Consider the following 111,400-nt stretch of genomic DNA (forward strand, 5'->3'; position numbering starts at 1 on the left):
CTAGAGCAGACACATCGATATACTAGCTTCCTCCCAATTAAACCCAGGAAATGTGATTGACTGGGATCTCATGCTTATAAAAGAGTTCTCTCCCCCTTATTCAATTCGGCCAGGGGTAGCACTCTTTGATTAACAATGAGAGTGGCTGTCTCTAGAAATTAAACTCAGAAGTAGTAAAGAAAGAATGTCTTGAAAATTTTTAACTAAATCCAATTGGAAATATCACACCTCTGTACTTTAGTCTGCAGTGATTTGCAAAGAGCATGTTTAATTTTAGTTATAATATGAAACTAATATAAAAGGGCAAGATATTTTTTGGTGTTTTAACCTGGTAGTTTTAGCAGTTTTAGATGGCCAGGAAGTAACCAAGGATGGCTGAAATAGAAGGTCCTCAAAAAAGGGTAGCCCAGAAAATAGAGGAATAAGATTCCAAGCAGTGGGCTGATTGGTTAAGTACTAAGCCTTTATTCTAAAAGCAATGGCAAGTCACTGAGCTATTTTTAAAAACGTGATATGAGTTATGATCATGCAAATCAAGGGTACTATGAAAGCTCATGCCTATATTTCTAAACTAGGTCAGGAAATCCAAGAAGATCTCACAGAGGAAGTGATGTTGAAGTTGAGAACCAAAGGAGAAGAAGAGCTAACCAGGGAAGAAGAGGATGGGGAGTGTTCTAGGCAAAGAAGATGTAAGAGCCACACATTTAAGGAACTGGACAACATCCAGAAATGGCTGAAGCATGACTGTGGAGGTGTGGGAGGGTGATGTATCTAGAGAAGTAGGCCGTGAGTAGAGCATGAAAGGCTTTGGAAGCAGCTTTCAGAGGTTAGACTTAAGCATAGGAGCTTTGGAAACTCATTGAATGGGACTGCCATGATCAGATTTATGTTTAAAAAAGATTATTCTGGCTGCACCTGGGGGGAAGGGATGACAGCCTCTGGTTGTAGTCCTTATGGCGACAAATATATATCCCTGTGGGCTATTTTATCCCTGCATAAACTTATATCACTGCAAAAGAAATCTTCCTTTGTCCCCCCCTTTTGGTTCCTTGGTTGAAAAAAATGGAATATCGGATTAAAATAACAGGGGTCCCTCAAAACTGCCAAAGAAGGAAACAAGATTGCGTATACTTGGAAGATTTCCTTGTATGACCAGTGCACGTTAGATCAGAGCAGAGAGAAACAAAATTATCCAAAATTAAAAGGACTCCAGTCAGAGCAAGCATTTGTCTAAATGCAAAAACCGATCTAAAAAAAGAATTGATCATCCTTGTAACCTCAGACAAAGGCAAATAATGAAGGCAAATCTTGGTGTTGTGATTCCAACCACCATCTGAGACAGAGAGAGTCTTGCCCAAAGGACGCGGGTAACACGCCACTGCAAAACCATTCTTATTGTGGAGTCAGTTATGTGTTGGATCAATGGTCTCAACCCCGACTGACCAAAAAAAAGCAAATGTCTGGCCCTAATTAGGTCTGAGCTGGATCCCAAGCTTCTGAAAATTTTGTAAATTCCACTGGTGCCAGAGACATAGCAGGGTAGAGAATCCCCATTGTGTCGGGTAATGTTGAACCTGACATTGGAATTAGCTTAATCTGCTTTAGAGCGATTCCGTGCTCACCCTACAATCTTCTAGCTATAATATGGTTTCATTGATAGGATTTTGCACAGAGGTAGAATGTACTGATTCTTGCCACACAAGTATCCCAACTCAAATGATTATGACATTTTTTTGTGAATTGCTAAACTGACACAGGCAATTTATACAACAATCTTAGGATACCTAGTTAACACAAGATTGTCTTTGAGGGGATGATACCTGGTTCTGGGTAATGACAAATCAGGTTTTAGAGGCTATTAAGTCCTGAAGACCATCTAACTCCACCAAGATAGCGTCATCATTTGAGGCTTTGTAGGGATCAGCTCGCAGGTGTTCATGATTTTTTATTAACTTTATGCAAATGGTTTATTCCCCACTCCCCCCAAATTATCAAATAACAATATTTTAAACTCAAGCGTACATGTTAGTGGTTTAGACGTGAGAATCCAGGTACCGGGACATTGAACAGATTCCTTAATGAGTCCCCTGGTTATACTTAAATTAAAAGCCCCACTTACCTTAAAAAATATTGTTTTCATCATCAAGGGAAAGTGTTCCCTGCAGTGTATTAAGCTGCTCCGGGTGAGAGGGAAAAATATTAGAATTTAAACGTGGAAAGGAATATAAAGGATGCATCATAAACTTCACAGACCCAGCAGCAGGTACTAAAAGAGATCTTTATTTTATTAAAATATTAACCGACTATTCAGTTGAGTAAGTGGGACTGAAGCTGAGCCGTAGCACTTATTGTTCTGGCTTTCCAACAGAGTCGCTACCCTTTTTCAAATGTAAATGGAGGGTATCTTTTGTCATCAACAAAAGTTACAAGGAACAATGAAGAATGGAAGAAATGTCATAAAAGCAAATGGAAGAAAGCACAGAGGTGGATAATTCAGCTGCAACATCCTTGAAAACAAGCCAAAAATCCTTATCTACTGAGAGAGCTGCAGTGGGGAATGAGAAATTGCTTCTCCCAGAAAGGAGGGCTCCTTGTTTTCCCGTGGAGGTGGCACTGGGCCAGGGTGGCCATCCAGAGGAAAGTGGAAGAATAGGGTTTACTAGAGGGAGGCCCAGGTGAAAGCCACGATTGTGAGTGAAAGGGAAGAAAACAATTACTGGCTGTCTTCCACAGCCTCCTAAGGAAGGACAGCGCGAGAGGCCAGCTGGGCCCCTGAGGGTCCCTGGGGCTTTTGAAGGAGAAACCCCCAGCAGATAAAGGAAATGCTGACGCCTCTGCCCTGGCTCAGACAGCAACAGGGAGCTGGGCCTCTGGATACTCCAGCGATCCATGCACCCCTACCCCCTACCACACGGTCTAGGCCTGAGCAACGAGGGATGTTCATGCTACAGCAATTTTTACTCACCCTCAATTTAACCTGGTGTTAGCCATATAGCAACGAGGGGCGCCCAGGTGGCTCAGCTGGTTAAGCCTCAGACGGGATTTCAGCTCAGGCCATGATCTCAGGGTTATGAGGTCAAACCCCATGATGGCTCTGTCCAGCGCAGAGTCGGCTTAAGATTCTCTCTCCCGGGGGTGCCTGGGGGGCTCAGTGGTTGAGCATCTGCCTTCGGGTTGGGCCGTGTCCCCGGGGTCCCAGGATCGAGTCCCCCATCGGGCTCCCCTCATGGAGCCTGCTTTCTCCCTCTGCCTGTGTCTCTGCCTCTCTCTCTGTGTCTCTCATGAATAAATAAATAAAATCTTAAAAAAAAAAAAAAGACTCTCCCTCTGCTCTTCCCACTCCTCTGCAACCCCCCGAACTCTCTCTTAAATAAATAAATAAATAAATAAATAAATAAATAAATAAATCTTTAAAAATAAAAAAAGAATGAAATGCAGAAATGAGTAAAGGAGAGGACACAGCATTAGGTGCTCAAATTGCATCTCTCTGGGCTGGTGATGGGCGTAGAACGAGTGGTAAGGCAAACGGATTTGGGAAGTAGAGAGCCCTGGTTCTGTACGCCAGGTCTACCGCTGAGTGGTCGCATGATCCTGCACACATCACTTAACCTCTCTGGGTTTCCTTCGCCTCGCCTGGTGAGATAGGCAGTGATACCTCTTCCATGGGTTGCTATGAAAGCTAAATAGGATGTCTGATTAAACAGGATTAGGGCCAGAGAAAGCTCTGACCTGCTATCGACTGTCTTCCCCACTCGGCTTCCACCTTCTCCTCATTTCATTTCTTCACATGACCCCTGTGACCCTTCAGCCCTCGCAGCTACACGGGAGTTAACTTTTGCCTCCAAGAACAGAGTCCGCATAGAACCCAGGAAGAAAAGTGTGAAAGTATTGGTTCTTGAATTTCGAGAACTTTGATACAGATGGAAGCCGGGAAAGATGTATAAGTATAAATGGTCAAGTTTTATTTTTCTCTCTCCGGACCAAGTAAAGATGTCAGGCCCGAGAAGAGAGAGGGACTATTGAACATATGAGGTTAGAACAGAACAGGAAGAAATGGCTGAACCTGGCCGAGTACCGTCGATCCTCAGCCCAAAGGAGCCGCCAGCCACAAACTGGGTTAGTACACACATATGGTTCGCCCCCCACTCCTGTGACCCATGTGCCATCCCTGACCTGAGCAGCTGTCGTGGCGGCTTCTCATCTGACGAGGGTCACCCAGTGATAGCAGCCAGCGCGTCATCCGATGATCATGCAATGACTGAAAGCGATCCCCATTTTACTCCTTAGGCCTTTGCTCATTCCCATCGAACCCATTTTGCGATGCCCCTTCAAGGACGGGGATAATCCTCAGCCCAGCCGACTTAAAGGGTGATGGTGATTCAAAAAGAAAAGTCCTCCATATGTAGCGAAGACATTCCTTGGTAGAACCGGGCGGAAATCTCCCACTGAGGCCGGACGGTGTGCCCTACCTGTGCTTCCCGTGTGACAATAGCTATTGTCTTTTAGTCTCTGCCCGTAAAATCCCCAAACAGATTCTGACCACCCTTCATGCTTAATTTAATCTCAAAAAGCAAAGTAAATCTCAGCGTTCTGTGATTTTAGGGAACTTCTGCTAGCTTAGAAAAATTGTGGTTCTATCTTCTGACCCCTTGAATCACACGACTGGGTAGAAAAAGGCTGATTCAAAGCAGCAAAGTAACCAATGACTGTTCTTAGCTATACCTAAAATGAGCCTTAAAGGAGCCCTATAGGTCATCTCTACGCCTCTACTTGGCAACTCCAGCAATGGCCTCTTCACACCTAGAAGTGGCTGGAGAACCATCTATAGAGTAAGAAAGGAGAACTGTTGCCTCTAAATAATTCCACTTTTAAATATTGGGAGAGGGACAAGAATTGACCCAAGAATTTTCTATGGGGACATGGAGGATAATTTTCAAAATGCCCAACTTGCCTGAGAATTCAGGCAGCACGTGACACTCCTTAGGTTTGCTATACGTGAAACACCGGATACGTGAGCAGACCAGAAAGAGCAGGTGTAAATTTTCCATGCAGAATGAGCCCTAAGAATAATGTCGGGTAAAAAGAGCATTTGTGAGTAGTGCCTGTGTGATAAGCAGCTATCACAGTAGTTTGCCTTTCTTCTATCTGCCTTCCCCTAATGGGGCATTTTAAAGAGAGTCCACGGGGCCAATTTCAGAACAATTTCTGAAGCCTTCCTCCCCGAACTCCAGTATTGATGACACTAATGGAGCACAGGGAATGTTAAAACCCTTGTAACACATTATACATTAAAATCTCTACCTTTCCCTTTCCTTAGCCATCCTCTTCTCATACCCTTGGATCTTCCCCCACTTTTTCTTCACTCTCCACTTTCAACTGACCATAAAAGAAATGTGAGTTACATTTTAGAGAAAAGGAGAATGCCAATAACCAGTATAAAGTGTGAGTCATGAAAGCAGGACCACGTCTGTCTTGTTCACTGCTAAACCCACTGTGCTAAGCCCAGTGTCTGACTCACCGTAGATCCCGAGGCATGCGATCCGTCAGCCAGTCATTTCACAAGTACTTAGTGAGCACCGACTACGTGCGAGATTCCAAAAGCTTGTTACACAACAGGGAACAGAATAGAGGAAGTCCCTGCCTTCATTACGCTTCTATTCTGATGGAGTGGTTCAAACAATAACTAAATAAAGATCTAAAATGTCAAACGTTGATAAATACGTTAGAGGAAAATAAAGTAGAATAATGTGACGGCAAGTGTCAGGTGGATGTAGGCAGTGAGGATTCGGTATATGCTGTTTGATGGCGGCAAAGACCTCTGTGATAAAATGACGTTTAACCAAAGCACTGAAAGAGTCAGGGAGTGAGCCATGTGGTTGTGCAGAGCCAGAGTGTCCAGGCAAAACACAGCAAGTGCAGAGGCACTGAGGAGAGACTATGCTTGTCTGACTTGACTACTATCAGGAGGCCAATGTAGTGAGGGGGAGAGTGGAAAGAGATACAGTCAGAAAAGTACTAGGAACCTTGAGGAGGAGGAAGAGGATAATGTAGACTCTCAGAGGCCCTTTAAAGACCAAGCCATACAATTTCTTTAAGAATATGGGCTTTTGTGCCAAATGAGGTTGGAAGCCCCTGGAGAGTTTTGAGCAGAGGGGCAACTTGACCTCACTTCTAGTCTAAAATGACCTACGTGCTATGCTGAGGGATACTAGAAAACACAACACACCCCTGAAATTGGCCAGGGTGGGAGTAGGTAGGTCAATTAAGAGGTAGATAAAATAACCCAAATGAGAGGTAATAATAGCATGGACCAGGGGAATATGGGAGAGCGGCAGGAAGTTGTTGGATTCTGGTTACATTTCAAAGATAAAGGGCTGATAGGATTTGCTGAAATGGAATGTGAGAGAAGGAAAGGAGTTAGAGATGACATCAAGATTTTTATCCCAAACAACTAGAAAAATAAAGTTGCCATTTACAATGTGGGAAGACCATGGGAAAAGCATATGTTGGAGGCAGGGGCATGAACCTGTAGTTTGGATTGGGGCATGTTAGATTTGAGTCACTTATTAAATGTCAGCATCTATCAAGTAGATAATACAAGTCTAGTGCTAAATGGAATGGTCTGAGATGAAGTATAAATTTAATTTAATTTAATTTTTTTTAAGATTTTATTTATTTATTCATGAAAGACACACAGAGAGAGAAAGAGACAGAGACAGAGACATAGGCAGAGGCAGAAGCAGGCTCCATGAAGGGAACCTGATGTGGGACTTGATCCCAGGACTCCGGGATCACACCCTGAGCCAAAGACAGATGCTTAACCTCTAAGCCACCCAAGCATCCCTGGAAGTATACATTTTAGAGTCAGATTATACACAGGGTATTTGAAGTCATGAGGCTTAATAAATTACCTGAAAACTGATCGTAAATAGAGAAAAACACCAAGAACTAAAACCAGGGACTGAAACCCCCATGATTTAGAAGTCTGGGGGCTGAGAAACAATCAGCAAAATGAGATTAAGAAGGAGTGGCCAGTGAGATAAGAAAACCAATAGAGAGGACTCCAATAATTTGTTTTTATTGAAAATGAATGAATGAGTGAATGGGATCATGAATTCTGAGGCAAATGCCAAGTCTTGGTCATTCTTGCATTCCTACTTACATGTGGTCTTAAAAGAGCAAATACAGTTTTGAAAGCAAAATAATCCTAATATTAATATTTCGAAGTGGAACTTCCAGGAAACCCAGAGTACCAGTTGTGGGCTTCAACTTCCCATCTGAGGCTATAAAGCATTTCACCTAAGAATGCAGACGCTGGGGCCGGACTGTGAGAGTTCTCAACCCAGCCTGATTACTTACTAGCTACAGGACTTTGACCAAGTTACTTAGCCTTTCTCTACCTCGGTTTCATCATCTGTAACATGAGGATCACAACAGTGTCTATCTCATAGGACTGTTGATACAATTAAATGCCAAGACCTATAAACTCTCTGAACAGTTCCTGGCACTTAGGATGTACTGAGGCAGCTATTATTACTACCTGACACATGATAATCAAGGGCTGATCCAAATTAGTTTTAAACCAAGAATTCCCTCAAAAGAGAAACAAACTAGAAAATAAAGACAGTACAATGGGCACCCAAGTTTTCTGCTTAATGACATGTGTGTCTATTTTATTTTTTTTTAACAAGCCATACCGAGGGCCCCTTTGCTAACGCAATCTTTCTCTTTGCCTTGTGTACATACGGTCACCTTTCTAAAAGTCTCTTATGGGGACGCTAAGGAAAGTCCTTGTGTCTTAGTTCATTTGAGCTGCTAAAAAGGATAGCATACCGGGTGGCTTATAAACACAGAAATTCATTTGTCATGGTTCTAGAGGCTGAAAAGTCCAAGATCAAGGCTCTGCTATACTTGGTGTCTGGTGTCTTGCTATATCCTCACAAGAAGGAAAGTTGAGGGAGCTCTCTGGACCCTCTATAACCAGGGTACTAACCCCATTCTGGAGAGCTCCATCCTCATGACTTAATGATTTCCCAAAGGCCTCACCTCCAACTACAAGCACGTTGCAGATTAGGTATGGATAAAGGGATTTGGGAAGACACAGCATTTAGCCTATAGTAACTTGTTAAATTGAAATGCCTCACCACAAAAAAAAAAAATCCTGTGTTTTGTTAATGTATTTTTTTAAGATTTTATTTATTTATTCATGAGAGACACACACACAGAGACAGAGAGAGAGAGAGAGGCAGAGACACAGGCAGAGGGAGAAGCAGGCTCCATGCAGGAAGCCTGACGTGGGATTCGATCCCGGGTCTCCAGGATCAGGCCCTGGGCTGAAGGTGGCGCTAAACCGCTGAGCCACCCGGGCTGCCCTAAAGAGTGGACTTTCCTAAAGAAATTAATCTAATGGGAAGTAGATTTTTTCCAATCAAGGAAGAAAAGGAAAATAAATATGTTTTTCTCTATCAAGTGGAGGGGGAAAGGAATTCATGTAGTAACGTTAGTTTCCATATTTTTTCCTTTCACTCCCACTGAGTGCTTTAATTTCGTTTCTTTACTCTGAATTGTTTTTCCTTAAAAAAAAAAAAAAAAAAAAAACACTCCTTTCTCCTTGTTTGGCTTCATCTCAGACTCCAGCACAGGCAATTGAAATTGAGCCCTATATTTTTCTTCTAGGTGTGTGGTACACAAAGAAAATTCAATGCGTAGTTGATCTCATCAAACAGATCAATCAGAGGATGATGATTTGCTTCCAAAGTGATTCTTTGCTTTTCAAAAGAAGGTCCCAATAGGATTTCCTAAATTAGTTTTCATTTGCAGGGCATTGCTACTACAATCCATTGTTGAGAACTTGATTCAGCATATAGTAAATACTTAAGGAATATCTATTTTTGTTGATCCACCTGAAACCATACATATCTGTGTATATATCTGTCCCTCCCCGCATCAGGATGGCAAATGGATTTTATTGCTTCTTCCAACTCAGATTGATTGGAAAGAGCTGCCTCGAGCACTGCGTTTAAAAGGATTTTGAGATTGAATCCAGGTTCAGAAAGAAAGAGCCCCATGATCGATTGGAAATGTCTGACGTGGGAACAAGAAGGGATAGTGGCTGCATGTGTGCTTACCAGCCTGCATGAGCAACGAATATCTTCAGGGAAGGATAGTGCGCACCTTTGAATCACTCAGAGACCATAGCACAGGTCATAGCCTGTGTGGATGCAATGCGTATTTGTTGAATTCAATTAAATGAAAGGATAGGGCAAAAGTGCTCCTCAAGACTATTTCCAGTAAACCAGGGAACCTCCTTATACATGTCTGGTACTTTGGTCTCCCAAACAACATATTTAATAAGCATTTGTCGTTTGGAAGAAGAAGTCCCTCTATAAATGGGTTGTCCAATCTCTGCTTGGGGAGATCCAAGTGTTCACGCACGCACACACACACACCTTAATCATAAACCCTTGGTAACAGAGTTTTGGGGTTTGCTTTGTTTGCCTGTAGGACTTATGTGTGTCTAGGACTCTGCCTACAGTTACCTCCCCTAGGTTCATAATCACCCGCAAGCATTGTTGCCTGCTAAAACCACGACAGTGGGCAAATAAAACACAAGTGAACGGGTGGATCTGGCCTAGGAGCTGCATAAATACTATGTCACAGGTCTGCCTCCAGTGTTCTAAATAAGAGGGTAAACATTGGCAATCCTTTCATTAAACCGGATCATAATTGCTGAAAAAGCATATACTCTAAAGTCTTTCTGACATCAATAAAAAAGGTCACAAGATTGGGAGAATTTTGACAAACTATAATAATGACAATAAATGTAAGTGTATAAAGCCACTCTGGCCTTTCAGCAGGAAGCTTCCTGTCCTGGGTGCCATGACTGAACACTGCATGAAACTCTGGGGCAAGGTCAGTAATCGCGTGGGAAACCTCACAAGTAGCACGTGGCATGCTGCGTATAGCAACTTAAATGTTTTCTCAGTTTTGCCCACATAGGCTGTTACAGAGCTGGGTTGCATGGAGGGGTTTCTGTAAGTCTGTAACTACTCTAAAATCCCAAGCAAAGTTTGGAAAGGGGGTACATTTTTTCTAAGAGATTCCAAAAAAAAAGTCCAAAGCTAGTTGAGAAGACCTCCTACAAGGCCTTTACTTTGTAATTCATGACCACTCCCCTTTCCTCTTTTCCATGGCCCATCTTCATTCATCTTGATTCCAGGTATATTTTGTAAAATTGTTAGTTTTTTCCAAGATATATACTATCCACGTCAAGGGAGAAAAGGGTGACAAGGTCATATCGGGCATAGCAATCTTTTCACCACCCATACAAAGCCAAAGGAAGTACTCAGTAAACATTTAGTGATGGAAGGAATGAACCATCTATTTATAACAGCAGAATCATTGAGCTGTTAAGTAAGATTATTATGGGCCTCTAGTTAGGGTTTGATTTGATGTCATTGTGTTCACAACTTGACTTTTTTAAGAGCTTGAGATAAAGGAAGGAACTCATTTTAATTCTGAATTTAAATATTACAATAGACGGCAATTAGCACAGACATCAAAGGAGTGGAGAAAATTTCATCATTAAGAGGATAAGGATGTTATTATAACCAAAGAAAGATGATCAGATGCCAACCTATTAGAGTAGCTGCTAATAAAATAAATCTTCATAAGATGGGTTAAATTACCTTCTTAATATTAAACAAATGATTTTACAGAGTTGTCTTGCTGGAACTGAATATGAGGGCAGGTCGGGGCATATCGGTTCCCTTGTTTCTGCGTTCCATGATGAAAACAGAAAAATGCAATCGTGATCATAGCCATATCTACAGAGTCACCTCACTTTCGAACACCCTTCACATGTTCTCATTCCTTGCTTAGATTGCAAGGTATATCAGGCCAGGTTCAGGGTGTTCCAAGACTCAAATGTAGAACCAACTGGAACCTATGGCTGTTTTATTAACGAGGTAACACCTGTGGCCTCTGGCAATTTTTAGTCAAGTCTGTGCCTCTAAAGGAAAGGGAATTCACATTCTCTTCACATTCCATTCTGCTCCCGTACACACACAAGGGTCAATCGCTGTGATGGAGTTTTCATGTTCCAGTGTCATTCTTCAGCGCTGGAGGAAGAAGAAGGAGGTTCTAAAATAGTCCTGATACAGCACTGGGAACAGCCTTTCATCCATGGGAATTACCTGAAATCATACGATGTCTTAACTGGTCACAATTATTAAACCTCAGCAGAACTACATAGTCCTTCGAAAGGAAGCACACGATGGCTTACAAAGGAGGTGACATCTCTGCTTAATAGCCAAGGACAGCAGCGCAGAACGATTGGGACAGGAAGCAAAGCCCACCTTGTCCAAATGAAGAGCACAGGGGAACTCGAAATTGCCAGAATGCAGTTACCCCCGCTGGACCTGGGCAGGCCAGCGTCTGACACTTGCAAGCAAAGCCGTAGGCCTATGAGTGGACACGAAGCCTCCAGGTTGGATTTCACCTCCATTCAAGGTATAAAACCTGCACTCTGAGAATCTCGAGTACAGAGATGTCAATTAGTTCCCTGCTGTCAGGTTCAGAATTGCCCTCCTTGAGACCAATGCCTTCACCTCACCGAGGAAACTGAGGCCCAGAAGTCACTTTGCTTCTCTGTGCCACTAAATCCACGGTTTTCCCCAATTCAGTTTAACTCAACAACTATTTGCTGTCCCCTGCTCTGTGTCAGATCTTTCCCTGAAGTTCTTGGCATTTAGAGAGAGAGAGACGGAGACCTGGTTTCTGCATTTAAACGCGGCCGCTGTGGGACACAAGTAATTTTATCAGAAGGCAGATGCGCCATGGGCTAGACTCAAGGACAAATGGGGCCAAGGGTGAGTTCCTTCCAGGGAGGAATCTGGGAGAAGTTCCGGAGGAGGCCTGCCGTGCTGTGCTTCCAGAAGCCCCCCGTAACCTCCCCCTGGGTCTGCCCTCCTACTCAGAGTTCCTGCCCTGCCATTTCTCAGGCCCAACTTTTATTCAGAACTTGTCTGGAATTCATGCTCTTGGGCTTTCCTACATTTTGACTTGGGGACAGGGATGGATTCAGGTTCTGTAAGACCTGAAGTGTATACAATCTGGGGGACTCTTTAAGAAAGACCTCAATGTTACAAACACAACCTCAGGTCCAGAAGGGAATGTTTACTTAGAATAAGAAAAAAATATCACAAATAGCGGCAGCTGTGGGAGTTGGGTCCTTCTCTTCTTCGGTCTCCCTGTCAACTTGCCAGAAATGCTTACACAGGGATGCTTCCTAATTGCTACCTGGCTTCCGACCGCCACTATCGCACCTCCAGCCCTCTACAGCTCCTGGAAACTCCTGTCTCTCTCCAGGGGTCTGTGCAAGGGAAGTGCTTCATTAGCTTCACAGTAAGCCTGACTTTGCCTGGGGAAGTGACCACCTCAAGGTCACCTGGCCAATCCAGGGCCAGAACCAGGTTGCTTGAGCAGAATGAGCACAGACTTGGAAGTCACACAGACCTGGTCCCAGTCTCGTCTCGAGCACTAAGAGCTGTGGGTCTTTGTGCAAGTCAGTTCTCAGTTTCACCTTTCTCCTCTCTTAGATGGAAATAGGCAGACTAAGCACATGGGGCAGGTAAGTATTCTAATTGCCTAGCACCATTCCTGACTCGAAACAATGCTCGGTAAGTGGTGACTGTTAGAAAGACTCCTTCCGGGGTGCCTGGATGGCTCAGTGGTTGAGCGTCTGCATTCTGCTCAGGGTGTGATCCTGGAGTCCTAGGATTGAGTCCCACATTGGGCTCCCTGCATGGAGCCTGCTTCTCCCTCTGCCTGTGTCTCCGCCTCTCTCTGTGTGTCAAATAAATAAATAAATAAATAAATAAATAAATTCTTAAAAAAAAAAAAAAGAAAGAGACTCCTTTTCCTTGGAAATGACCTCTTCTCCCATGGTTAGTAGAATTCCTAGATTTTAGCTGGGCACATGGATGTCCTGACTCAAGTCTACATCCCCGAGCTTGTGTTATCAGATAGGTTTGGCCATGTGACTAAGTTGTGGCCAGTGGCAAAACCCGTGTCCATCTTCCGGGGAGTGTCCTGAAAACCATCGAGTTCGCCCTTCTCCAACCATTTTTTTCTTTCCTGATGGTATGGAAGACAGAAAGAGCCTGGATACCTGACACCATGCAACACCATATGGCACTGGCTACCTACTTGGCCTTTCAAAGGAAGTCAAATTTCTGATATATTTAATCTACCTTTTTAGGGCTCCTGAGCCACTTTCAGCCAAAACTAATTCTAGAGAACATAGCAAATCCCACGCTCTTTACACTTGGCTACGTGGCCCCCAGTTTACAATGTCATTGTATACATCAATCTCACCAGGTAAAACTAGAACTTTACAGGATATCGAGTCCTTAAGCTGGTATGTCACAACTGGAAGGAGTCAATGGTGGGACTTGGGTCCTGTGGTAGACCACTGAGAGCTGCTTGTTTAGCAGGCGCATCTCACCCAGCTCCACTGACAGCTATAGGTGGGCTGACCTGGTTTTATCATTACAATCAGCGGCAGCATAGCATTCCTATTGCAGGAATGGTGGTTACCATTTATAACATGCTCTCTCTCTGCATTAGCAATATGACGTCCAATTAACACATTAAATTATCTCCAAAGTCCACGCAGCAGGGGCAATTATCCTTATTTCACAGATGAGGAAACCGAGATCAGAGGCGCCAAGTTACTGAAACCAGACAAGTGACCTGTCGATGGCAGAGTTTATCAAGATCCAAACCTGTCTTAAACCAAATCCCTTAAAAATTGCACCTACTCCTTCCCACAAAATGAGACTTGGTAAGAATAGGCTTATAGAGAGTTCATACAACAATAAGCACCCGGTAAATCAGTTCAGAATGTTTATTATATTATTATTACAAACTATTGTTATAAATCATTATTTATTATTATTGTAACAAGCTACCCCCAGCCTTCGTGGTTTACTTACATCAGCAACCAAGTCATATCTGATGGTTTTGTGACATGGGAATTCAAGCAGGGATCGGCTAGGCAATGCTTGCATTCCACATGGCATTGATCAGGGAATAACCTGATGGCTTTCAGCTGGGGCCGCGCTGACCTGGAGGTTCCAGGACGGCTTCACGCATATGCATAGCATCCTGGCAGGGCAACTGGAAGGCTGGGCTCAGCTGGGCCCTTTTCCTTCTCCATGTAGTCTCATGGATTCACGCGGTCTCTCCAGCAGGGTAGTGTTGGACCTCTCACACGGTGGGACAGGGCTCCAAGAGCAAGTGTTTCGAGACACGGTCAACTTCAGTTGATTCCAGGACTAAACTTATTGAAGGAAATTTCACAGAAATAGGAAAGCAGGTAAGTTGGCTTTCTGAAATACGTATCAGTTTGCTAGAACTACCATAACAAAATTCCATAGACGGGGTGGCTTTAACAACAGGAATTTACTTTCTCCCGGTGTTGGAGCCTGGAGGTCCAAGATCAAGTTGCCGGCAGGGTTGGTTTCTTCAGAGGCCTCTCTCTTTGCCTTGCAGATGGCCACGCTCCTGCTTTGTCTTCACATGTGCACGTGCATCCTGGAGTCTCTCCCTTCTTACAATGACACCGGTCATATTGCATTAGAGCCCTACCCATGCATCCTCATTTTAACTTAGTCACCTCTTTAGAGACCCCTATCTCTAAACATAGTTACATTCTGAGATACTGAAGATCAGGACTTTAATATATGGATTTGGGGGGGGGGGGGATACAATTCAGCCCATAACAAATGTCAACTCTAATGACGTTATGTAAATAGAAAAACTGGGATCCAGAGACAGATTACAATCTGCCCAGGTCAGACAATACAATTAGTAATAGAGTCAGAAGGAGACTTCTTTCCAGTGCAGCCCTTTCCCCAACATGTCAGAGGATTCCAAGACTTCTCTCCTGCCTTACAGAAGGCAGGAAACCGAGAAACCAAGAAAGGCCCAGTGTGGGGTCCAGAGATGTCTCCTTTTCTCTTGAAATTTCAGGCTTTTCACAATTGCCTCTTCTCCAAGTCATTGGGTACAGACCTAGATCTCTGGCCTACTCATTTCTTTTTCCATTTCTTGGCTGATATTTCTGATGTTCAGGTCACTATTTAGATTCTGAATCACAGGAATATTAGAGAATATGATGTCCTTGTTTCTGCCTTAACATAGATCTGTCAAGACTTTGGGAACATCTCCTCAGCGATTTGCAAGCCCAGGCCCATTCTGGAGCTCTGAGTCATAGCATTGGTGCCCCCTCATCTTCAGTGTCTACCCCATCTTTGATTTGTAGCTCTTAGGTTTCAAGAAGAACCCGCATCTCAGAGAGGACTTGGCCTTTCTGCTGTCTAGGCTTCTTCTGGGATGCACCTGCCACCTTCTAGGATGGAGGTGAAGGAAGGGGAATCTCCTGATGCGGTTTAAGCCTTCCCGGGACATAAGACAATTGGTATTCACTGCTCTTCTTCCAGTCGCACGGTGCATCCCAATCTATATTTCTATGTTGTTATGAGGTTAGAAAACAAGTGTTCCCAGAGAGAAGAGGGGAAGTTTAATTCTAACTCATGTAATGAAATTATATTAAGCTTCAATTATCTACCAGCCATGGCATGGGGGTGGGGTGGGGACAGAATAGTTCATTGAGACTGGCCTGTCGCAGTACCCTAACACACATTAGGCTGAAAAAAAAAAAATCAATTGCGGATGTATTAAGGGCGGGAGAAGGCCAGGAGGGGTAAATGTAGCCTTGAAAGCATGAGCTTTGGAATCTGAAAATCTTGAGTTTTAATCCCTACCCTACCACTAACAGGCGGCTTGACTTTGGGAGAAATCAGTTCGCTTCTCCATAACCTGGTTATAATAGTAACATCGTCAAGAGGATTAAACAGAAGAAGGAAGGTAACTTCCTGAACACAGCGCCTGGCACATTGTTAGTGCCCAATAGATAGCAGCGGTCATTTTGACCTGCCTCCCGGCGCTGCTGTAAGAATTAAGTGACCTACACTCTTGACCTTCCCCATCTCTCCCCTACGCTGTACATCTGCTTTTCTTCCAATTTTCTCCAGCCAGTAAATGATTTCTTCAAACGTGCCATTGCTCACGCCAGAACCCTTGGTCACCTCATTCCGCATGACCCCATCACCCAGTCCTTTGATTTTTCCTTCCAAATATATCTCACATCCACTTTTCTAAGTGAAAGCCTTGATCTGTAATAGACTCCTGCCTGGACTCTACACCTAGACCCTTCTCGTCCAGACGTCACAGGGCATCCAGAGTAATCGTTTTAAAATATAAAGTGAATCATGTAACTTCTTCAGTTTAATGGTCTCCCAAAGCACGGAGGATAAAAATCCAAAGCGCCCCAGAGGCCCTGCGTGGTGGAACCACGTGCTCACTTCTAGAGCCTCCTTTTGCCCTCTTCCCTCCCTCCCTCCCTCCCTACGCTCCAGGTGCATGGCCCTTCTCGGTACCCAGGTATACAACTTAACATTTCTCCCACCTCTGGTGGCTTTAAAGTACGTTATGCATTTCTTGGACAATCCTCCATTTAATAGGTAAGGTCTAATTTTCTTCTCTACAAGTAGGCCAGACTTGGTGACTCACTTGTAACCCATAGAATGTGGCAAAACTGAAGCTCTGTGATTTCTGAGACGAGGTCATCAGGGGAATGGCTTCTACCTGGCTTTCTGTTTCTTGGATTCCTTGCTCCAGGGAAGCCAGCTGCCATGTTGTAAGGACACCCAAGCAGCTTGCGGAGAGGTCCATGTCGGCGCGGAATCCCACCAACAAACAGCAACAATTATCCGTGTCCATGAATGGCCTGGAAAGGGATCGTCACCGGCCCTGTGGAGGCTTTAGATGATGACAGCCCTAGCTGAAATCTCCACGGCAACCTCACAAGAGACCTACCCTGCCCCCCAAGCCAGAGCTTCCCAGCTAAGTATTCCTGACCCGCAGAAAATATGGGTGTAACGAATGTTTATTTTCGTGTTACACTACCAAGTTTTGGAGTGATTTGTTGCAAAGCAGTAACTAAAACATCACCCTGGGAGCTTCTTTCCGGGGCTACTTTCTCTTCTTGCAACGCTCATCCCTCCCCTGTTCCTCAGGCTACGGGTTCCTGAGGATGCAGAGGAAGGTGGGGTGGTACGAAAGTGGGGCCAGGCCAGCCCTTGTTGTCCCGAGGGAAAGGTAGCTAGGTAATAACATGCACATGAGCATCACACAGGCCTAAGGAGAAGCCAGAGAGAAATGCCGCCTCCTCCTACCTGCTGCCCTGAATTATTGACCACCACAGCAGCCGGAGACCACTTAGAGCAGTGGACCTAGAACAATTCCTGCCAAGGGCTGTCTAATTGAAAAGACACAGAGCTGAAAATGAATTTTGACAGAAAACTAGAATTCCGAGTTAACTCATGGTATGACTGATATTCTCCTGATAGTTCATGGGGGAATTTTCAAAGTTTCCGGAAAGTGTATATTTTCTAATACCAAACGGACAAAATTGCATGATTGTCCACTCTAAAAGCTCCATATTTTCCTGCTGTAAAATGAGGGGGTTGACCAGAGTGACCCGCAAGTCCTTCCATCTCTGAGCTTCAGGGATCAGATGAAGGTGTTAGGATCTCATATGCAAAGTCAGGGACAATGCTTTTTCTATGAACTAAAGAAAAAAAGAAAAAAAAAAAAAAGGAATGTTTTCCAGGATTGATGAAGAGGGAAAAGTAACTTAACGAAGAGTCCTGCACGTTGTAACTGATTATTTACATTTCTTTGCTGAACGGCTGGAAAAAGTACCATCTTGGGGATGAAGAGCAAGCAGAAATGTGATGTTACAGAAGCAGAGTCCTTGAGCCTGGGGAATGTTGGTAAAGTTCACCATGTGCTGTGAGTAAGGACTTCTACAGGATTAATAGATGCCTATTTTAAATGTTCTCAATGAAGAGATAGATAAGGTCCCCCTTGTCTCCTCGTTTTCCAACTCTCACTTATTTCCTGGTCAAAATCCATTTTTTATCCCTCCTTTTGTGACTAGTGAAATTTTGCCAATAGGAACAGTGCTAACTGAGGGCCTTTAGAAAAGCTAGAGCCATTCTTCTGGCCTTCATTCTGTGCCAGAATCTTTCTACTCTTGTTTCCATAAGGCACTCTTGTCGCATCCTATTACTTCCACTACTTTTAGAATGATATCACCTCAGTGAGGTACCATCTTTTCTCTCCTTACAAAAGAAAACAGACCTAGTTTCTTTAACCTTTCAGCAGAAGCAAATTCCCCAAATCCCTCTGTCATTCTGGTTGCCTTCTGCTATGCCTTCTCTAGTTCCAAAATATCCTATTTATAGAAAGAAACCCAGAATGAGCTCAGGACTTATAATATGACCTAACCAATCCTCTTTACATGACTAGAATAATTTTCCTGACTTCATTTCAGTTTTGCAATGTGCCCAGTATATTCCAAGCCAATTCATTTTCCTCTTATTTCGGTGCATATAAAAAGACAAACATTTAAACTATGGCCAGTGTTATTTATTTTAAGAGGTTGATGTTAGTTGTGTTCAGGAACTTTCTAGAACTAATGGGTTCAAGAGCAAGTCAGAGTTTGCGGTTGGCATAATATTAGGGTTAAAAGACGAGGTCTATTACTTGGATTATTTTTTTTCATTTTTTGGCATTTGCTTCAGTTAACAAAGCGATTAGCTATTTTTTGACAAAGATTGTAATCCCAATGATGCCATGGGTTGAAGCAGCACGTGCAAAGTGTGGTCCAGCCCCACCACCCGGGAATTTGTTAAAAATGTGAAATCTCGGTCCTTATGCTAGACTCCAAATCTGCTTTTCAAAAAAAGCCGCCCAGGTAAGGTACCTAGCTGGCTCAGTCAATAGCACATGTGACTCTTAATCTCAAGGTTATGAGTTCAAGCCCCACAATGGGGGTAGAGTTTACTTAAAAACAAAAACACAACTACCCAGGAAATGCATGTGCCCATTAAATCATTTGAAAAAAAAAAAGTATGGTTTAGCATCTGTGAAAGCTTCCTTCCAGATGTTTTAGGCAGCTTAAATATCAAACATAGCCTGGTAGGCCCCACCACGATATAGACGCTATTGCTTTTACGAGTTTCTGTTTGCCTTTTCATGATCCTAAGTTATGGGACTCCTTGGGGACTTGCTTTCTCATTTTATTCAATTTCTAACATTATCTTACATTTAGCTAAGTATATTTTCTTCCAAGCCCTGACCTGACATGCTCTTGACCTGTCTTAATCTTCTATCAGCTTTTCACATTAACAACGTCACTTCTCCCCGACTTGCCACCCATACTTCCTCTTATTCATCTCTTGTCCGTAGGATGGTTTGGAAAGAGTCATTCGGTTCTTCCTCAAAATCCCATGTGGTCTTGCTTCAGCCTCATTATGTGGCTGTCTGGTTTTCCTGAAATTGAGTTAAGTCATGATCAGATCTTTTGTCTCATGCTTACTTGTCAGGCTCAGGAATGCACCAGGATTATTACAACTAAACCATAACTTTTCCAAGGCTTTCTCTTGCTTGCTTCTTTTCGATGCTCTGCTTGTTTCCCCTCTAACTAAACTAGGTTTGTAACTGGAAGATTCCTTGGGTTCTTTTTAAATATGAGCTCAACATCAGGTTCTTGGCAATCATTGCCTATTCTTGTTTTCAGAAAGCTTTCCAAATTGTGCATCGTGATTCTTTGCCTCTCCTTCTATTGCCTGTGGAGAACCATTAAAAATCAGGAAGTGACTAAGGGAGCCAATCTTTCTTCCTACCTGGTCAGAATCACTTCTCATATCATAAACACAACTCTCTTGCTGTGTTTTTTTTTTTTTTTTTTGGTTTTTGTTTTTTTAGCTTCCAAGACAGCAATTATGTCACCATCTGAAGATCCTCTATGAACACTCTCCTTCATGGATTATAACAAGTGATCCTGAGGCAATGACTGCTGACATCTGGGCAATAATTAGCCAAACACTCTTCCACGGTGTCATCTTCCCCTAACTCCCCAACCCTTCATGGATTAGATCTTGGCCTTATTAGACTCCGAGATCTGTTAGGCTAGGGAATTATTAATATAGGGATCACCAACTCCCAAGAAGTGGCAGGCACAGAGTAAGTACTGACGGGCAAGAAGAAGTAGGGGTAAGTGAGAAGAAAGGAACCAATCCACTCAACACGAGGTGGAGCACTTGGCAATTAATTACAATCAAATAGATTTAAAAAGAAAATTTGGAAAGAAAGAATGGAAGTACTGTCTCATCACTTCTGCCTTGATATGAGGGAAGGGAGTACCCAAACCATTCTTTTTACTGTGACATACCGAATTCCCTTTTAGAAGTCAAGGCTTTGTCCCAAGAGATATCCCAAGCATCTGCTTATTCCCCCAAGAAAAAGGAACACTCTTTCATTTCTGATGGTGTAGACTCCTGTTTTGTTACCTCGCTCCCACTAATTCTGAAAATCTTCACACACCTCCCTGATGATATTCTTGTGCCTCCTAGTCTGGATAAGTCCTTTCTTATTAATTTTTACGCTCATCTTCAGAAAGATACAGTCAGAGACCAGATTTTACAACTATGACTTTGGCAGAACACTGTGTGTGAGCGTTAGACAATTCACCTACCGGGGACACAATATTCATGGTTTCGAAGCAAAAATCCTTTCTTCTAGGTTATGTTAATACGCTTTGCTTTAAATCTGGCTACATTGTTAAGTAGTGATCTTTAAGGAACAAGATTTGTTTACTGTTCAGTTTGAAATGTTCTTACCATTGCTAAAAATGAATGGGGTCAGATGAACCTGGAGAAGTGTGATATTCATATCACAGCTGACTCGGGTTGTGCAGAGAAAATGAGATGACCTCAGGAATAAGTGCTCCCAAGATGAAAACTGTGGCAGGTACAATGCTTGGCATATGTCTTAACAAATGAAATGACTGCAATCTTTGCTTATATTAGACACTGGATTTCTGCAGATGGGAAAAAAGAAAAAGAAAATGTGTAAGTGAGTGGAACGAGGTAAGGTGGAGAGCTGATCATGCACCAAGAGAATTCTCATCACTGGGAAATGAAGAACAGAAAGAAAAATACTATATGTTAAACACCACCTCTTCACTTCTCTCTCCAACTCTCTATGAGAACTCACCTTAAATAGCAGTTCTTGTCCTTCATCTTGGCCCATGACTTGTAGGTTTTAGTTAATGACTCCAAGGAAGAAAGGCAGCGGTCAAACGTATTCCTTGGAAAACATTTTCAGTACGCTTATGTGTTGTCTAAATCATTTCAAACCAAGTAATCACTCATGTTTTGAATCCCCAAGCACCCAAGCTAACAACTCAGGGTACCCTACTATAAAATATGGCGTTAGTTTTCAGAATAAAGATCCCTCAGAGAGAGAAATATCTGATAGTCTCTATACAAACTATAAATTGCTGACAAAGAAGCCAAATAAATATATCACATGGATGACAATGGGAATAATTGTGTTCATATAGTGATCCTCTCCCTGTGTTATTTCAAGGTTTCAGATCTGTAATGGAGTCACTGAATAGGCAGGGAAACCTAATTATGGCATTTTGAATCGCATTCTCAGGAAACCAGTCTTGTCCACAAAACCTGTACCCCCAAGACCTCTGAGGATGGTATGTACCAGCTGTCCCAGTCTTAGGGCAGCATCTGCTGGCTAATTCATGGATCGACAAAAAGTGGCAGTTTGTGGACAATCTGAGCAGTCCTTTTAGTTGGAGGGAACCGTTGCCTTGATGATGGGGAGGGTGCCTGGCATCCTTTTATCGTGACCTCCCTCAGGTGTCCAGGAGGAGGACGAGTCTAGAACTATCCCTAAGGAGGTCTAGGAAACATCTGTAACTACCCCTAAGGAGGTCTAGGGAACATCTGTATATTTGTACCTTTTTTGGAGCCTCGGATGAATTGGGTTGGCCCTGGAAGCATCTCTAGGGTGCTGTCAACTCAACACTGGACTCACTTATAGTAATAATAACCCGGAGCCAATGGGAATTCCAATGAGCAGACGTCCATGTACGCAATTGGGAATTCAAGCCAGTTTTCCAAGGGGAAGGCATTTCTGGGATGGGGGAGGGGGAGGGGGGCAGATCCTTGAGGCAGCCCCAGAACATCCTGTGGCCTCGGATCCCACCGCCGTGTGACTCAGGTCTTCACACGCGAGGAAGCCACGAATGAATGGGATTCAGACAGGGCGCCTGTGACTGACCTAAAGGAAGTGGAGGCTGGATAGGGCCGGAGGGCCTGAAACTTCAGAGCCACATCCACCATCTTCTGCAGCATCTCTCTGCCTCATCCCTGCAGTCAATAGCGCCGCGGCCAGGGCCTGCGACGCCGCCGATGGGCTCCCCGGGGTGGGGACCCTGCGTGGGGAGTGAAGTGATGGTGCGGTTGGGGCCAAAACGACGACAGCCCCCACCCCACCCCCACGAAAGCCTCCTGGGGACTTCCCGGGGCCTCGCGCTCCTCGCTCCTCGGGGCGGCCGGCATCTCCATAACAACTGGCGCGCGTCCCTCCCCGCATCCTCGGCTCGGCTCGCGGGCGTCGGCTGGGGGGGCTGCAAAGGGCGGCCTGGGCGGAAAGAGGCCTGGGGCGCGCCCCGCAGGCTGCGGGATGGGGACTGCGCGCGCGGCCCGAGCTCCCCGGGCCCCTCCCCTCCCCTCCCCTCCCCAGGCTGCGGAGGGCGAGGCCCCTCTCCCGGCTCGGGCGCCCGGGGAGGGGGCGCAGGGCGCTGCGAGCCTCTCCTTGAAGTTCATCCTCCCCTCGGCAAGTTTCTTCCCGCCGGCACGTGACCTCCCCGCGCCCCAGCCTGCGCAGCCACTGGCGAGGACGCGCGTCTCTAAGCCGCGGGGCTTCCTGGGAGAGACCCCTCCCACCGCGGCGATCCCGGCCCGGGCCCCGCGGGCGCGCCCCCGCCGCCCCCCGCAGACCCCCGGGGGCCCCCAGGCCCGCGCGGAGGCGCCCCCGAGCCGCGCGGCGACCCCCCTGCGCCCCTGCCCGCGGCCCCGCGCTCCGCGGCGCTCCAGGCCGCCCCAGCCGCGCGCCGGGGCTCTAACTCCCACCGGAGGAGCCATAACCCATTAGAGCACACGCAGTTAGAACTTCATCCAACTCAGCCGCCGGGAGCTGGGCTTGCACAGGTTCCCGTGGGCAACTAGTGGCTCGCCCCGGTGCCTCTCGCCTAGTCATCAGTCCCTGGGAGGGAGAGGAAAAGTTGTCGGGCTGATGCGCGCGTCGACGCATGCAGTGGTGCCCAAGGGCAAGTCACTCCCCCACACCCCCCGCCGCCCAGCCCCCAGCACCCCCCAGCCCGGATCAGCACTCACGACCTCATCAGCTGGAGACCCTTAGTCATGATGGGGGAGGGGGGGCACGAACTTTTCTGAGAAGTTTCCTTTCTACCGAGGGAGTCACAGTGAGCTGGTCACGTAAACAGCCTGGAGAGCCGAGGCCGCCCCCCCTCCGCGCCCCCTCCCCTCCCCTCCGCTCCCCTCCGCTCCCCTCCTCCCCTCCCCCCCTGCGCTCTTCTGCTATTATTATTAAAGCGGTAGCTCGCTGGCGCTGATAAGCAACAAGTTCCCCAGCGGTCTTCCCGCCCTAGCCTGACACGGCGAAGGGTTTCTTACCTGGCGACGGGGAAATCTCCCGAGCCGAGCTCAGCTCTGCCAGAGCCCCAGGTGTGACCTGAGCAGTGGACAAGGGAGCGGTGTGCAGGCTGCACTATTTTTATGAGGGTACCCTTGAAACTCCTCACTTTCCCCGGGAACTTTCTGTGCCAGGACCCAGTGACGGGCGGCTGGGAGGCAGCCCCAGGAACCACCCGCTATTTAGCAGGGCAGCTGGGCAGTCCTGGGTAACCTCGCTCATTCATTAGAACCACGTTAGGACTCCAGAGAAAGCGTGCCTCTCTCGGAGTGAGGGCGTTTGCGTAAATCTATAGGTTTTTCAACACCGATGCCAGTTGCTTTGTCTTCTGTAGTCGCCAAGGTGGTTGAGAGTTTAAGCTTGCGGATATTGCAAAGGGTTATTAGATTCATAAGTCACACCAAGTGGTGGGCGATCCACTGAGCAAAGCCGAACTTCTCACATGATGACTTCAAACAAGACACATTACCTTCCAGCATCTGTTGGGGAGACGGGATTTTAAGACACTTGAGTCTCCAGGACAGCAAAGGCACAATGGTGAGTAGCAATAAACCCTGCATTATAATTGAAAAATCTTGACATGTTGCTTAACAACGGGCATATCACAGCTCTTCCTGGCACTTCACACGCCAAAGAACAGCAGCTACTCAGGCCAGGAGAATCGGGTTTTTACATAGTGCAACTTTAATTGGAATCATTTGAGATTTAACACAGCAATGTGGAACTGCGTGGAACAAACTTGGAGCTGGAGGGGGTGTGTGTGTGTGTGTGTTATATTGGCTGTTCAAGGCTGATGCTTCTCTCCCAGCCTTCTTGCATTCCATCCTTTTCCTCTATGTGTGTGGTGTATGAGCATATTCTATGATTTATATGTGGGCATGTAATTGACATTCGCAAGGGGGGTTAATTTCCATCTGAAACCAATAATGCTATTAGAGGTTGGGGTTAGGGGGTGGAGGGGGGGGCAAGGACGGGGTAGAGAATGGGAGTTTGGGTGCGGATGGGGGTGGGGTTGGTGGGGGGAGAAATAAGTCAGAAGTGCATATCACCGGGAATGAAATGGGTAATCCTCTCCTAGAAGAAAAGGGTCTCATCAACATGTGATCAACTATTAACAGGATGGCTTTGGCAAAGCCATCCACACGTGACAAAACGTAAGGAAGTGGAAGAAACCGTCTAGAGCAATATCAAGTATCACTGAATTAGAGATTTTTTAGCCTTTTCCTCCCGCTGCGCCGGGTGTGTAATTGGGCGAGCGGAGTCCATTCAGCACCTTGGACAGAGCCAACGGATTTGTCCGAGGTGGTGGTACCCTAGGTGGCCTCTCGGCCCCGCAGTGAAGCCAGCTCCGTGTCGCCCTTAAGAAGCGTCTTTTCTGAGGTTCGGCTCACACCGAGATCGGGCTGGAGAGAGTCAGATTTTGGAGCGGAGCGTTTGGAAAGCGAGCCCCAGTTTGGTCCCCTCATTGAGCTCGCTGAAGTTGGCTTCCTAGCGGTGTAGGCTGGAATAGACTCTTGGCAAGCTCCGGGTTGGTATACTGGGTTAACTTTGGGAAATGCAAGTGTTTATCTCCAGGATCTAGCCACCGGGGTGGTGTAAGCCGCAAAGAAGGTAAGCATCGGGGCGGGGACCCCCTGCAACCCCAATTCTTGAGCTATTTTGATACTCAGTCTTCCCGAGAGGACTTGTGGTGAAGGGGAGGAGGTGGAAGGAGAGCATGAGAGGGGGGTTGTTTCCTGGTATTTGCCCAGTTTGGATTGCCCTAGGTGAGAGCCTTGGGGTAAAGCGAGAAGGGGGGTGGGTGGGGGGGAAACAGAAATAAAGGGGGAAAAAATGCTCAGTCTTCCTGCGGATATAATGAGTTTAGTTAACTTGGACCTGCATATGTCTGATTCAAATGTAAGATTTCTCTTTTTCTCCCCTTCACCTCCTTCTTTTCCGTTCTTTGCCGGTGTGTGTGTGTGTGTGTGTGTGTGTGTGTACAGTAGATTCATTACTAATTATGAAGCTTTTACACAACATTCGATCCCCTAAATTTTGACTTTGTGCCATTTAGAATCAGGCGGTGGAGGTGGTGTACGGCGAGGGAAGGGGAGGTGGAGGCTGGGGAGGAGGTAGGAGGTAGCGTTAAATCTCCAACACAAAATGAATCAAGGTAATTTCAGCTCTTCTAGTGAGAAGGATTCATTCTCTATGTATCTCTCCCCCCTCCCTTCCTCTCTCCCCCTCCCTGCCTCCCTCCCTCCTTCCCGCCCCCCCTCCTTCTACCCCGCCCCCTCCTCCTGCCTCCATCCCTCCATCCCTCCATCCCTCCCTCATTCTATCGCTTCCCCTCCGTCGCCCTCGCTGGATGTTTCTTTCTGGTGGTTCTTTTTTTTTTTTTTCTTTTTTTTCTTTTTCTTTTTTTTTTTTTCCTCCCTCCCCACGAGTTTCGGGCGCTGGCTTGGAGGGCTCCCGCTTTCTCAAGGGAAGGGGAGCCGCCGAGACCGCGCTCCGCTCCCCCGCCGGGCCGGATGCCTCACTGAGCCCAGGTCCGAGTCAGTCGGGGTAACTAAGGAGAGGGGGGGCCTCCGCTCGGTGGAAGAAGGTCCCTTCCGGGCCGGGGGAGGGGGCCTGGGCGGCGGCGAGGAGCGCTCGCAGGCCCGCCCGGAGGATGCTCAGGCCGCCCGGCCCCGGCGAGGGGCGCCCCGGGGGCGCGGGGAGCACCTGCGCCGCTGAGCCCCCCCGCCCCGCCCCGCCCCCGCCCCGGGGGGCGCCCCGCGATGCCCCGCGGTGCTCGGCCTCCCCCGCGGGAGCCCGGGGCCGCCGCCCTCCCCGCCCCCGCGACCTGCGCCCGCCCCCGGGCCGGACCCTTTGTTCCGGCGGCCGAGCCCGGCTCGGGGCTGGGGCGTCCCGGGCTCCTCCCCCCCGGCTCAGCCCTGCAGTCCGGAGCCGAGGGGGGGCGGGGAGCGCCGCGACCCCGGCTGTGCCCCGGAGGCGGGGGCGGGCCCGGGGGCGCGGGGCCGGGGGCGCGGGGCCGGGCGCGCAGCAGCCGAGGCGGCTCCGAGGCTCCGGGTGCAGCCGCGCTCCCCGCGCGAGCCCCGCGGAGGGAGCAGGAGGGAGGAGGGCGGGCGCCGGGAGGGATGGAGGGAGGGCGGGGCGGGGCGGGGCGGGGCGGGGCGTGGGGGCGGGGGGATTTCTGATCCGTCTGATGCAATTCCAAGCGTGCTGCAAAGGAACTCCAAGGAGTCCGCATCACCACCGCCACCCACCCTTCCCAGATGGTGCTGTTTTAAATACGGATCTGCAGGGCTGAACGCAGAACTGGGAGATTTATTGCAAAATCCCGAGAAGGGCGGGAGGGGTGCGGAGGGGAGGGGAGGGGGGAGCGGATCGGCAGGATTTAAAGGTGCAACGCTTGCTTTTTCCTTTTTCCCCAATCAAGCGGCAACCGGTCGCATTTTTTTTTTTTTTTTTTTTTTTTTTACCCTGTCTGGATCCTAATTCACCAAGGAAGAGGTGTAAATATTGTGACATTTTGAGGCGGCTTGATGGATGAGAAAAGAATCATCTGTCACTCTAAATTGCAGAGTTCCCTCTCGGCGAGGTGTCTTGCTCGCGAGTACTCCCCGCTGCCTAATACAGTTGCTAGGGCTTCCGATGGGGGCATCGCTAAGGGAATATTAGCCTTTTAGTCGACTTGCCAATTTAGGTGACAGGCGACCCGAGAAAATTGTAGATGCCGCGTCTCTGGGAGACCAGGAGGGGAAAATGCTTAACAGCCTCATGCTTGTAACCTCGAGATCATTAAGCACTTAAACCTGCAAAGTGTCACGTCATCCTCTGTCACAGACACACACGTCCTCGACTTAGGAGGCAAAATGGTTTCGCCTAGGGCGCCGCGGAGACGAAGGTCCCTTTAAGGATGGTGCACCTGCTAGTCACTGTTGATGTGTATTTACATAGAGCGTCTCAGCAGGAAGGCAAGAAATTTCAATTGTCCGGTTTGCAATCAGAAGGAAGATTAGAAGGTGATACAGAAAGAGAGAGAGAGAGAGAGAGAGCAAGGAAGGGAGGGGGGGGGCTCTTTTTAACCCTAAAAACCAACAACCTTCTAGCCTACTTTTGGACCCCTGGTCTTGCATATTAATATTTCCGTGTGTGAGATGTTCGCTTGGTCTAGCTCCCCCAATGGAATATATCAGTATTGATTCAGATGAAAATATATTCATCCTGCCTGTAGCTTTTTCAGTGTCATTGATAGTAAGACCTACAACACAGCAATTTTTGCAGGATAGGAAGAAAAAAAAAATGTCTGAAAGGGTTTTTGCAAACTGGGAAGCAGACGCTCTCCGTAAATGGGAGCTGTCACTATTTTGCATTCTCTTTACGTACAGCACTTTCATTGAATGGGATCAGGGTGCTAATTATTTTTAGATGATCGTTAAATTTGTATGGTTAAGGCAGGAATAGGGATTGGACAAGCAAGATTTTTGCTGGCTTACAAAACAGTATTTGTTAATTGCCTACCAGTGTGAGTCGGAAAGAAGGCCTTGAAAAGATACCAAAATCAACGTACGTAAACTTCGTTTATTTGCCAGCCTCTTTTCCTATCAAGTCGCTAATCTAAATTTTTAATAAGAGGAGAAGCTGGTGAATCTAGTTTCTTTTCTTTTCCTGGCCTGTCCTCTAGGGGAAGCGTTAGTAAGAAACAAAATCCCCAAATCAGTCAACCTGCGAGGCAAGGCCTGGATGATGACCACAAAATAGATAATCGGCCACAAAAACCAGCACATGGAAATGAAGAAAAGCCAGCATGGAGGCATTGCCGGAAAAGAATTTTTATTTTTAATTCCATGATTTGGGGACCAGGCTCCAACTTGCTCAAATAGCATTCACCAGATCAAATTGCTTACAATCTGTCAGTTAAAATGATGTCTCACTGAACATGTTTTTTATTCAATATACTTCTACCAAAGGCCAGCAAAGCTATTCTTTGCTTTTGATTAGGACAAACTATTTAAATGATTCTAATGAATACCAACTGATATCATCTGGTTTTAAAATTCTGCTTAAAACTAAATTTTTTTTTCTGAAAAGCACTGACTTGCCAGAAAAATATCTATTTTGGTAGCTTTCTTTTCACTCTATGGATAATTTAATGAGTTGCCTATTTTAATTTTACAACTGCTACCTCAGAAGTAACTCAAATTATCTTCCTTTGGCTCGTGTCTTTCCCTGCTGATCTGCTACTGCTGTGTGTGCGTGCGTGTGTGCGTGTGCGTGTGTAGGGGCATGTTTGTCTCTGTGTCTTTGCTGGTGTCATTAACAAGTGGGGCTCTCTTGAGTTGACAGGCCACAATCCACGCAAAGAACAGAGTGTGGTACTTAATAAAGATAAATAGTAACACCTAGTGAGAGCATACCACTACTGAATCCTATGGAAATGGGGAGGGGGGGTTGCCTGTAAGGGCAGAAAGACTGAATTCTTCAACAATAAAAAGAAAATTTCCTTCCCCCTTTGACTTAAGAGTGATCATACTTGCAACAATTTGAAATCTCTCTCCTTTTTTTTTTTTTTTTTTTTTTTTTACTTTGGAAGTTAAAGCTACTGCTTTAACAAGTGTGTCTTGAGGAAGATACACATGTTCACTGAAGACTAATACCCCAAAACAGCATGATGCAAAGGTCAGAATGTTAAATTCTTTGTCCCTGCCTCCATTTTCATTTGGCAACTTGGGGAGTGTTCATTCTGAGTTTTTAAAAATGTAGGCAGACTTTCTTACTTTTTTTTCTTTTTTCCTAACATTCTAAAGGAGTCCTAGAAAGAATTCTGCTATAATGCAGACTTTATTTGTTATTTCCTGATAATAGTATTTTGTAGGCATGTAGTGCTTTGATAGCTTTTTACCTTATTCCTTATTTGATCTCTTTGGCATTTGTGTCGGGTAGGAATTAGCAGTCACCTTTTTACAGATGAGGAAATTCAGAGTTGTCCAGGACCACGCTGCTGGTAAGAGGGTGAAGACTGACTCAGTCTATTTCTTCAAATTTCACGGATCATGCTTGTTCCTCTCCAGACGGTGCCACCTCAAATCCCACTTAGGCATCTGAGGGAACTGTATGTGTTATCTTTCTCCTATTTTGATTTCTTTGATAAAAAAAAATTATTTACAAACAGTTCACCAAATTCTATGACTTTGCCTTTCTAAGCCACTTCGATCTCCTGCAATTGGAGACTCAAAGGAAGGAATCTTCCCGTAGCTGACATACCATCTAAGGCACAGTCTCTAAGTCCCCAAAAAACCAACACAGAAAATAGGAAGAGCCAAAGCCAAGAATCATTTTGCTTTTCGAGTGAGTCATAGAATCTGAGGGCTGGGAAGGTCCTCAGAGGTCACTTATCCCAACTCATATCTGATGCTTGAATTCATACTGACTTGTTTTCTTCCAAGCCTCTGGAATTTCATCCCAGCTTTCAATTCCTGGGATCTTGCTTGTCTTGGTAGATACTCTGATACTTATGGGATCATGAACTTGACTGGCCACTTCCTACTTTGCCCAAAAGGTATACTTTCTAGATGCTAAGATTCATATTTCTATGCAATAAGCATTAACTTACAGGCTGAAGATTCAGCAATAAGGAAGACTAAATGGCACCTATCTTGGTGGAGCTTATAGGTTAGAGACATGACTCGTCCTTTAATTTCCTCCAATCTCCGGAAGGGGACAAACTGCTGGAATCTTACCTTTTTCAAGAGAACACAGTGAACCAAATTAAAAGCCTGAGTTCAAGCTTCCCTCCCAACTAGTTGTCAGGAGCTGAAAAAAATCCATTAGTCCCTCAGCATCTCTATTTCCTCACACATAAGACAAGGAAGATGTTCTCAGGATAAACTCTCAATTCCACGTTAGCTCCAAGTTTGAGTGATACAACAGATAACTCCTCCTTGGCGGAAGGTAGGGCCTAAGTCACCCTAACCTTTGATGATTTATAATTTGGGGTGCCACCAGGTTTTTAACTTGTTTGTTAGGAAGCACATTATGAGAAGTCAAGGCAACTTATTTAAACCCCATATAGAAGGAATCTAGATGTTGAACTTGTTGTTTTCTGAGAAATGATGACTGGGAGAGTTTTAATTTTGAACAATGATCCCAAACTCCTGCAGATTATTTTTCAAAGGTATGGGATGATGAGAGAGACTCACTATCAAATTAATTGCTCATCTTCTTTGTGCAAGCATAAGTTCTAATTTTTCAGGTCATTTCCTTTAGAAATCAGAGATATTACATCCTGAAATTGTCTGGGCCTCATGAATAATGCATTATATATACATGATAATAGATAATTAGATGGACCAACCAGGAAAAACATGAAAGGGAGCTGGAAGCTCAAGGATTGCAGAAGGTGTGTGGGCATTTTGACATCCAGGAAATGCTATAGATCTGTCCTTAGCTAACTCAGCCTGGTGGAGATAATTAAGAAAAAATGTGGGTGTAGAAAGGCTGCAAGCCATTCCCTGGGATTGGCTAGCTTGCTGCAGTAGTTCAAAAACAATTGGCACAGCCACCCACACTGGACATGATTGCCCTTTGATGAGGCAGCTATTGACTTTTATAAAGATGCCATATTTAAAATAACTTCTGATGCACTACGGATGACAGATATCATTCTTGAATTCTATTTTGGACAAATGGCAAAATATATTCCAAAGTATTAATTTAAAAATTAAAAAAAAAAAACCTTTAAAATCTCGTTTCTAAAAACCAGCAGTTTAGCAACATGTGACCTCTGAGTTCAGCAGTAAAGTCTGAAGCTAGGAGAAACATGCGGTCTATGTGAGACATTTTGACCAGTTGCAAGCATTTTCTGGACCACCACAGGAATTTAAAAGTACTTTGCCGATGTTTTTAACCCTTGAGTAAAGGTTAAATGCACCAAAACACTCCTCACACCGAGAAAGAGAAATCCAATCAATTGCCCTCAACAGCAAAAGAAAATAATCTGCGATCTTTGTGCCCGGAGGGCATGTTATAATGTCAGGGAATCTAGAAATTCCTTCAGAATCTGCGGGGTCCCACACTTATCAGCACTAAAAGAAGTTGCAATTGAGTTTATCTTATCTCCGGCTTCAAGGAAAATACCAACTACCCACTCCCTAGGTAATAAGGCGACCTGTGGGAAGAAATACTCAAATTGGGTGATTATGGAAAGGTTCCATACATACCTAAAGACTTTCCAATGGGACACTGCAGGGTGAGTGACTAGAAAGGAGAAACGTGAGCATGACGAAAATTGAGCAGAGAAAATAAAAAGCCAAAGTAGGATCACTATTGAAAGAGAGATTCTAGAAGTAACCCCTCTGCGTGTTCCCTAAAGCCATTTGTTGAGATTGGTCTGCACCATCCATGCTCCTTATTCTGGTTACTTTGGTGGGAAACCCATTTCTTTTGCTTTTACCAGATTCCTTCACTAAGGGCTACTTTCTTCCCAGCAACTTCCATAATCAATAGTTGAAAATGGGCTTGTTGTTTCTCCTTGGAGTATGTTGGATTAGCATGAGCTCTGTAACCACTCTTGATGGGCTCCACTCTTGGCAGTCTGGGCAAGTCTATCAACCCTTCTCAAAATAATGGTTCTAAGTAAATAAAGAACTCTAAGATTGCAAAGGAAGCCAATTATATTTAATAGTCATGAAAATATTAAAAAACCAGTATATTGTGTGATATGGTAACGTGTGCTTTTTTAATGCACGAAATAAGATCTAACAGTATGTAAACACTGACGTTTTGCAGTGGTGATTAAGCATCAACGTCTTTTGAGATGTCTGTAACAAGTGACAAGCGATACGAAGGTGTCTGTGGTTTCTATTGGTGGCCAAGTCTGCAAATACTACTCTGTAGCATTTCACAAAGCTATTTGACAACACGACACTTGTTGGCGGGTGCTTATGAACATAGTGTAGACTCAGAAATGCTAATCTAGCCTCTTGCTGTCTGCCAGTATTAGCCATTGAGTTTTCCTCCCTGGCAGAAGGAAACTGGCATTTGGGGAAAACTTTTAAAATATACTTTTACCATTCAACAAGTTGCCAAGTGGAGAAGGAACCAAGTGATGGCGTGGCTAGGGGTACGGTGACGTGTTTCTATTGATTGAGCTTGCTGTCATTCTAATGTTTATCCTTAGTACCACCAGCACTACCCCCCACTGCCCTAGAAATCCACTACTGTATTAAAAAAGAGAAAAAGTTCACACTCTGGTCACTAACTCAATGCTCATTGCCCTGGACACCTTGTGTGACTTGACTAACCTCAACAAACTGTAGACTTCATTTTGTCACTACCGTCCTCTGGGAACTATATGCACATTATGATGGGATGAGATAACATTTATTTTGCATTTATTCAGTGCTAAATTCTTTGCTTTGCATTTGAATATACTGTTTAACCCTCAAAGCGACTCTCTGAGATGGATTATATTCTAATGGTACAAATAAGGAAAGTGGAGCTCAGAGAGTTTCAGTGATTTACCCAAAATTACACAGCCAATCTTAAGTGGAAAAGCTAAAATTAAAACCTAAAGGTTTTCTGGTTCCAAAGTCCATTATACAATCATGTCTCCCTATCTCATAGCTACCACCCAGATTTGATATGCGTCTCGCATTTTCGGGTTTGCACATACATTTCATCAAGAGATCTTGCCAAACCCTTTGAGATGGCCGAGAATCTCAAAATTAGTTGCCACAAATGCTGGTCCAGAATTATATTGAATCTCTGCCAACTAATGAAAGACTTTCAAACTACTCATTGTCACCTATCCTCTTTGGAGTCCCATTCTCACAGTCACAAAATGGAGACAGGGACAATACTTAGGGTTTTGAGCGGATCCACCCAATTAGCAATAACATCGAAATTTCTTGAGTTCCCTGTGGTGAGCATTCTACATTTCCACAGTTAACTGAATCTTCACAACCATTCTAGGATTATTCCGATTTTAAAGATAAGGAAACTGAGGCATCCGTTAATTAATGAACTGTCCAAAGTTAGCATAGCCGCTAAGTGGCAAAGCTCGGCTCAAACCCAGGTCAGCCTCATCCCAAAGCCTTTTCTTTTACTTGGTAAACTAATCTGTAAATCCTTTAGCTGTTATTATCACAATTGTTGTCATGTTTAAAACACTAGCAAGAAAGAGAATTTCCAGAAATAAGTATATCATCACTGAAGAGAGAGAGGAGTATCTGGAACTCTTCACCTGCCTGTTCTTCCTTCCACTTACTTTAGTTTATTAACCCAATGGATGATGTCTAATTCCTTTCTTAACTTGTTCAGGGCAGCTCCAACTTAGCTGGCTTCTGAGAGTTATTGAGTAAGAAACGTTGTAAATTGTTTAGATTAGGACTTAGTGTGTTTAGAAGCCATTTCATAAATTTGCCTTTTCAAACTGTTAGTGGCTCTCGCGCTGCAGATGCTGTGAGAGGCACACCCTCTCCCACAACACAGTGGATGACAAACCTCCAAAGCTAACATGTTGTTTACAGATATGGAGAAGAGAAGGATGGACAAGCACAATCCTGAATGTAATTACAAGGCTTACAGCCCCTGTTAGGGACTAAAATGTTTATTGGCTTTCCTTGTGCAATTCAATGTTCTTCCTCCAAAGGCTCCAGTCCAAACTTGGAATTTCTCTGGGAATCACATCTCATTTGGGAGAATGCCAAAACTTGGTGTTTGGGTCCGTTGTGTCTTTGCGCCAACTCAGAACTCGAGCATCAGCTCTAGAAATAAGCTGGGAGATAGTCCAGGTAAGGGAGTCATACCTGGACTTGGGCATCTTCCTGACAAAACTCATCCATCTCCCTCCTGAAAAGCAACTCCTAGAAAGATGTGGCTTTCGGTGAGGGCCTGGAGGCAGACTGGTAAGTCTTGGTAGCAGGAGTCAGTGGTGTTTGCAGAGCTGCCCAAGTTTTGTAGGGAATCAGAGATGGGGAGACCCCCTCCTGCCTCCGCTCAGACGTGTGCAAGACAGGATGGCCTGAACGCCTAACGTGTTTGTTATGTCCTGGAGCTCAGAAACCATTCCGGCAGGAAAGGATGGTCTTAAAGAACACGTTAACGTATGAAAACGTCCACCGAAAGCCTTGTCAGAGGTAACTGCGTGCTATAAAGGATAGAAGACTGTGAACTCTAACCTTGGCTCAGGGCTCTAACTTTAGGGGAAATAATGATCCGAGTTTCAAGCTTAGTTTACCAAATGATATACAGTTCCTGGAAGGAGTCTAACTGTAGGGGGGAAGAAGTATCTTAACGGTGATCTAGGTCACAGGGACCTCCAGTGCACTGAAATCACCTGAATCATTTGTTCTTTCCGGGCTACCGTCTGAATGCGCTGCCCGCCTTGACGACCACGGCTTATAGCTCCACGGCCGTCGTTTTATGGATCAGGCCACGGAGGTGCACACAGCAGCAAAGGTCTCTCAGCCTATTCGACAAACGTTTCTCTGAAGCGTATAGTATCCATGTGGGCTGGTGAAGTGCCTTGACCGGGTCACACGGCCAGGGTGGTGAAGTTTAAACCGGGACCCAAACTCCCTTGACTACTGTACAGGCCTTAAAATTGCCTCTGACAATGATAGTTCTATTTTCCAAGAATAAAAACATAAGAAAACAATGGAGAGCCTAAGTTTATATATAGCTTAATTACTAAAATAGAAACACGATTAACAAGATGTTGACAGCCTGCCAATAAGACATTAGTAATTTAAAATCGATAGGACAAAACTAATTACATTTACATTTTTTTTTCAACACTCCACAGTTACTTTACAATGATTGAGACACTAGCTAAGGCAAGATGAATTGAAACCTCAAGTTTTCATTGATTCCTATATTATTCCCTGAGTTTTCAGTTACTTCTTTTGATTCTAAATTCTTACCTAAGATTTGACAAAACAGTTTCCAGTGACAATCTTTGTAGCTTCCTCCCCCCTCTGCCTACGAAAACAAAACAAAACAAGAAATTGATTATTTCCCTTAAAATGATCAAAATAGAGGGGAATTCTAATATTAAATTTATTTATTAAAATCCCTAGTCTTAAAAATGATAGGAAATGTTTGCTAATTTAAACTTTATCTTTTTTAACCCACATCATTTTCCAAAGAAATATTTTTTTTTTTTGGTTAGCTCTACACCCAGCATGGGTCTTGAACTCATGACTGCAAGATCAAGAGTTGCATGTTCCACTAAGCCAGCCAGGTGCTCCTCAAAGAAATCCTCTTTAAAGCTGTTTCTTTATTCTTCATATGACATCCACACACATAATCCCATTTTTGTGATTAGTTTCTATTATTAAGTACTCTGAAGTTGTGCTCTTATAGAAGCCAAGTAATTGAAGGGTAAATTAGATATTTATAAGTTGTTCCTAAAAATGACAAATGCAATTATATAAACAAATATCAACAATATGAGTTCTCAAAAACACAATAACAAAAAGTAATATTAAACATGTCAATTAGCCAAGCAAATAGTCAAGAATATGTCAAACTTCTATATATTTTTTGAGACAAACTGGCATCATGTAGGTTAGCACGATTCTTTTTTATGGAATTCAACTTATTTTTACTCACTTTAATTAGTTTTTGTGTGCAGATAAAATGGAAGGCAATGGAAATTTGGCTTGCAAAGTAGTTCTAAGATGATCTACATCCACAATCTGGTTGTAATGCCATAAGAATATGTTTATTATGTGAGAATGGTAATTCAAATTAGCATTCAGTATAGACATAAAGCAATGAGCAATGCAAGCTAACTTGAGTTATTTATCCTGGGAACTTTTTCTTTTTTTAAATTAAAAAGGTCAGAATATATAATAGTATTGGCTCATTCTTCCCAAGTACTCCAGGAAAACATGTCTATGAAATAAAAGATCCTCAATGCTAAACATTTTCCTGCATTTGGGAGAGGCATGAAATTTGGTACCAAAGTGTTGGGTCTTCATTTTTCTAATTCAGCATTGAGGCTGTCTCGAGGAAAGCTGACTGTGGTCTGAATTTGCATCCTAGAAATATATTTAATTTGTATCATGGAATCAACGTCTGACTTCCAAAATTGGATACCTAGCCATATATCCCCCTACCTCACACACATCACCCACTTTTCCCAGGTCATAACCACTGCCCAAGCAGAGAAAAATGGGTTTCTTTGAGTATATACAGCAATGACTGGAGGAAGAAAAATCAAGTAAAGAGTCTTGGAATTTAAACGTGTAGCTCTGCTTTCCCCCATTCGTTCCCCATTCTATCCCATCTCTCTGTCCTCGACTTTCATGAAACATTGTATTTGTCCTGTCCATCTGCATCAGCATCACCCTTTCTTAGATCCAACTAGACCTACCACTCGTGGGGCCCTGCACTGATGGACTGAGGTTTCAGAAGTGCCTACTTACAGCAAACACTCCTAGTAGTCTTCGTTAGGTCACAGAGTCCCGGGCAACTTCTCGAAATTATATTATGGAGGGGAAATAAGTGTCCTCCTTTCCTATTCAGTTTGTTTTTAGTGTTGATTTCATTCCATGGCTGGCCTCATTTCTCGGGACTAGTAAGTTGAGTTTGTAGTCACCACTGAATATCCTAAATATGCCCTAAAGAGACAACCATGAGTAGTGGGAACGGTATTTCCGCTGATCCCATGCTCTTCATCTGGGCTATAAAGAATGAAGAGGCCCCAAATATTTGATTGTGAGGTCATAACAGACATATAAATGACAAGTGAAATGATCAGTTAAATGTGATTCTGGGAATCATGTAGATTAAAATGATGCTTTTGTATGGATTTCAATTTAGTTTTACTCTCTTCTAACGAGGCTTTATATGCAGACAAAATGAAAAGATATGGTTCAAATTAGGAGAAAGTCGAAGCTTTAAAAGTAGTTCAGTGTTTTGTAGTCCTTACCTTCTGAGAGAAATTACATCAAAATAAACCCCTGAGAATATGTAAGCACAATCCCACTTGAACAGATAAAGGTTCACAACTTGGGATATTAAGTGGAGTACAGAACAATCACTTGTTCTTAAACAATTTTTTTTTTTGAGAAGAAAAGAAATAAAAGCTAAATGTCCTGTTCAAGACCTATCTCTTTTGCAAAGTGCTTTGTCTAAAAACTAAGGAAAGAAGATACAGCTCTGGCATGAAGGCTCATCATTTTTATGAAACAAACCACTTCTGTCTCTAAGTTGCGAGGGAAGGATTTGTCAATCTGATTGAATCTCCCCTTTAGTTTTTCCCAACAGCTGTGTTCAGATAATTCATGACTCCCATGTTTCCTGAGCCCTGGATAATTTCACACACATGTCTAGTACGGGGCTCTACATTTTCAGAAGAATATGGAGATCTTGGAGGAGTTCCAGAGTAGACCCAGGGAAATGATTAATGGATTGGAAGTTGGAGTTTATGAAGAAAGGTTGTGAGATCTGATTTCTTGCTATGAGAAAAGTCCGAGTGGTGACTTAATAACACAAGGAGGTTAGTGAGCAGCTGTTCTCCATCTTCACTAAGGTTAGATGAAGTAAAATGAGGTATAAATTGCAACAAGAACAAAAATGTGTTGTAAGTTGGAACTTCCAAGCACTAGAATTGCTGGATCCTTACTTAGGAAGGTCTTCAGAAGAAGGATGTGGAATCTTCTTTACTGGTCTGCAATGATAGGCCTAGGAGTGGTGAGGAAGACGAGATAATCTCTTACGATCTCTTCTGGATCCATCTTTTTATAAATCTACCTAATCACTCAGAAAAATGATCTGCCTGGACAATGCCTCATTTCCTTCCTGTCACTACTCGCATCGGTTATCCCTTATCATTTGTCTACCTTCTGTAAAATGCCGTTAACCAAGGGTAACTAGGGCTCTGATCGATCATGATGGGCCCTCCCCGGCTGCTAGGTGCCCTTCCAGCTTTGGGAACAGGTTTCTTGTCCGTCACTACTATCCCCTGGCCACTGCCAGCATGCTGGAAGGTCGGCCTTCCCACACATACCCATCCTATGACAAGGGAAGACAAAACCCGACATAATTTCCCACCTTTCACTCATTCACAAGTGACGTAGCGGATTAAAAGACAAATCTTATGCTCAAGAATTTGAGTGCCGAAAGAGCTGAAATATGTTTTATTCATCTGCCTGTAACATACTCCGTAGAGTTGGGGCACGCGGTTGGCTCAGTCGGTGGAGTGTGTGACTCTTGAATTCAGGGTTGTGAGTTCGAGCCCTACATTGGATGCAGAGATTACTTTAAAAAATAAAATCTTAAAACAAAACATAGTCCGTAGAGCAATGTGTGGCAGTAGATATTCAGCAAGTTTTCATCAGTTGAATGAGGGTAACCATGACATGAGGACGGTAAACTGAAGATTAACTGAAGTTGAGAAAGTCAAGAGTTTCAGATGATTCTGTGTGCTAGACAAATCTAAATCTCAACCCTTGCCGCCACATGTGTAGCACTGAAGATTTTATTCCTACCATCCCCGTGCTATCTGGAGGACTTGGACCAGCAGCCAGCTGCATGTCCCACGCAGGTCCTTGGTCAAAGAGACCATTCAAGATAGTTTCAGAGTCACATAAAAATAGGCCAAATTCCTAGTGTGATTTTATTTTTAATATGACTTTAGGAAGTTCAATGATTACTTTTTTTCTAAATTCTCTTTTTCGCACGTTTCTAACTTTATCCATGAAGAATATAAAATTTAACGGTAGATAATCTCTCACCACCACCATCAAACAGCCTATGTAGTTAAGTCTCAAAAATAATGTAATCTGTTCCTTACGGTTTGATCCTGAAACGACCTGAAACCCTTTGGTTTAAACTTGCGAGTTCTTACAGCTCTTGTCCCAATAAAACCAGCAACGTACCATAGGCAGCTATCACCGTCAGTTCTAACTTTTGCTCTGTCTACAGTCACGGCCCTTTTGACCACGCTTAAAGAAACATTACAATGAGTAAACCAGTTTATTCTTTACTATTAATTTTTAAATGTTCTCAGGGAAAACCTGGCAACTCACAGGGTTACAAGTTGATGACTCTCATATGTTTGGGGACTAGTCTCAGTTGTCTTATAATGGTTTCGGCGCGGTTTCTCTCGATCCAACTAAATATTATTCCCAGATGGGACTGGTTTTTGACCTCCTTGTTCTATTCTCCTAACTTTGGCCCTTCTAACATTTTCATACTGTGGCTCCTTTCTTTGGTTTGTTTGCCACTAACGGCCATGCCTGGTTGCATAATTACTGTAACAGGTGTTGACCAATTTGGACACATTCGATTATGGCATAGAGCTGTACTTAGGGTTCGTAAGAAGTTTACAGAGAAGAAACACACCTCATATTAAGGTACCGTCTGATGAACAGGAATATTACTTCTCTTTCAAGATTTTTCTCAAAACAGACCTTACTCAGTAATTTGTAGGATTAGAGGGGACATACCTGAATGCTGTATTGGGCCTTTGATGTCACGCAGCATGACACTGAAAATACCTTTGCCACTCCGCTAAGCAGGAGAGTTTTCTGTTTACTTATTATTTCCCCTATGCTAATTACTAAGATTTTCAGCAGTTTTTGAGGTCAATTCATTGGATTCTAGACAACTTATTTATTTATTTTTTTGCAAGGAGGATTTAGGGCAGGATTAACTAGGAAACCTAAATAAACATAATTAAACATAAAATGCTTACAACGATAGTAGAGTTGACCTCAGCCAATTAAAATTATTAATAGAAAAAATACGTCAATGTCAAATCTGAGTCTACTGCCTCTGTCCCCGCTTGGGTAATGAGGATTAGTTTATGTTTCCTGATAAGAATAGATGGGAGTTCGCATTTCTTCCTGACCTTTGTTCTTCTAGAACATTGGGTTAGAATAGAACTGACCCAAAACCAAAAACAAAGATTTTAGGTAATTCAAAATTAATTTTTAAGTCCCTCAAAAGGGAAATAGGGAGCATTTTCTTTTCAAGGAGTCAAATCTTTCCTCCTTTGGGTGATTAAGAAAATGTTCAGATCATGAATTTGGAAACTTTGTTCCTAACATATCAATCACCTGAGAGACTAACGTTTAGAGAGAATCAGAAAGTTGGCTCAGCATCACCCTTGATCGTAATAGGAAAATAATCTCGTAAAAAGCTTGATCTGGAACCGTCTCCATATGCTACCCGAACTAAACAAATACAAGAATTATTCAGAATTCCATGCCACACACTAGTACAACCTTGGCTTCTTTTAGCTTCATTGTTTTTGAATGTAAGATGTACTTTTAAGGCAAATAAGCAAGTATCTTAAGTCTCGTCTTTTATTGTTTGGTAACAGTGGCATCACAAATCAGAACGTTTCAAAATGCTCAGAAATGTCAAGAGGTCTGATTCATCAAAGGGTTTATCTGAATTGGCATTGGTCTTCTTTTATTTCGAAATATTCCTGCCATTTCTGACTCCTCTGTCTTTTCCTCAGTAAAACTGCACCACACACTGGAAGGTAGAGATACACACATTTATTTGCATAACGTCAAGGGAGAGTAGGAATAAGAAGATTGGCCATAGACCACGATCAGAGTCTCGGAAACGAGAACGCTTTTTCCTTCAGCAAAAATGCTGATGTGGCATCGTGGATTCCGCAGGTAGAGGATTCGCCATCACTTCCCAGTGAGCAGCACCGGGAATGCGAAGATTCTTGACTTTGACTGGGTAGGTCCTCCCCCCCCTCCCAGCCTCCCACCCCCGCAGGAAGTAAATTACAGTTGAGCTTAAAAACCTGAGGAAGTAGCTCATTTTCACGCAAATTTAAAGTTGGAAAGTAAGCATGGGTTTGAAATTAGCGTAAAGTTATTTTTGAAAGTTTAGGGTAGGATTCCCGCAGTACTTTAGAAGGCAGTGCACGATTTGTGTGTGCGCGTGTGTTTAACTTATGAATCTAGTCTCTTAAAATGTTTTGCAGAATTAAAAGAAACTGTGTCTGCATTCAGCCTCCACCCCAGGGAATCCACACAGGGGACCTCTGGGTTGGCCCAGCCCAACCTCATGCCCCCTGGCACTGATTGCTTGTGGCTAGCCTGCCAGTTCCACGCGCATGACACACCTCGCACAACTTCATCATCTGGGATGCAGGGTACTTGGTACGGGTCATGTTTCCCGTCAAGTTGATAGAGGTGCAAAGCTACATGTGTGACACTCGAAGAACATTTTTTCCTTTTTTAAACAATTCGACTATTCAGTCCAACAATTTGCGGACTCCTCCTGAGCACTTGCACTAAGGGACAGAGAGCTTTGTTTGTTTTGAGGGCCGGGGAGGCGGGGATATTTCCAGCCAGAGTTCCCGAGTTCATTCAAGCCCTGTCTCTGGCATTTATTTAGCTGTGCGGATTTGGATTCGGGCAGATTGTTTCCCGGCACCGAGCCTCAGGTTCTTCGCTTATAAAATAATAGCAGCTTCTGTCACTAGTCTTTGGACGCTCTGAGACAGCCGATGTAAGTGAACTCATTTTGTCAACTGCAAACCCTTAGATATAATATTATTACATACTGAGCTCCACACCACATTCTTGATGACCGCAAGAGGGTCCCGGAAAGGAAACTGTTTATAAATCTTCCCCTTTCCCCAAATTAATGCGAGAGTGTTTAGGGAAATTCTTGCAGCAAGGAGTCTTAGCAATTAGTGGGTCAGATCCCTTTGAGATTAGAGAAGAATGCACATGCACATACTCATAAAGCTGCCTACCAAAGGGGGGGACTCCTCTGACACCCAGTGATTCATCCCCTGAGGGTTTCTCAGAGCGTGACCTCGGGTGTTCTGCATCTGGAGTCCCCGAGGTGCTGGTTGCGATGCTCATTCCTGGACCCGGCCCCGCCCCTCCTAAAGATCACACGTTTAGGAGGGAACCAGCGCTTCAGCTGCGCCCAGAGGACCTTCGTGGGCCCGCGGGAGGTCCGGGGGGCCCGGGGGCTGCGACTCAGCACCGTCTGGGTTGTGAGGTCCTTCCCAGCAGCTGCCAAGCGGCTGAACTAATGGGAGGAGGACTGAGCTTTAGGACAGGAGCCGAGGGGGAGGGTGGGCCGCGGTCGTCCGCGGGGGCCTCGCCCCGAAGTTCTGCGTGCGGGTGCGGCCGCCTGCACCCCGGGCCTGCCCCGCGCTGGGGGGAGGGGAGGGCGCGGGGGGGGGGCGCGGAGCTCGCGGGGACGAGGCTCTGCAGCCGGCGGGGCCGCCCGGGATGGGGCCGCACAGGCGCGGGGGGAGGGGAGGGGAGGGGGGAGGGGGGAGGGGGCGCGGGAAGCCCTGGAGCCGCGCGGCGCCCTGCGACGGACTCTCCTAGGGAAGATGGGTCGCTCCGGGGGCGCCCGCTCCCCGCTCTGGGCCTCGAGCGCCGCCGTCTACTTGGAGGCGGAGGCGCCACAGGACGGCGCGCAGGCCGGGCCCCCCCGCCCCCCCGGCCCCGGCCCCGGCCCCGGCCCCGACCTCCCCCGGACACGGGCCGCGGCAGCCGGAGCCTCCGCGAGCGGCCGCCTTGATGCCCGCGTGGACGAGCGGCGGCGGCCAAGGTGCGTCTCGCTACCTGCGGCTCCGCGCGCGAACCCGGGCCGCGCCGCCTCCCGCCTCCTCCCTGCGCGCCGGCGTCTGCGGTCCGCGGGGCGGGAGGGGAGGGGCGCGGGGGGCATCTCGCCGCCCACCCGGCTGCGGGGCTGCGAGGGGCCGGGGCGCGCGGCAGGCGGGCACGACCCGGGCCCCTCCCCGCCCCTCCCTCCCCTCCCTTCCCTTCCCCTCTCCTCCCCTCCCCTCCCTTCCCTCCCCTCCCCTCCCCTCCCTCCCCGCCCCTCCCTCCCTCCCTCCCTCCCCTCTCCTCCCCTCCCTCCCTCCCCTCCCCTCCCCTCCCCTCCCTCCCCGCCCCTCCCCTCCCTCCCTCCCCTCCCCTCTCCTCCCCTCCCCTCCCGCCCCTCCCCTCCCTCCCTCCCCTCCCCTCTCCTCCCCTCCCCTACCCTCCCCTCCCCTCCCTCCCTCCCCTACCCGCCCCTCCCCTCCCTCCCCGCCCTCCCCTCCCTCCCTCCCTCCCCGCGGAAAGGCGCGCGGTCCCCTTTAAGCGTCCGCCCCGCAGGGGAGTCGGCGGCGGGGCGGGGCGGGGCGGGGCGGGGCGGGGCGGGCGGGGGGCGGCGCCGCTGGGCCAATCGCCGCCCGCCCGAGGAGCTAAATAACGTGCGGCCGGAGCCGGCGGCGCAGGCTGGAGCTCCCGGCCCCGAGCCCGCGCCCGCGCCCGCGTGGATGAGACGCCCGCACGGCGGCTGCGAGCGCTGCTGGGGGGCCGGCGGCCGGCGGGGCCCACGGGGGCCGGGGCTGCGCGCGGGGGCCAGGAGCCGGGCGACGATGTGACCCCGGGACCCGCGGGCTGCGAGTGGGCCCCGAGGTAGGGACCGGCGGGCGCCGCGGCCGCGGGGAAAGTTGGCCGGGGGGGCCCCAAGTCGCGGGAGGACGCGGGAGGACGCGGGAGCCGCCTGGTCGCCGCCGCGGCCGGGACCGCACCCGGAGGGCCCCACCCGGAGGCCGCGGAGCGGGGGGACCGGAGCCCTCCCTCCCTCCCCTCCCCTCCCCTCCCCGGGCGCGGGCGCGGGCGCGGGTGGGCGGGCGGACGCGGGGGTCCGGGACAGCGGTGCCTCCCTGGAGCCGGCCGGGACCCGCGCGCCCCCCGCGCCCCCCGCGCCCCCCCGCCCCGGGGCTCCATCCGCGCCGCCCCCTGCGCCCCCCGGGCTGCTCCTCGCGGATCTGGGGGTCCCCGCCCCCCCGCCCCGGGGCTCCATCCGCGCCGCCCCCTGCGCCCCCCGGGCTGCCCCGCGCGGATCTGGGGGTCCCCGCCCCCCCGCCCCGGGGCTCCATCCGCGCCGCCCCCTGCGCCCCCCGGGCTGCTCCTCGCGGATCTGGGGGTCCCCGCCCCCCCGCCCCGGGGCTCCATCCGCGCCGCCCCCTGCGCCCCCCGGGCTGCTCCTCGCGGATCTGGGGGTCCCCGCCCCCCCGCCCCGGGGCTCCATCCGCGCCGCCCCCTGCGCCCCCCGGGCTGCTCCTCGCGGATCTGGGGGTCCCCGCCCCCCCGCCCCGGGGCTCCATCCGCGCCGCCCCCTGCGCCCCCCGGGCTGCTCCTCGCGGATCTCGGGGTCCCCGCCCCCCCGCCCCGGGGCTCCATCCGCGCCGCCCCCTGCGCCCCCCGGGCTGCCCCGCGCCGGCCCGCGCCCGTCGGAGAACTTGCGCTCCTCCCGCGGCTGCGCCCGCTGCCCGCCCCGCGCCTCCCGGAGCACCTCGCGGGGCGCGCAGGCCTGGGAACCGACGGGGCGTCCCGACCGGGGGGGGCGGGGGGGGCTTCGGGGACGCCCAGGCGGGAGGAGCGGACGGGCGGGCTGTGCCGGCGACCGAGCCGAGGGCTGGGGGCGGCGGGCGGGCGGGGACGCAGGCCTGGGGGGCGCGGCGGCCGGAGGATGCGCGCGGGGCGCGGGGGCCGAGGAGGAGGATGCGCGCGGGGCGCGGGGCGCGGGGGACACGGGCGGGGACGGAGGATGCCCGCGGGGCGCAGGGGGGGCCGGGCCCGGGGCAGCGCCGGGGACGGAGGCCTGGGGGGCGGGCCGGGGACCGAGGATGCCGGAGGATGCCGGCGGGGCGCGGGGCGCGGGGCGCGGGGCGCGGGGTGCGAGGCGGAGGGCGCCGGCGCTCGGGGCTAGGGAAGGCCGAGGGCGCCCTCTGCCGGCCGAGCTCCCCGAGCAGCCGCTGGGGCCGGGGGGCGGGCGGGGGGGCGGGCTGGCTCTCCGCGACCCTGCGGGCGCCGGGCGACACCTGTTGAGGATGCTGCTGGCTCCCGACCCGGACGCGCGTGGCTCGTGGCCCCTGTCGGGCGCCCGGCGCGGGGGTCACGAGGGCCGAGGGTGGGCGGCGGGTTAGGGCCGCCAGGGCTCGTTTCGCCGTCCTCCAGGTCCCTGACCCTTACTGCCCCATGTCAGGGGTAGCCAGGGGGCATTTTTTGGACGAGAATGCAGGAATGTTCGTGGCCAGAAGCAAAGAAAATCCTATTTCTGGATGTTTATTAATGCCCCCAGTGCAACTATGTTTTAAAGCAAACCGGTGTCTAATTGGGAATATTGTTGCTTCTGAACTGCATAAAAACGGGGTAGGCTATTAAGTAAGATCTTCACACCCGCTCTGCTTCTTGGAAAATGCTCCTTCTCTATTTTTACCCAGAGATTTATGAGTCTATGTGTTTATTATAAGGTTAAAAGCCATTTTGGTTCTATCTATACCTTTTTTTTTTTTTTTTGCAGTTTTACTTACTGGGGTATGCTTACAGACTTCATCTGACCATGGGAACCCTCCATGGTTACCTCCTGCAAAACACTATCACTTTCAAGTTGAAGTTTCTGAGATAAGGGCTTGCAGTGCTCCATGTTGTTACCCGTAGTAGATCTCATCACACGTTGCACCCAGAGAGTGCAAAGTTTTGGCCCAGGGACCTGCGCCCCTTTAAGACACTCATTAACTCCTGTTCCCTGTTTCTACAAACACCTTATGATTTTTCTCTCGTGAAGTTCACCTCTGGGTTAGCAGCAGAGGTGAGAGAAAGGAAAGAGACACTTGTTGAAACATAACCGTGACTTTTCCTGGAATTTAAAACATGTTGGTCACCATGACTGGAATTCCAGGGCCATAAGGTCGTTGTCTTTTTTTCTTTGACGTTATTTTGCAAAATGTGATTTTTTTTAAAAAAAAAAAGTTGGTAAATACAGACTGGTAATGAGTATTTTGATAGGAGAATTGTTATGTAGGTAGTGCTATTTTAAGTTATTACAGAACGTTTTCTATTTATAAATGATATAAGCAGAAAGAAATTATTTCCAGATAAACAAGACTTACGTACATGTTTTGAAGCACTAGAACATTGCATCCACACTTAGACATCACATTTTTTTTTAAAAGCAAAATAACAGCGTGATTTTCCACATGCCTTTGGAGCCATTCATAGCCCATTCAGAACTGAATTAGTAACTGGAAATCATGTTTATTTTAAGGTGATATGTAAGTTATTTAAGGTATAAAGTAGGTCAACATTTTAAGCATCCACGGACTAAAGCATTAAGGAAATCTCTTTTAGGATGTCTATTCAATAAGTGTAACTTTTACTTTCGAATGAGAGGAACCAAGAAAATGATCCTTTGCCTAAAAAGCAAATGATTCATTTATACTAAGTGAATGAATTGTCTGAAGCTCCTAATGGCCAGAGTGGTGGGGTGGGGAGGTGCTGGGATATTGCTGGTTCATTGTGATTTTCCAGGAGGGGGGGGGGGGGAAATCCTGTAAATGCAAATTTCTAAAATCCTGGCTTCAAGTCTTTTGGTTTCCTGTTAATAGGGGCACCATTAGAATGTAAGCTATTCCCTTCTTCCTGGAATCTTACTTTTCAGTAGTCAAAAATGCAGATGATTGATAATCCCATTTCTTTCAAACATAAATAGCTCTGGCTTGTGGCTCAGCACACACAGCGAGCTGGGCACGCCCACCCGATATAGCAGAGAGCTCTGTTAACATTTTTTTTTTTTTTACGTTTGTCTTTAAAATGTTCTGTAACTATCCCCCTGCCCCCAGCCCTCCCTTCACACGGCACCCAGAGCTTCATGCTCTATATCCAGGTAGAGTCACAGCCAGCAGCTTTGGGTCTCAGTCACGGGCTTACTCCTCTACCAAGCTTCAGGAATATTGGAGATGTACACAGTGGAAAGGTCATATGCACGCAGTTCATTAGCATTTTAAGATCTAGGAAGTTAGTCCCAGAGTAGAGAGAACAATTTTCGACTTTGTGAATGAAAGCAGAGAGCATGGAAATTGTATGATTGCTAAACTCTGAGTATCTTTTAGAATGAAAGGCACTCCCATTTCGATGCCTATAATACCAAATTTATTTTAATGGTTGAAACATCCTTTTCAACTGCCATCTCCCAGTATGGAAGATTGCAGTTTGCGTGAGGGGGCCAGCTCAGCCAAATGCAAGTGAATATGTCCCTTTAATAGGGTAATTGCTAACTTTTCTCAACTTGTTTTCAAACGATTGTTATGGAGCACTCAGTTTCCACTAATTGCAAAATTGCTGCTTAATTGAAGGACTCTCAGCCGTCGAGAGCAGCCATTCAGCCGCTGGCAGGCTCTGTAATCTCAAGCTGTGAATTGCATTTTAAAGAGGAATGGAGAAGAGAATTCAGGGGGAATTCTAGGTTTTACTGCTGGCTGCTCAGTGGAGGAAGAAGGCATTTGAACAAGAATCACATTAAGTTGCGTTGTGATAAATTGTCTTTACTAGGATGAATAACATACCCAGATGGGCTTCAAAAGTGAGTGAGCAAACTTACTGGTTACCCTTCTGCATCCATTTACTCCGTTTAGTATGGAGTAATGTTAAGCAAGAAATGATGTTGGCAAATGAAATCCGTATGTCATTTGTACGTGGGGCTTAACCCTAGGAAACAGAGGAAAATTTTGGTATTTTTAAGCCTAGGCATATGGATCCTCAAAGCCCTCTTTGAGGCATTGAAGGCATAGAATTGTTCAGTCCTAAATAATTTTATACTTAAACGCATCTCTGGCTTTCTAGAACACTCAAAAGCCTTAGGAGAGGCATAGACCCAATTATTAAATATATGGAGTCATTCTTGATGACAGACATGAAACAATGAAGCTCACCGATATTTTGATTTCTGAAAAACTTTGGGGGGTGGGGGTAAGGGAGTGGGAAAACGGTGTGTTCCCCAAGCGCGACAGGAAGCTCTTCTTGGCTCGGTAGGAAAACATGCGGTAAGAAGTATGGAAGCTTTTTCCTTTAGATGCAAGTGCTCCTGTTCAAGTTCAAACCCTGGGGCGCTTAGGCTCTTGGTTCACCAAATCGGACCAGATTTGCTAGACGCTAAGAAGTGGTTGATGTCTCGTTGGTACATTGTCTGAAGTTTGAGGATGGGTTCCATTAAATGAATTTGGGGGGCCGGGTGCGGGACCCAGGAGAGTGACTAGGGGCTGGGGGTGGGGGGGAAGCAGAGTCAGTTTACAGGCTTCAGGGACAGCCATAATCTAGCAAAAGTTCATTTCCAGAGAGCCCAGAGAGTAACAAATGCTATGCAGTTTTCCCCCAAAGGTTCACTTGAAAGAACTTTTCATTGGTTGTCATGGTAGTAATGTCCTGATTTTGAAAGCTCACAGAACCTAGTAGCTCTTAAATGTGCTTTCATCTTGATTCCTTTGGTCTGACTGAAGCTTTATGACCACCTTCTGTGTTTTTGACGTGCCTCTGCATATTTAGAGGGAAGAGGGCGGGCAAAGGGAGAGTCCTTAATTCTAAGACAATATAACCAAGGACATGTAAAATCGTGATTAAAAAAAAAAATCATTCAACTTCAAACCGGCTTATTAAAATGAAACTGGAAGACAGTCTGTCATTTAATTTCAACTAGTGTATATAAAATTAAGATTTATACTACGGAAATTTAAAAAAAAAAAAAAAAGATAAAGCGGCATTTTCAAGAAATTGAAGCAACGCGTCAAAAGTTGAAGTAATAGTGCCACCTAGAGAACAAAATCACCAGCTTTACCACGCCAAATGGCTTAATTTGCCATATGAGCCATTTCTTTTCAGGCTACAGTTACTTGTAAGTCTCCCCAGCTACTAGGATTGGCTCGACACCCTCTTCAGATTTGGCGGGGGTAGGGGGGCGCAGGGGGGAGAGATTTATTATGCATTTGGGATTGTCCATGAGATATTAAAACTGGCAGATCCACAGCTCAGCGGGTACAGCAAGTCATTTTAGCATTTTAATTTAGTAGCCAAATGTAGAACAGCCTGCCAGGAATAAAGGCTGGCTTTCAATATTTTTTTTTTGACATTTATTATTTTTAATAATATGTATCGAAGCATCGAGTACAAAGGTTCTGATTTTATTCACTTGCTACAGGCAATTCATTGCACTCTCCGAGATACAGTAACACCAAATAAATTGAGTAGAGAGACCTTAAGAATGTCTTTGATCTAAGATCCATTTTTGACTTTAATGACTTGAGAAGAATTAAGAATAAAATAAAGGATCAGATATGTAACAAGACTCTAAACACCAAGAAAGTAAAGGGGGGAAAAGAGACAAGGAGAAGGAAATTTATAAGAGCTGCCTCAGCCTTGGACCAGATAAAGATAGAATCTGAGCCAGCACCAAAGAATAGTAGTGGAGCCAGGAACCGATAATTATAAATTAGCTTAAAATTCTTTGATGACAAAAATCTCTGTTTAGTTCACTTTCGCGTCCTCCCACAATAGCCTCCAAAGCCACGCGGTAGCAGAGGGGGCCCTTTGACAAACGCTGTTGAAAGAACAAATAGGTGGATTAATAGTTGCTTCAGATTCTGACGAGCTGTGTAGACAATGAAGAAACCTCATAATTGCAGGAAAATGTTTACTTGTTTTGCTGGTAGAGAAGCAGAAGTTGGAAGTAGTAGTAAGTGTAGTGCTGCTTTTTTTTGGGGGGGGGTACCTATTGTTGATGTCCTTTACTTGGCTTAGTTCTGAAATTTCTTATGCATAATTTTCTTCTTTCATAAAATCAATCATGTTTGGAACATAGGGAATGTTAGAGTTGGTTTAGGCAGTAGCAACTGGAAACTTACTGGTGGGTTTTCGTCTAAATGTTTTCAAAGTTTTGGATGTCAGTGACTGTGTTCCAGGGAGTGGAAACCCGTGCACATGTGCGTGTGTATATATTTTTTTAACAGTATATGTTAAGTAAGTGCTAATTTCTTGAAGTAAGCAGATAATCAAAGTCCTATATTTTCTATATTTTGCGTCATGCAAAGGAACGATCAGGTGCAGAAAACTTTTTCAGGGGGAAAAAAGTACTAAAAAAAGAGGAGGGAGAAAAAGGAAACTCATTGAATAGGATTTTGGGGAGCCTCTGGGGGGCTCAGGGTGGAGCGGCTGCCTTTGGCTCAGGTTATGACCCCGGGGTGTTGGGATCAGTCCCGTGTGGGGCTCCCTGCATGGAGCCTGCTTCTCCCTCTGCCTGTGTCTCTGCCTCTCTCTTTCTCTGTGTCTGTCATGAATAAATAAATAAAATCTTTGAAAAAATACAACTTTTACCACACGAGATTGTGTCCAATCAGTCTTGGTCTTGGAGCTGCTGGCATCAGCATTTGCTGCATTTTCCGATGCTCTTTCTGCCTTCCTCTGTTTTTGAAAACTGAGACTCTGCCCAAATTGAAACAAGTTTCTCTTATCTGTTCACGTTTTTGTTTATTTCTTGAATTACGGGGAGTGTTTTTCAACACAGATAAATTTCTTTTACATCCTACGGGATCTGGAGGTCAAGGAATTTGCTTCACGCTGCTGGAAGGGATGCTGGGCAGAGGCCCAGGCCACATTCCTCGACCAAACGTCAAAGGTGCGGGCTCCCACGCCCCCCTGGGAAAGCGCATCCGCAGTAACATGTTGGCTGATGACATCTCTAAGGGCACAGACGCTCCGCTTACCGCATGGAGACATGGAGCCAGAAGACACTGTTGAATCATAGACTGCATCGTTTACATTTACTTGGATGTAAAATAGTATGATTCGGTTAAAATCCATCGTATGACCATAGGCTAGAATAGGGAGTTGGGCAAAGGCTTGGGGGGACGACTGTAGAAAGGCAACCTAGGTGTGCTGACGTACCCGCAGGTGCGTGTGACCGGCGGGGTGGCCCCGGGCAGGAGCACAGCCGCTCCCGCGTGGGTCTGCACCCCTGCAAGCGGAGCGCTCACCTGGGAAAGCCAGGGACTCTGCTCCGCTCTTGGATAGACTCTGCGTGGAATATCATCTTCGAGGGACTCAAGCTGCTTTCCCATACTGAGAGCCCGGGGACACGGAGGCACGGGGCCTCTGAAGTCATTGCATGTGAGGAACGGTGGAGGGGACTTGGAATGCGTGGCCGGGAGAGAAAAACTTAGGCTGGAAGGGCTGGCGGGGTTCGGTGTCTCGGCAACCCCATCACATGATCCTGGCCACCTGCAGTGCTGGCTCAGGAAGAGCTCTGAGGCCCCAAGAGAAGGGATGTTCCTACGGCCCATGGCCCATGCCCGCCGGGGCCTTGGCAGCAGGTTTGGGGACATCCTTATTTACAGGAGGGTCTTCACGTGGAGAGGAGGGAGTGGGTTGGTTTCCTGTCACCCCAGAGAGCAGCTCCGGGACTGTGAGATAATGTGGGTGCCCTCCAGTGTCTGCAGGTGTGCTCGGTGCCATTTAATTCGGCAGATGCTGAATGCTTGCTTAGTGCATACAAAGCGCTTCATCAGGCAGATTTATGATCTAACAAAAAAAGAGGCTTTTTAAGGATAGGGGTCAGTTCCAGGTGTAGATGCTTAAGCAGGTTGAAAACCTTGTGGAGAGGGTGCATGCCAGTGTGGAGGTTGGGGTGCGGTATATGGGGCCAGGAGTACCCAACTTTTCATATGCACGGACCATATCGGAAAGTGAACTCCCCGTTTTCACTTAACGTTCAGTCCCGATGATGACAATTACCCGTCTTTGCTTTTTTAATCCTCTACCTTTGCAGCTTTGCGGAGTATCAGAAAGGCTTCTCATATTTTTACAAAATGCTGCACTTTTTCCCTACTTTCGTATGGATTCCCAAAAGTAGTTCTTTTTTCCTCTAGATCAGACTAAACAGAATGTTTCTAAAAAGAGCTGATCAGATTCAGATGCCCAAATTGCTTAACAAATTAACTTTTGACATTTGGATTTTCTAGAGAGTTCAACAGCGGGGCTAAAAAAAACCCTTGAACATTCACCTCCTCCTTCTGGGAACCAAGAGCTCTTCAAATAGGGCGGTTTTCCAGAGTTTCTCTTTTTAAATATAATAGGTCAAAGAAGTGGACCCCTTCCTCAGCCCTGGGGAAACCGGGTTTCAACATAAAATTTCTTTTTTATGACTTATTTTGCTCTTGTGTAGACTAGTTGGAGATTAACCAACATGGATATTGTCATTAAAATGCAAGTTTAGACAATGGGGGTGCACGGCCCACTCCCATACTCATGAATATTTATTCTTTATGACCCATCTCTCAGACTCCTTTCAAGTATCCTATAGTCAGCATATCGGTTTATTATTTATGTCCCTTTTAGGACCTCACACATTTTGTAGTTATGTTGCTGTGTGTATGTTTTCTCCTGTTCCAAAGCGTTCCTTTTTAAAAAGTGGGCGTATTCACTTGACGGGATGAGCACTGGGTGTTATTCTATATGTTGACAAATTGAACACCAATAAAAAATAAATTTATAAAAAAAAAAAAAAAAAGAAAGTAGGAGTATTATCCACAGCGATGGCTATTTGACTCCTGAATTCACCAGGCATTCGCCGAGCACCCAGTGGGTGCCAGACACTGGGCTAGAAGGGGTTTCTCTTCCCTGAACGGATCCATCCGCTGTTAGGTGCTAGAGAAATCCATTGATTTTCCCCTATAAAGCTTGCGTTACCCCTTCATATACTCACTTCAAGAGAGGCCTGGTCCTTAGACAGAAAAAAATCTGAGCAAATTCTCTGACTTCCTCTCCATGCTGTATTTTTAGCTCTGGGCTGTAACATTTTAAAATGACTTCCTCCTCTTTTAAGAGTTGATCTTTTTTATCACTTGACTTTCAGGTGTCATTTTGTATGAAGGTAGAGACAAAAGTGCTTGTTAGTCGTGGTCTTCTCATTTTGCTACTTGAGGGTATTCCGCGAGGAAATCTTTGTGCCAGTTGCTGGTAGAAGCCACAGTAGGACTTCTGCACCAAAGATGCTGCTTCATTTCCACTGACTTTGTGATGGATTTTTTCCCTTACATACAAGGACATGTTTGGGCCTCTTAGTATTCAGGAATGTGTCTTTCATTTGACAGTGTTTATAAATGCTGTATGTATATAAATTTAAATTGTGAGAATGCTTCCATTTACTGGAAGCTGGTTTCATGGTTCTGCTGAATAAGGGAAAGATGGAAAACTCAGCATAGTGAGTACTATCTTGCCTTTAAAGATTAGTCGGTAACAGGTTTAAATTTAGTAATGTGTCTCTTTAGCGTTTACTGAAAACCACTTTTCAATCCATGGGATCTCCTTTCATGGTGAAGTCAGGAGGTGTTTTTGCTCAAATATGCGGTAGAAGTACGAGTCCATATGTGGTGTTCATGGATCATGTAAATACGCCGATATAACTAAGAGCAGTTTGGCACCATCGGCTCAGAAAGGATTGTTTAACTTCTTGATATATAACAAGGAAGCGGATTTTCATGTAGTTCTGTGAATTTCAGAAAAATCAGGAAGTGGATCGAGAGGGGGGTGATAGGTCCCACTTTCCTTCTCATATGCCAAGCTCACAGCCACGTGCCCAGCCCTCTCGTTCGCTCCTGAGCAGGGCGGCGAGAGTAAGCAGTGAATAAACGGTGCCAGAGAACACCCCGTGCTTCGTGTTTTGAGACGGACTCAGACAGAGAGAGACACATGTCCACTACCCTCAAAATCAGGGCTATAAATATTAATAAGTAAATTGTAGAACTGGGTTTCTTCCCCCTTGCAAAACCACGTATAGGAATCGGCATCTGTAAGACAACAGTGAGCAGAGCTGTTCCAATTGAACTACAGGTGAGAACATCAGTGTCCTGCCCCTTTGACCTCAGTTTTGTCCCTTGCAAGAGACCCCTTGACACTCTGCTCTGCAAAACCCAGATGGGAAATGAGTTTTCCAGGTAAAAGTCAACACGTAGAAATCCCAAAGTCCTAAATCTTCCTTCTTTTTTTCATGAAAAGGACTGTCCTCCTGCCCATTCCTTAGCCATTCATTCTCTTGCATTGAGAGTTGTATTCATCTGCTTGTTCGGAGCATTTCTGAATCAAGGAGATACTTGTACATGACATTTTCCCCATTGCATAGTTTTTAGAAATAATCATAGATGTATAATGGCTGAGAAGCAATGAGGGATGACCTTAAGGATTTTATTGATCATTAAAATTGGTCATTAACAAAATTCATTTTAAAATGCTTTTCCTAAAATATCAGTGTGTTTTTCTAGTTCTCACGTTCCTGACAATGACTTTCTTAAAAGTTGGAAGCCTTTATCATCCTAGAGCCTCTGATTGTTCTTTAGAGTCAGTCGCATGTAAAAATCTAGGGGAACTCGCACCATCGCTATTGCAAGCACCACCAGAGGATGTGAAAACTCGCCCTAATGCAGTAAGCATCGGTACTGGGACCAAAATTCAGTTGGTTTGTCATCGTTAACGTTCCTACATGGTTTTCTTGGCTTATGTCATATGTAGACAAGACTGCACACAGTAATAATCGTGTCCAAAATCTTGTTTCATATTTTAAAAACACATTCCCATGTCTCATTTCCTTTGATCCTACAAATAACCCTTTGAAAATGATTGAGCAGACATTATTCCCATATAACAGATGGGGAAACTGAAGCTCAGAGTAGTGAAATAATTTGATCCAAGAGCCGGGATTACAACTCAGTGACTGCTCCTGACCTAGTCCTCTTCCATCATGTCTGTCCACCACCATAACCCATGGTATTCAGGTAAGAAACCATATTTCACCCTTGGCACATCAGCATGAGTGTCTGGCACAGGTGTAGGTCAATCGCATTGCCTTGGCCTAGTGTCCATGTTGTAGAGCAGAGATTGGCGACCTTCTGTGTGCCAAGGAGGAAAATGATGATGGGAAGATTTTAAAAGATTGTTTTAAAGAGTTTTTAAATTTAGTTTCCTTTTTTATTTTTTAAGAAGAAAACTCTTGAAGAGAGAAACCGAATAAGTGATTTTTAAAAAAATATTTATTTATTCATATGAGAGAGAGAGGCAGAGACACAGGCAGAGGGAGCAGGCTCCACGCAGGGAGACTAATTTGGGACTCGATCCCGGGTCTCCAGGATGGCGCCCTGGGCCAAGGATGGCGCTCAACCACTGAGCCACCCGGGCTGCCCTAAATGATTTTTTTGAGCTTGAGCTTCTTCATTAAAATTTTACTTAAAGCCGAGGATCCGGGTAAGTGAACCATTGGAGAACATACCAGAGCGGGATCCTCACACCTGATGATCATCAGAATTACTTTTGAAATTGTAAAAAAAAAAAAACACCTAATACAGAGATATCAGGTACTAGTCCTTGAGATCCGTCGGTTTGGGACAGAGCCTGGACATATGGTTAGAAACTTCCACATGCAGGAAAGCTTAAGAATTGCTGAACGAAAAGCCAAATAAATTGAATATCCTGTCTTTAGAGAGACTTATCATTTACTTCATTGCTCAAATACGTGGATTAGCGCATGGTTAGAAGGGATTTGTGGCCTTGTAAATAATCAGGAGTTCAGAGGCTTTGAGGTGGGAGGTCTGTTGAAGACCGTCTCTGACTCCAGAGATGTGTCCCCTGAGACTTCGTTGAGAGCAGACGCGCTGGGACACTCTTCCCCAGCTCAGTGATCAAGTTGGAGTCCAGGCCCACCACTTCCTACAGGTGTGACCGCGTGACTGTCGCGTACACTGTGCCTCAGCCTCTCCGTGGGGTGGTGGTAAGGATTCAGTGCGTTAATACGCGTAAAGTGCTCGCGGTGGTGCTTGGCGTAGGGAGGGCTTCATGAGTCCTTCAGTCACTGTTGTTGCTGTTGGCACTTTCCAGGCCGACGTAGCACCATTTGTGACTGATTATCAAGACAATTAAAAACTTTATTAACCCGCCTCCTGCCTACATTTGCTTCACTTGGTACCAAAGTTGACGAGACCAAGACTCAGTTGCTGTACTCTTTGGAGTCTAGTTTGTTTACTAACGACTTTCTTCCCCCGCCCATCCATCTAAATCCTGCTCATTCCTGAAGACCCAGCTGGAGTGATGGAGCTGGATTCCAGGTCTGCCCCTCACTAGAGCTGCGATCTTGGGCAAGTCCATGCCTTGAGTAATGTTGAGGGAAATACTACCCCCCCACCTCCCATCCTGTGCTTCTACAAGGGCACTTGCCCTTGTCAATGTGTAAAATGCACACAAGAGAAGGGTCGGATCAGAGAAGCATGCTGGGTCCGCTCTCATCCCCGTTACTTGCTCCTTTCTGTGAGAAGTGGTGAATAATCTGGTCGGGGGGCCCTTCCTGAATCTCTCCTCTCCTGGAGTGTATACACTATGTACATCAAAGCAATGGACCTTCTGTGCTGAAATCGAGCCCACCGCTCTCCTGCTCTGTGGGACCACCACATCCAAATGTGTAGGTTCTTGCCGGTCCAGCCATTATGCAGTAAGCAGTAAGTGCAGGGCAGGCTTCTTCGGGCCCTGCCAAGACCTGTGCCCACCGTGTCTCCACCCAGCTTTGCTAACATGAGGCTGACTCTGCATTTTTTTATTCCCTCTTGGCAAATTGCTTCTGTTCTGTTCTCAATTCAGAATCCTGAAGCGAGGCGGTATGCTTACCCTATACACGTACTAATAAGTAAGAAGTTGAATAAACAGTAATTTTTTTTCAAAGTTGAATGAGTTAGGGTCCTTCTCCCCAAACAGCTGGGTTACCAGTTAGCTTTTGTCTCCCCATGTATTTCAGTCTTTCTACGTATTTATTTTAATTCCAGTTAGTTAACATAACGGTGTTACCTACAGTTACAGGCGTAATACAGTGGTTCAGCAACATTGTCCATTTTAGTCTTAATTCTACAATTAAAATTGTAAGCCTTTGAAAGCAAAACCTATGTGTCTCGTGTTGTCTTAGTTCCCATAGCACGTAGCTGACAGGTGGGCATATACATAGTAGGTGGTGCCAGAGGTACTTGCTAAATAAATCAGCATTTCCTTCACGTGTGGGAAAGACCAGCGTTGTCATGTTCAGCTAGGCAAGCCCGTGAATGGAAGTGCCCACAAACGAGTCTTGATTTCCAGCTTCCATGTCCCAGGAGCTCGCCAACATTGAACTCTCCATGGGCACTTCTTTATGGCTTCTAGGTGCTAAGAGGTTAAACACATCAGATAAAGTCGTCTTCTGCTCTACAGAATATGATTTATACTGAACATAAACCTAAGTCAACAGCCTCCTTCTCTGTCACCCCTCCTCCCTCTCCCTCCCTCTTTTGGAGCTGCCCTTGGACACGTGTCCACGACAGCGTGTTCTCTGGTCAACTGTATTTGTTGGTTTGTTCTGTGTCCAACCAGTTCCCCATCCCTCCTCTCTAACAGCGAAGTCCCCAGAGGCAGGGACCCTGCCTCACTCATCGGGGCATCCCTGGCATGTTAGGAGAAGCCTAAGTCACAGTCCTCTTAAGCCGTAAGTTTGACGCCTCGACCCCAATGAAAGGCTTTCGAGGATAACCTAGCCACAGAAGGATGGATGATGACCTTTGTGTCCCTGAAAGGAGAAGAGGTGGAAATGGAGCTTTAAAAATACTTGTGGGATTTTTTTTCCTCATGGAATAATGGTGGTCTGCCGCTGAGCTTCTTCACGAGAGAGATGGCAGAAACACAGCTGGTTATGACCTTCCACTTGAGCAATACGACCGGAGCTCTGCTGGTGGGACACGAGTCTGAATCCCCGACCCCGATGTCCACCGTGGAGGTGTTACCTCATTGGCCCTGTGTTCCCATAAACATCTTTAAAGAACTGTTTTTTGATCTTGTGAACCTCTAATTGATAAACTGTGTGAAACTGACCATTTGGGGTGACACGGAAACACGTCCTTGAAAGCTACTGACAGCTGGGAAGTGTTCCCACCTCCGTAGGTCTCAGATTCTCTCGTTATTCTTAAAAGTCAGTGACAGTTTAAACTCAGGGCTTAGTCTCTTGAAGACTTTATTGAGTTTACCCAGTCAAGGGGCACCTGGCTGGCCCAGTGAGTAGAGTATTTGACACTTGATCTTGGGGTCGTGTGTTCAAGCTCTATGTTGGGCGCAGAGCTTACTTTAAAAAAAAAAGTTTGTCGAATTGATTATTCCCACTTTACATAAAGCAGCCTTGAAAATGACCTCTCTTAAGCAACATACATCTGAACTCAGTAAGTTTTTAATAACCTTTGCTGAATAAATAAACGAATCATTAACTAACATGTATGTAATGTGTCCTTAATAAGAGATCGCTTATGGCTCTTAGGCAAGAAGAGAGTCCAACTTGAAACACTATAGGTTAGTAAACCTCCTAGGGAAATTTCTGTAAGGGAACACGGTCTGCTGTGAAACATGAAGCTGGAGGTGAGGACATTGCATTTGGCCCAAAGAGGCATTGGTACTTCTCAGAATGGCCTAGAGTCAAGATTCATTTCATTAAGAGGTGATCCGGGAATGCACGGCACCATGTAGACTACTTGAGACTCAGCTGGAACCAGGCACCTTGCACAGGGCCTTCTTTAACCAAAATAGAAAGGTGTTCTTTTCTTACTTTTTCTGAGCCTTCTGGTTTCTCCCCAGGTGTCTAGGGGCCAGTAGAGCCCCTAGAGTAGAGCACCTCCAGTGAACTTCCTGTGGTTATTTCCTGCCTCTACAAATGTACCTCAGGTGGCTGTGGAATGCCAGCCTTGGATTTTCATAATTAATTTAACATCGTGGTGTGGCCTTGACCATCCATTTAATGGGAAATCTGCTTTCCAGATGACAATACATATGAAGATGAGAAGATGTGTTTTTTGGTTTTAGGGGAGTTTTTTTTATCTTTTTTTTTTCTTTCTTTTTTAAAGCATGGTTTTTCTTTTTCTTTTTTTTTTTAATCTTTTATTTTTATTTTTATTTATTTATGATAGTCACACAGAGAGAGAGAGAGAGGCAGAGACACAGGCAGAGGGAGAAGCAGGCTCCATGCACCGGGAGCCCGACGTGGGATTCGATCCCGGGTCTCCAGGATCGCGCCCTGGGCCAAAGGCAGGCGCCAAACCGCTGCACCACCCAGGGATCCCTAAAGCATGGTTTTTCATTCAGTCTCTAAATTTGGGGTAAAAGTTCCCTTAGGGAGTATTTTCAGAGTGTTTGAAGTTTGCATCTAATTTCAGAGGAAGATTGGAGGCCTACCTGTGTGTGACAGGCACCTGTTGCCGACACCTATACTGATCACAAGGGATAGGGCCAGCATCTTGGATCATTCATTTGACATCTATCTTGCATTTGTGTTTTAAAGTCCGTGTCCTTAAAGTTTGCTCCTGAATATGTCATATCTCCCTAATTTCCCTGTTAGGCTTATGGAATTTGCAGTATATTCATTTGTAGATGAACACACATGGAGTCATTTAACCACACGTCTTCCTCTTCACGTCTGTTTTTCGTCAGCCCGCTCTTGTTTTCTGTTTTCATTTTGAGATTATTTTGGAGATTTCCTCTTCTCCACCACCGCCCCAACCATCTCAGTATTCGAGACTTTTGGTCTTGTGCTCCTCCTGTGTTTGGCTTTGGTCACCCCTCAGGCTGGTGGTATGTCTAACAACATTTGTTTGCACAGTTGCCCTTTACGGTTTACAAAGCCCTTTCCCATGTGTTGATGACCATTGGCATGAGGCTGTGAGTCAGGGAAGGTGAGATTTCTTATCCTCCCATCACAGAGCTGAGGCAGCAGGGTTCCTCCGATTGGCTCACCCATGAATTTGCCCAATTTGTTGGTTAAAAAATGGCCAATTATCAGCCAGTTCATAGGATCAACTTAATAACAAGTGGGAAAGGCATGCCCAGAACTCAGGTCTTCATTGCCCAGTTTCTTCTAGGAAATTTCCCAGAAATTGAGATGGCACCCAACAGACTTCTTGATTTTAGTCACTACTGGGATGTAGCAAGTTAACCTTGTTTCTAGGTCCTGAAATCGGGGGATCCATCCCAAATCACAGATGAAGCCTTGCTGGGCTTTAGAACCTTCACACCCCAGGGGATGCGCTTTTCAGGAATGATTTTGCGCTTTCCTGAAGATGTGTGATTGAATAATCAGTACTTTATAAGATAAATTAAAACTGATGGCGTACAGTGTAAACATCGAACTGTGATGCGGTATTGCCGCACTTCTCCCGTAAAGTTGCCAGCCAGTTCCCTGCAGCATACGAATAGGGGATCGTGGAAAAACATGGGGTTTAGAGCCCAGATAATATCTCCACATTTTGAAAAGCATACATTTCCGGTCACGTTCACATGACTCTACCAATCTCATTGAAAAGATTGATTCTTAGTCTTATTTTTCTCTACAGACCATGTGCTTTAATTAGGGAAAAAAAAAAATCCCTTTAGTTTGACTACCTAGAAAAGTGGCGGAATGGTTCTTTCTCATAGAATTTTTGATGGGGCCTCTTTAGAAGGGAAAGCCACTCCTCGTCCTGGGTGCGGCCTGGCTGACCTGGGGAGTTGCAGCGATGACTGATGGCCCACACAAGGCTTAGGGTGGCCCTCCAGAAGCTTAGCTGACACACCGCTGATAAAAACGCATTTTCTTTTGTTAATACCTGTGAGGGCTTTCACAACAGGCATTTCCAGTTCTATTCTCTGGCTCTTTGCAGCTGCCTCTCTAGAAGTCTGCTGTCATCCACAGGCTGACGGGGGGTGGGGGTGGTAGAAGTGTGGCATTCTGGTTTTTGTGCCATGATGCATCCAACCTGCCACACACATTCAGGACGTCTTCTTCGGTGTATGTGTTGTGTCGACTCAGTGTGGCTGGGGGGTCCACTTGGCCTTTGCTGTTCAGCCCACGGGCCTCTGGGCACCCGTTTGGAGGCAGGGAACCCATGTAAGGTCTTCACAACCCTTGTTCCTTTGGCTCTTTGGGCTTGATTTCTCTTGTGGGCGCACTCGGAGGGTCCTCTGCTCCATCCGTGTTGGATCATCTGTTCCCCTGTCTTTGTGGTCATAACTAGTTGCATGAACTACTCCTTAATATATTTGAGGTTGTCCTGCCATACTTTTTGTTTCACTTCCGTCTCAGCCCCTCAGCTCTGTTCTTGAAGAATGGGAGCATGACGTGAGTCACAAGTGGGGTGGCCTAGGGAACCAGGCGTCTCGACTTGGAGGGGATTAGGTTGGGGTACTAAAAGGAAAGATTTTATGTTGTTGTTGTTGTTTCCTTAGGCACATTGGCACTTGGGTCTTGATTGAAATCATTCTTACTCAGGTGGAGTTGGGGCTATTTGCCAGTTATGGTTAGTGACCTAAAAAGCACGTGGTTCTGTTCCTGGCCCAATGAGATCTTCTCATGGGAAAATGTTCTGACCTTTCAAACAAATTACCTCCGTGCATTGTGTTGACACTATGCCCTATTAAGTAGGCATGTAGGGCTGAGACCTTGACGATTCAATATGGGGAAGAGATAGTAAAACAGGAATATTCGGGTTAGAGTCAACTTTTGTGGAATTAGTGTGTCAATAAACTGCTTATCAGGAATGATCATAGAGGGCTTTGCTTAAGTAAATATGAAATTGATGCATAGGGTTTGAAGGTGTCTCTGCCAAGTAGACCTCCCTCAAAATATAAGATCCCATCCACATCTGACCCCAGTGGAAAGAAGCATGCAAGCCAGCTCTGGTTCAAATTCCATTTCTACCGTGTGTCTTTAAGTAATTTATTGAACCTCTCTGAGCCTCAGTTTTCTTTTCTTCTTTTTTTTTAAGATTTTATTTATTCCTGAGAGACACAGGCAGAGGGAGAAGCAGGCTCCCTGTGGGGAGCCTGATGTGGGACTTGATCCCGGGACCCTGGGATCATGGCCTGAGCTGAAGGCAGACGCTCAACCACTGAGCCACCCAGGCATCCCGAGCATCAGCTTTCTTTGCTGTGAGCTGTGGATAACTGGGGTATCCACCTTGCAGCTCATAAATGTTAGCTGTTATCTTTAATCATTTTTAATACTGAGAGGTTTGATATTACCTATTTATCCAGCTGCCCACAACTTCTCCCAAAATCTACACACACCCCTCACCCGCCACTACCACCAGTGCTGTTTGCTTACAGACACTATGTAGATAAAAAACACATCCCTCATCCTGTTGCTTAGATTAAATATGTTGGTGTTTGAGTTTGCATGTATTCTGTGGGAATCAATGTTTAGTGAAAAGGGAGGGAGACAAACAGATGTTCTCACAGTCCCGATGCTCATGAAACAGAATCGAGTGTTTCCATAAAGGTACAGTCTATTGGCTTAAGCGATGTGGATATTTTCTGACCAGCCATATGGATCTTTTGTCATCCGAGATGTTAATATTTTCCTTGTATTTTATAGTAGCTCTGGAACATGGCCAGTTTCTGGAACAGGGTCCACATGGCTCATTATGCACAGGGCCCAGAAACTGGCCGGCGTGAGCTGTTCACGTGAGCGGGGACACTGAGAAGAGCTGGGGATGCGGGAGGGCAGTGGGCAGGGGAACCAACTGCATGGTGTTTGCTCCTGCATAAGGCTGCAAAGAACGGGCACGTCCCTGTGCTCTTTTAAGTGATTAAAAGAAATTGTAGGGGGTCCCTGGGTGGCTCAGCGGTTTAGCGCCGCCCTCAGCCCAGGGCGTGATCCTGGAGACCTGGGATCGAGTCCCACGTCGGGCTCCCTGCATGGAGCCTGCTTCTCCCTCTGCCTGTGTCTCTGCCTCTCTCTCTCTCTCTCTCTCTCTCTCTCCCTCTCTCTCTCTCTCTGTCTCTCATGAATAAATAAATAAAATCTTTAAAAAAAAAATTGTAGAGTTAGATGCAAAAATAGCCTGAAGGACAAATGGATGTGTGCAGCAGAGGCACCAGTTTTCCCCACGTGCGCAGGAGGTTAATCCTAGTTAAGGCCTGGAACGTTGAGTTTCTGCAGAAAGGGCTGCACGTCCACACACGTCTTGGCAGCTGCCCACACGCATCCTCACGGCGTGACTGTGCATCCCAGAGGGAGGGCTGCGGCGTGCAGAGTTTAACACACTGATCCCTGAAAATGGTCTCGTGAAGGTGAGCAATAGGGAGCTACCGACGTCCCCTTGCGGGACGTCTTTCCCTTAGGATTGCCTGGTGGGGCTTTAAAGGGACTGCCCCTCTCATTCCAGGGGCACCCCATCTGTCCGGCTTCTTCCCCGACCTGTGTTTCACCCCTTGCTTTGTAGAAACCCGTGTTCTCCGATGCAGTTCAGAGGATAGGGTCTGGTCTAGAGGGAGGTCTCTTCACCAGGTGGGAGTCATGTGTCCCAGGCTCATTCGACCCCTTGGCAGCAGTGCCCCCGAAGGCTTCCCGTTTGGATTGCGATGGCTCTCGTGAGCGGGTAGTCTGTGATGGAATGCGCTCAGTGACTGGCTAGCCGCGGGAGGGAAATCACTGGCTGTGGAGGATTTCAGGAGCTCCATCCGTGGAAACGCTGGGACCGCCAGGCCTTCACCAACAGCTCCGGGCCCACTAAGCCTGTGTTAGTGTGGGGACGTGTCTGCTGGGCGTGGGCTCACAGCTGCCAGAATTGCCGTAGCACCTGCTCGCAGGAACTCGGAGGGGGTCCGGCAACACCTTTCCAGCCACCTGTCGACTGCAAGTTTCCAATTCTGAGCAGAGAGACCGCAGTCGTCTCTGCTTGTTTTTGGTCTTTGTCTGTAATTGTAATTGTTCTGGCTTGTTTGTTCTCCATGTCGGCCTTGTGGCAAACTTTTTTTAAAGGGGGATTCCTCTTATCCTCTGGCTTGAAAGGGTGTCTGTATGTTCTCCCTTGGGGACAAAGCATGCAGTCACACCCCCCCTCCTGCACTTTCGTGAAGTACAGAGCATGCTTATTCCTGGATCCCGGAGCTGGGAAGGCCGTGCTCTGCTGTGGGTTCACAGCACCACCTGGTAGTAGGTGCACCGTGTTTGTCATCTGGAGGGGGCAGTCCCTTAGCTATGCTCACATCTGTACTGTGTGCGGCTCGAGATGGAAACCAGTAGTACTTAGGACTGCGCCTGGGAATGGGAAAGGGGGTTCCGTGTCCTTTCAGCCCCACCCTTTGCAGGTGATGTAACAGCAACACTATCAGAGTTCCCGAGTGACTCATCTGTATATGTACTGGTGACTCGGTGACTCGGGTGTTTGGGAACTAGCTGTCTTTGCAATCCTTTGGAAAAAAAAAAAAAAAAAACCTAAACAGTGAAACAATCTCCAGTTCTGTTGATGAAACTACCCCCATCAGCTCCCAGATGATATCCCAGTGACTCAAACATTTTTAGGCTTTTCTTTAGAAAGCTGACTTCCCCTCCCCGCCTTTAACCTCCTCCAGTCTTTTTTTTTTTTTTTTTTTTTAACCTCCTCCAGTCTTAAAGGAGATGATATCAGTTGTCAGAACCCGACTTAGAAATCGGGTTGCCTGCTGTGTACCCTACTGACATAAAGATGAATTGGGGCTGGTTAGGGGATTCAGATGCTTGATCTGTTTCAGGGTTTTGTTGTTGTTGCCACTGCTGCTTTTTTACGAATTTTATTTAGGAGTTAGGTGGTAGGAGTTAGCTAATCGGTTAGTTGTAAGAGAGGCTTAGAAACAAATCTTCATGTGGTGAGTGAGTCAGTTTTCCCTGCCTCTGTCTCTGTTTCACCACCAGAGACATCTGGCTGAAAAGAATATTCATGTGTGTGGAAATCTATCACCTGCTAATGCCGTCGGTGTCATTTCCAGTCTGATTCTGATCGAGGGAATGATGTTAGGCTTTGGAAGTGATCCGGGAGGCCAATTATGCTTGTACTTGCTTTGTAGCATGGAAATAGAAATTAGTGATTGAGTGGAAGTCCAGATTCAGGTCAGTAATACAATATAAATTCTCATTCAGTCCATCACGTTTGTAGGCATCCTATTGTGTAAACACAATAGTGGAAAAGACAACAGACCTAAAGGGAACACAGACTTATTTAGTATCATTACAAAAGGAAAAATATTTTCCTACATAATAAGTGTCCCAATAAAATGAGTTGAATCAATGAGGAAAGACGGCAGGTAAGCGCAGAATGTACCAGATACTTAAGTTGAACTCAATTAACCCTTTCATTTCCTTATCTTAAGTAACTTTCCTTCTCTCTGTCATTTACAATCCAGCGTTTCCTCAACCTTAATAAGGATACAAATCACCTTGAAGTATATGTGAATCTTGTGGAAGTACAGATTGTTTTAGTGGATAGGGATGGAGGAAAGGAAGTTGAGGTTCTTCATATCTTAAAAGCTCCTAGGCAATGCTATTGCTTCTGGCCCATGGATCTCACTTTGAGAAGCAAGGTTTCATTTAATTTTTCCAGGTCCTTCCTTACAAACTGGGCCATTGAAACTGAAAGGAACCTTGATCATATGGAAAATCAAGATTTCTGTCTGCCATGTATGGGAATTTGATAATGCATTGTTTTTTTGCAATTTAATAATTAGAACATTGTTCAAAGAGTGACAAATACCATATGATTTCATTAATATAGGGAATTTTAGAAACAAAAGAAATGAGCAAAGGGGGAAAAAAGAGAGAGAGAGACAAATCAAGAAACAGACTCTTCATTACAGAGAACAAACTGATGGTTACCAGATGGAAGAGGTATGGGGGATGGGTTAAACAGGTGAAAGGGTTAAGGTGTGCCCTTGTGATGAGCACCGGGTGATGTATGGAATTGTTGAATCACTATGTTTTACAGTTGAAATTAACATAACGCTGTATGTTAATTAACTATAACTTAGGATAGACTTAAAAAGTCAAGAAAAATAGTAATAGAATACTGTTAAATCTGAACTTTAGAATTTCAGGTGAGATTTGTTTATAATAAAGATAACGGAATCCTAATTAAAAAGGTCAGGCTTTTTATTAATTGAGTGTTAACTGCCATTTTGTTCTTGTGATCTAAAAACCAGCAGTTTAAGAGGCACCTGGCTAGCTCAGCCAGGTAAGTCTAGCTCAGGTCATGATCTCAGGGTCGTGAGATCGAGCCCAGCATCGGGCTCCACACTCAGCATGAGTCTGCTTGGCATTCTCTAGCTTCTCCCTACCCCTTTGACCCTCCCCCTGCCCACGTGAGCCTGCACACTTGCTCTCTCAAAATAAATAAATAAATAGAATATTTTTAATAGGAGTTAAAATATATTTTAAAAAGCAAAATTTTGAATCCATCTATTCGTTTGATAGGCCAGTGACCTGTGTGTGCTGGAAACTCTATTACAGAGACGTGCATTGATGGGTGGGATTGCTCTCTGAAGAGGAGGTGAAGGTCAGGGGCAGGGCTTAGATGAGCTGCCAGCTGTGGGTGGCTCTGGCTTTCAGGGGTTCTCCCTTGGTTACAGTAGAAGAGTAGGTTTCTTGGGGCAGTAGTGTTGGAGGAACTTAGGGACCTTTGGATGGTGACAGCTGTGCCTAGGATTGGAGTGGCAGGTTGGGTGACCTCTGACCGGACCTGGTCCTTGTGCCAGGCATTTCCTATCCCTTATTCCAAAACTTGTTCTGTCTCACTTTAAGACTTACCATTCTTACTTTGATTTCACCTCCCTAAATACTACACAAATATTACCAGCGCGAAGGGGAGAGAGTCATTTAGCCTGTGTGGGAACCTACTTTATACAAGGTACTGTACAAATTGTAATTCAAAGAGAAGACCCATCCCCATCCTACTGGAGACTATGGTCCTGCTTTACTCCTGGGTGACTTAGGTCTCTGGCCAGTAGAAAGATTTTTCCTTTTTTCAAGGATGGAGTGTGGAATAAAAGGTGTTAATAGAGGATCAGAGCTATATGCTTGCTATCAAAAGAGGTATGTAAATTTATCTATCAAATTAGTAACTCAAGGGACTATACTTTTTTACATGATAATTATGTGTCTGTATTATTCTGGGTCTGTAAGAACCAGCAGTTTCTCTGGCACTCTGAGTAATACACTCTGTGTCTGCAAATGTCACAACTCCGTGGGGCATACTAGGGGATCAGAGCGTACTCTGGTATGAGGGACTGTGTTGTGTAGAAAGCATAATTGGTTGCACATGAACGTAAAATACATTATGGTTAAAAATTTCATTTTTAAAGGCACTTCCTCCATAGCTTTGGAACATCTGCATTACCAGATTTCATTTCCTAAAATATTTATTAGTTTCAATTGGTTGGTCATTGAGGCAAGTAGGTGAGCATCTATCATGATCATTAGGCCCCCACCGCCGTCTTATTTATGGATGCCAACTGCCAAGTATTTTCTTTGAGGAATATGAAGTTTTCTGTTTTTGAGTTGTTGTTGTCGTTTTTATTCTTCTCAGCCAAGCAGTATATACCTAATGGGAAAATAATGCAGAGGGATGAAAGAAACTGGTCTCTGTAGTTGAAGGCCTAGTTTTCCTTTGGAATCTCAGGTTCTGACCTTGTTCTATCAGGGGAACCACAGCGAGTGGATGAGTTGATTAAAAACTCTGGTCCTCTTTCCTCCTGTACAGAAGGGGGATAATTATAGTTACCTGCACCTCTGGGGTCCTATGAGTCTTAATTAGTTAATATTTGCAAAGTGTTTAGAGATCTTTGAATTAAAAGTGCTGAGCAGTGGAATCCAAGTTCAGTGTAATTATAATTGGAATGAGAGTTTCGATTCCCGTCTTCCCTCTGCCTCGCTCCATGGTGTTCTTTCAGCCAACCCAGACCTGGCCCGTGGGTACCACTCATCCCTGCACACTTCTCTCCAACCCCTTCTGCTTTTGCAACTCACTTCAGCCTAACAGTAGAGAAATAGAAGATAGAAATAAGTTAAAAGATATACCCAAGCCCAGAACCCCAATCTCACACTGAAGTAACTGTTCACTAATTCTTTCTCTTTCTTTCTTTCTTTCTTTCTTTCTTTCTTTCTTTCTTTCTTTCAAGCGCATGTGCACACAGGGCTGGGGAAGAGAGAGAGAGAATCTTAAGCAGGCTCCATGCCTAGCACAGAGCTGGACATAGGGCTCAACCTCACCACCCAGAGATCATGACCTGAGCCAAAATCAAGAGTCGACTGAGCCACTCAGGTGCCCCTCGCTATTTATTTTTAAAGTTTACTGAGAAGAAAACCAGCCAGTTAACTGGTCTGTCCCACTCTGTTACTCAAGGTCCCCCTACACCTGGTGATAAACTGGCTCTCTGGAAGCATTTTCCTGCTCAGAAACTCTCACTGGCTCTCCCATGCCTGTAAGGCAAGATCCAGACTCCTTAGCATCACCCTGAGAGCCTTCCAGAATCTGACAGTCACTCTCTGTTATTTCTCGCCATTCTCTTCCAAAGCTCTTCTCTGGGGAAATGTACTCCATGACTCTAACCAAGCCGCCATCCATCCGTCAGCGTCCTTTCTGGACACGTCTAAATCATCCCCATCCTTTGCCTTCCTCTTCACAAAGCATTCTTCATTCTCTAACTGGAAGTAACCTCTTTCTCTTTATAGAATTTTTTCTTTTTACTTTTCCTGGATCGTGTCTACCTTTCTGTTTTAGTTACTTAAATATATGTCCTACTTCCCTCCTACACTGTAACATTTGGAATTAGATTCCTTGTACGATGATTGAACAGGCAAAGGCTAATCTATGCATGTAGTGAAACTGGATACAAATTAAAGATTTTGCATTTTACATTGATCTGCAAGATTGCATTAAGGTGGTCTTTGAATAGGTTTGCGTCATATAAGTCAGGAATTAACTATTAATTGATGATTTCATCAACAGTACCATTATCCTTGCTGCTTATAGGACTACGCTGAGCAGCCATATCTTTAAACTGCGTGCTTTGATAGCATGCTCATAGACAAAACTCTAAGGATGTGTTTTTTTCTTCTGTGTGCCTGAATTACCCCTGTTGCTTTTGCTTTCCCTTCCTAGCTTTGGCCATGGAGGTGTTGTTCTATCTAGCATGCCTAAATTTTTTGCAGAGCTTTCCTTTAGAGGAAGACCATGTTGTCTGAAATTCCATCCCCTGAAATAATCAAGCCTTAAAGTGGAAGGGACTTCTAGGTCACAATTAATCCAATACTACAAAGTAGTATCTCAGAGGTGCTGCCTTTAGAAAGTTGGGCTCCAGGGTACACACACCTGCAGAGAACCGTGGCCACATCTTAAAAGCTCCTCCTCTGACCACTCTTTGTAGCAGAGCCTCTCTTCTCCCTGCGGTTACATATTCTAAACCCGGCAGCGGGTCCTGATGGTGAAAACTTGGACAAAGAGGTAACCTGTTAACCTCTCTGAACCATAATTGTCTCATCTGTATAATGCGGATAATAATACCCTGTCTTACCTCCTTGTCACAATCAAGTTAGATCATACTTGTGAGTGTGCTGTAGTCTTTTAGACAAATGTAAGTCGTTGCTACAGCATCTTGTCCTGGATATTCACCTGGTTGAATGTTGAAGACTTCGGAGTCATGCTTAAAACTAAACTTTCCTTCCATTTTGTTGATTTTCTTTTTAGCCCTGTGTACTATATTTAATTTTTTGAGAATAAGGCTAAAAAAAAAAAACCAAAAAAACCCCAAAAACTCCTTCCATCATACCATCTTATAGGTATGATGGAGTTGATTGTTGTAAACCTTGGAGCAAAATTATCACCAGTTGTTTGATTGCATATCAACAGGTGTGTAGACTAAGTCTCCTTAGCAGCATTACACATCACCTCTTTATCTCTGGTGTAATGAAGACTCATCTGAGCAGCTAAAATGTCAGGAATTGTCATGGAAGCTCTTACTTGCTTTTGGGATTCCCTATTACAACGTCTAAAATCACTCACTGAAGAGGTTAAAGGCAAAAGAGGCAGTTACAAGACTAAAAAGCCCAAGCTTTGCCATGATCATTGTTATCACTGGCTGCTTTTCCAAGGGCTTCTATGAATAACAGAGCTACAGAAATAGGGGCAGTTTGTATGATATCATGTCATTTGCTTTTAGAAATTCTTCAAGTAAAGCTTTCCCCTTTGGAGAAGCTAAAGAGATTCCTCGTGGCTGATCGTTGACATCTATCGGGTCCCTTAGAGCCTATAATTTGGGGTTAGCATGACCTGTACGTGGCCAGATAATTCCAGTGGGCTCACTGGTGCTTTCCAAATGAAAAGACTTCCCATGAAAATTGGGTCAAAACTGTCTTTCTTCATGGTTTAAGAAACCCATTAGTAAGTTTTCCCTGAGAACTATGATATTATTCTGTGTTAAGCATTGGTTGGGTCAGACATGATTCATTCCCTCAGAGAGCTTATCATCTAACTGCAGACCGGCCATGGTTCGCAAACACTGTTAACAATTAACAAGCGAGTAGGGAACCAGGTACGAGGTGAGATGTAGTGTGCAAATTTTAGAAGACAAGGAGGGCAGCGTGTGCGGGGCGATTAGAGAAGGTGGCACATATGAGCTGAAGCTTGAATGGGCTGTGAAGGATAAACAAGACTTAGTCAGATAGAAAGAAAAGAGTTGGCCCAAAGAATGGGACAAGTCACTTCCAGGCCATAATGTGTACGGGGCTCCAGGGACTCTGGTCTGATCAGAGCAGAGGTGAGTAAGGTTAAAGCCAGGTTTTGAAGAGTGTGAATACCCAGCTTGGTAAAAGAGGTTGGGTAGGATCTAGTGGAACAGAAATGCCATTGCAGGTTTTTGTTTTTTGTTTTTTTAAGATTTATTTATTTATTCATTCAGAGAGAGAGAGGCAGGCAGAGACACAGGCAGAGGGAGAAGCAGGCCCCATGCAGGGAGCCTGATGTGGGACTCGATCCTGGGTCTCCAGAATCACGCCCTGGGCTGCAGGCGGCGCTAAATAGCTGCACCACTGGGGCTGCCCGATTGCAGGTTTTTGTAAGAGAACGACGAGATTAGGAGTGGTGAGTCAGCCAGTGGTCATCATAGTTGGATGGAGCAGAAAGGATGTGAGGTACATCGGGGGGCATCGTCATCCCGAAACAAGGGGGTGACAGCTGAGCCAAAAGGGTGGCAGTGGGATGGATGAGAAACATGTTTGAAAGGAAAAATGAGCAGGACTTCTTCACTGATTGGATTTGAAGACCACGCCCAATACGTGTGGTCAGACTTGATTCCAAGATATCTCACCTTCAGCCTGGACAGCCCAAGCATTCAGAAATCACTGTCAGAGGCAAAAGAATGAGAAAGGAACGTGGCCCCCACAAAAAAGGACTGAGTTCGGTGCTAGATGCATTACAAGGCCTGTGGGCGGGTCGGCGGGCAACATCCGGGCAGTGTCCGTCTGGGCAGGGCTGGCCATGGGGGGGGACGTCAGCACCAGGTCCTTGGTTACTCATCTGTGCAGATGTCCAGCCTTGAAGGACGCCCCCCTTGGGGCTTCAGGATGAACCTTTTGTTCTTCTGAAATATTTACTTATGGAAGAGCTGAGAAAATGGTATATATACTTTGATAACCAAGAAGTTATTAGTAAAAAGCTGAGACCAGTGAAAAGCAGAGTAAACTTCTTGAAGCCCAGTGTAGGAAAGGTATCATTCAAAGACCCCTTACTGTAGCGGTGGTGATGAGACAGCTGCCCCGCTCTGCAGCTCAAGATGCCTGAGTGCTTCGGGCCATCTTAAGGAGCTCATGTGGGCACTTAGTAAATATTTATGAAACGTACTCTTTTTCATTAATTCTAAGACGAGCATTTTCTTAATCGTATTTTTAACATCTCTGGAAAGGGATGTATCCTACAGTTGATGTCATTTTACTGTTCTTGTCGGCCAGGTAGGAATCACAGGTAGGATATCACAGCTGTCATCGCCTTAACCAATTTATTTTGCTTAGTTTTCTTTTGTTACATCTGCAGAAAAATTATATGTGATAAAATGTGTCCCAATAAGTCTCAAAGAGCTCCTCAGTAAGTACACGGTAACAGTTCCCAGCGATAAAGAAAACAATAGTTTAGGGGCACCCGGGTGGCTCAGCGGTGGAGCATCGGCCCTCGGCCCAGGGCGTGACCCCAGAGTCCCGGGATCGAGTCCCACATTGGGTCGCGGCAGGGAGCCTGCTTCTCCCTCTGCCTGTGTCTCTGCCTCTCTCTCTTCTCTGTCTGTGTGTATCTCTCATGAATGAATAAGATAAAATAAAAAAAAGGAAGCAATAGCTTAATTGACTACATTCTTTATTTCTGGTGGTACATAAAATGGTGTGTCTTATAACGCCAGCATCTTAGATATAATGAAATAAATCGTATTAAAAGATACCTGATCGCAGCCAGTCTCTACCAGGGTGGTACAGACCGCTGGAGTACGGTACTCTAAATGTGCATTCTTTCCTCGACCTACATTGAGGTGGCCCTTGGGTTGTTTTAATTTGGGCTGGGAACATCAGGAGGAAGGATTTTCATCCAGTGGTGTCAATACCACCTGCCAGGACCAGAAAGCTTCTTTGATGGTGCAGAATCCAGAACGTGCACAAAAAGTTCAGGTGTTCACGGCATGGGTATCTGTGGCTCGTTCAAACCCGTGGGCCCTCCTGCCCCGGGACCCTCGGGTACTCCAGACGGGCCTGGGCGTGCTTGCTGTTGGTGCAAAGTGAGAGTGGATCCACCAGGAAAGTTGTGGGTGTTTGGGGTTGTCTCTTCGTGGTCTCCTGTGAGAGCCGAGAACGGAAACCCTCGTTTGTCGGAACCAGCAGTATGGCCTGTTGCGTGGAGGTAGGTTGGTGCCTTCCGTTGGGTGGAAGGAGGCCTGTCCTTTGTCCTGCTCGCTGGCACAGGACGACACCCTGGCACGTGTGTGCCTTGCAATCGCTTTCTCTGGGCCCAGAAAGCAGGAATAGTTGGGGGGATGGGGGCTGAGGGTGCCTCTGTGTCTTGCTAAGGGACCTGGTGCTCCAGGTAAGTGCGCTGACGTCCTTCGCTGGGTGACGGTCACCGAGGGGCGGCCTGTAGGTATGTCCGTGTTGGTTGACCTCGTGCCGGCCTCTGCCAGGCCTGCCTGTAGACAGACAGACAGCTGGGGTGCAGCAGCTGGCCCATGGGGTGGCCCTCGGGGCTCCTGGGGACCCTGGAGGTGGGGAGGAGGCCTTCGCTACCTCTTGGGAACGTGCAGGACAGGTGCTCGGACACGTCCCCGCGGGCCCGGCCTGCCGCGGCCAGCGGGTGCAGGTGCGGGTGCGGGTGCGGGCCCCGCGGGAGGGCTGCGTGGCCGGCTGGCCCCGGAGCACTCGCGCTGTGTGCACGGCCCCAGCCCCGCGCAGAAAATGATGTGTGTTTGGAAATAAGCAAAGCATCTTCGGTTGTGACCACGCAGGTGCAGCAGGAGAACGCGGCAGCCGAAGTCGGGAGCCCCAAGCCCTCGTGTAAACTTTCTTGGGGCCGGGAAGCGAGTCCTCGGAGGCCTTCGGGCTCCTTATCTGCCAAGCTTGCTGGAGTTCTCTTTCTGCTTTGTTCTGATAGATGATCTCTACAGGAGCGGGGGAAAAGGCAATGGAAAGAAAGGCCCTTTCCAGCTCCCCGACTTCTTTCTCCTGGTGCCGCCAGTGCCCGGGCACCACGGAGCCGGAGGCCCCCCAGGCCCCGCGGGCCACTGCCCGTCTGTCACAGGCTCCTGCAGCAGGACCGTGTTGCTGACTTGGGGGGAAAATTACTATTGCACTTGCAGTTGTTGCTTAGTAACATTTCTGATTTTGTGTTTCCTGTGACAGCCTGAGCAGAGATCATTAAAAATTAAACTTACAAAGCTGCTAAAGCGGGAGGAAGGAGGAAAACTTGAAGCCACCATTTTTTCGCTCGCTCAGAAGCCATCTAAGCTCAGGTTTCAGTGCCACATCTTGGGCAGACCCTGCACAGTCCCTGGTTTATATTAAACCTATTAAGCCGCGTAGAGCGCGCTGCCGGCGTTAGCTGGTGTCTAGTGCAGCTGGAGTTTGTCACCAGCGCATAAGACCCTTGACCCTGCAGAATGGCCTGGAATAGTAACCACGTGGCCGCACTGCATCCTGGCGAGAGAAAGCCCTAACGAGTTCTGTGTCCTGTTTCTGCTTTTTCCCTACAGTTCCACCAGGTGAGAAGAGTGATGACCATCCTTTTCCTTACTATGGTTATTTCATACTTCGGTTGCATGAAGGCTGCCCCCATGAAAGAAGCGAGCGTCCGAGGACAAGGCAGCTTGGCCTACCCAGGTGTGCGGACCCATGGGACTCTGGAGAGCGTGAGTGGGCCCAAGGCGGGTTCCAGAGGCCTGACGTCGTTGGCCGACACTTTTGAACACGTGATAGAAGAGCTGTTGGACGAGGACCAGAAGGTTCGGCCCAATGAAGAGAACAATAAGGACGCGGACTTGTATACCTCCCGGGTGATGCTCAGCAGTCAAGTGCCTTTGGAGCCTCCTCTTCTCTTTCTGCTTGAGGAATACAAAAATTACCTGGATGCTGCAAACATGTCGATGAGGGTCCGGCGCCACTCCGACCCCGCCCGCCGCGGGGAGCTGAGCGTGTGCGACAGCATTAGCGAGTGGGTGACAGCGGCAGACAAAAAGACTGCAGTGGACATGTCGGGCGGGACGGTCACCGTCCTCGAAAAGGTCCCTGTGTCGAAAGGCCAACTGAAGCAGTACTTCTACGAGACCAAGTGCAATCCCATGGGTTACACGAAGGAGGGCTGCAGGGGCATAGACAAAAGGCATTGGAACTCCCAGTGCCGAACTACCCAGTCGTACGTGCGGGCCCTTACCATGGATAGCAAAAAGAGAATTGGCTGGCGGTTCATAAGGATAGACACTTCCTGTGTGTGTACACTGACCATTAAGAGGGGAAGATAGTGGCTTTATGTTGTATAGATTATATTGAGACAAAAATTATCTATTTGTATATATACATAACAGGGTAAATTATTCAGTTAAGAAAAATAATTTTATGAACTGCATGTATAAATGAAGTTTATACAGTACAGTGGTTCTACAATCTATTTATTGGACATATCCATGACCAGAAGGGAAACAGTCATTTTGCGCACAACTTTAAAAAGTCTGCATTACATTCCTCGATAATGTTGTGGTTTGTTGCCGTTGCCAAGAATTGAAAACGTAAAAAGTCTAAAAAAATAATAATGATAATAATAATGATAATAATAAATTGCATGCTGCTTTAATTGTGAATCGATAATAAACTGTCCTCTTTCAGAAAACAGACAAAAAAAAAAAAACCGACAAAAATTTGAACCAAAACATTCCGTTTACATTTTAGACAGTAAGTATCTTCGTTCTTGTTAGTACTATTCTCTGTTTTACTGCTTTTAACTTCTGATAGCGTTGGAATTAAAACAATGTCAAGGTGCTGTTGTCATCGCTTTACTGGCTTAGGGAATGGGGGATGGGGGGTATATTTTTTGTTTGTTTTGTGTTTTTTTTTTGTTTGTTTTGTTGTTTTGTTTTGTTTTGTTTTTTTTTTTAGTTCCCATAGGGGGTAGGGATGGGGAAAGAATTCCTTCAATATATATATATTCTGGTTGATAAAAGATTTATTTGTATATTGTAAAGATGTTTGCAGTATCAGTCAGATGACTGGAAAATGAATAAAAAATTAAGGCAACCGAACAAAGTTCCCAGCCCACTTCCCATGATGCACCTCCTAGGCTCCCCCGTGCCCTCCCACGTGGTCAGGGGAGGCTGCTTTAGTCCGAAAGACCTACATTTTCTTAGAGCACATTCTTTCCCTCCCGCCCCCTCTGGTCCCCTCTTTGTTTCGTTTTCTCTTAAAGGAAGAAAAATCAGTTGCGCGCCCTGAGATAATTTACCACTGCTGTGAACAAGTGAGCAAATTTTGTCACCGTAGCACTCCTATAAGCATGGAGAACAGTGATTTCTTTTTTTTTTTTTCCTTTTCCTTTTTTTTTTTTTTTTTTTTTTAAGAGGAGAGAAAGACAACGAAACACAAAAACAGGTTCTTTTTTATGAGGGGTAGACATTTGGGTAAATCATTGTAAGGCTTAACAAAATCATGGGAAGGCTTGAGAGTGGTCTCGCAAGCGCAAGGTGGAGCTCTGTACGGACCCAGAATTGCCTAGATCAGGGCAGGAGTCCACACTGCCGGTGGCAGGAGACTGAGCAGCCGTCTGGAGGCCGCGTGGAGCTGACTCGTCATCTCCGGGTGGTGCAGGAGGAATTTCTGGTGGCCACGCTGAGGTCTAGGTGGGGGGGGGGGGCAACGGTACATTCCGGAAGGGAGGCCTCTGAGGGACTTTGCAGGGGCGGCTCTGCAATGACTGTCACGTTGCTTGGACCTCGCCCTTTAAGTGCCTACATTATCTAACTGTGCTAAGAGGTTCTCGCTGGAGGACCCCACTCGAGCTGACTGAAGCTCTGCGCCCCTGGGTCATTTGTCCCAGAGCTGGATTAGCCTGGAGCAGGTTCAGAGCCCAGTGTGGCCCCGTGATCAAGGAGGAAGAAGACGCTTGCGGCTGGGACAGTAGACTTGAGGAGACCAGGGTTGTGTCTTCTGAGAACTTTTGGTAAGGGGGCAGGGACAGGAACAGGCCCCCAAACTCAGGTTTGGATGACCAAGGCTACCGAGAGAAAATCTTGTCCAGAGACGAGACTTCGGGGAGGTGTCTGCACATCTGGGACACCAGAGGCCTGAAGGTGCCTTGCGCCATGGAAGAGGCCGGGCCGGCGCTGAGCGAGTCACGCCCCGCAGTGAAGGCCTCCGCGGCCTCCTGCCCGTCCTGTCTGTTCGTGGACGGGGCCCCTGCCTCACCTCTGCCCTCTCGGGGTCGGAGAAGTAAAGTGGGGAGTCTGGAGTAGTGGTCGCGGGAGACTCGGACCCCAGGGAGAATTAGTGCTAAACCCACGCACCCACGCAGCCCACTACCCGAGCCTGAAAACGTCCTAGGCCAGAGTCCGTGAACAGCAGGAAGCCTGCAGAGGTTGCTGCGTCTTGGTAGGGCGAGGGGTAAGCAAAAGAGGCCTTGCACCAGGACCCGGGGAAGGAAGACACCCTCGCAAACGATTTCCCCTTGTTCAGTCTTTCGTTTAGAGCGAGCCGCGCCTACCCCTTGGGGAGCCGCCCGAACACCTGTCTAGAAGAGGGAAGACTTTAGCGTAGGTTTGTTTTGTGCCGTTTGAAATCCTGTCTTTGTAATTATTTTTGACATGTAACGAATATCTGCTGTACGTGAACTTTCGCAGCTTGCTTCTGAGGGACAAAATCCTAAAACAGGGAGTCCCAGCGCCATCTCAAAGTCCTGCACAGGCCAGATCTGTTACGTGGTCGCGTAGGAGACCTTCGGCAACTGTGTGGTCACTGGCTCTCTCTTACCCGATAGGATGCGTCACAGTCACACGCTTGGTGGTTCACGTTGACCTAAGATTTATTTTGTTAAAATCTCTCTCTGTTGCTGTTCGTTTTTGTTCTGTTCAGTTTTGTTTTGTTTTTAAAGTCTTGCTGTGGTCTCTTTGTGGCAGAAGTGTTTCATGCATGCCGGCAGGCCTGTTGCTTTTTTATGGTGATTCCCATTGAAAATGTAAGTAAATGTCTGTGGCCTTGTTTTCTCTATGGTAAAGATATTATTCACCATGTAAAAACAAAACAAAAAAAATATTTATTGTATTTTAGTATATTTATATAATTATGTTATTGAAAAAAAATTGGCATTAAAACTTAACCGCATCAGAAGCCTATTGTAAATACAAGTTCTATTTAAGTGTACTAATTAACATATAATATATGTTTTAAATATAGAATTTTTAATGTTTTTAAATATATTTTCAAAGTACATAAAATCTGGGGGTTCTGGGTTTTTTTCTCTTCACTGTAAAACAAACATGAAAACGTGTTTTATTATAAATACGCGTGTTCCTTGCTTTAAGACCAACCTGACTAGTTTTAGCAATTGCACAGCCCCCCAAGAGAGGATGCTTGCTTATTTCAAAGCAGGGGAGGCCAATCCTGCAGTCTGTGAGCTTCCGAGAAGCTCTAGGATTGGGCCTGTCTTCCACAGGGGAAGACGGGAGTGTCATATTCTAGGACACTTGAAAGTTTTCTCCTTTTGAAGTGATATAGTTTCATCAAGTACCAAACCATGTATCCTAGCAACATCAGGATCCATGAATCAGGGCTGGCTGGCTCTATTTGATTATAAAATAACTGTTAAAAAAAAAATCAAAGTAGGTTTACTTAGGAATAATGAGAATAAATTGGCCCAAATTTAGAAAGTCAATGACTGAAAGAAAACATAGAGATTCAATATTTGGAAGCAGGTCATGTACCCTCAGTTTGGAAATGGTACCATTTGCATTATGCATTTGTATCCATTGCACTGATTTAATTTTTGTATGTGGAGCATGCAGATTTTATATCATAGTACCCATGATCTAACAGATTGCTAGGATTTCTAAAAAGATTTGCCTCTGTGATGGCTGCCAAGCCGCTGGGTAATTTAGTTAAAGTGTTTAAAGTTATCACTAAATCTTAGGGAAATAAATGGAAGGATTTTAAATTAGAGAAAGAGCCATTAAGGAAAAAAAGCATCTGTTCCTACTCTTCAGACTCCCCATTTGAACACTGACAACCCATCCCAGAACGTGGTGAACTATATCTGTGCAGTGTATCATTTCTATTTCAAACACACACACATGGTTTCCTCTTGTATTGTCTTATAAATAAGGATCAAGAAAGTCATAACAAACATTGACTTGTGTTGTGTATATGGAAGAACAGATCGAATGAGATGAATGACTCAATCCTAATCCGTCCAGGGGGCTTTGCAAACAAAGTCCTCCAAACTCCAAGAGAAGACCCTGACTGGCAGTGGAGGCCCAAGCCCAGCCGTGGAATTAGAGCTTGGGTGAACGTCAGGCTCAACCGGTTTTCATAGTCAAGGGAGACCAAGGTATTTTTGAAAGGATTGTGTGAGAAGGAGAGAATCACGTATGGCCTCCAAATTACGTGAAGTTAAAGGAGCGTGGGGTAAACAGTTACTGGGAGTTTTCATTGAAAGATGAGGTCAGAGGAACAAAACACGTAGGCTCCACCAGATTTACCAACTTAGAGTCAGCAGGGCTAGTTAGTTTGTACTCAGCTCCCTGGGGACAAGCAGTGAAACCTGTTCGGTCACTGGGATGCCTCGAAGTAACCCAGATCCCTGCTTTCTTGGATCGATTGTTTTTTGCCACATTGGGAGGCTTCCGTGGTGATTGGCGGGGTCTATGACGCTTGCTTATCGGCTGTACGAATCCCACGAAGGCGACCCCAGTTGTGACATTCAAAGCACCAGAGAGTGGGTCAGTGCTAACTCTTCTCTTACTCATTTAAGGGATTACTAGTCTCTGGATAAAACGTCCCCCCCCCCCCCAATAAGCCGCAACCAAGGGCTTCCAGCCCGGCCTCCGCTGGGCCGGCCGTGGGGCCGTGGGGCCGTGGGGCCGTGGGGCCGTGTCAGGGCTGAAGCCCGACGCAAACCCTGCCTATCTTCTCCGCGTCCTCTCGTCAAGCCTGTTTCAGGCGCCGGGCAAAGTTGAAACGGCTCCACGGTTTGGTAAGCTGAGGCTAAGTAAAGGATGCTAATAATTGGCGTAAGAACTAGTGTACGTACTCAAATGTAGGCAGGTAACGTAGTAAGTATTTCGTAGTCAGCTCAGAGAAATTCATCCGTGGATTTGATCCACCCTCATAGTGTTGGACAGCAAAACTAGTGATGGAATCTGGGCCCTTTTTAAAATTTTCTGGTTTTCGGTTTTGGGGTTTTTTAGCTGTGGGTTGGTTCAACTCTCGTTGTAAGGTTAGTGGGTTGACGATTTGAGGGGAAGGAGGGTTGGGAATCTAATGTGGGTTACGTTAAGCCAACCGGAGGTAGGTTCCGGGAATCCCCACCTAAGAGCCAAACTGAGTGACTAGAGTAGGTGCAGCCGCTGCAAACCAGCCCGCGTCCACGTGCAGCGCAGCTAACACGTGTCTCCCTCCTCAACCTGCACCTCTGTCCCCGGGCTTGAGCATCCTCGGCGACTCCCCGGATTGTAGCCACCATATTAATTCTTTATAGAAAAGCAAAAAGGCCACCTCTTCATCTTTTGATGAGTGATTAAATGCGGTAAATTGCCCGAAGAATGTTTAAATATCAACAGAAAAAAATGTGATCCTACACATTATTATATTCCTCATTAAGAAAGAGTTCTCTAGGGATCCCTGGGTGGCGCAGCGGTTTGGCGCCTGCCTTTGGCCCAGGGCGCGATCCTGGAGACCCGGGATCGAATCCCACGTCGGGCTCCCGGTGCATGGAGCCTGCTTCTCCCTCTGCCTGTGTCTCTGCCTCTCTCTCTATCTCTCTGTGACTATCATAAATAAATAAAAATTAAAAAAAAAAAAAAAAAGAAAGAGTTCTCTAGGTGGCACGGTCTGTAGGACTTCCATAGGCCCTTAGCTCAACCCCTCTAGTTATTTGCTAGGCACAGAACACCGGAGCACAGGCCCCCCGACCTGGCACTGGCTTGTCTGATGATAGCGTACCCTCGGGATCATGGGATTGTACACGCCGGCCTAGTAATCACTCCTCGCTGTGCGCACACATGCACACACGCACACGTGAACAGACGGGACCTTTGCATTCACTATCTGTGTGAGGCGCTAATCTCTTAAATCTGGCAAAACAATTATTTCTCCCTTTCGAAAAATAAGCCCTTCCTTCTGTACTAAAATAGCCCGTACAACACACTGCAGTTTAATGACGGGGCATGTCTTCGGCTTGTAAATGACCCAAAAATGTTGACTGGAAGACTGAGCTTGAAGTGCATGTTCTACATTGAAAAATCATAAGGATGCTTCTGCAGCACGGCACTTTGGGATTGTGTTCTGCTCAGATGGTGCCTTAGAAAGCAGGAGCCGGTCTGCATAGAATGGCTGAACCCAGGGGAAATATTTTTGTCTAGCTTAAGTGCCCACATTTTGGAAAAATCCATATCAAGTACTGCAGTACATACTCAAATTAATTTAGTCGAGCTACATTCTCCACTGAGCCCTTAACATCAAAAAAAAATTTTTTTCTGGACTGGAATTTGGTGCATATCAAGCAGGGAAAAGAGGAAAAGACACAGAACGAAGTAGAAACTCCCTAAACAGGAGACCTTCGATAGGTACCAAACAGCACGTACCTGGGAGTTGGGGTCCCCAGCTCTGGTCTAACTGGACCACCTGCAGTGGCTCCCGGGGTGTGCCCTCCAATCAGCAGCAGCCTCTCCAGGAACTTGTTAGAAATGCAGGCTCCCAGGCCCCACCCCAGACTTGTTGAGTAAAAGCTTTGGAGGTGGAGACAGCAAATCTGTGTTTTCGAAAGGCCCTTCAGGCAATTCTCAGGCCCACACAAGTTGAGGAATCCCAGGACTAAGGGAGGGAAGCCACCCGCCCAGCCTGTGTCCTAAATCGCAGGAAGGTGGCACAGCGTGAGAAATTGGAACCGTGAGTTCGAATCCCAGGCAAGCCACTTCCAGGGCCCTGAACACGTTCAGACCATCAAACTTTTTTTTTTTTTTTTGCTTCCTAGAAGCCACCAGAGCAGAGCAGTGGGTGCTCCTGGGGGAGCACTGCTCAGCCCGGACCAAGGCCCTGCTGCTTGAGAAGCCAGCCCAGCCCGTAAATGTGTGCGGGGGACGCTCGCCACAATTTAGAGTCAACAATTTTTTTTTTCTTCTCTTTCGAAGCTACAGCAGGCGTGGACTCAGGACCCAGAGCATGTAGTCGTTTGTAACACATTTGGAACGACTGCGAGAAATGAGAAGCAACATGCAGCAAATTAATAAGGAAAAGATTATTCCATCTGGGGAGCTGGGCTCTGCACCTGCCAACACGGCCCTCGCTCCGTGGAACGGAGCTATATTGGTCACAAATTAAATAAGCTTCCTGAGTTAATCAGCTCTTGCCGCCCAGCTGAGGAGGGCGAGGCTCACCCTTGAGTGACCGGCTCCGAGGGCGCCGGCGGCTTCTATGGGGCAAACCTCCGCCCGTTGCAGGAGCCGTTTGCCAGAGCCGGGCCTGGAGAGGGCTGGTTCACCCCCCAGCCTCCCTGTGTGCGCGTGTGCACGGGTATGTGTGTGCATATGTGTGTGTGCATGTGTGCATATGTGTGCGTGTGTGCACGTGTGTGCACGTGTGTGTGCATGTGCGCGTGTGTGTGCATGTGTGTGCACATGTGTGTGCACGCGTGTGTATGTGCGCATGTGTGTGCACATTTGTGTATGTGCATGTGTGTGCATGTGCACGCGTGTGTATGTGCATGTGTGTGCATGTGTGAATGCATGTGTGTGCATGTGTGTATGTGCATGTGTGTGTGCATGTGTGTGCACGTGTGTGCCTGTGCGTGTGCATGTGCGTGTGCACTCTCCTGCACGTCGTGGACACCCAGGCAGCCCCGGAACCTTCCCTGCTTGCGGGCTGGGGTGGAGGCGCCCGAATCCGTCGCCCATCTACGGGCAACGTGGAAACCCGGGTTGGGGCGCACGTGCAGGGACCAGGGGTGCGGGTGGCTCAGGCCGCCCCCGGCCAAGCCGCCCGTGGCTCCGAACCTTCGGGGCCCCCTCGTCCGCCGACCCGAGGGTCCTGCAGGGAGATCCCGGCCCCGCGGGCCTGTCCTCCTGCCCTCCCTGCTTCATCCCTTGTGGTGCGCAGGGAGCGCAGAGGTGGGGGCGCGTGGCCCTGGGGACACCCCGACTTCACCCGCGCGCCCGCCCCCCCCGCACCCCCGCACCCCCGCACCCCCGCAGCTCCCCCCCATCCGCCAGCTCCCTCGCCCCCCCTTGCTCCCCCACCCCCTCCCCTGATCCGGAGAATCGCGCCGGTGCTCACGCCAGCCCCCAGCTTTGGCCCTTCCGGCCCAGGACCCTCTGTGCCACCTGCACCTGCTCTGTGGCTCCATCGGCTTCGGCTCCCTTCCCGGGAGGGGGGGCGGGGGTCGCCTCCTCACCTCCCAGCATCCGGGTGGGTAGCGGTGTAGACTCCGCAGCCTGACTGGGGGGCTGAACCCGGCTCTGCCCCTAGGGCTGTGTGGGTGCGGCCTAGCTCTGAGGGCCTCTGTGCCCGGTGTCCTTCTTCTTAAAACACGAGTAAAAATACTACCACCTGCCTCGGGACCTTGGCGACAATCAAGTGAGTGCACACAGGGCACAGGAACGGGGATGGAGCAAGGAAACGCCTCAGGAAGGTTCTACAAACCCGTATTCTATTGACCGAGGATGAACTGGGCTCACCTGGCGTGGATGGCAGAGATTCTTCTCCAACATTCTCTGGCTCGTAGAGGGGATCCCATTTCATGTGTGTTTCATTGCGCCCAGGGCACTCTGTGTCTTCTGGAAGACTCCCAGAGGCGGCCCCTGTTGACCCACGGCCGGGCTCTGGCTCTTACCCCGTGGCCAGGACACACACTCAGGCAAATGGAGGAGACGCGCCACAATAAAAGGCATTTTTCTGGGCCGTGAAATCCAAACGAAGCCCATTATCCTTAAGTGTCCGTGCGGCTGAAGCAGGGCCGCAGCCAGGGCGCAGCGCCTGAACTCACACAGTGGGAAAGGGAAACCAGGAGCCACAGCCACGGCTCTAAAAATAGCCAGGCCCTCAGGAGGAGGGGGACCCCCCACCCTTGGGCCCCGCGCACCCCACCACTGCACCCTGAGGATGAGGAGGGCTCGCCCTGAGCCAGCAGGGTTCTGCGCACCCCACACCCATCTAGGTGGCTGTCCCAGTACCCACATGTAGGGGGAGGGAGGGACACGGGGGGGCCCAGGGGCTGCCCAGAATCCTCGCAGTCTGGCCCTGCTGACGGCTGCAGAGGTGAAGAGGTGTGAAGAACGTTCGAGAAAAACAGAAACAAAAGAAATGGCAAGCAGCTCCGCGTCTGAGGAGACTTGGGCTTTCACGGAAAAGGGAGAGCGCCAGTGCTGCTCTTACTGTTCGGCTTTGCTCTCTTAAGGGTTAACGCACGCGGAGGCTCATGTTGCAGGGAGGCCCGTCCAAAAGGGGACGCGACACCGCTCTGCGCTAAACAATCCCAGGGCAGGGTTTCTCGACTTTGTGCCAGCTGTTTCCAATACCTGGAAACGGGGCAGCTGTCACCCCCTTCAACCTCGTGGCAGATCGGGAGGGTTTCCTGTGCCTTGCCTGGATTGGGCAGACAGAATGTTCTGGAACCACTTGCTAAACTCAGGAATGCCCAATCCCCCCTCCAGGTCAAAAATGTATGAAGTTACTCTGTGTTTGCGATTGCCGGAGGAGAGAGGGCCGGGGCCCGGCCCCGCTGGGTCTGCAGTGGTCTTGGACCACAAGCCGCAGAGGTAGCAGGGGTAGCAGGGGCAGCAGGTGCCACCTCCCGTCCACCCCGCCCCTTCCGAGGATGGCAGGCGTCACTAGTAAGTCCTTGCTGAGCTCGGTTTCAGCCTCAGAATCGTTAGAACTGTGCTTCGTGTCGTCACCGCCAGTTGAATGTGACTGACCCAAAGGACGACCCCACCTGCCGCCCCAGTTTCCCCAGGCTCTCCAGAATACATCCCGTCGGTAGGGGAATACACCGGGCAGCAAAGTGCCGAGGCCTGCGTGTGCCCATCAGGTCGGAGCAGGACTGGGGGCCGAGAGGGCGAAGAATGTTCCGCAGACAAGTCCGTAGGCACTGACACCGTCGGCTTTGGACACGTGACCTGGACGTGAGAAGCCCAGTAAGGGGTGATCACGACTCCAGGAAGCGGTGGGACGCAAGGAACAGGGTTTGGCAATAGGCAGTAATCTCATAGTCCTGAGGGATGTCGTACGAGACGCCGAGCTATCTGGAACACGTCAACCACGAGACACGAGTGACTGAGGAGCTAAGGGAACCAACAGCACACAAGCCTAAATAACTTGCCCGAGGTCACACAGCAATAAACGTGAAATTCAGATCGGAAGCCACATCTACATGAGCCCAAGGTCCTCAATTTTCAAAAAAAACCCAGCCTTGTTTTATTTTCTTTCGCTGATCACATGCAACCTAAGAATCTTGGTGCATTTACTGCCGCGTCTGTTAACAGCCCCTGGCATTCTCGGCACAACCCTGTATTTCCTGGCCTCCTTCGCGCGTGCCCAGCTTTATTGAGATAGAATTGACCCGTAACATTGTGGAGGCCTAAGAGGCACAGCGTGACGATGCGAGACACGGGTATCGCCAATGACCGCCGCCGCCGCCTTAGCTGACCCCCTCTCCTAATTACCGCCTCGTCTTTGTGGTAGGACTGTGAGGCGCCCAGCACAGCGTCGCTAACCGCAGCCACCGCGCTGTACATTAGACATCCCAGGACGTTCTCACCCCCTTGCTGGAAGTTTGTGCTCCTTAACCAACATTTCTGCTCCCCCAGCACCCCCACCCCCTGGCAGCCACCATCCTAGTCTCTAGTTCTGGGAATTCAGATTTTTTAGGTTCCACCTGTAAGTGAGAACATACAGTACATGTGTTTCTCTGTCTGACTTACTGCACTTAGCAAAATACCCTCAAAGTCACGGCACGAACGCCAAGGCCCCTCGTCTGAACCACGAGACCAGTAGCTCTCGATCTCTATACGCCTGAATCACTTAGGGAATTTTTTAAAAAACTGAGTTATGCCAGCCCCCGCCCCAGAGGGGTTAAGTCAGACTCTCTGGGCGTGGGGCCCAGGCACAGGGATGTCTTAAAGCCCCCTAGTAGTTCCTTTGGGTGGCCAGCGTGGACCCACCACCCGCACGGGAGAGGTGCCAGCTGCCGCAGGAGGGCTGAGCCCGCGGACGAGGGGCGAGTGGCCCAGGGGCGTGGAGGACGGAGCTCACAGGCCGGGAGGTGGGCAGGTCGTTGCCTGTCCCGCCTCCAGGGAGCCTGCCCGAGCCAGCGACAGGCTCCGACACGTCATTTCACTCAAGCTTCACTTGTCCCGCTGGACTCCAAAGAGCTTCATAAAGTTCGAGCAGAGAAGAAAGCAAGTGGTCCCCGGCGACTGTTCGGAGCGCCTTCTGCTTCCCCAGGTGGCCGTCGGATTAGCCTTCGGCCTGGCGGTCGGCTGCTTCTGATGCTTGCGCCTCTCCCCACCCGCCGCAAGCTGCCGAGGGGTCCGTTCTGACTGACACCCGGTGGCGGCTTGTCGGTGTCTCGGGCCCCTCCTGGAGGGCTCCCGTCAGCAGCAAGGCAGGACGTGCCCGGCTGGGGCAGGCCGCGGGGCTAATGGGCAAATGGCCCGTGTCAGCAGGCAGCAGGTGCTCCTGCCCGGTCAGCTGCTTGGAGCGCGAGTGGGCGAGTGCCTGACTTTCCCCCTGGTTTCAGGCCATGGATCGGAGTCCCAGCAAGCCCCAGTCTGTGGGACCAGAGGCTATTTTGGGCAGTCCTCTATCCAATGGCAAGTTAGGGGTGATGTCACCTGAAACCGCCAGGGAGCATCTGGTTTCACCCCCATCTAGACACGAACTGCGAGGAAATGGAAGCGAGGGCAGGGAGGCCAAAATGCAGGAGCCACGACATCCCTGTCTGTATTTCTGTGTCATCTCTTCTCATGCGTTCCTCCCACTTTCAGCCCGTGTCCCCACCACTGCAGGTCGGGTCTACACCAGCTCTTACCTGGACTCTCGCCGCGCCCCTGGGGGGCTCCCCACCTCCAGTCCGGCCTCCCACCCCCATGTACCCTCCTGTACAGGCTCCGGGGAAATAAGGAGCGTGAAAGTGCTTTGTGCCCAACCATAGGAATCCCCAGGCCCACCCGCACACCAGGTACCGCCCGGCAGGAACTGGGGTCGCAGCCCTTACTTGGGTGAAGACTCGGGCCTGCAGCCTGGGCTTCTGCGAAAGGGTGAAGTGGCCACACCGAGAGCAGTGGTTTGGGGCAGCGGCTGGGAAGGTGTGCCCACCGCGCTGGAGCCCCAACAGGTGCCCCGCAGGCCTTCGGGGGCCCTGTGGGCGGTGCCACGCCCTGCCATTATGGCCACCCCGGCGACAGGCAGGGAGGGACCCAGCGGTGCCCATCTCAGAACTGAGGATGAGTGGGGCCGGCCCACCTGCCCACCTCCCACCTCCCTTGGATGCTCATGGCGGGCCCCCGCTGCACCGCCCGCTGCGCCCTGCTGACACACACGTGGACGGTCCCCGCTGGACGGGTGGCCGGGTGACCGTGTGGAGGGCACCCCCCACCCCGGACACGAGGAAGGGCTCACCAGTGCTGCCAGAGCCGAAACCGGTCACGCTGGCCTGTGGGGCCTCCTGGGATGCAGCCTTAGATCATCTTCCTGCTTCAGTGTCCGGACAACTGTCGCCACTCCCCACACGCAGGGCTCGCGGTCCCCTCCTGTTCCTGGGGTAGCCTCGTCCTCGTGCCCCTGCACCCTTATGCTCACGGCAGGCCTGCCTAGCCGCTCGGCTGTAGGGAGGCCACATAGAACCCAGACACCCGGTGAAATAGGAGTTTCAGGTAACTCCTGAGTGACTGTGTGACACAGATGCGGCCAGACACGACGGGGGGACACGCTCACATTAAGAAATGATCTGTGTTCATTTCAATTCAGATTTAACTCTGTTTTGTAGAGTCTATAACTTTAGTCGACAAACCCGACTACGCTCCTCCTACGATGCTACCAGACGCGTACCCTCTGGGTTTACTCTGCCCGTGTCAAAGTGGGGTTCAGTGCTCCTCCGTGTTATCCGTACCAAACCGTCGGTAAACAATGGGGACTTCACTGAGGGTTTCTTAGTAAATATGGAAGCTGGGGTTTACATTTCATAATACCTACCATTTTATCTAAAAAAAAAAAAAAGTGAAAATGACCTCACAAACCTCTGTTCTTGGTCAAAAAAGTCCTCAAGTATTCTTTCGACCTCTTTCCTCTGTAGCATTCCGCCCACTCCCACTCTTTAATGTGCAGAGAAGCTTCCATTTTCCCCACCAGGGCAGCGGGCCCAGGCTCTTCTGCACGCTACGGTGGACCCACCAAAGCAACTTTCTAATTAGCCAGGGCCCTCCATACAAAGGCATCGTCTCCTAAGAAGATTAAAAAATTGTCCCCCCATTTATAGAATCTTCAAGGTTCGATTCCCTGCCCGGGAGGACGGAGTCACTCCTTTCCCAGCTGGGAGTCACTTGTGCAGGGGACGAAGCCCCTGGCTTTACCCCACGCCGTGCTAGGACCATGGATGCTCCATTCACGCCCGCGCCCACCACAGCGTGCCTAGCTAAGTCCGCGAGGAGCATCGATTAAATAGAACGACCCAGTGTAACGCCGCCTTTTAAATGCATTTAGCTCCACGTGGCTGTAACAAAGTTAGCAGGAGCTCACGGAACCAATCCTGGTGGCCAGGTAGAGCGGCTGGACAGGCCAAGCGAGTGATCCTCCTCCCATCCGCATGCTGGACAGCTGAGGGGTTTCCTTACAAACATCATCATGTCAAGCCACCATCCCCGGTCAAGTGAGTTAGAAGCTTCGGCATTCGGGCACCCACGTTGTTTTCAAAGCTCCCAGGTGATTGTACTGAGCAGCAAAATGATGGGTGGTTGCTCGGGAGGTGGCCCTGACGTGCGCCTCTGGTTCTAATGCACGACACGGAAGAGACAAGAGGATGTAATATGGGAGAGTTACGGTTTTCTTTTTCTTTCCCCCCTTTTGTGTTTCCTAGTTTCCTAGAGCTTTTACACACGCACGGACACATGCCACACCCGCAAGAGTCTGGCCATCGAGCCTTGGCTGTGTGTTCCGTTTGTGAGCTCGAGGAGCGAGGCGGCTCTAGAAGTGCAGCTATGGGAACTGCAGTCCTGGATCTGGCTGGCTCGGGCCTCGCTCTACCAGCTGCCGTGGCCGGTGCCACTCTTTTGGGTCCTGGTTTCACCAAGGAGTCAGACACTGTGATACATTTTGGATTTGAAAGGACAAGAAAAACCTGCTAACGCAGAATTGGCCAGCCCTCCACACCTCCCCGCCGCCACGCACTGACCTGAACTAAGCAGAGAGAAACCAAGGCAATGGTTTGGCTACACTCCACTTGACGCTCTTCCAGGCCTTGCGAAGCAGAATTCCTTTCAGTGCATGTGGCTGTAAAGAGATGGATTCTTGAAACGGACTCTGAAAAGTGGGGATGAGCATGAGCAGAGGGAAAACGTGGGCCCGGGAGTCAGCAGACTGGAATCCCTGGCCTTGCGCTGCCCCTCCTGCTGTGTGACCTGGGTGTCCCCCTTCTTTCAGCCTTGGCCGTGTCCTCTGCAAAAGGAGGACCCTGAATTCAACGATCCTAAGAGCCCTTCCAGGTCAAAGTGCTCCATGGATCCCAAGTCCTGCAGCGGTACGTGAGAGGTCCAGTGAGACTCTGGAAATGACCCTTAGGAAACAAAACTCTTGCCCCAAGCCCTGCCTGCACACGTGCTCTGTGCACTGAAATGTCCACCTTGGACTGGCTCCATGTCCTTGAGAAAGTTGTTCTTCCTCTCTGGGTCCTATTCTTCTCAGCTGCGATCTGATGTTCAAGCACATTCTATCTACCATCCCTTTCAGCTCTGCCATTTTAGGGACATTGGGCGCCCTGGTGGCTGAGGGTTTACGTCACCTCGAACGTAGTACTGGAATGTAGGACACCATCTAGAACACGAAGGAGAGACCAGAATCAAAGACCGAGAAGACACCAGTGGTTCAGGAACCTAGTTGTGAACCAAGCTCAAATGCAAGTAGAAGGAAGGAAGGGAAAAAAGAAGGCAAGAAGGAGCCAAAGAATTCACAAATAAAATCTAAAGCCTGGATATATTTTATTCAGTCAGGGGGAGATACCTATAATTGCATTTCAACTTAGATATGGAAATTACATCATACCTCAGAAAGGAAGCTCTTCAAATGAACAAGTATGGTGCTTGCAAAATCAGCCCCCTTTGTGGTTAAAAGAAAAGAAAACTTTATTCTGGTAAACTAGAACTTTTTCAGAAAAGAACTAATCAAATATGCCCATGTTTTGCCAATTTTTACTAATAAATAATCACCATGTCTCAAAGGCTTAGGTCTTATTTAAAATTGTTGTTCTTTTTCCATTTGGTCTTTTTATTTTCGTAATTTTTTAAAAAGATTTTATTTATTTACTCATGAGAGACACAGAGAGAGGGAGAGAGACAGAGACACAGGCAGAGAGAGAAGCAGGCTCTACGTGGGAAGCCTGATGCGCGACTCGATCCCAGGACACCGGGTCACGCCCTGGGCCCAAGGCAGATGCTCAGTCGCTGAGCCCCCCAGGGGCCCCAATAAATAAGTCCTTTAAAAAATGTAATTCTTTATGGAGCCTAGCACACCGTTGGCATGAAGTAGATGCTCAGGAAATAACCACTTGAAGAAAGCGATCCGATATTTAACTTGAAGAACTTGACCTAGTCAGGTGCACTTTTGCTGTCCTGCGATGAGCTGCCCGAACCGCACACTTCTGGTGCGCTGACACGCGCACGTGGCGAGCCTACGCCCTTTCTGCTTTCCCTGCACTGCCTCATGCCCACCAGCTCCGTCGGGAAGCCTGGGAGCCGCGGCGCTGGCCCTGGAAGAAGGGACTGCATTGTAAAAATTGTTCTTTCCAAGGAAATGTCGATAACACTGAAGACATCAAAATGTTTCCGAGGGCGGATAAAGACATACAAGAATTACTGTTTCGCTGTGTGATCTTAGGCAGGTCATTTCTGGCCTCCCAGACGTAGTCTTCTCATCTCCCCAGGGGCAGGGCTGAACGCAGTTCGTGATTCCATGTTCTTAGACGGTTCTTTCTTCCCTGGATACCTCAATATGTGCCGTAAGGAAGCCGGGATGCAGAGATGTAGACCTTACCCCTATATCCCTTATCCCATGTAGATGTATCCCTATATGGGATATATTTGCCAAACGCAAAAAACAAAACCGAAGTAAAGGCGTTTTTCCTTATAGAATTATTATTTCCATTACGACTCATGAATTTGCGTGGCATTAGCCGCAAGGGCACCCCCTGTGAATGTGATGCCTTTGCGCTCACACGGGGCTTTTTGAGATGTTTCAAAGGCTTTCACCCTCATCGTTAAGGGATCCCCCGACTCCTGAAAAGCATCGCAGCAAAAACAAGAAAGACAGACGCGTAGAAAGCCTGCATCCCACGTGCATCCCGAACACGTATGAGGCACCCATCATTTTTCTAGGTTCGGTAAAGAAACTTAAAACACATGCCCCAGACTGCATCCCCGTGCCCCCTGGGAGAGAAGACGTGCAGACGTACACACAGCCACGCACCAGGAGGACAAACGTCCTGTGCAAAGACTGGTTTGCCTAAAACATCCTGGGGACCAGGCAATGGGCCAAAAGTTCATTCTAGGATTTTTCCGCCTCAATAATAATAATCCTTTCCAAGTGTGTGGTGCCTTAGAGTTTCCAGAACCTTTCACATGCATTTCTTAATTTAATCCTTGGGACGGACTCACGTCACCCCGCCTCCACCTGCGCGGCCGCAGGTCTCTCTCCTCAGCTTACAGACGGAAACTGTAATTCAGAACCAGAGAAGGCCTGCCGAGGGCAAGAAATCAGTATGATGCTGACACCAGAGTCGGGTCTTCTGACTCCAAATCCTGCTTTCTTGTCACTTATCTGAGGTTTCATGGCGATGAGGGGCTGGCTGGAGAAGTCTGGAGGCTTCGGTTACAGTCCCGGAGAGCAAGAACCCGGTGGCCGGGAGGGGAGAGGCCAGGTGCCTGCAGGAAAGGAAGACGCGTCTAGCCGCCCAGCCCAAGCCGGTTGGATTGGGAAAGCGCTTCTATCTCCAGGTATAGGGGAGGGAACTCAGGCTCAGGCGCAGAGTGATTAGTCCAAAACACACAGCCCAGGGGCGCCTGGGGGGCTCGGGGTGGAGCGTCTGCCTTCGGCCCAGGGTGTGACTCTGGGGTCCTAGATCAAGTCCCGCATGGACTCCCTGCAGGGAGCCTGCTTCTCCCTCTGCCTGGGTCTCGGCCTCTCTCTGTCTTTGTGTCTCTCATGAATAAATAAATAAAACCTTAAAGGAAAAAAACCCCAAAGCACATAGCTAATGGCAACCTGAAGATTTGAAACTCGGTGGGCCTGACTCTGAAGCACCAGGGAGACTGGGCTGTGGCCCAGGCTGAGACGACGCCCGTGCCAGCTGCGTCCACCTGTGCGCCGGTGGGTGTGCGCGGAGTACCTGGCGCTGCCATTCTGCACCCTCCCGGACGGGCACAGGTGGACGCTGCTCGACGGGGCAGGGCCATGACCCAGTGCACCAACAGGGTAGGGGCTGCAGTGCTGCGGGGCCCTGTCCGCGGGCCGCCTCCCCCGCAGGGGCGCTGGGCATGGAGGGGCGCGGGTGACGGGCATGGGGGTCAGGCACAGGTGGGCTGGGCATGGGGGACACAGGTGATGGGCACAGGGGTCAGCACGCAGGTGGGCCGGGCACGGGGGGCGCGGGTGACGGGCACAAGGGTCAGGCACAGGTGGGCCGGGCACAGAGGGTCGCAGATGATGGATACCGGGTCAGCGCGCAGGTGGATCTGGCACCTAGGGGCGCGGGTGATGGACACGGGGGTCAGGCACAGGTGGGCCAGGCACGGAGGGGCGCAGGTGATGGACACGGGGGTCAGCGCAGCTCGCGGTGCCAACAGCCGGGTGTCCCGCGGCCGGGGAAGGAGCTGGGCAGTGCTGCGCGCACACCTGCGGGGTCGGGAGACAGGTGCGCCCCTGCTTCCTCGCCAGCACCGCGTCCCTGCGCCCCCCCTACCCCGCTACACACACCGGGGGGGGGGTCCCCGAGGCCCCGGAGCCCAGGTAGTGCAGGATCCCAAAGGGCCGCATGTCCTTGGACCCTCGGGGCGGCTTCTGCAGGGACGAGGGAGAGGCCCCCCGAGAGAAGCAGGCGAGGGCAGGACCCCAGCCTTCCCCTCTCCTCAGGACACAGGTGCAAAGGGTCCACGGATCTTTGGTTTCCCCCTAAAGAGAAGGCTCTCCTGAAGGAGAGGAGACGGCGAGCCTCGGGTTGTTCCTTGGGGTCCTAGAGGGGGGCTGGTTTCCCACCCAGGGTCCCGGGGGGGGGGCCAGCAGTCCCCGGGGATGACACCTCCTCAGCGCCCATCTCCTGCGTCGGGCCTCGGGCCTCGGATGCCAAAAGCGCCCAGCCCGGGACATCCGGCCCGCTGAGGAAGGGCCGCAGGGCCTGGGGCTCTCCTGGGTGGCCCATCGGGCGCGGGGACATGGTCCTCTAGGCCAGCAGGCTGAGGGATGCTCTCCCAAGCTGTCGGGGATGGATGCACTTTGACATCTCCTGCGCGGCCCAAGCGCAAACGCAAAACAGCATCTTGGGAGGCAGGTGGAGGGGGAAATGTCACCGAGAGAGAGAGAGAGAGAGAGAGAGAGAGAGAGACACCACAAACAAATGCGGACGGAGGTCCCTTGAGAGGCACTGGCGTCAGAGAAGGGAACACATCACAGTGAGGCCGTGGCCTGGGTGGATTATTAAGAAGCTATCAAATTCACGAAGAACATGATAGTCAAACGAATCCTGGCCCAGCCGAGGGAGAACGCTTCCAAGGACTTTATCTTCACTAATCAGATAATTTTAAAATCATCTTTGGCTGGCACTGCAGGCGCAATGGAAACAGAGGATCCCCGTGTGTCAGACGCCTACTGGATTCCGCGCAGGATGGTCACACGTATCTGTAGCTGTGGCACGAGGCGCAGGGCACTGAACCACCCGAGGCTCGATTTGCATCCCTAACATGAGTGGTGATGCGCGTCCTGTAGGATTATTACAGGAAATAAAGCCAAGTATACGAAAGCCCCTGCTACTGGGCCGGGGACACATTAAGTAGTCGATGAATCATCACCATCAATCAATCAATCAATCAATAAATAAATAAATCATCGCCATCCTTATCTTATTATCTCTGATTCCTCCTAACAGCCCAGGGCTATTATCCACACTTCCTGATGAGAACTTAAGTGCACAGAGGTCACTAGTCCAAATTGCTTGCCTAAATTCTTCCAGCTAATAAGAAATTCCAGTTTAGGTTTATTTTCAATTTATTTTTTCCTACAAAGTTCTTTTTCTGAGTCAGTGACACGAGCACGTTGATTTTCTAAATTTTTCTAACCAGAGCTTTTTTTTTTTTTTTTTAATCTCTTGAACCAAAATTGAACGAGGCCATGTTTTATACCCCACAAAACCTTCCCGAGGCCCTGGGTTCATTGCCAGTGCTTTCCTCTATCACCCCAAACAGTTCCATGATCTGACACCTGGGACCAAGCCCTCCCCTGTTGGTGGCCCCTCTGCTCGGGATCTTGGTTTCGGGGTGTCTGTTCCAGGCCAAGTCGCTCACACACCATTTAGCGGCCATCGGACACATGACGCCTTCCTAGCTGGGTCTGCACCCTGCACTGGGTTCCTCCTACTTTTTTGCTGCTCTCACTCCTTTCCTGAAACTCTGTCCCCTGTTTGTCCGTTGTGTTTCTGACATCCCACATCCTGACATCTGATGATGTCTTGACCTCTGATTTGGCTTCTCGACCTCTGTTCAGTGTGGCTTTAACGTAGCTCTTAGGTCCCTTTCTTTTTTTCTTCTTTTTTTTTTTTTTTTCTTGGGTCCCTTTCTTGAAACCAGCTTGTGGAAACCAACTCACAAGAGCGGGCCAGGGCCCACGGGGCGGGAAGTGGAGAACTATGCTGCTGTTTGCAAATAAGCCCGAGTGTTTAATACTCATTAATTACTTGGTCAACCCAGTCAATTCACTTCTAGGCATCAATGATAAAAAAAAAATAATAGAAAGGCACACATATATGTAAACAGTTTTACAAGCATTTCTTGTAGTAACACAACAATGGAGTTTGAGGACCCATCGATGGAGCAATACCCGATGTCATCGAATAAAATAAAGTTAATCTAGAAAGACAGTCAAGCTGCAGTAAGTGAAAAACTAAGTTGCAGCTGCATGTGTAAAGTCTAATCCCCTTTTGGTTTAAAAAGCCACAGCTTATATGTACATAGATATTTGACTTTGTCAGCAAAAGAAAATTCTGAGAAGAAACTCCCCAAGCAGCAACAGTGTGTTGCGGCTTAATTTTTAGAATATTAACTTTCATTTATCCTCCCCATGTTTCTTCCTTTCCTCCATTGTAAGCAGATGGTCAGGGCTTTTGGGGGCCTCTTGCCACCAGGAAATTTTTGTTACAGGGCCAGAAACCAAAGTTGTCTGTAAGACACTTCTGATCCTGGTTCTGGAATTTTATAAAACCCAAACCCATGGAAGAGACTCTGTTTGGTATCTTGGAGGAGGAGGAGAGGAAAGGGAAGGCCTTTGAAATGGAAATGGATAGAAGTCTGTGATCCTGGAGTACTCCCAGGAAGAGGAAGACCTCAGATGAACTGGCCTAGGAAGCTCAGAAATCTAAAGTCTCACGAAAGATTTTTCCTGGCTTAAAAGGAGGCCTCGGAGGAGCTAGAACTGGAAGAGATCATGTGGTCTGAGACCGTGAACGTCTCAGCAGTAAACACAGTCTACATCCAATGGTCGAGGAGTCCCCAGGACTTGGTGCTACATAGAACCCTGGGACCTCTGCCCAACACCGAGGGTGGCAATAATGGTCGAGATTGAATTTCCAACAACCTGATAGAATACGGGTGGCTCTAGACTGAGAACTGGGTTTAATTTGTGTAAAATAAATAAAGTGCTATTTCTTGCACAGCTGAGTTTATAAAATAAGATTCGTGTTCCCTACACATAATGGGACTGGAGAGTCAGGGGGCAACTTCACTTCTTGTGTGAATGTCTTGTCATTTCCAAGTGGTAGGATTATGGATAGCTTTTCTCTTTCTTTTATTGCTGCCCCCTTCCTGTACTTTTCGAATACACCTGTTTCTAATGTTTATTAAGTCGCCCCACCCTCTCAGTCCGGTGGCAATCTCTGCAGAAGGACAGTCAATTGCACAACCATCATTCCTGGCCCTTAGACATAGGTCCTCTGTATTCACTTAAACATCACCTGAGGAGCACCGGGGTGGTCCGGTGGGTCAAGCATCGGACTCTCAATTCCAGCTCAGGCCCTGATCTCAGGGTCCTGGGCTGGAGCCCCTCGTCGGGCTCCACACTCAGGGCGGTCCGCTTAGGCATCCTCTCTCCTTCCCCGCTCTCGTCCAGCCCCTCCCCGCTGCTCTTTCTCTCTTTCTAAAATAGCTAAAGAAATCTTTTTATAAAAAAATCACGTGAAAGATCCACCTGGTCAAATGGTCTGTGACAGTCGCTGAAAGTGGAATGCTGCCTCCCCTGGTGCTGAAGGCCTGCTTCTCTTGGACCCTGGTGCTGAAGGCCTGCTTCTCTTGGACCCTGGTGCTGAAGGCCTGCTTCTCTTGGGCCCTGCATTCCTCTATTCTCGCAGAAATGAACCCCCATCTGCCACCTCTCCAACCTGCGAGCTTTCCCCAAAACGTTTGTCGCATTGTGCACTTACCTTCACACTCCCTTTATTCTCCAGAGCTCCCTGATGAGCTTGTTTTACAATTTCTTTGGAGGGCTTCCCTCTTAGGAAGGGAAACCGCCTCCAGGGGTGAGTCGGTGGGAGAGATGATGCCTGGGGACTGCGGTATAACTGAAAGACGCAAGGCAAGACGCAGTACCGCCAGCTAAGCCCCCTCCACGGAAGAAACAGCAAGAGGCGCTTTTGTCCCCATCAGTCCTCAGGTCCCATTAATCCCTCTGGTCAGAACCCGTTGCTCTCCAACATCCAGCCTCCCAGCCAGCAGGCCCAACTCTGCGTTGATCCCCGCAAGGCCAATCTCCAGACCTTTGTATAAGCTGGTTGCCTTTCGTGGCAAACCACCTCCATCACGCTCCTGCCACCTTAATCCTGTCTCCTACTATGAAGCTCCCCCTACTTCCTCCTGGCAACGGTCACCTTCTCTGAACGCGGATGTCTCACGAACACACCTGTATTAGTCAGGGTTCTCCAGAGGAGCACAACCATATATATAAGTGTATGTGCAGGTATATATAGTAAGGCAAGCTTGCATGTTGTGACTTCAATCTTGGGGCCCAAATCCACATCTTAAAACATATCTTTACAGCAAAATGTAGACTGGTATTGGATCAAGCGACTGCGCACCAAAGCCTGGACAAATTGACACCTACTATTAACCATTACCATCTCTTCACTGTTACTCTATGTATTTAAATCGCGTCTCCACAGTAGGATTTTAAGCTATTGGAGAGCAGGGAACAGAATGGTGTCATGAGTTCAGGAAGGGAGGTGTCAACTGAAAGCCTCATATAGTAACCAGAATTGGAAATACTGAATCTCAGTCTTCCTTCTGAATGTCAGAATCTCAAATACATTTCCTGTGCCTGTGAACTCAACCATTCAGGGATAGAAAATGTGAATTCTCATTCTTTCTGCTACAGACGTCTGGATGCTTGCTGTGGAAACGGGGTTTCCACGGGAGTTTGGCTCTACGTGAAGAAAGGAAGCAGCTCTCAGCTAAGCCCAGACTTAGCAACTGTCGTAAAAGGTCAGTGGGGGTAGATTGTTGGAAGTTGTGACTGAATTGAAATCCATAATTATCCTTGGATTGCTTTAAGCCATGCTAGCCACGATGGAGAACACGCAGGGACAGCTGGTGAACTGGTCGACGGTAGGTCAAACATTAATTGGGTCGTTCTCGCTTTCTTGTCCTTCACTTCTCAATACACACACATACAGGCACACGCACACTCACTCACTGATCTGACTGATTTTTTGCCTAAATTAACTGAAGGTTGACCAATTAATTAGAATCAATCTTTATGGAAGATTGGGAACTGAGTCAGAGAAAAGAATACCCAAAGGGGAAGAAGAAGGGCAAACTTATCTGCCTCATAGCCTTGTTTCTGCTACCCTCCAGAATGAATCACAAATAATAGTAGCATTTCAAAAAAGGTCCGGGCTGCAGTTGACGGGGTTCATACAAACAACCCCATTTACAGAATGTCTCTGGTGTGGTAGGGTTGAAATCCTACTGTTCTTATCCTTTCCCTGCAACCTGTCATATCCTAGAGGGATGGGGTATATAAAATTATATTTTAATATTTAATATAAAACACATACAAGTAGTACTTCATCTGCCTGTATCATGTTCCTAGAAGTATATTTAGAATTTTAAGCTGTTCCAACTATTACACATTTTGCCAAATTTTAGTTGTTGAGGGAGTTGTGTTTAAACATCTGTTGACTGCAGATGTTAAGCAGTGTGAAATAGACTTTTAAGATGCCAAAATGCAATTAAAATCATAATATTTTTCCTAGTAACATTTCATGCTACACCAATGGAAATTCAAAAAGCTCACACTCCATGAACAATGGTAATAATTCTCTAAACAAATCGGCTGTGGCTCACGGCAGGGGAGAATTAACTTTTAACTAAATTATGTTACATTAGCAATGCCAGTTTGCCCAGTTCTTGAAGAGTTTTTTTTTTTTTCTTTTCTTTCTCCAAACCAGGCAGTGGTCAGTAAAATGCAAGGAAAGACATCTTTTTTGGCTTGAAGGGTAAAGATAATTGGAAGATAAACTTTTCCCTTACTTTTAGCCGGACCACTGAGCCAGTAGATGTCAGTACTTAAAACACAGAAAGGCCAACTCTTCTAATGTGGGGGTGCCTGACTTCTACCTGGGCTAAGATTCAGAGGAAGGTATGTGGAGCGTGGAACCTGGGTGTGCCTCAACCTGGGTGTTAAGCTCCACCTCCAATTGTGGAAGAAACACATCTACAACATAAGCAGAGAGGATTATTCCTCTGTGCTTCCCACCACCTGAAGCTGCCTTGTTTTGGTTGCTAAGTGGGAAGTAGGAGCATTACTGGAGCTTCTAGAAGGGAAGAGAGACACATCTCTTTAGTATGAGTTAAGCACTATCAACAGGCCAACAGGCCTCACTTTTCAAAATAGCTCCCTCTCCTGCCTGAAATTCTACTGCTAGAGTTTTCTTTAGGTTCAAAATCTTAAAAGCTCTATAATGTTCCTGAGTAGAACAACAGAGCCATTAGCAGTCAATGTCTCTCTTAAGTTCTCTCTCTCTCTCTTTTTTTTTTTCTATTTCAGTTTCAGGTCTAATTCTATCTGCATCCTAAAAATATGTTTCATATTTCCATGAGGACTGGACCTCCAGATATAATTGGTTCAACCACCTTAATTTGTTGACTAAATCGTTCAGAAATTGTTTTCTGGACAAAAGTGAATTCATCAAATTTGGTGACTCACTGTTTCTTATCTTAATCATTGATTGATTGAGCATCTGTTATGTGCCAAGCCCTACAGTAGCCCTTGGGGCAATAGGGATAAAGATTCATAATCCCTCTTTCTGGCACCCTGTCAGTCTGATGAGGACTCGAGCCCATACCAGACCATTACTATGTGGTGTGGTAAGTGATAGAGGAAATAGGCATAGGGTGCCTTTGAGCACAGAGCCACAGCCAGCCTCATCCTGGCAGTGTATTGATGATAACATCCTTGGGTTTCCAAATACAGTATGTTGAAAAGTATAATGAGGAGGTGATAAATTAGTACAGAGTATTCATGTAAAGTTCTACTATGACTCTATACCTATGCCAAGTGTTTGGTTTGGGAATGAGTATTGGAGAAGAATAGAAGTTGGGAAGGAAGAAGACATCATCTCCTCCATCAGAGCGTTCACAATTTAATTGTAGGAAATAAGGTGGAACTATTAGGGATTTTTAAAAATCAAGGCAATCTACAAATTCACAAAGCATAAGCATCAATTTGTGTGGCAAACAATAAGTGATACAGGTAATGAGGAGAGGAAAGACATGATATATTTATAGGTTGGTATGATCTCAGAAAGGTCCTCCCAGGGGGAGATGGACTTAAGTTGATACAGAGGTGCTGATCCAATTGATGTTGTTAAAGTGAGGGGCCCAAGCTGTCTATACAGTGGGAGCAGCGGGGGCAGATGTCCACAGCTGGCAACCAGGGGAGACATTTTGTTGTGATATGGGTGTTACAAGGGTGGAAATCAGAGATTATGCAATAAGGATCTGAAATTTCGTGCAGGGTCTTTTACTCACTCAATATTGAGGGTCATGCACTGGGCTATATACTGCAGACACAGGTATTAATAAATTCCTGCCATCTTGAATCTTATAATCTAGTCCCAGAAAGACATTTAGATTTCTTGGCGTCTCACTGTATTAGAGCCTATGCCCCTTTCATGACATCCTTCAAATGCGATCCACTCAATGAAAGCTCCCCAATCTGTTCAGCTGACATACTTTGTAATGACAATGATACTCGCTAACATTATTAAGTACCTCCTGGATCACCGTACTGTACTAAACATGTTGCATGGCTTATTCACAACAGTAGTTATCATCTAAGTGTTTCGATGCACCAGGCATATTTCTTGCAAAGATTACATGATTCAATCCTTACAACAAACTTTAGAAGTACGATCTAGGATTATCCCCATTATCTATACAAGAAAAGTGAAACTCTGCAGGGTTAAATAATTTGCCCAAGGTCACCCTTAGCTTTTCAAGAAAAAGAGAGTATGCATAGAGAATGAAATGGCCAACCCTGTGGACCTCCCGATATGATAGAATGTGTGGCACATGGCACCACTTATGAAGTATGTTTGCCAAAAAAATTTGAATGTAGATCTAGTTAGTTCTTTAGATCTCACTTTCGGTTTATTGAAAACAGAAGGATGAAGAATCAAGATGAAAGACACCATAAAGAAGTGAAAGAAAAACTTAGGATTTAAGAATGTAGAGACTGCAGGTCAACTACCCGATAGATGATAGATATGATAGATAGATGATAGATAGATAGATAGATAGATAGATAGATAGATAGATAGACAGTAGAACTTGGTTTGGGTTGAGTTAATTTAATTTTTAAACTTGTTTGGTTCCTGATTTGAGCAAGTTGATTTTAAAAAGACATTTTTAATAAGTGAGAAATTTGAATGTGAATGGGTGTGACTGCCTATTGGAAGATACTAAGCAAACATTCTTTTTTTAAAGAGTTATTTCTTTGAGAGAGAGAAAGAGTAAGGGGAGGAGCATGGGGAGAGGGAGAGGGAGAGAAGCAGACTCCCTGCTGAGTATGGGGCTCACAGCAGGGCTCCACCTGGGCTCGATGGGGCTCAACCTCACGACCCTGAGATAACAACCTGAGTGGATATCAAGAGTCGGACACTCAACAGACTGAGCCCCCCAGGCACCCTGTTAGGGTACCAAGCAAATATTCTTAATTTTCTTGGGTGTGATCATGGCACTGAGGGTATGGAAGAAAACACTATTTTTTTTTTTTGAGATGTGTACAAGTGAATTAAGAAATGATATGAGATCTGGGATTTGCTTAAAAATATTTAGCAACGGGCAGCCTGGGTGGCTCAGTGGTTTAGCGCCACCTTCAGCCCAGGGCGTGATCCTGGAGACCCGGGATCGAGTCCCACGTCGAGCTCCCTGCATGGAGCCTGCTTCTCCCTCTGCCTGTGTCTCTGCCTCTCTCTCTCTCTCTCTCTCTCTGCCTCTCATGAATAAAAATTTTAAAAAATCTTAAAAAATATTTAGCAACAATGAGGATAATAGAAAGGGTTAAATGATGCCATCATGGCAAATATTGGCTGATTGTGGAAGCTGGTTGATTGTTACATAGGGAACCGTTATATTAGTCTCAATTTTTCTCTGTGTTTGAAATTTTTTAATATAACAATTCATTTAAAACAATACATAGCTTAGGGATGCCTGGCTGGCTCAGTCGGTAGAGCAGACTTTTGATCTCAGGACTGAGATTTCAAGCTGTATGTTGGATGTAGGGATTACGCAAAATAAAATTTTTAAAAAGTCAAAAAATGCATGGCTTAAATAATCAACCAGGCTGAAAACGGAGGCTCCCGTACCACTGGGCCCAGTTCTGCCTGTAGTAGGTGCTCAGTAAGTACATGGAGTTATTGGAATTGGAGCATGGAAAACAGCTACGGTATGGACGGAAAATGCCTTTGCACTCTTCAATACGGTCACTGCAGTTGTGCGCCAAACAAGAAACCTCTCTTCTCTTTCTTCTCCGGAATGCTGCCTGTTGCTTTTTAAATGAAATATCCTCCTTTTCTCTTTGCCTTCAGGACTGCCCTTCATGTTCATTTGGATCAAAATTCACATGGATGAAATTTTAAATGTGGGCCTTGGCAGGGTGTTCACCTTGTGAGTCCGGCTTGCCTGATTACAGAAAGCTTTGCATGCAGGCTGGGACTCTGGCCTCGTCTCTGAAATTGCCAGCAGCAGCCACAACTTCTACATGCACGTGATGAAATCAGCGCTTTAAGAAGATCAGTTTCCTGCTCCTCTTCCCAGGACACCTCCGGGTCTGTCCTCCACGGCGTCGTTTCTCTTGTGGTGAGGTAAAAGCACTGCTAAATCGTGACTGTAGAGGAGTGGGGGCTGCAACAGGCAGAAAGACACTGCCCGTGCTAACCTCCTATTTTGAACATGACCAGACTATTTTTTCCATATCAAAGCTGCGGGGAATAACAAAAATGACGTCAGCAAATACTTTTCCGGAAAATGATTTCTTAGACCAAATATGAAATTACTGCTACTTTTCCAAGGGGGAAATAAGACAGAGAACTCTGCGTGTTAGCATGGTTATAATAAGATATTTGTTTCTCAATTCCAGAAGCTGGCGATTGAACTCCCAGAAACGAACTGGCACCAATTCCCATGAATGAAATGACTATGAATCATTTCATTCTTGAAAATTAAACAAAGATGTGACTTAACAGGTGATGAGTTGGGTGGACGTGCAATATTTCCACAAACACTCGGCCACAATAGGTGCTCATATTATCGGTATGAACCAGAACTCTAAATGTTCCTGCATGAGAGAAAAAAAATCTGAGTGTATCTGTTCGAACATGCTCCACAAATTATTTTTGTGGAGGTTCGTCTTTCAGTGTTTCGGATGAGGTGAGGCATAATTTTTGTAGTATGGAATGTCCCATGTAGCCTGGGCATCCTATTAGAAAAAGGTTTCTGCTTTTGAATAGTTCCCTCACCTAACTGAGAGATAAAGGGAAAGAAGACCAGAATTAACAGTCACTTCTTGATGCTTCTTCTACAATCCAGAATTCCACTCATCCATCACTTCGAGCAAGCGCTCCCGTACTGTGAAATACTATAACCACCAGACACACATGACTATTTAAATCAAAATTAATTAAAATTAAAGATTCAGCTTCTTTTTGCACCAGCCACATCTCAAGTACTCAATAGCCACCCATGGCTAGCGCTACCATACTGAAGAGCCAAGATCTGGAACATTTCCATTGTTGCAAAGAGAGTGAGGGGGCATTGACATGATTCCCATTTCCCTATTTTTTTCAAGTTAGAAGAGCAGCATTTGTCCCTGTAGCCCTCATAGAAGGATATCGTAGGATCAATAAGAAAATACCTGAAATTAGTTTCTCCAAAATCCTTTCTAAAACTGAAGACTCAGTTGAAATAGTATAAGATTTTGACTAAATGGGTCCTGAAGTATTCAATAAGAATGACCAAATTAAAAAATTTTGGAGTCTACTGGAATAGTTCACTGGACTTTTGATATGTGATAAAAAAAAAAAATAGCATTTTGTTAGAGCTCATTTGAAACTAAGGGAATGGCCCCGTTTACCTAGATGCCTATATCTATATGTATCTATATGCCACTGACTGGAAAAACCCTCACATAAAGAAGATGTGCTTAGGCTCGTAAATCTAAGGAAATTATTTGGATGTACGGCTTGACCCAAAGTTAAAAATAATGTTAGATTAAGTAGTGCCTGTCAGCCAATGAAGATTAGTGGGAAAAAAAAAAAAAAAAGCATCACTGTGGGGGAAAAGCATTTATTCAGCAAAAAAATGGAACATACACTAGTACCAGTCATTGTCTAGGCCCTTAGAGTATTTTAGGAGAAATAGCATTAAAAAGATAACCAAATTAATAATTAATTATAACTGAAATAAGTGTCAAAAAGGAAGAGTAAAAATCCTATAAAATCACGTAACAGGAGGAACAAATCTACTACTGCGAGTCAGAGATTTTCTTAAAGCCATGGTATACAAGAAGACACTCGAAGGATGAGTAGGATTTATCGAGGGCCAGAGGTGGGGAAAGAACGTTTTGGGAGGAGAATATGTGCATCAAAATTGGAAACAGCATTGAACATTTGTTGTGTGGCAAGGTGTGGCAAGCACCAGATAGGAAGGTGTAACACAAGGCTGGTCCTACAAGGCTCATGCAGGACCTTATACACCATGATCAGCAAATAAACTAATCAATGAAATAAACACTTGTAGAACTGCTGCTGTTGTTTGTATTCTAATGAACAGTTATAATACATAGTAAAAGGCATAATTATGCAGAGGCACATAGTTTGGAATGTTACTTAGTTACCCAGATCTATGAAAAGGATTTTCAGATGAAACCGTTTCAGGGAAACGGTGTTTTCAAATTTGTGGAGGTAAGAATACAGCATTTTCTGGAAATAATTAAGGGCAAGGGCAAGAGAAAAAGTTAAATTGTAGACGAGGCCAGGTTGTTGACATTTTTAAATGACAGGATAAGGTGAATGAGCTTTATCTGTTATGCAGCAGAGAACCCTTGAAGATTTTCATTAGGGAAGGAGCAAAATGAGAACTTTATTTAGGATGATCAATCAAGTGAGAGTGAACAGTTAGGGAGAGAAAAATTTAAATGGATATTAGGGTTTGAATTTGATGTTGTGGCCACAGGCAGGTTCTGTTAGAGTCTTGATGTGAGGAGAAAAACTTAAATTAAAAAAAAATCATTTAGTAGGTCGAAGAAAGGTGTTGGAACAATGAAGTAAGGAAGGGTTAAGAACGAGTGTGTTGGGGGAAGGGTTGGTTAAGGGGGGTGTGCGAAGAGTCAGACTCTGAAAGCCAACGAGACAGAAGAGGACAAGCTCTTGATGCTTTTCCAGCCTCCACTTCCCTCTTCTCTCTTCAACAGAATCAACATTTTCCTTCGGAGAACGGCCCACACCTCAGCTTCAAGAAGCATCCAGCTCCTGGTTTTAGTAATTGGCTCAGGCCTACACAGGTGACCCTGTTTGGGCCAGTAAGAGACAAGGAGGCATTTGCTGGGGCTTCTCTGGGAAAGAAGCTTCTTCATGGTTCTCTAAGAGGTAATAGTCTTCCCCCCCCCTGAAGGGAGTAAGAAAGGATGTGGAGCGGAAGACAGCTGCAGCCTTTTTATACGAGGATAGGGAACCAGGAGGAGAATGAGCCTGTCGGAGGCAGGGGAGCAGAGGCAAATGAGTCACCGAGAAGTGGGTCAGGACCTGATGACACTGAGAACCTCAACACTCCAGTTATAGGAGCTAATAATTTTACTACCTCCCCCCTTTTTCATGTGCTAGTTTGTGCAGGGATTTCTGTAGCTTGACACCACCCTAATGAGGCTCAACGATAAGGGAAACAAAAATGTGTTCATTTTTTTTTCATTTTTTAAAAATAGAGAATCTGTGAGAAATTATCACCAGGAAAGATTAATTTTATCTCAGCTATATGATGAGAACTGGCTTTATAATCAAAAGGATAGATTATAACCTATAAGTGATATAGTAGCACAGGGTGTTAAAACCAAATGTCCCATTTATAGCCATGTACTGCTGCTTAATTTTTTTTCCAGAATTGTTGGTTGCAATAAAGAACCATGACTAATACGTGAAATTCAAAAATTTAAAGAAGAATATAAAAAAAATCACTGCTCTTAAACTCCCAGTCATTTTTGCACATTCACAAATTTATTTTCACAAAAATGAGATCCTACGGCATGTACCGTTTATAACCTGAGTTTTGCACATGACAATCTGTGATAGACTATGTCCATGTCAATAAATGAAGATTTATGCCATCATCTTTTTTTTTTTTAAGATTTTATTTATTTGAGAGAGAGTGAGCACAAGCCGGGGGAGTGGGGGGCAGAAGCAGAGGGAGAAGCAGACTCCTTGCTGAGCAGGGAGCCCAACACAGGGCTCCATCCCAGGACCCCATGAGCTGAAGGCAGGTGCGTAACTGACTGAGCCCCCCAGGTGCCCCAATCCACATTATCATCTTACTAGCAGTTTCACATACATGTTTCTACAAAGCATATTTTCTGAAGGTAAAGAAAAAAGATTCCATGCTAAAGTGTGTGCTCAGAGCCTGCCTCTGCCCCTTACATCTCAAAGACTCTCTGGTTCCTCATTTCTCTTTTGCAGTTTAAATGAAATGCTGCCTCCACGGTCCTTAGGACAATGCCTGGCACAGGGTAACACTTGGTAATGAGAGTTACTATCATCATTTTTAATATACTGTGGCTGCAGGGGCCAAGGTGAGGACATACATATGAGATGTAAATGCAAAATAGAACTGAGGCCCTATTCGTACGTGACAGAAATGAATCAATAAGAGAAGTAATAAGAAATAACCAAAATTATCATATTCCTTCATTACTAATTTCAAGGTCAAGTCATATTTACAGCACGCTCAATACAAAATTTGAGCAATGGGATTGTTGAAACAACGAACCCTTGAGCCCTTTATCTGATGCCTTCCCACTTTCTGCAAATTAGGATGAACAGAAACAAAAGAGTGGAGTTTATGGTCTTTATGAAAAAGTGCTTTTCTCTGTGTCCTTAGGCAAAATGCCTTCAATTGACACAGGCTCCATCTGCACTCCAGGCAAAACTGCACGTTCTTCTTTTTTTAAATGTGTGTCTTTAAAATACCATTTGGCACCCACCCTACAAAGCTTAAAAATTAGCTTTTGGAAAAAAAAAATCACCCAAAATGTTGCCTCGCGTGTAGAAGCAAGCAAATTGAATTCATGTAAATGATCCTTAAGAAATGTCTTTAAGTCTGTATTCCAACAACTGCATTTTTAAAAATACACATTGGTTTGCTTTTAAAATTCTCATCTCCTTATATTTTTCTTCCTCTTTTAGGAAAGAACCTGAATTATGCAAATATAGCTTGCATTAAAAACCCTAGTAAGTGGAAACCCCTATTTGCATCATGGAAAAATTAGGGAGTCATTATTTACTCTTCAGAATGATTTCCGAAAATAATTCAAAGTAAAATCCCTTTATTTAGAAAACTTACCAATAAAAAGATATATACAAAAAAAAAAAAAAAAAGGAAAACTTACCAAGGAAATTTAAAACATGATTTAAATATGATACAACTTTTCTGGAATTATTACTAGGTACAGCAACACAATAATACACATGAAAAAAGTTAATAAATCGTTCATTATACTCTCAGCGGTATATGTCAGTCTGTAAATATTTGGAACTAAGATAAGATTGCAGTGTCTCTAGCACAAGTGACCCTAGTGGTACAAGAAATTGCTCTTACCCAATAGATGCTGGCAAATGGCAATAGTGGGAGTCATTTTTCATTTGGCTGAAGATCTTTCAAGGCAGAGACTACGTCTTACTCATATTTGTATTAGAGTTCTTTTCCCTGTAATACGCTGAGTATTTGCATTCTAAAACTGCCATCTTGTGACCTAGTCAGTAAATAATTGGATTAACTAGCTGACTTTAGAAAAAATAAAGTAGGATCCCTACCACACTCTTTAATATTTAAAAATGAATTCCACATGGATCAAAGATTTAAACACAAATAAACGTAGGCTTCTATTTCAGCAACATGAGAGACTAGTCCTTGCAGACTTTTTCACGGTACAGAACATCTGAAAGTTTGAATTAAATTGTTAAAATATATTTTAATGCGTGGATGAGCTGTCAGGAAGTGAAAGGGAATTTTCAAAATCCTCGAGGCCAGAATCCACAGTACAAAGAAATAATCTAGTACGAAAATTACTTATTCCTGGAAGCCCAAAGCCTTGGTTTTATTGGGCCAGACCTTAGATGCAAAGTTGGAAGTCATCAAAGCAGGATGAGAAAGGAAAGCAAAAATTCCAAAGAAGGAACCTCCCGTTCGAAAGGTGATGTCCTCATTAGATGAGAAATCAACTTGCAGCAAGAAGGAAGTGTTGGTCTATCTCAGACTTTACTCTAAATGGAGTTGGGAAGGAGAGTGTGGGAGGGAGGGACACCCCGCCCCAAGTTCCTAACCACAGCCGCCCACTCACACTATTTGTGGGGAAGAATTAACAGTATATGTGGATGCTCCCAACAACACAAAATATAACTTCAGTCAAAAAAATGTAGTTTAAAGTGATAAAATGTAGTTATTGGACGACTTAATGACATTTTGCTTAAGTAAGGATTGGGAGGCTACTAGTGAAATTGTAGACCTACTTCACACCGTCCACAAAATATCAATTCCTGATGGATCGATGACATTGAGAAGGGCAAAATTTTAAAACCTTTAATAAAAAATATAGAGTATATTTTTCAACTTGAAATTAGGGAGGAGTTCTTAAACAAGGTATACAATGTGGAAGCCAGAAAAGGAAAGATTGATAAATTTGATCACTAAAATTAAGAACTGTTTAATCAAAAAATACCATAAAGAAAGGAAAATGACAACTCCTAAACAAAAATTATGATAAGCTTGGAAGGGAGACTTCCCATAACCACACAAAAGCCCTTTCTTCAGGCCAGTGTGGATCTATCCACCTGTGTTCTTCACATGGGGACATTCGTTTGGCTATAACGCCACCATCTTCTTACCATCTTATTTAAGATATTGTCATCGGAGTCGCTTAAGTGGAGCATATCTGGATTTCAAGAAACATTGTTCCGTTCTGGTCTGCCAGAATTCCTCAGGGAATTCTTCTGCGTGTTCATTCAGCTGCTTATTCATTCATTTATTCGTTTATTTTAATTAGCAAACATTCACTGGGCTTCTACTTTACGCTTAGCACAGCAGTAAGTCCCGAACATCCTCAAGAAAACTAGACTGGATTTTTTTTTTTAGACTGGATTTTAAAAACTAATGTATTCATTCACTCAACAGCTATCTATTGAGCGACTATAATATATAGCAGGCACTGATCTAAGCATCAAGACGTAGCAGGGGGTGAAATGAAAGAATTTCCTGTCCTTATGGAGTTCACCGTCTAGTGTTCTCTATTAATACCACATTAACATTAATATCTAAAGTTCTCTTCATCCTGCCTTATCTATTCACCCAAGGATTCCAATCCCTTGCATAACTCCCCCCACCATCATTGTGTTTCTGATGGTTGCCAACGGGGCATCATTCACCCCACAGTTCAGGACAGGCTGTCACTCACCACTGGCCTTTCCTCCACCATTCTGAGCCAACCACCAAGACGGATGGCTTTAATTGGTCCAAGCTCTGTTAATGCTATTATTAGAAACACAAATTTATATAACTCTAGTAGCTATTTAGCACGTGGTAGGCACTAAGTCCCTAACATGCATCATTTAATTCCATGAGATACTCTGTGTAGTCTTTAGCTTTGAAATATATCAGCACAGATAGTAATGAGTGTGTTTCAATCTACACCTTAGGGTAGTTAATTATCCTAGATAATTACCCTATTTAAAACCACTTTAGGAAGATTAATTAATATTCAAAGGACTCTACTCAGGAAAATACACTCCAAGGATGTCTGGTTAGCCTTTGAAAGACCCTATTCGAATTCCACATTCCAGAGGCAGTTACTACAAAACTACTTTAGTCTTTTAGCTGTCATGATCTCTGGTCAACCCCAAAAATTTATTAATTAGAATTAGCATAATGGATATTAGAAATCACTTTTGTTGGTGAAATGTGGAGTGTTCCGGATGCTGGATTGGCTACTAATATTATACAGGCACTCTCTCTCGCCGTTGCTAAAACAGAATATAAAAATCTAGTCCCTCGGTTGGCTCAGTAGGTTAAGCGTCCGACTCTTGATCTCAGCTCAGGTCTCAATCTCAGGGTCATGAGTTCAAGCCCATGTTGGGCTCCACACTGGGCATGGAGCTTATTTAAAAAAAAAAAAATCTAGTCACTCAATAGCTCGATTGCTTCAAAAAGGAATCCCTAGGTTTAGGGTTCTAAAAGAGAGGATGGTGTTACCTGGCTCCTACTAGAAATTTAGACAGAATTATACCCTTAAAAATTGTCACAGTCAAAAAAAAAAAAAATTGTCACAGTCGCCTAAACAGAATCACAGAGAGCTGAGATTTTGTCACACTTACAAAATCGTTTGTATGACTGATGCTTCCTTATCTGTGGCAGAATTGGAGAATTTGGCCCGAGACTTGCTTTTATTGCAGTGAAGCACCTGATAGATTTTGGAGAAGGAAACCTACAGCCCTCATCTACCTCCCTCCCGCCCTCCCTCCCTCCCTACCATGTAACTATTATAAGCTACTTACTCTTTACCAAAAAGAGCCTAATAGCAATAATCCCTGGAGGATCTGATAGTTCTGAGTAAGCAGTAGACTTAGGTCCATTTGCCACAGTAGGTATTACCAATCCATTTTATTTTTTTTTAATTTTTATTTATTTATGATAGTCACAGAGAGATAGAGAGAGAGGCAGAGACACAGGCAGAGGGAGAAGCAGGCTCCATGCACCGGGAGCCCGACGTGGGATTCGATCCCGGGTCTCCAGGATCGCGCCCTGGGCCAAAGGCAGGCGCCAAACCGCTGCGCCACCCAGGGATCCCTTACCAATCCATTTTAAAGAGGAGGAAACTAATAAGGTTTGAGATGTTGAATCACTTCATCGAGTTCTTGAAATTAGTATGTGAAGGAAGTGAGATTTGAAAGGCAGGTCTGTGGGATTCCACAAGCTTTATACGAACCCCTTAGCAATTATTTGACGATGAAACTTTGCCTTACGTTACGGGGCACACAGCCATCTGTTACGCTCTAGCCTTTGGAGACAAAGCTTGGTTGTCTACCCATAGGTGAGTTACATGCACAACCATTGCA

The 111,400-nt window shown here is 46.6% G+C and overlaps 2 protein-coding genes across 5 annotated transcripts; both read left to right on the top strand.

Annotated features, from left to right (window-relative positions):
* The first annotated feature begins 25,257 nt into the window (after positions 1–25,257).
* Positions 25,258–75,850, top strand: BDNF (brain derived neurotrophic factor). 4 transcript variants are annotated; one of them, XM_041730709.1, is made up of 2 exons: positions 25,258–25,326; positions 74,574–75,850. In XM_041730709.1, the coding sequence occupies exon 2, from the start codon at positions 74,595–74,597 to the stop codon at positions 75,336–75,338; it is 744 nt and encodes a 247-aa protein (XP_041586643.1). In that variant the 5' UTR covers positions 25,258–25,326; positions 74,574–74,594; the 3' UTR covers positions 75,339–75,850. The 4 variants fall into 4 exon arrangements, with proteins under 4 accessions (XP_041586643.1, XP_041586644.1, XP_041586645.1 ...); XM_041730710.1 differs by lacking the exon at positions 25,258–25,326 and adding an exon at positions 26,185–26,246; XM_041730711.1 differs by lacking the exon at positions 25,258–25,326 and adding an exon at positions 43,224–43,263.
* LOC121476539 (translation initiation factor IF-2-like) lies at positions 43,043–45,637 on the top strand. Its single transcript, XM_041730629.1, has 3 exons — positions 43,043–43,430; positions 43,937–44,120; positions 44,362–45,637. Exons 1-3 carry the CDS (start codon positions 43,043–43,045, stop codon positions 45,635–45,637), a joined length of 1,848 nt encoding a protein of 615 aa, XP_041586563.1.
* Positions 75,851–111,400: the final 35,550 nt, after the last annotated feature.

The sequence above is a fragment of the Vulpes lagopus genome, chromosome 15, assembly GCF_018345385.1.
Source record: "Vulpes lagopus strain Blue_001 chromosome 15, ASM1834538v1, whole genome shotgun sequence".
NCBI lineage: Eukaryota > Metazoa > Chordata > Mammalia > Carnivora > Canidae > Vulpes > Vulpes lagopus.

Coding starts and splice junctions, on each gene's coding strand:
- LOC121476539 (XM_041730629.1), top strand. CDS start 43,043: ATGGGTCGCTCCGGGGGCGCCCGCTCCCCGCTCTGGGCCTCGAGCGCC. Junction 43,431..43,936: donor GGGGCCGGGGCGCGCGGCAG/GCGGGCACGACC, acceptor CCGGCGGCGCAG/GCTGGAGCTCCCGGCCCCGA. Junction 44,121..44,361: donor GGCTGCGAGTGGGCCCCGAG/GTAGGGACCGGC, acceptor GGTCCGGGACAG/CGGTGCCTCCCTGGAGCCGG.
- BDNF (XM_041730709.1), top strand. CDS start 74,595: ATGACCATCCTTTTCCTTACTATGGTTATTTCATACTTCGGTTGCATG.